We start from the raw sequence: 103,170 nt of genomic DNA on the forward strand, positions 1-103,170 counted from the left end.
AATTTTGATCATTTACCACTGGACATAAGATTTTCATCTCTAAAAGTGTACTTTGTCCAGTCTGTCCCAAACTTCACGTTTGATGACAGTCTGGCGACGACTACATGCCAATATCTGGTCACACATGGCGCCACAGTTCTCATATAACATTTTAATCAAGACTACCCCACTGTGATCGAAGTATTTCTTGCAAAACAATCATAACCAAACAAAACCTTTCCTGTACTGTAAATGAACAGTAGGACAAAAAGACTACTAGTCATTGTAGAAAGCACAGTGAATGTTTTTGTTTACATCGTTGGAACGAGGAAAAATTCCACCACCACAAAAACAGAAATACTCATGAAAGCAACCTATAGTGCAAACACGAGGGCTGAATTTATTACTTCCTGCACTAGAAAACTGCCGATGTTACTGATATGGATAGATCACCAGTCTTCCTGGTCTTCCTGCTGCAACATCTCAACCCTCCTGTTGAGATGTTGCAGCAGAAAATACAGCCTGCCCTGTTGAAACATTGTTTTTTTCAGTGTTTCAACATTGTTCAATGGAACGGCTTTTTCCACGACGGAGAGCGGGTTTGCCTGAAGTTCGAACTCCTAGATCAATGCCTGTGGGACTACATACGGGACCGGAAAAACCAGGGTCTCCCCATAAGTGAAGTCAGGCCAATTTTAGGTCAACTAACAAATGCTCTGTCCCACCTGGGTTCTGTGGGAATAGTGCACGCTGACCTCAAACCTGGAAACATCATGGTTGTGAACCGCCATGAGTCTCCCATCAAAGTCAAACTTATAGACTTTGGCCTCGCATGTCCTGCGTCTGCAGTGATGCCTGGTGACCGTGTGGGGATGGTTGGTTATAGTGCACCTGAGGTTATGCTTGGCCTTCCTTATAACTAAGCAATTGACATGTGGTCTCTGGGGCTGGTGGCTGTTGAGCTTGTTACAGGGGTGCCACTCTACCCTGGAAATGAAGACTATGATGTTTTAAAATTCATCATAGAGACTCAGGGTCAGCCACCAAATCATGTTCTAGACTCTGGCGTGTACACTGAAGAATATTTCATTGAAGACAACGACAACCAACAGCGCTGGACATTTAAGACTGACCAACAATTTCAGTGTGAGACAGGGTATAAGTCCCTGGAGACAAGATACGTAAAACTGACGCGTCTGGATGACCTCGAACAACTAATGATCTTTAGACGAGGACCTGAAAATGGTCAACGTTTGTTTGTCAGCTTAATTAAACAAATGTTGGCCAAGGATGGACAAAAGCGCATAACACCCTCTGAGGTTCTCCGGCATCCCTTTTTCAACCCCAAGAGTTCCCCTTGCATTGACATGAGTGCTGAAAGATCACAAATCCCGGTGGTCTTTCAGCACCCTTCAAACTTGAAATGCAAGACATCAGAGAAAATCAACTGCAGTTTCCAAAACTTGGTTGAATTGTCTCAGCAAGTATTCAGCCACACGTCAGCCAGCCCATCCTTCAGCTCAGATGAGCTTGAAATAGTTGAAGGGAGCATTTTGGGAAACCACTACAAGGTAGAGGCTTTCCTCCGAGAAGGGGGCTTTGGTATTGTAGCCAAATGCCGTGATACCGAGACCAACCGAGCTGTGGCTAATAAAGTAAACAAGAACCGCTCTGATATTCTGCAACAGGCAAAAAAGGAAATTTTCATCCTGGAGCAGCTGCGAAGGTTGGATCCAGATGCCACCAACATTGTTCAATGGAACAGCTTTTTCCTTGACAGAGAGCGGGTTTGCCTTAACTTAACAAACTTGAAGGAATTGATTTAAACCAAGATGTTATATTATATAATCTGTAAAAGTGCAAAACCTAAACAAACCCAGGATAGTAGATGTTTGCCTATTGCAGACTATATATGAAATATGGTTAAATAAAACAAGAATGTTAACTTTTTTTTTTTTTTGCCTGTCCCGTTTGGCTCTTTTGCCATCAGAATTATTGTCTAAAGGCAAAGAAAGATGCCCAACGGATTTACTTTACCAAATTGACCATCCCAGCCTTGCCATAATGGTCCATTTGATTCACCTTTCATTGTTTATTTTATTTTCACTTGCTGAATACGGGACAGACTTGACTGGAGGAAAGAAGGGGAGAAAGAAAGAGGGAAAGAGAAACAGCTGAGAAGAGGGACGGGGGAGAAGGGCAAAAGACAAAAACCAACAGAACGGGCAGAGAAAAAAAAATGCATATATCAATCACCTGGATCACCTGCTGAGAAAGAAAAAAGAAAGCAAGCAGAAGAGAACAAGAGTAATAGAATAAACAACATCACAATGATATATGGGAATATGACAGTAAATACTAAATATTAAACATTATTGTGCAGCACATAAGATCAACAGAACACAGTGTGCTTTGCGGTAGGAGCCAAAAGGGGTGTAGTTTGTGGGTGTGAGCACCCGTGTGTACACCTGTGAGCATGGACGCGCTTGTTTTTTTTGTTTTTTTTTTAAAGGTTCCTTCATGTAATGATCTGCTAGAGGGTGTGTGTGTGTGTGGGGGGGGGGGGGGGGGGGGGGTCACAGCCCCGTCCTCCAGGGCCTGAAGCAGGTGTGGAGGAGATCAAAACTCCAGACATCCAGAGGCCCCCAGAACACAAGAGACCAAGGAAGACCAACAGAGGGGCAGCCGCGCCACTGTCCCAGAAAGAGCTGAATGTTAACTAAGAACATAGACAAATGGTCTTCTCACCCACACCCCAGCTGTATTTCCCTCCTGTTTCCCATTCCTTGATTGCTCCCCTGTGTATTTAAGCCCTGTGTTTCTGTGTCTGTGTCGTGATCTCAAATCAAATCACTTCACTTCACTTATATTGTCACATCACATGCGCAGGTACACTGGTACATGTGAGGGAAATTCTTGTGTGCGAGCTTCACAAGCAACAGAGGTGTGCAAAAATACAACAGCATAAAACAAGCAAAATATAAGAATGGCTAAATCTGAGAGTAATAAATATATGTACAATATAAGAGTGTATGCATTACTGGATGTATATACTAAATATGTTTTTCTACGTGTGTGTGTGTGTGTGTGTGTGTGTGTGTGTGTGTGTGTGTGTGTGTGTACACATATTTTACAAATTAAATAGAGTAAACAATAAAATAAAATATATGAAATTTACAGACGTTGGTAGTTGGACATGTGCAAAACAAGTGGCATTTATATACAGTGTGGAGTGCATGTGTTGAAGTTCCAGTAGTGAAGCTGAGGTGTCTATGAGGTGTTCAGCAGTCTGATGGCCTGGTGGAAGAAGCTGTCTCTCAGTCTGCTGGTACGGGACCGGATGCTGCAGAACCTCCTTCCTGATGGAAGCAGTCTGAACAGTTTATGGCTGGGGTGACTGGAGTCCTTGATGATCCTCCCCGCTTTCCTCAGGCACCGCTTCCTGTAGATGTCTTGGAGGGAGGGAAGCTCACCTCCAATTATCCGTTCAGAGCACCGCACTACTCTCTGGAGAGCTTTGCGGTTGTAAGCGGTGCTGTTGCCATACCAGGTGGTGATGCATCCAGTGAGGATGCTCTCAATGGCACAGCGATAGCAGGTCCTGAGCTCATGCCAAATCTTTTCAGTCTCCTGAGAAAGAAGAGGCGCTGCTGCGCCTTCTTCACTGTATTGTTTATGTGTCCTGACCACGTAAGATCCTCAGCCAGATATGCACCAAGGAACCGGAAGCTGCTCACTCTCTCCACAGCAGCGCCGTTGATGGTGATGGGGGTGTGTACTTCTCTGCACCGCCGGAAGTCCACTATCAACTCCTTTGTCTTTGCGACGTTGAGGGTGAGATGGTTGTCTTGACACCAGTGGGTCAGGGCGCTGACCTCCTCCCTGTAAGCTGTCTCATCACCGTTGGTGCGCTCTGTTTAGACCCAGACCAAACAGTGTTGTTTGACTGATGGCCTTAATATAAAGACTTTTGGACTTTACGTTTCCCAATTTTGCTTTAAATTATAAAGTTATTGTGTTATTTATATATGGCCTAATAAATATCCTTATTGCTGTTTTAGAGAGGATCGGTGCTTCAAAGGATAGTTGCAGATTTCTGACAGAATCTGCAGATTATGAAGTACAAATAAAATGTTTATGTTTCAACATTGTCTTCCCAACAGTTTCACTAACATCTACACTGGGTGCCCAGGAAGCGTTCGTGATGTCTTCTCGGGCGCTGATAATTGGCGTCTGTCTTGTGTCAGTGATGTAAAAGACAGCTTTAATGCGACATGACCATTCAAACAATAGATGTGTATCAGATTCAGTACCACATACGAAAGTGACCCAGGTCGGATTTGAAAATATCGGATTTGTGCTGTTCACACTGTCATACCATGATTGGGTATGGGTTGCACAGGGTCAAAAATGTCAGATTTGATGCGCTTTCGCCTGCAGTGTGAACGTAGTCTTAGTTTTGTTCTGTTTGAGTTCAGCATTAAAGCTGTTTGAGTTCACGTTTGTCTCTGGAGCACTTTGGGTCCTCCATTTCACCACTCCTACCTGCACACTAGTGATGGTGAGATGAAGCCTTGTGATGAACTGTAGCTTTCCATTGTCCCGATTCGTGATTGAGGTGTGAGACAAACGACCACTGGTCCAAGTGCTTCAAAACAATGATTTTATTAAACACATGTGTGGGAAGATACACAGCTCTATATCGTCAACACAGATCTCCGTCACAGCATAAATTCAAAATGGTTTTATTATGTCAGGGTTCACGCCCCTTCTCGCGTCGGAAAGAATATCACATGCACAGGTTTTAATTAATGACAGTTAAACAAGTTTCCATGTTCAACAACATTCTGCCCTATATGGTTGTCTGACTTCACCAGATGTTTCCTCCACTTTGGATGGAGCAGCTCTCAGGGAGGCCGCCCTTCCCTGAGCCTGGTTCTGCCGGAGGTTTCTTCCTGTTAGAAGGGAGTTTTTCCTTCCAACTGTCGCCAAAGTGCTTGCTCATAGGGGGTCATATGATTGTTGGGTTTTTCTCTGTATCTATTGTTATAGGATATACTGTACAATATAAAGCGCCTTGAGGCGACTTTTGTTGTGATTTGGCGCTGTATAAATAAAATTGAATTGAATTGAATTCAGAAGTTTGCAGACGACACGGTCATTATGGGGTGTATCTTGGATGATCAGGAAGAGGGATACAGGAGTCTGGTGATGAACTTTGTCACATGGAGTCACACAAACCACCTGGAACTGGTTGTGGACTTCGGGATGTCCAGAGCAGGTATACTGCCAATTCAGATAGAGGAGAGGAGCCGGAGATGGTCAACACATACAAGTACCTTGGGCTGTGGGTGGACAACAAACTGGACTGGTAATGCAACACTCAGCACCTGTATAAAAAAGGCCAAAGCAGACTGTACTTCCTCAGGAGGCTGAGGTCTTTTAACATCTGCAGGAAGCTCCTGAGGATGTTTTACCAGTCGGTGGTTGCTGGAGTACTGTTCTATGCTGTGGTGTGCTGGGGGAGCAGCACAGCAAAGAAGGACTCATCCAGGCTGGAAAAACTGATCAGGAGGGCTAGCTCTGTGGTCGGCATGAAGCTGGACACTCTGGTGACAGTGGCAGAGAAAAGGACATTAAAGAAAATGCTGGACATTATGAACAATGCTGGGCATCTTCTGCACACGGCCATAAACAACCAGAGGAGTCTGTTCAGTGACAGGTTGCTTCTCCCAAAGTCAAGAACCAACAGACTTAAAAACGCCTTTGTCCCACATGCCATCAAACTGTTTAACTCCCCTCTGGAGGGGAGAGGGAGGAGAGACAGGAGGACAAAGGAGTGGGGAACAACTAAGCTGTAGTGCCTCTTCACTGTGCAATACTTTTTGTTAATATCCAACGGTGCAATAGACTCACATACTTGAAATGTGCAATTCCCTTGTATTCCTATTTATTCTATTTATCCCTTTTGTATACTCTGTATTTATATATGTGTATATATGGTATATTTCTGCTCACATTCTGTAACTTCTGTCCGTGCTGTGAAAACCGAATTTCCTGGAGGAACCCACCCGAGGGATTAATAAAGTTTCAACTAATCTAATCTAATCTAATCTAATCTAATCTAATCTAATCTAATCTAATCTAATCTAATCCCTATTATACATTTTTGATCTACACACGTGTTGCTGCCACAGACATCGCATGCTCGTATTTCATTGTCATGAGACAAAAATCACGGTTTAGTAACTCAGTAAAGCAGCGATCTCACGAGAAAGTAATAGTAATCTAATTACTTTTTTGCAATAGTAATCCCTTACTTTACTCGTTACTTGAAAAAAGCAATTAGTAATTAAAGAGTATTACTGCTCATCTCTGGATAGTACCTGGTACCACCTATTTTTTTAGCACCTACTTCAGTGAACTGAGTTGGTTGTAATGGATCAATTGTAATGGAAAACAACTGAAACTGACTAGAGTAGAGTTGTCTTGAATTGAGCCAACCCAAGTAGGTAATGTGGAAAAGAGGCTATAGATGCCATTTATGTGCAAAGGGAACAACCGTTTTGGAACCAAGAATCTGGCCTAAGAGTCCATCTTTCACAAGCTTACAATACTTTGATTGCATCTATTCCCCAACTCTCTGAACTGTAATCATGGCCTTTAATCAATGGTCAAGACAGTTTACATATTAATGATCATGAAGCTGAGTTTATGGCTCATTGTTAGGAAATTATGCTAGTTTTTGTTTCAGCTGTCCGAAGAAGTCACTTTGATTGGTGATGAAATGTTTCTCTCACACCTCTGGAAGCGCTGCTTCCAGATGAACAGCATTAACTTTCTGTGATGACCTCTTGGCCTATTTGAGTAAATGGAACAAGTCAAAATGCAAACAAGTTGTTAGATTAATCAGCTGAACTAAATATATTGGATATCTGTGAAGAGTCCATATGTGAGGTTTAACTGTAGCTCCTGTTGTAATCGTGGGAAAATCAGCATATGAACAGATAGCACTGTGCTGCCCAACCAAGAACTGATTGTTGGAGAGTGTAAGTAAATCTGTCAAAACCGCATGCTAGTAATATTCCAGGAGGTGATCTGGAGTGCAAATAACTGCATTGGAAGTAAGAGTGTTTTATGTTGTATGAGCCTATTAGTAGGGAAACAGTATCTCGCCTACCAATCATTAAAAACATGCAACTTTCTGAATGACATGCAGTGAAATGTTCTTGTTTCCAAGGAATCAGACAGTAGCTAAAATATTTACTGGATGTGATTCTTGATTTCATAGAGTATTAGGCAAGAAATCAAATGCACAGCAGGGTTTAAAACCAGAAACAGTAAGTGTTTGTTTTGAATACTTTGAGGTAAAAGTTTTCTAATCAAAATGTCATTTTGTCAGAATATATTTAGAGCATAAAACATATTTTGGAATACTATATTACTGCTGATATATTCTTTCTTTCTTTCTTTCTTTCTTTCTTTCTTTCTTTCTTTCTTTCTTTCTTTCTTTCTTTCTTTCTTTCTTTCTTTCTTTCTTTCTTTCTTTCTTTTGTGGAGAAGGGAAATTATTTTACTGCTATTGTTAAATAATTGTCATCAGTACCATTGCATTAATAATATAATCTGGAGTTTATATTGCATTCAGATGTTTAAACAGTGTGTGTCTTTCAGAGAGACTAAGTTGCAGGCTGACAGGAAGTTGCAGGTTTGCAGAGTGTGCCTTTTGCAGAACTGAAACCGAAAGCAGAGTCTAAGTGTAGGTTATTTTGAGGAGCATTTGAGGACGAGACACAGACAGTTAAGAGGTGACACAAAGAGCATGTGAGGTCAACACATACACACATATTAGTTAGACTTATTTAGAGGAGAGATCAGTTATGTCTAGACAAGAAAGAGGAACAATTCACTTTGAGACAAGAACGGAAAGTACCAAGCCATGAAAATAGAAGATGATTTTCTGGGTGAAAAGTCATGATGATGTTGATCTGATCTATGTATAAAATGTACCGGTGACGCATGAAGGGGCGTCAGTAAACAAACCCTGATGCTATAAAATATCTGTTCATGCTTTGATTAAGTCGAGGACTACTGGCTGTCTGCGTACAGAGTGTCTTCCCACGCGTGTATTCATTAAAATCATTGTTTGACCAAAGACCTTCTGGACCAAGGCTGGTTTGTACTCTCCTTCCTCAATTTTGAACCTTAACACTTTCTTTCTTTCTTTTGTTTTTAAACAGAACGCTGTACTCATTTGTACTCAAGCAAGTGACTAAGATTTACTCACACTCTCACTATCATAGTGCTAATTTTACCATTTTCTACATCATCTAGTCAGCCGCACCCGCTCTTTGGTAAGCAGATTCTGGTTCATTCCACACAAATATCATGTGCTCAGATAAAACTGGACAAACAGAGTGAAAGGGAGTGGTGAGAAGTCACATATAAAAGCCAGTTTCTTCAGGGTGAACTGTGGCAGCAGACAGGTGCACCAGCAGGTGAGTGGAAACACACAAATATCAACACAGATGGTCCAAAGCAGCAATTAGCTTATTAGTACGTGATGGCCTGAGCTATACATACACGGCAGCATATACTTTGTAACGTAGCGCCTTGTTAACAAAAGTGTTATTGCTTTGTGTTTTATTCAGGTCAATAATCTCAGACACCACACTTCTGATCCAGAATGCAAACATTCATAACGTTGTGTGCTCTTCTCCCGCTCCTCTGTTTTGTCCACGCAGATGTTGTGGAACGTTTTGAGGTTTGTTGGTTTCTTATTCCAGATTATCAGAATAATTAAATATGTGTCTTATCAAATAGCTTCACTTCTGTTACTATTAATTATTATGTATTTTATCATTTTGCCCGAGGATGCACCAGAATGCATGAAGTACTTTTACAAAGAAAAGGTGCCTGAGTTGGGAGCATCCACACCTGGTGCTGCCCGCCTCTGTCAGCGCTTTGTCAACAGGTAGTAAACCGGCAGAAAGAATACTTTAAAACTGAATCAGCATACACAGCATTGTAATGTGTACTCAGAATACTGTTTTTCTATGGTATCTTTGAAAATCCAACTGCTGCTTATCACTTTTAGAACGAAAACTTTCTTTGTTCTTTATTTATCATAGTAGCACTTCTGATCTATTGCTAATATTTGCACCATCAGGTATCACTTTGCCACACTGTATGACACCATCCATCGCATTGCTGTCTACTCTGCCTATCAATTCCAGCCCAGTAATGGAGGTGGCAGGGAGAACAGGTGGTTTGTAGAGCCACAGGTTTGTTCCACACAAGCTTATTTTGCATATATATTTATGTCAGAGAGAAAGTATGAAGAATATAGAGTCATAAAATTTACATTTTCTGTTCTTTTAGACATTTTTAGATCGTAAGGAATTAATTATTTGCTATCTTGTTTCCATGCATCTTAGCTGGTAGATCGGTCTTGGCAGGGAGAGATGAAAGATGGATACTGGCTGGGGCAGGATCACCCTGGTGTCTACCTTGGTGAGAGACAAGCTCTGAATGAGGACTACACAAATTCAGGCTTTGACCGTGGTCACCTCAACCCCAATGGACACCATCCAGGTTGTATGTTTTTCAGGAGGGTAGACAGTAGATGGCAGTACAGGACTGGGGAATTGTTTTTGACTGCAGCAGCTGAGGATAGATAGACTTAACTAACGAGCAGCATCTCCAGCCTTATGTTTCAATGTTTTCTGCTAAACATGCTTGAAATTTATAATTTTCTAGAATATTTTAATTGCTGAATGAAAATGACTAACCCACTTCTTGACTCATCGTGGCTCTAACCTTTTCTTTGGACAGAGAGACTTTAAGCTTGTCCTTCTTCTCCTTCTCTCCTGCAGTCCCTAGTTGCAACGCCACTTTTACCCTGACTAATGTGGTTCCTCAGAACCCCAAGCTGAACCAGAATGCCTGGAGGATCCACGAGTCCCAGCTTACTGAGCTTTTTCTGGAGAAGTGCCCTAAGGCGTACGTGCTGGTCGGTGCCATTCCTTCTGCAGACAGCTGGATTGTTAAAAACAATGTTAAGCGTGTCAACATCCCAGACTACCTGTGGAATGCCTACTGCTGTGTGGACAACAACGACAGACCCATTCAGAGCGGCGCTGCCAGAGCAAGAAACACAGAGGACAACTTGGTGGAGCAGCTCTCTCTGGATAAACTGGAAACATTCTTGCAGCAGTTCACGGCACAGCCAGTGGGAGAGTTGTTTTACAACAATTGCAGAGCATAAAAGCAATGATGGCAGTAAATTTAAGGATCTTTTAATTGTACATTGTTGTTTTACAGCTTTTAAACCAATGAATCCTTACTATTAAATATTAAATAAATGAATAAAAATGAGAAGCACAAGGATAATGTGGTTATTTATTAGTAACTGTGTCGCAAAGGAAGGAGAGAAGGTTGTGCAGTCTACAGTACTGTATTCAATGTACACACTCGACTTAATCGAGGGCCTGTGATAAAGACAGAGCAACAACAGGAGTCTTAAACCTGTAATTAAACTGTAAATGCTGTCATACAGTGAATAAGCTGGAAATTGGTGATTAAACTGACTCTCAGGAGGTGTTATATTAGCTACACTTTAAGCTGACATAATAAAATGTTACATATAAACCTACAGCTTAGACTTGGAAAGTAAAGTTTAGATTGACTACCATTATGAGAAAGGCCAGGCAAAGCTTAACATTTTTTATTTAAAGACATTTAAAATGCTTCTTCAGCTTTACCATACGTAAATACAGCTCTCGGAACTACAGCATTATGTTTCAACGTTTTTTTCTAGACATGCTTGTATTTAATAATTTTCTACAATATTTGAAGACTCTCACCTTTTATTTGGACTGAGAAACTGTAATCTTGTCCCTCTTTTACTTCTTACCTGCAGTCCCTAGCCTCAATGCCACCCAGACGAATGTGGTTCCTCAGAATCCCAAGCTGAACCAGAATGCCTGGAGGATCCACGAGTCCCAGCTCACTGGGCTTCATGTGTCTTTGGGGCCACCCACATGTTCCAATACTGAGTTTCTTGCACAGCTGAAATACTTCAGGTCAGGTCAGGGATGACCCTCTGTTTGGGAGACTGTACTCATTTAAAAAAAAGAAAAAACTATGACAAAAAAGAAGAGGAAATAATGATACAATCACAGACTTATGAATGATTCAAACTGCCTGAGCCCAGCTGAGGGTCTTCATATACATACTGTTAGGTACATATATTTTTCGACACTGACACAAGTTTTTTTTATTACCTGTTCACTGCAACATATGCCAATTATAGTTATATAATGGACATAATATACAGACTCTCAGCGTCCACATTCAGATTGGATGAAGGGTTTAAGAGTTTTAGCTCCTTAACATGTGCCGCCCTATTTTTGAAGGGAACAGTAGTAGTTGAACAATTGACTCAAATGCAGGTGTGGGCAGTTCCTTCATTATGTCATTATCAGTTAAGCAGACAAAAGTCCTGTAGCTGATTTGAGATGTGGTGCTTGCATTTGGAAGAGTTCACTGTGACCAGAGAAAATGCAATCCAAAGAGCTCTCCATGCAGAAAAACAAGCCATCCTTAAGTTGCCAAGAAAAGCCAGCACAGTTTAGGAAAAAAGTCAAATTGATTGGGTGTTGTTTTACTATATAGATGGACAATGACAAAAACATGCAGTCAAAGGAAGTCAGGAGTTTAATAAATCAAGGCCACTGCATAAAGGCCTTACAGAGCATTAAAAAGGAGGAAACCCAGCATCTGGTGATGTCCATGAGCTCAAGACTTCGGGCTGTTATTACCAGCAAAGCATTTTCAACCAAGTATTAGAAATGAACATTTTATTTTCAGTTCTTTAATTTGTCCAATTACTTTTCACCCCATGAAATGAAAGGATTGTGTTTGTTATGCAACATTTTTGTTCAACCGTAATTAACATACTGAAAATCTGAACTGCAGTTGTTTCATTTGAGGTTGAGCATCGGGCACCAGTGAGTAGTTTTGCAAAGAAATTGATCCTGCTAAGACAAGAATGTGGCAATTTAGATAGTTGATTAATGAGCATATGTTGCGACTCTATCATATCCACAACCTAGCAATGTCGAAGGAAGGCAAGAGTACGTTGACGTGGGCGTGAGAGGAAATAAATGCAAAGTAGTAAGTACTGGGAGCAAGGCTGTGAATGATGGCTTCTTCATCATAATTATGTCTGAAAAGTAAAAACAAACAGCCTGTGTTGCAGGAAGGTGTATATAGTAAAAAAAAAAAACAAACAAAAAAAAAACGACAGACTTAATTATACAACTATTGTTTATTGTGTGCATCAGTTCTCAATTTAGAGGCAAAAAAAAATGAGTCCAGGTTGTCCCATAGCGATTGACAAGTTCAAAGTTCAGTGAAAGCATTACATGGTTATTACAGAGTGATAATTATGGGTTACAGAATTTTACAGACTTACTGAAATGCTACTTGCTGCATTAAAAACATGATTACTGATTAAACCAAAAAGCAACAGCATAACCACAGCTCACAATCCAGCTGCAATCTGTGTGTATGCTAAATAATTACCTTTTTATAATTCACAGAGCTAAGCCGTTTTGACATTATGGCAACAGATCTTCACTTTGAGGAACAGCAATAATAATATTTAGCTCCTCTACACTGCAACCCAACTTACAGTTCTTCCCCTCCTCTCTTACAATCCCAGATATAAAAATAAGCACAGAGGACATGTTAATGTCCAAGTTTACTCAAAGAAATCTAGTTAAATTGGAGGGGTACTAATTTGGAGCAAATGATCAGTGCAAATACTGTGAAAAAAGCTACAACGTTCCTCTGCATGCAATAAATGTTATAAAAAGATTAATATAAAGCGTTTAATGAACTAAAGTTTCACTCGTTACATTTCTTTATTCCGCAGTCGTGTTTAGTTCATCTGTACTGGGTCATGGGGTGATCATTCCAATAAGGCAGCTGGGACAGTTTCCTCTCAGTGGCTGTTTTGATGGGCCAGCCCCAGGCCTTGAAGAAGCCGGTCAGGTTCATCCCCACAGTCTGCGAGAAAGTCTCAGCATACAGGTTCATCTTTGTGTCATTGTCATCAGGAAAGTCTCTCATGTGGTGGTACGCAGCAAAAACCTTCTTAAAGGCATCCCAGCCAAACTTTTCCTGGAGCTACAGAGAAGGTAATTATAACAACAAGCCAAACTATTAGCTGTCTTTTATGTTAGGAGCAATAATCTCTTGACCAAAGCATCAGAACCTGTTACCATTTAATGTTAGCTTCACTATAAGTCTGCAAGTCTATATGGACTTTCAGTCTTATTCATACAGAGGTGGGTCGAGTATACTTTAAAAGCAAAGTTTTTTCAAAAACTTGCTCAAGTAAATGTAACTAGTTACTACCCACCTCTGTATTCATATCAAGTGTTTTCTTTACTATGGATCAAGCAAAATTTCTCTATAATTTCTCACCTGCAGATATGTTTCCAGGGCAACCCACACACTCCAGTCACTGAGTTTCCTTCCTCCCTTGATGTACTCCTCTACTCGACTCTTTCGTTTAGCTAAAGTCAAATCACCATGAGCCTGCACGAAAGAACATGGAATGAGATAGTTGCTAAATCATGTGATCACAGCAAACTCAGTCATGAGTTTTCTGATGATGATTGATGTAAAACAAAGAAGAGTTTTAAATCTATTTATGTTATGTAGTTATGAAATCATGTGATCACAGCGAAAAAGGTATGTGATGTGCTGTGATAGGATACAAAAAGAGTTTTCTTGATGTTGACTAATATAAAACAAATGAGACTGTCAAAAACACTTGATTTGCTCTACCTGTGCTCTGTTGATGCCCAGCACCTCTTCATTCACATACACTGACCACAGGTTGCATGTACACTCTGTGGTGTGTGGTCGGAACTCCCAGCAGCTTCTCTGTTGGTTGTGTCCAAGTTCATGGATGGGGCCCCACAGTTGTTTACCTTTTTTAACATCAACTACTTCAGCAGCTGAGGCATGGTGTGCCATGATGGGATAACCTGAATGCATCCAGCCTTAACAGAAGAAAAATACATGACATTTTGTTTTCCTGCCTCTTTCACCTACCAGAATTGACACATGTCAGTTCCCAAATCCCACCCTTTGCCAGATCATCTTGATCTTGTTGTATGTGAGTAATCCAGTAGTCTCTACTTTAGTTGATATTCCTCATCCTTTCTTTGTATATATATTTTGTTTTCTAGAAATCTTTGCATCCTCTCATCAACAGAGTCAAAAACAAATATAAAAATGTATCACACTGAGCATGAACATGATGTTTTAGTTAAATTGTTTGTCATCCACAGTGAGTTGGGACTAGTTTCATGTCCTTGGGAGTCAAAGTGCACTTACCAGCAGAAATCTGCACATCTGTCACAAAGCGCTCCTTGTGGGGAAATTTGTGTGATTTGGCAGCCAGATCCGCAATGGCCCTCATGATTTCATCCCAGAGTGCAGCCACCTCCTCGGGGTGCTCCAGACCCCGAACAACATGTGATGGTACGGTGAGGACGATGTTTTCAAACTCCAACTCTGTCCAGGGCCCAGGAGCCGTGCGCAGCTTTAACCATTCAGCTGCAGTTGTTGCACCTGAAAAGAACAAAGAGAGGAGCAGATCTATTAAAATGCTTTGAATTACTGCATTTTAAAAAATATAAACATTTTCTATAGTATCTGTATTTTGTATTTCTGTAATTTTTCAGCGTCACATATGCATTTGATTACACCCTTCAAACAGCCTTTAAAGTTTTAAAACAGGCTTTTGTGTAAAGCTGAAGGCTTTGAATAATAAGAATTAAGCAAACCTTGTACACTGTTTTAGACGAGAGGGTTAAGCTGTTAACTAGATTTTTGTTTACTTTTCTTTACTTAACTTTCAACATGTTGAACTGAAATTGTTTCACCTGCATCGTCCATTGAAAACACTTGGGATCAGAATGAAGGTGATCCAAGTGAATAAGATTAAGACTTATCAGATATCTTCCATTAACTCCATGGACATAAAGTACACAGCACTGTTATAAACCACAGACTTACCAGACTTGTAATATGGAACAGTTACAGCTTTCTGCACTATGATCTCCAACCCCTTCACTTGTGTGTTGGGTGGGGCCACCAGGTAGATGAGCCCCCCCCCACAGGTTGGACACATGCATCATCTCTGATGTAACAGGAAATCGCTCATGAACACGTGGTGGTCTCTTCAGCTCATCCTTGTCATGTAGGTCATCAGTTTGACAGCCTATCTGAATCTGTAGATAAAATGGAAAATCTATTGGATTTAGCGTCAAATTACAACACCCGTCGCCTTTGCAAACAGCCCCATTCCTGAATACAGAGTGCATTCAGGAATGATTTACAAAGCAGTTGTCATGATTACATTTTCTTTCTTGTGGTGTGCTATTAGTTTCCTGTGTCAATATCGTCCAATCAAGTAAGAGATTTCAGGGATGGTTTGAGCTGTTAAATGACAGAAAAAAATCAAGTGGGGCTGGTCCTTTAGATTGAATGAACCTTTGCTGCAAACAGGCAGAACCTAAGGGGCTGTTGCGGCACGCCACGCAGCACAACACAGCATAACTCAACACTCCCAAAAGCTTCAAAACAGAGCTTCACCTGTGGGTGATGTCATGGTCGTTACATCAATCTTTGAAATGGCTGCAACTACAAATGGACCTTGTTACAGTTACAAAGGGTAAAAAGGAGTCATGCAAACCTCACTTGAGGTTTTCATGAACATGTAGTGTCATCAGAAGGAGAAAGACCTTTAAATTATACAATTTTGTAGGTTTCACCTTCCACTCCTTGTTGATAATCTCAGTTGGCATCACCATGTAGGTACTCATACAAGGAGAGAGGTAGAGACCAGTGCTGATCCATTCTTCCCCATCTAACACACACACACACACACACACACACAAACACAAATTTGAAAAAAAAAAGTGTCACTGGGCGTCTATCTCTGAGAGAGAGAAATTTGTGGGGGAGAATCCGTTTCTGTGTCATGTGGGATCGGAAGTTAGGGATTTGACTAGTGAACACTACGAGTTCCTACAGACTTAGTAGATAGAAACTGTGGATTTTCTCTTGCTTGAAGATTTTGTAAGCAGTTATCAAATCACTTGGACTGTAAATAAACTCACTGAATCTGACCCACTAAGTTTTGTGTTTAAGTGTGGCTTGCACACTGGTTGTGACATATTCACAGTTGACACATTTGTCCACAAACATGAAATCTGACCTGCTGTGGTAACATCGATCTTGAGCCTGTGGTTATAGACGTCTGGCATCAGTGGCCTATCCTTGATGAGGTAGGGCAGGAGGGCCTCAGGATTTAGGCAAAACTCATATACAGGTGATCCCAAACTGAGGAGTAGATGGTCTTTTGGCGTCTTTGCAGGGCAGCTGTCACTCACCTTGAAAGAAGAACATATTAGTGTAACATCTTAGTGGTTAACAGCTGCCATATAATCATCAGTGCACTAGTCTGTGCTGTTCAAATGTTTTTTCTCTACTCACCTGTGACAGGCCTGACCTCTTTAACATATCAGTGAGTGCAGCCAACACTTGAGTGTAATAGAAGCAGCCACGTGCCTTTGTGCGCAAATAAGCATCACAGTCATTGCCCAGCTTTTTAAGACATCCCTCCTCATGCTTGCTAAGTTCTACACCTGTAGTCACATGGGCAGCAAAGCGGTGTAGAAGGTGGCGGAAGTGGTAAGTATCTTTAATCGGCCAGCTGGGTACAAAGGCTTTGTATGTTCCTGCACGGATTTTTGCTCCCAAAAGGCTCAATCCCATTTGGTTCAGGATCTTGTTCCCTGAAAAAAAGTAAAGCCAGTTTGACTTTGAGTCATGTGGTTGGAAATGTCTTGACTTTGTTTTTGACCACTAATGAGAAGACTCCTTTTTGATCCTTGACTTATCACAACATATCACACCTTATAATGTATGAGTCTGTTACAGCACTGCATGTATACAACACATTTTACACATGGACAATTAGGTGGAAAATAAGAACACTACCGGTATTTCTACTCTGTATATTTTGAAACCCTTGTGGTGCATTTTCATACCTGAGAAATCTGTAAGTGGATTTTGCCCAGCATGTGTCTGCGCCCAGTACCAGGCATGTCCTCCAATCAGCAGGCCTCCTCCCTCTGCCACAAAGTTTTGAATTTCCTCCAAATGCTCAGTGATATACGCTGTACACACAAACACGCTGAGGTCTTTCCTGAAGTTTGTCTTCTCGCACTTCAGCCCAGACTCACTCAGAACTTTGAGTGCAGGATCCACCATGACACCAACAACCCCTCTGCGCCCTTCATCCAACCAGTGAATGGTGTTTCTCCAAAATGGAGCCATACTCTAAAATCAAAGGAAAGCAGCAGCAAAGGAAGTCATGGATTTGGTGATATATTAAAGACAAGTCCAATCAGCACACATTTCACTTCAATCATCCTGAGGTCTAATACCTAACCCTCTAAAGATTTTGACTTTGAAATTTTATGACTAACATTTAATGTTGACTCTACCTCAACTTCAAGACATCTTTCATGTGTAACCACAAGGACTCGTCCTCGCCCATAGTAGGCTCCTGCCAGGAATGGTCGTCCATCTTCTGTAGTCCCGATGGGAAAGGCTAGTGGGCTGTGGACTAGAACCTCAGAACACAGATACTCAGAGGGGAGGTTGAATTCTGAAACCCCCTGGAGTAAGAACCCCAAGTCATCCTTGAAATCCCTGCCTGTCCTGTATTTGAAAAGTGGAATAGAAAAGTGACATGTGCAGAATTAAAGTGATTTAAGAATAATTGTACACATTTCTTCATATAAAAAAAAATCAGTGGTTTGTAAATTAACCTATTTGTGAAAACTATATAAACTCTGTAAAAATAAACTGTCACGATCTGAGGGGACAGACCATGCGGGGGTGTGTGTGGTGGACCCAGGTGCGAACACAAGAGAGTAGACCGAAGTAAACTTAAACTGAAAGCGAGCCTTTATTGTGGCTGATGACAGGTCTCAACACAAAGCAGAAACACCGTGACTAAACTGAACCTAAACTAAACTGGGAAACAGATACTGATAAACTAAGGAGACTCAGAAAACCATGACGATGATCAAAGGAGCTTGCAAAGAAAAGCGTCTGGACTTCTTTAAGTTACTTGAAGACGTTTCACCTCTCATCCGAGAAGCTTCTTCAGTTCTAAGGTCAAATGACGATGATGTACAGACTGGCCGGGAGGACATGGAGGGTGGGAACACAGACGACGTGACACAGACTGTATGAAACACAGAGGCTGTGTCCCAATTCAGGGTCTGCACGCTTGAAGTACGCGCACTACGCGTACTACGTACGGTGCGTACTATAAGTACGAGAAGTGCGGAAGTGAGAGGCTTGTGAAATGGGACGGTATACGCTTCGTCGCGCTGTTCAGGTTGCCTAGCAACCATGTTACTAACCGCGAGACACGTGACATACAGCATTGTTTGACAGAAATGAAGGAGAAAAATGTTTTGTTGGTCATTCATTTTTGTCATGACATCACTTTGATTAGTTGAGTATCTGAGGCTGAGACCACGGGACTGTAAAACATGATTGTTGGGCTTCACTTCTGTGCTGAACAGTCATTTAAGATTAGTTAGTAAATAACAAGTTAATGTTGTTCATGAGACTAAAGTCATCTCACTGTGATAATGTAAATATAATATGGCCAATATTATAGTATTGTCAGATTATTATGATATATCTATCTACATCTATCTATCTATCCATCCATCCATATATATATATATATATATATATATATATATATATATATATATATATATATATATATATATATATATATATATATATATATATATATATATATCTCCATATATCTATATATATATATATATCCATATATCTATATATATGGCATATGGCAAGCAAAGACTCACAGCCTTGGCCAGCCGCTTGAGGAGGTACACCAGAGAGATAGAAGGCAGGAGAATAAACCAGCTGTTCTCCACAGAACCAGCAAAGGTGTACTCTCAGTGGCAAGGGAACAATAATAATAAGAGAACAGCACCACCAAGGCTGGAGACGGAGCAATACTGGAAGAGCATATGGGAGAAGGACGCAACCCATAACGGCAATGCTCAGTGGCTAGTGGATCTGAGGGCAGACCACAGTGACCTCCCTGAACAGGGTCCAGTAACCATCACAATGGCAGATATCCAAGAAAGGGTCTCCAGTATGAAGAGTTGGACAGCACCAGGGCCCGACATGGTTCACGCCTACTGGCTAAAGAAGCTGACTGCACTCCACGAGCGTCTGGCAGCACAAATGAACCAGCTGCTAGTTAACGAGAGACACCCGGAATGGCTAACCGAAGGTCGGACGGTCCTGATCCCCAAGGACCCCAAGAAGGGACCGGTCCCCTCCAACTACCGACCAATAACCTGCCTCAGTACTACATGGAAGCTCCTGTCAGGCATCATATCGGCTAAGATGAACAGGTACATGGGTCAATACATGAGCGGGACACAGAAAGGAATTGGCAAGAATACCACCAGCTACTGGTAGACAGAACAGTCAGCCGAGACTGCAAGACCAACCTGTGCACTGCCTGGATTGATTACAAGAAGGCCTATGACTCAATGCCCCACAGCTGGATACTGGAATGCCTAGAATTGTACAAGATCAATGGGACCCTAAGAGCCTTCATCAGGAACTCAATGGGGATGTGGCGTACAACACTAGAGGCCAACTCCAAGCCCATATCACAAGTCACCATCAAGTGCGGGATCTACCAAGGAGATGCTCTGTCCCCACTGCTGTTCTGCATAGGCCTGAACCCCCTCAGTGAGATCATTAACAAGACTGGCTACGGATACCGACTACGGAACGGAGCAGTTGTCAGCCACCTCCTGTACATGGATGACATCAAGCTGTATGCCAAGAGTGAACGAGACATCGATTCACTGATCCACACTACCAGGCTATACAGCAATGACATTGGAATGTCGTTTGGACTGGAGAAGTGTAGTCGGATGGTAACAAAGAGAGGGAAGGTAGTCAGAACTGAGGGGATCAAACTACCAGAAGGCAACATTGCAGACATAGAGGACAGTTACAAGTACCTGGGGATCCCGCAGGCGAATGGGAACCATGAAGAGGCCGCTAGAAAAGCTGCAACCACCAAGTACCTGCAGAGGGTCAGGCAAGTCCTGAGGAGTCAGCTGAATGGTAAGAACAAGATCCGGGCCATCAACACGTACGCCCTGCCCGTGATCAGGTACCCTGCTGGGGTAATAGGCTGGCCAAAGGAGGAGATAGAAGCCACTGACATAAAGACAAGAAAGCTCCTTACCATGCATGGAGGGTTTCACCCCAAGTCCAGCACCCTGAGGCTGTACGCTAAGCGGAAGGAAGGGGGCCGGGGACTGGTGAGTGTCAGCACCACAGTCCAGGATGAGACAACGAACATCCAAGAATACATTGGGAAGATGGCCCCAACTGACCGAGTGCTCAGTGAATACCTCAGGCAGCAGAAACCCAAGAAAGAGGAGGGAGACAAGGAACCATCATGGAAGGACAGACCCCTGCATGGTATGTACCACCGGCAGATAGAGGAGGTGGCTGATATCCAGAAATCCTACCAGTGGCTGGACAAAGCTGGACTGAAAGACAGCACAGAGGCACTAATCATGGCAGCACAAGAACAAGCTCTGAGCACAAGATCCATAGAGGCTGGGGTCTATCACACCAGGCAAGACCCCAGGTGCAGGCTGTGTAAAGATGCCCCAGAGACAATCCAGCACATAACAGCAGGGTGTAAGATGCTAGCAGGCAAGGCATACATGGAACGCCATAACCAAGTGGCCGGCATAGTGTACAGGAACATCTGTGCCGAGTATAACCTGGAAGTCCCGAGGTCAAAATGGGAGATGCCCCCAAGGGTGGTGGAGAATGACCGAGCTAAGATCCTGTGGGACTTCCAGATACAGACGGACAAAATGGTGGTGGCTAACCAACCGGACATAGTGGTGGTAGACAAACAGAAGAAGACGGCCGTAGCAATCGATGTAGCGGTTCCGAATGACAGCAATATCAGGAAGAAGGAACACGAGAAGCTGGAGAAATACCAAGGGCTCAGAGAAGAGCTCGAGAGGATGTGGAGGGTGAAGGTAACGGTGGTCCCCGTGGTAATCGGAGCACTAGGTGCGGTGACTCCCAAGCTAGGCAAGTGGCTCCAGCAGATCCCGGGAACAACATCGGAGATCTCTGTCTAGAAGAGCGCAGTCCTGGGAACAGCTAAGATACTGCGCAGGACCCTCAAGCTCCCAGGCTTCTGGTAGAGGACCCGAGCTTGAAGGATAAACCGCCCGCAGGGGCGTGCTGGGTGTTTTTATATATATATCTATATATACACTCAACAAAAATATAAACGCAACACCTTTGTTACTGCTCCCATTCCCCATGGGATGGACGTAGAGACCTAAAATTCATTCCAGATACACAATATAACCATCCCTCCCAAACAGTGGTCACAAATCAGTCCAAATGTGTGGTAGTGGGCACATCTGCTATATTGAGATAATCCATCCCACCTCACAGGTGTGCCACATCAGGATGCTGATCTGACATCATGAGTAGTGCACAGGTGTACCTCAGACTGCCCACAACAAAAGGCCACCCTGGAATGTGCAGTTTTTTGCACTATTGGGGGTCTGGGGACCCAGAACCGGTCAGTATCTGGTGTGACCACCATTTGCCTCATGCAGTGCAACACATCGTCGCATGGAGTCTATCAGATTGTCAATTGTGGCCTGTGGAATGTTGGTCCACTCCACTTCAATGGCTGTGCGAGGTTGTTGGATATTCGTGGGAACTGGTACACGCTGTCGTATACGCCGGTCAAGCACATCCCGAACATGCTCAATGGGTGACATGTCCGGTGAGTATGCTGGCCATGCAAGAACTGGGACATTCTCAGCTGCCATCTGCCCTGAACAATGTGAACCATGATTCATCCGTGAAGCGCACACCTCTCCAACGTGCCAGACGCCATCGAATGTGAGCATTTGCCCACACAAGTCTGTTACGGCGACGAGCTGGAGTCAGGTCAAGACCCCGATGAGGACGACGGGCATGCAGTTGAGCGTCCCTGAGACGGTTTCTGACAGTTTGTGCAGAAATTGTTTGGTTGTGCAAACCAATTGTTCCAGCAGCTGTCTGGGTGGCTGGTCTCAGACGATCTTGGAGGTGAACCTGCTGGATGTGGAAGTCCTGGGCTGGTGTGGTTACACGAGGTCTGCGGTTGTGAGGCTGGTTGGATGTGCTGCCATATTCTCTGAAACGCCTGTGGAGACGGCTTATGGTTGAGAAATGAACATTCAATGCACGGGCGACAGATCTGGTTGACATTCCTGCTGTCAGCATGCCAATTGCACGCTCCCTTATTGCTTGTGGCATCTGTGGCATTTTGCTGTGAGACAAAACTGCACATTCCAGGGTGGCCTTTTGTTGTGGGCAGTCTGAGGTACACCTGTGCACTACTCATGATGTCAGATCAGCATCCTGATGTGGCACACCTGTGAGGTGGGATGGATTATCTCAATATAGCAGATGTGCCCACTACCACACATTTGGACTGATTTGTGACCACTGTTTGGGAGGGATGGTTATATTGTGTATCTGGAATGAATTTTAGGTCTCTACGTCCATCCCATGGGGAATGGGAGCAGTAACAAAGGTGTTGCGTTTATATTTTTGTTGAGTGTATCTATATATAGATATATATAGATATATATATATAGATATATATAGATATATATATAGATATACACACACACACACACACACACATATATATATATATATACACACATATACATATATCACTGACTTTCAGCTTGTTGTGTTTGTGGATATATGACTGACTTTAATTATTAAACATTCGCACATAAATAAGTGATGTCATATTCAGTACTTTTGACAGTTCACTCTTCGGCCGCTCCATCTTATTAGGGAAATTCCATATACATAAATGTAAATTTCAAAACCCCATCATTTAATTTGTTTTTGATTGAAATTGAATATTACTTAAACTCTCTTACTCTAACTTCCAATAAAAAAGGTTTATTATTGATTGAAATTAATTCAGAAATGTTTAACGAATGAGCTGTCACAACTTTCAAGTACAAAGTTGTTATGAAGTCTGTCACATTCCCCCCCTTTTTGTCTTTTTTCTTTTTTTCCCCTTTATTTATTTATCCTTCTTATTTCATTGTACTGTATATTGTTACTCTTATTTGCCTTGTATGTCTACTGTACAAACTGAACTGGAATGACTGACTGTTCGCTTTATAATTTCAATGAAGTTTGGAAAAAAAAAAAAAAACCTGTCCGACCGCTCCATTCTGCCGTATTTTGCGGCAAAATTCTCCACACCCACCGCCGCGCTATGAATTGTGGGATATATGGGACCACGAAGCGTGCACCGGACCATGCTTGATATTTGGGGAAATCGACGGAGCATTTGGAGTATGCATTTGAAGTACACTTGGGTTGGGACAGCCGTCGTTGCGTGGCGGTGACTTAACTGCATTTAAAATGCGTACTTCAAGCGTACAGACCCTGAATTGGGACACAGCCAGAGACTAAATACACATGAGGGATGATCAGGGGAAGTGGCCACACATGGGAGCACAGCATGACACACATGAACCAAACGACAGGACAGGAGAAGTGAAACTGAATACACTGACATTGAATACAGACTTTCAAAGGAAAAAACAGGAAACATGGAGATTAGACATGACATGAAGTAAACATAACCACGCAGACATGACGCATGAACCAGGGAGACTTAGTACAGGGGGAGATGACATAAACAACTAAGGAACAAAGGACTAAACAGCAATCTCAAAATAAACTGGATGAGCTAAACTAGGGCACAAATGAATACAAAAGATACATAAAACTCAAACACTGGGTCGCTCGACCCAGGAACATGACATAAACTGACTTTTCTGAAAAGATAGAGTCACACACACACACACACACACACACACACACACACACACACACACACACACACACACACACACACACACACACAAACTAAGTCCTTTGATGGACTTTTGTGGATGATCCTCCCCTCATCCAAGATCCAGGAATGCTGGGAGGGGAAGATCCCAATATGAATTAAATTAGCTAATAAAGAAATGGTATCAGTCCCAAATTTAACCTTAGGAAGACTCTTTCAATGTGAGAAAAACTGTTTTCAAAAGCTCAAAAGGTCACACAAAATTTAAAGTTATTATATGGAAAGTGGAACTTTTGTAAACGTGCAGTAAAACAGAGCTATATAGAATACTCACGCTAATGACTTCCAGGAGGACGGGATCTGAGGGTAGACGGGCAGGTTCTCCGCCTCACCATAACGCTCAGTGAAGTAGATTCCTGCCACTCCTGCCACTTTATTCCCATCAAACTGATGCAGTGTGTTCTCTTTGGGGTGAGTTGCAGCCCAATGCCACGCCTGCCCAGCTATCAGCACCCCTCCTCCAGCTTTCAGAAACGCCACCAGCTCTGTTGGGTCTGAGCCCACACTGTAGGCATCGGTCACATAAACACCAACTCCCAGTCTGTCACTGAAAGCTCCCACAACTTCTACTTGGAAGCTGGGTTTTTGGAGGTTATCAGCAACTGCACTGACTTTTCTGTGCACCCTTACAGAGAGGTTATCAGATCCATCACCTCTCAGCCAGGTCACAGCATTTTCTACCAGAGCAGGAAAGGTTGTCAAGTAGCCCTCATGACCCAGGACCACAATCCTTCCACTGCCGTACAGAGAGGCAGCCATCAGCACCTGACCTCGACTGTTCATTGCTACAGGAAAGGCATGGTCTCCGATCAGGACCAGGTCACTGGGAACATAGGGTCCCTGTAGGTCCAGCTCCTTCAGGCCTTTCATCAGGGAGGCGTAGGCCTCTTCATGTTGGTTTTTGAATGATTGGTTAGATGACATAGTGTAGAGGATTTACACTCTGTAGACTGATGAATAAGGTTAGGATGCAGAAAGAGGAAGTTGTTAACACATCAGGTTTAATCTCATTACAGCCAAATAGCTGAAAGTTTCCTTCTGTGGTATTACGCTGTGGCCCAACAGTTTAAGAGAAACACACTCTACGTGACAGGACAGGAGAAAGAATAAAAATGAAAGCAGAGAATGGAGCTGGTTATACAAGGTTATGTGCTAAGGAGGAAAAAGCAAGGGGAAGGACCACTGATAAGACACAGCTCCTTTTATCACCACTGGTGCAAAAAGTGACCATAAATGAATGTTTAATCAGAATATGACGTGTTCTCTGCAAATTGGCAAAGATCATTGTTTTAAAATGTATTTCCACTGAAAAAATGAAGAAAGGAAGTGTGTCACAGCTACTTTGGGGTTAGCAGGGAAGGAAAGAAAATCTTCCAAGAAGCAGGTGAATTTGGCAGTATGGTCCTAGTAACTGACCAGGAGTTCAGTTTCTGGACCAAGCTGCAAATGTGCAATGAAAACAGTAAAAGTACCTCATTTTGCATACCCAAATACATTAGATGTCTAAATGTCCTTAATTATATTCCAACTTGTGTCTGCCTTCTTTCTGTAAGGCCAGCATCCAGTTTTAGATGAGGGAGTAAAGAGTGTGGCCAGAAACTTTATTACACTCATCCACCAAAATCTTGATAAAGGCAGTGAGACAGACAGTATGGTTGGCCGATATGTAAATGTTTTCAACCGACATGCGTCATTCCAATAAATGAGGCGATATCGCGCAGTCGACTTTTTGATGGGCGGAGCAATGTAATCATGCATGGACTGATTTGCGCATTTAAAATTTAGAAGCTTTGTTTGGAGGAAATATTTTTCTTTCTTTTCTTGTTTTTTTTTTTTTAGCATTAATATCGCTACTTTTTGGATTATTCATTAATTAATTTGAGAAGCACCAAATCACACAAAAGACTTAACATTACATCGAAGATTTTTTTTTAATGTTCGCTGGAAGAGACATTTTGGTTTTTAACTTACTTTTTGTTTAATTTTGTATTTGGTTACAGTGGCAATTGTGAATATAACACACAATGAAAAGTTGAGACAGGGTCCTACTGGTTTGGACCATTTTCACAGAAACAAGTACCCCTTCAGACTCAGGTGATTGTCACTGCTGCCTCACTGTTATTTACCTCACTATTGTTATTTACACAAGATTTATGAATAGCCTTGAAAATGCCTCTCTTTGGAAATAAAATACTTCCCAAACTATTTCCACAGTTACAAAATTAAGAACAGAGTTGTGTGTATTGTTGTGTGTGAGTCTGTGTTAATGTAATAAACATGTTTCTTCCTCCATATTCTGAGGTGCATTCTCCTGAAGGAGTACATAGGTCAACCTTAACACATAAGAGATGTCTGTCTACTCAGTAAGGCAAAAGGAACCTGATTAAGTTTTATAACACTGGAGTCAACGTTTATACAAAAGCAAGTCGTTGACTACTTGAAAATCAAAAGCTAAGATGTATTCTGCAAAAATAAAAAGCTGTTCTTCACTGATCTCATTACAACCAAACACAACTTAAAAACACAACACTTTAGGGTTTTTTTGTTACCTGAAAGATGCCTTTCTGTTGTATTAGGCTGTAGAGATGAAAGACCAGGAGCTCTACGTGACTGGACAGGAGAAAGAATGCAATTCAGAGCAGGGAAAGGTGCTGCTTATATCAGGAGATACGCGAAGAAGTGGACAAACATACAAGGGGAGTGACCACTGAAAGGAGGCCACAGAGTCAAATGTTTATAAAGATTATAAATGTTATGTAAATATGAGAATGGGAATGAGAACTTTGATGTGTTATATCCTCCTGAGAACCAACCTATCCATTTATGTCCTCTGTAATGGACATTTGTTTTTGGTCTATATCTTTTGTCTTATTTAAACTATCCTGCTAAGTCCCGATATACTAAGTCCAGGACATCCTGGGCTTTCCATTTCCATTGATATCTCATGTGTTTAGGTGACCTCTTTTATATTACATCATTAATTACAATCCATCACAGACCGATGTGTTATTTTTCTTTGCTATTTGAGTTTAAACTTCTTTCTGTTAGGCTCATCCACCAAAATCCTGATGGAGGCAGTGAGACACCCAGTGAGGTTGGCCGATGTGTAAATTCTTTAAAAACCGACATTCGTCAGTCAGTTCAGCTTTCCATGGAAGACTGTACTTTATGCCGTTTAAAACCCACATGCCTCCAGAATGAAACATAAAACCAAAGCAGGTTAAGACAGAGTCCTACTGGCTTGGAGCTATTTCACAGAAACAAAAAGTACTTCCTTTTTACGCTCAGGTGTTCTCATTGTTCTCACTGCTACCTCACAGCACAGCCTGGTGGGTTGTTATTGACTGAAGATTTATGACTAGCCTTGAAAATGCCCCTTTAAACTAGTTCCCTGTAAGCATCATAGTTACAACAGCAACATCAGACTCACACACAGCAGTTCTTGTCTGTGTGTGTGTCTGTGTATAAAATGTAAATCTGCTTGGTCCAGCAACTAAAGGTCAAATCTTTCTGTGCAAAATAAAAGTGAATACATGAAAATCATCATTTTAGTCAATTCTGATCAGGTCAAGAGGTCACACGAAAGTGGTTATCAGGTTTTTAAGGCAACTCAGGGTTTCCAAATCTACCTATGATGTAGTTAGAACAGGTGTTGGTGTTGCTTCATATGACAAAACAATGAAATACTGTGTGACTGTGTGATCGAGAGACCTTTGACCTTATCCTGCCAATACTCCTTGTAGCTGAGGATACTCCTTATTCTTTATCAGTAAACAAACAAAAAAAGGATGTTTGTCTTTTCATTAGATCAGACACAACCTGCTTAAGTCTAATTAGACTCACGTCAAAGTTAATACAAAAGCAATTCTTTGACGTATTAAAAGTCTAAAGCTTACATGTATCAAGTTTAGAGTCTTTAGAAAAAATGACCTGTGAACAGCCAAGAGACACCAAACAAATGAGATCCAGTGTTAGTCTGTTTTACACTACACATCATCCCTGTGTTGCGTGACATTAGTGCATGTAGCAAAAGCTTAATGGGCATTTTTCCTCTTGTCTCCAACATAAATGGAATAGACACGAAAGAACATTCACAGAAGGACAGAAACACAGAACTACAGTTATTTGGTCAAACTACTTTTTCAGCAAACACACCTAAAGATGCACAGACACTTTACACTCTGCTGTGTATGTGTGTATGTGCTCAGTCCAATGTTTAACAACTAAAGGTCAAATCTTTCTGTGCAAAACAAAAAGAAGTATAAGTAAAGGCAATTGTGCAAAACCTGACATGGAAATCATCAATTCAGCAAATATTTGTCAGGTTAAGAGGTCAAACGAAGGCGGTTATCAGGCCAATGACTCAACCAACGGTTTCCAGTTGTAGCTATGAGTGTTCACATGGGCGTTGGTGTTGATGGATGTGTTTGATGAATCATTAACATCAATGGGTCAGCTCAGAGTATAGTGACATATCTTGAGAAGACAGTCAAACTATGACATCTTGTGTTACTTCATCGTATGGTGATATCTTCATCTTAAGAATGGACAGGTGTCCATTTGTCTGTCTGCAGAAAGAAGCTGAGAAAACCTGGGAAGAAACAAGATTTTGAAAACACTGGAATGATCTTTAAAATGCTGTGACTGGCATTCAAAATATCTTTATTTTTCCTCTAACTTCTTCTTTATTTTTTGCATCACTTTCAACTTTTCAACAGAAAATGCCTGCTGACCTCTCAGCTTTCCCAGCTTAAGTCATTGTTAAGGGTAGAGGGACACACCTGTATATGAACACAACTACAGTTTTTTATGAGATTGACCATAAGCACAGTTTTCATTTGTCTGTGATAGCCAACTGTGGCAACATTTTGGGAGTAATGTAAAGGCTGGATGCACAGATGAATTGAAAGGTGAGAAGCTTTACGACAGCTCTTTCTGAGATAAGAAGAGAGAGAGATTGCTTTACTCTGGTTACATTTAGTTTTTTTTAGTTTTTTGCAAGAACTTCTAGAAGAGGATGGAGGCTGTAGGAGCAAGAGGCTTTTATCCGAGTGGGCAGACAGTATTACGGTGAATGCAAAGTGTGAAGGTGGAGCTGAGGGGTGGTGCCTCAGCAATTTGAGTCCTGCAGATGATTTTGTCACTAATGAATTTATTTAAAAGTTTTATTTACAGATTATTTAAAGCTTATTTACACAGACTCAGTAACTGTTCTCATTTCTTTCACTGTTTCTCTGAGCTGTTCAGCTCAGCACTCGGGTTCTTTTGTAGTATCCACATTAAATTCAGGAGGACACTCTTCAACTCCGTAAGTCACGTCCACGTGAAGGCGGCCGTCTTCATCAGTAGACATAATCATGGTGGGACGGTTCAGTCTCTCCCATAGCTTCTTCTTTATGAGGCGTCCCAGCTCCAAACTGTATGGATGGAGCTGTCCGTTCTCGTCTCTGTGAGGAACAGAAGAAATAGAAAGTTTTAAGCCATTTTTTTTGTCGGGCGGGGGACAAAAGGGGTTTGATCCACACTGACCTCAGCATATCATCAACCACTTCATGGTACACCTGCTGATACTCTTCTACTGAGCGGTTGTGGATCTTTAGAGGGCTGTCTGGCCGAGGTGCAACAGTAGAGGGTCGAAGATTGTGGGCTGTATTTGAGACCGGAGGCAGCTCAGAATCAGGGATGGTGGCTGATGGTCTTGTGAACGTGTCGTCTGCATCTGAGGTAGAGGCCTGAGGGGTGGAAGACATATAGCTATCATTTATTTGTTATCAATTTAGCACCACTGCAGAAAGTCTAGGACAGACAGACAACCTTGGTTTTCCTCCTTTTCTGGGGAAGGATGACTGCATTTGGAGAGCGCTGGCGTTTCACTTGAGTGTGCTGTAAGTGGAAACAGGCAGTAAGACACAAGAACATCCTTAAGAACATCCTTTAACAATCCTGCAGAGACAAATCTCCATCAGATACATTGACCACTCTCACAGGAGATCACCCTCAAAAATTTGCCAGATCTTAAGATGTAAGAAGAGATTTAAAACATGAGCTGTGCTATGTTGCTACTCATGATTTGATGGAAAGTAAACAAGTGTTGTAAATGAATCAAACAAGCAGAGTAGCATCGTTTCTAATATATTCACGTATTTTATCATTTAACATATGAGAATCAGATGTGTAACCTGCTCATCCTTGAAACACTGACACGGTCTACAGGCTCCAGGCTTTCTCCTCCTCTCTGATAGCCGTGCAGAGACTCTCTTTGCTGTGAGGCTGTCTTGGACTTCAGCAGCACACTGCAAAGTTTCATACACATCGGAAAAAAGCCTTTCTAACACAGCATATGTAATAATGTCAGTTTTAACATATTTCTTGCAACTAAATTGGATTTTCTGGAAGACTGAACACCACAGTGTTCTCCTGCCACCTAAAATTTACATGCAAACAGCAGTTAAGTAAAACTAGCTAAATACAAAATATCAGGTTATAGTATTTCAGATTCACAGGTTGACTTGTTTAAAACAATAAGATCCACCTGATTGGAAAGGTTTAATTACAACAGATGCAGAAAAACATTTATGCATGCATTTGCATTTGTTTTGAATTAGACTAAGTTTAGGCAACTTTGAGTGCTACCGATTGTTCTACCGAATGCACGTCGATTCACACTCTCAGGTAAATTGTAAATAAAGTAAATTGAGTAAATTGACCTTGAAAATACTTCATTGGTTATATATTTACAATAAATACTGTTTTGTTTTTTAAGATATCAGAAAATCTTAAATCTAAACTTTCAGACCTACAAAAATCTCAGAGGTGAAACACACTGAAAACAAATCAAATCTCACATTTTCCTTTCTTTCTTTCTTTCTTTCTTTCTTTCTTTCTTTCTTTCTTTCTTTCTTTCTTTCTTTCTTTCTTTCCACATCTTTCTGAATTTCCTCTGTTTGACCAGGTCTTTTAGGATGGCCTTTCCATGAGCTCTGCAGAGAGAAGCATTTTTAATCAGCACTTTAGTTTCTAAGTAAATGCAGAGAATTTATCAAAAGAAAGTCAAAATAGAAATATCAGCCTATAATTGTTAAAAGTTCACACTGACCTGACTTCAGAGGAAGCATCCTGACACAGTTCACTGACAGCCAACAGGAAGCATTTGGTGAAAATCCGTCTTGCAGACAGGACTTTCTCCGCTTCCATGAATTTATTGATTATAAGGAGCCCCAGTGCGGCACCAGCTCTCACGAGAACGCTCTTATGTCTGAGGAAGGAAACACAGACAAATCCACTCAGTGTGTTTGATTTTCACCTGATCTGATTGTGATGCTGGGGTCACAGATACTCTTCACAGGTGTGAACTTACTTCAAACCCATAGTCACCAGGCTGTTTAGAAAGCAACTCGGGCTGCAACCGTGAACCAGAGCGGTCAGAGCTTCCTTGGCATGCTGCTGAATGAGCATATTGGCATTTGCCCTTACAAACACCTGGAGTAAACTCTCACAGGTCCATTCAGCTTCTTTGTCCATCCTCTCTCTGAGGTGTACACACAAATATATTACAGTGTCCAGTGCCGCACAGGACACACAAGAGGGATTGTTTTTAATCTAAAGAATCAGAGGAAATTTCAGCAGTTTGAAATCAAACCTGTTACAAAACTGCATGAGACAGGGCACGCTTGCAAACATGGACAGAAGAGGGTGGCAAAAACACAGATGTAGAGAGAAAAACAGCTGGTATACCTCTTGTGTCACCCCCAAGCAAACCTTTAAAAGTTTTAAATGATGAGTAACACTGAAGAATTATATAAATACAAGTCAACAAGTAAAGAACATAATTAGGATCATGCTCTTGATTAAAGAGTCCCAAACATGATAAGATAGGGAGGCGCAGGAAAAGGTGTTTTGTTTCCTTTGCAGAAGATCTCGGCGACCACAGGGGGGTGAGGATCCTGGAGGCCCGAGGCCTGATGGACCACAAGAGAGGGACGCAGAAAAAACCTAATCTTACGCATGGAGTGTTCTCGAGGGGGAGCTGGTGTTTATTACTGGACCAGTTAGATGACATGAGGTGGTTGTCTGATTTGCTGAGCCAAAAGGACAGCTAGAGATTGTCAGAGCGAGGACACAATGTATTGCGGCCTCTGGTGTTCCAGAGGTCGAGAGAGGGAGTGTTGAGATTGGAGAGATATTTTGCTGCTATTGTTAATAATCATCATCATTACCATTGCATTAATAATATAATCTACAGCATTGATAGTGCATTCAGATGTTTAAACATCTTGGTACCCAATTGGCCTTTGTTATAGGTGCAGTTATAACCACTTTAAACTGTTGAGTTGAATCTATAATCTTAAATGCTTTTGAATGCTTGTTATAATCTTAAGTGTGTATGTGATGATTATGTTGATTCTGAGTACACTCTGTCCAAAGTCAGAGTGACAGGAAACTGCAGGGTTGCAGAGCGTCTGTTATACTTTTATATTCTTTTATTAAGCTTTTAGTAGAGGTTCTTGATTATAACATTTATTCAACATAGTAAAATAGTTTCAGTTAGGTTGTTACACATAAGGATGAGCCTCTGTTCTGGTAAAAGGTCAGAAGTGCAACGGGTGAATTGAGAGAGCATGTAAGGTCGACACACACACACACACACACACACACACACACACACACATTAGTTAGACTCATTTATAGGTGAGAGGTTAGTCATGTTTGTCTCTGCAAGAAAGAGGAACAGTGTCTTGCAGGATGTGGGGCTCGTGTTCCAGATGAGACAGAGATAATGTTCTTTTAAACTGTGTTAAAAGTCATTGTGGTTTTGATGTGACCTATGTATGAAATGGATCTGTGACGTATGAAGGGGTGTCATTAATTCAAACCCTGATGGTATAAATATCTGCTTATGCTTTGATTAAGTCGAAGATCAATTCCTGTCTGCATACAGAGTGGTCTTCCCATGCGTGTATTCATTAAAATCAATTGTTTGACCAAGCTCTTCTGGACCAATGGTTGTTTGTACTCTCCTCCTCAATATTTGAACCTTAACAAAACTCTACGGAGGTTTAACTTCAACTCCTCTTGGTGATGCCGCGCCAGGGTGCGGATGTATCGCAGCCCCTCTATCTTTTTCTGCCTGTAGGAAGATCAAATAGTTTTAAAACTCATATCCTCACATTAAATTGAAAATAATTAATGATAACAGTAGAAAATCATTTTACCAGTCGTCCTGACTCAGCAGGCTGAGGCTCAGCCGGAGAGTCTCTGAAGGATTCGAGACTGACTGAAGCTCCTCCCCTAACTTTTTGTCAATTGACAGGAGGTACCCCACGATAAGCCCTTTAAAGTCCACCTCTGGAGGGTGTCTAACAACCCTTCGAGGTTTCCTTTGTTCTGGAGCTGGAGTTTGAGGAGGAGCTGGAGCTACAGCCCCTGCTCGAACTCCAGCTCCTCCTCCAGTTTGAGGCGCTGGAACAATAGTTTTGGGCAGAGAGGCATCCACACAATTTTTTTTAATTGTTTGCTCCAATGCCTCAAACATATGTTGGGCTGTCACCAGCCTGACACCACTGGCGACTTCTTTGTCTGCACAGATTAGATCATGAAATATTTATTACTCACATTTCAGTTTGTTTGCAGCTGAAAATGAACAAGACAAAAGTGCACTTTAAAGGGGAGAGCAAACCATGTATGTCTATAAGTGTGTTTATTAAATTAAAGTACAAGTTTTCAGTTCAACATAATCAATCTTAATTAACCATTTACCAAAATTTGTATTCAAATAAAACCAAATCACAGGCTGGATAAAAAGTGAAGCTGAAATGTCAAACTTTTGACCTCTATAGATATTTTACCATGGCAACACCTTAACATTCAATGTGTTTTAGCAATGTGTAAACTCTGGTTGGAGGGTTTATCTCTCACACAACAGCTGATTAAAAGTCTGAAGGGTTTAAATGTCTGATATTCTGACTCTTTACTGCGTCGATATAAGAACTGACCTCTTTCTCTGTAGTTTTTTGACCTCACTGGAATCTGACTTCTGTGAGGTCGAGAGGATGATGGAGGACACGGAGCAAATGAAGATGCCAAGCTCAATTCCCGCTGGGGCTGCACCTTCCCAAAAATTTCACCAAGTGGATGCAGGCTGTCCCTGAGTGTTTCTCTAAAGGTTGTCACGTTTCCAACAGCCACCCTGGATTCCAAGTGACGATTGAAAATCCGGTCACGGATCCGATTTTCTAAGTCCTCTACAGGTCGAAGAATCTCATCAATTCGGGAAAGAGTGTCTGTCCTTCTCTCCATGTTTTCTATATCCTCTGTATATCTCTAGACAATCAGATTAAAGGGAAAAAAGCTGAGTTGACTTGAAATGTTTAAAAATTATTTTACAAAAATAGATTCACAATTTTACTGTAATAAACTAAATGACATTACACCATCACACATCTAATCCTAGAAGGTTTGTTTTTTAATGACCAAAGTATTTTAACTTTATGCCATAACAACAGAAAGCATGAAAACAGAAAAAGTGATGAGCTGTCTTCATATCTCAGTTATTGTTACAACAGTCTTTATCTGTTTTTACTTCTTAGCATCTACATTTTCTCTTCAGGATTTTGAGATGAATATATATAAAATTATGATAATTCACCTTGTATATGTACTGTCAAAAGAACCCTCTAAGCCTTGTGAATGAATTATATAAATTTCAAAATTAAGAACAGATACTAAAGCAGTTACAATAATGTAATTTTTAATTAAAATTAGTATATATTTATTTTCATACATACATTTCAAGTGGATCAGGGATCCAGTGCAAATAGAACATATCTTTTGTAAACATCAGTAAAACCTCAGAGAAATAGTTTTGCTGTTAGTGTCTCACACAGCTTTTCTGAAATCCACTATTGTGTTTTGGGGACACACAGGATAACACAGCGTGTACAAGTGAACTGACAGAAACTGAACGATCAGAAAATGAAAAACTGCCTTTTAAAATACTTCAAAAAATGAAAACATACTGAACAGTATTGTAAAACCTCTGTGAAACTCATGCAATTTAGCCTTATTTATAACTACCCTCTCACTTCTTTGAGACTGTAAGGTTTTTCTGCAAAAAGAGAAGCTGGTCTACATGTTGTGGAGTCAGGTAGCTCCTTTGTGCGGTAACAGTGTCACCAGCAGTTGAAAACACTCGTTCAGAAGGAACACTGGTCCCAGGTATGGAAAGATACTGCTTTGCTTGTAGAGCCAAAAGAGGATACTCCCTTTCACGGTCCCTCCACCAGATCAAAGGATCCTCAGAAAGTGCAACAGGCTCAACGTCCCTGTATCGATTCACTTCTTCCTTTGCCTTCTGAGTTGGTGTTTTCTGTGGTGCTGATGTTTTTGTTGAGTAGGCTGGCCCAAGGAGAAAAATTAATGCAGAGTCCTTTGACCTCTTAATTGGAGGGGCATAATCCACTTCATCAACACCACCAAGAGAGATGTCAGGGACAGTTTCCTCAGATGTGTCACCATCAGACTGTCGCTGTAGAAAAATGAAAACTTAATTACTAAAGAAATTACTATTTATATTCTAACTCGAGTAGTGCAAAAAAACCAATCATTTTTAGCTGTGTCCACGTTCTCCAAACCTGCTGCTTCCAACACCAACTGAGAGAATGTGTTGTTACAGGTCTCTTTGGACAAGAATGGCAGGGCCTTAAAGCGAGGATCTAATGCTGATGCAATGTACAGCTTGTCCTTTAGGGCCACATATCTTGAAAAGAGATTTTGCACATTTAACTCAGTTTATTATGTTGGATATACATGTGCATGGTTACATACACTCATGCAAGATCAGAAACATTAATATACGACTTTGTTTCCATATTTTATATATAAACATCTATAGATAGATAGATATAAAATCAAAAGGCCTATTACTAGACAAGAGGGCTTAACTAACATTTTTATAATATATATATTTTTTCATTATAGTAAGAATTTTCATGTAATACATGCATCCATACAGTTACACTCATTCATGGCATATACACACAATTCATAAACATACTTTGACTTCAAGTTGTCGTATACAGCAGTCTTGAGGTCTTTAATCAGTGAGGAGTCGTGAGAGACACTGATCATCTTCTCCAGCAGCTGTGCATGCAGAGGTGCAATGATGGAAAGGGTCGGGGACTTTTCTTCACACATAACCAGTGTGGCTGCTTTCAGCGGCTTCAAAGCTTTCACTATATCTTCTCCATCAGTTACTGTATGTCAGCCTCTGTAAGACTACAGAGATTACTGTCACTTCTCCTCACTTCAGGTGAGAGTAGAGCTGCAGAGATTGCTGGTTGTTGCTCTAGGAAGTGTTCCAGCATGTCCAACGTGCTGTTCCATCTGGTCACCCTATCAGTCACCAGCTTATGGGCAGGTAGATTCAGTATCTTTTGCTTCTCTTTAAGCTTGCGACTTGCAACAGTGCTGCGATGAAAAAAGGATGCTATGCGTCTCACTCGGCCAAGCAGCTGAGCAACAGCTGGAACTTTCAGTCCTGCTTGTGAAGCTAAATTGAGTGTGTGGGCAAAACAACCAATGTGCAACCAGCCCGTTATTTCCACAGCTCGCACCATATTTGCAGCATTGTCAGTTACAATGCCTGGATTTTTGTTTGTAAGCTCCCATTCTTCGATTGCTTTGAACATAATTTCAGATAAATTAACTGCTGTGTGGCTTGCTTCAGTGGTTCTTGTCTGTAAGACATGAACCACTGAAAAAGTGAAACACTAACATCGTGTTTCACTTTTTCATACATGTTTGGGATTACCACTTCACTCAAATGTTTGCGTGTTGGTAAAACATAGCATGGTTCTAGCGTATTAATGAGGTTTTGGAAGCCATCATTTTCAACAACGCTGTACGGACGTATATCTTTACATATGAGAGTTGCGACAGACTGTGTTATTTTTTGGGCACATTGGAGAAGTGGATGCCAACTTCACTGCAAATGCCTTTTCGAGTGAGCGTTGCTTGGTGTCGGCCGTTTTTGCTAGCGGGATATCTGGATGATGCCTCGTTAAATGATTTCTGAGATTTGTGGTATTTCCACAGTGCTTTACCTCCATTTTGCACATCTTACATATGGCTTTGCTTTTGTCCGGCTCTTCACTGTCTTCACAGTTCTTAAATCCAAAGTGTTGCCAGACATCTGCCTTTAGGCTTGGTGGCACATTCCCGGGAGTAGCCATGATGGTTCATGCGTCCAGGTCACTTAACTCTGGCGTGACTTCCTCATGTTAACCGCTTGCAAGTTTCATACGCGGCAAACCACATATGTATATAAAAAAAATCGATTTCAGGATTTAATGAATTGATATCGTTTTATTCCAGTTAGAATCTATTTTAATCGATGAATCGATTTTTTAAACCCACCCCTAACTGCGTGCTTTATATCTTGTTGAGAGCGCACAGAGTGATCTCACAGTGACTGCATACTTTGCAGGGCCCCGACCGATGTATGTAAAGGCCACAGGCAGTGTGGGCTGTGAACGCTGAACAAATAGTATGGCATCAAAAGAGGCAGGGCAGCAGGCACTTTACATCTTCATGTTTCCCTCTCACCACATATCCAAACCAATATCATGACCAGCAGTTTTACGGCTGTGGCTCCAGCAAACGTCAGCTGATACTAGAAAGTAATGTTAAATTATTCTAACAACAGCTTATCAAGCTTAAATGTGCTGCTGTTGTTTATCCGCTGGTCTCCTCTTTCTGGTGCAAAGTGGGCAATGAACAAACAACGGCGACGGACTTGCGACAGAAAAGCCGATCAGCTGATCATGATTGAAGTAGCAAGAGGAGAGAGATGGGGAGAGAATGATAGAAGAAGAGGCAGCTGTGCAGCATAAAGACACAGCATAACTCCAGCTTTGTGTCGTTTTTCATTCAACTTGAAGTATGGGACAAATCGTGTTCCTTTTCACCTCAATATGGAACTTTAAAGTTTGACCTCCTCGGCTGTAATTGGCCAGCACAGAGTCGATCATGACCAACTGGCCAATCCACTACCTTTCATTGTTTATACGGTTACAATAATAATAATAATAATATAAGCATCTGCCCAAATGAAAAATCACCATCAGTAGCCGATGGCCAGTCCAGCTGTGGCTCCAGGAGAGAATGTTTCAGGCTCTCTGAAACACATGAAATGGCTTCATGTGGAGAGTTGGTGTTCTTAGTGAATCGATCTGAAAATATGAGTAATACTCACATCAGCAGTGCCAGGGTATTCATAAAGTGGTGTTAGAGTTACAAAATATTTCCTCAAAACTTTTGTAAAATTGTTGCTCTCACACAGAGGCCTCACCATCTTTTCTCTCTTCCCTTCAGGACTCTCCTCTGCTCCTGTTGAAGAGCTTACCAATGGGCTGCTATTCCAACATTTAGTTTTGGGTCTAGTTATGAACACATCTTCCCATCAGTTGTATTCATATGATCTCCGTTATATCAGTTTTCTGTCACTTTTTTCTGTAAATGTGTGATAAGATATCTTCCCTGCTGTTAGACAACATGTTATGTTTGATCTCACTTGTGTGTTTGTCATGGCAGTAAGAGTGTAGAGTATAGTGAGAAGACCATGGAGGCTCTGAAGGCTGATCTTGGAGGAACAGAGATCCTTAGCCCCTCAAAAATACTTACGGTCAGCCCTGCATTCCCACTCAGCCTAAACAGGTAACTCAGACACACACACACACTTTAATGATGCCATTCTTTATTATATCTTTTTAATCATTCATTATTCCAACATGTAAGTTAACTATGAACCAAGCCCCGTATCACTCGTAACATATCTTATATAATCTGTTAATTATATACAAGTTGATCTGTTGAGTGGCTCCTACTGTTCCTCTCAGTCTTACTTCTCTTATGTTGTTTTACTAAAACAGTTTACTGACAGCATACTTGTATACCTGTCAGAGAGTTGTGTTTCAGCTTGTGTAGATGTGTGTCAACTCTCCTCTCTGGCTGTTTGTCTTTACTGATGAAGAGGTGGGGAACACCAAAGAAGTGATCGATCTGGTGAAGAAGATCTCTCACATGAAAAACAAGAAAAATATGATGACATGTGCTGCGTACCAAACCTGTGTGTTTTAAAAACAGCTGTTGTATTCTCACAAACCAGAAAAACACAACTATATCTACACAGTTTCCAGAATGTCCAACATGTCCTCTGTGAAAACTGTTGTATTGCAGGTGTTTCTCTTTTGGGATTGGGGAAGGGGCCAGCTCTGCTCTCGTCAATGGGATGGCCAAGGAAGGAGGAGGTCACGCTCAGTTCATCACAGGGACTGACAGGAACCAAAAGTAAGACAATGACTCATAACAATTACAGTAATGTTTGTTTTATTATTTATTTTCCATTGAAGAGATTAAATTGGTTTAACACTGTAATTCTGTGTCAGAGCTCAGAGGCAGCAGAGGGCTGTGTGACGCTGAAGTACAGCCTGGCAGGTCATCCCTCTGAGAACCAGCCGCACTTCAGTCTCAGACCTGCAGAGAACTCTGGGTAAATGAGCGGTTTATCCACTGGAACAATTAGATATTACCTCGTGTTGCTTGTATGTATGATCTAAAACATTGTCATTGTGACCATATCACCATACTGATATCTGCACTGAGCTCATAGCATCACACTCCTTAAGTATTTGATGTCTTTTTGAAAGATGATGGTGTTTATGTCTGATTTCCATCCTATGAAAGAATTGTTATTATCTCCTTTAGACCTTTTTGAAAATATGAAATGTAGAATGAGCTCCACCTGTGCTTCTTTCTTTCTCTTGTCTGTAGATTAACAGTTCACAGGCTGGGTGCTCGGACTCTTATTTGCTCACTAGAGAACGGAGAGGAAGACGATGAGGTAGAAGAAGATGGAGGTGTGAAGGAGAAGGTGGTGGAGTTGAGTGTGCAATCAGGAGAGAGCAGTTCTTTCACTGCCTTCATTGCTGTCAGTAAAGACAATGGCGAGAGGATTCAAGGCTCTTCTCCACCGAGATATTCCAGCACCCAGTGAGGTTTTTTTTTCCCAAGTGTCAAGCAACAAGAACAACTTGAATCCTGTGGACTCCAACGATATTGTTCTTGTTTCATTCTTATCTTATCAGTGGATCTAATGGGATGCTGCCCTACTCAGTAACAGTATACACACAGCCATATGTATATGTATCTCTGGTAGTTAGAATTGGGGTTGCTGCAAGTAAATTCAGTTGGATTTCTGATTATGGACACAGACAGAGTTAGTCTGGGTGATATAACGTCAGATGATTTGCTCATGTTGACAAATTCCAGTCAGACAAGTAAAATGAGATCCCACGTCAGTAAAGCTTCTACTAAATTTTGTGTGCAATGAAAGAAAAAATGTTTAATTGTGTTAAACATGCAGTTACAGAGGTATCTGTTTTGACTTCTTTGCTTCAGATAGACACGTTTAACTTTAGTTGGACATTAAAAGTCATCTAGACCTTAATATCTTTAAGACATTCCTGTAGTTTAATTAGTTTTCTGTCATCTGGTTTCATGGGTATATAAAGTTGAGAGTCATCTGCAAAGCAATGCAAATGTATGAAGTGTTTTCTAATAATACTGCCTAAACAGGTGTAACATAAGAAGTATTGGTCCTAGTACAGAACCTGGTGAAATTCATAAAATACCTTTTGTATACAGTAATACAAAAAAGAGAGAAATCCAACAATCATATGACCCCCTATGAGCAAGCCCTTTGGTGACTGTGGGAAGGAAAAACTCCCTCCTGGCTGCGACAGGTTGGGATGAGGGTAGGAAGACAGGACAAAGACACACTGTGGAAGAGAGCCAGAGAGGAAGAATAATTCAATGCAGAGAGGTGTATAAACACATAGGGAGTGAAGAAGAAATACTCAATGCATAATGGGAATCTCCCGGCAGTCTAGACATATTGCAGCATAACTAAGGAACTAAGGACCAGAGATTATTGCTTTTGTATTCTAACTTTAATGTTGCTGTGTTTTGTTAATGTATTATTTATAGTAAATAAATCAAAGCACAGGTGAGTATTTTTCCCTTCATTTCTTTTCATGAGTCATAATAAAACACATTTTTTAAAAAGACTAACATACTTACTGTGCGATATGACAAAAATCTCATATCCCGATATAAGACATTTATCATCCTAACCACGATATAAATCACAAAAATGTAATATTTTCTGTAAATTCTGTAAATCTCGGGCAATTCGACTTGCGTGAACTTTTTCCAGCTTGGCGTCCTTTACCTGGATTTGAGTGTTTTAACCAATGCATGAAACTATACATTTTTAGACATAAGTTGTAACGGCCACCATTTTCTTTCAAAGTTTGAGTCTAAAATTTATTTTTTAGCACTTGACGGCTCTTTTTTTCTTCTCATCCGTAAACTCTCTGCATACTCTTTCACGTGATTCAGTTTATTTTGAAAAGTCTCAACAGGATCTTGAGCTTTATTGTGAAAGGTTTATGTAGAAAACAAATAAGTGGACAGCGGAGCCACGCGATGGTTTTACCGTCGTTGTTGCTAACGACAACACGTAAAAACAGGTGCTTGAACATCAGTAGTGTGGTTATATTAAATATAGGAGAAAGAGAGAACTTATAGAAACTAATATAGCCACTACAGTGACCATCAAAACAATGAAAAAATATTGCTGTAAACAGTTTATTCTACGACACCGCGAAACAAACGATAGATGTTTTTATATCGTCATCCGATATATATCGTTATATCGAACAGCCCTAAACATACTTGTCCAAAATTCTTCCTTATTCCAATGCATATCTTTCATTTTTTCAATTTATGTCATGTAAGTAAACAGCTGGGCATAATTTCCACTAACCAAAGGGACATCGTGGTCAGCCATCTCTCTCTCAGAGTGAGTGAAATCAAGGCCAGCAGATGAAATGCAAAAGGCAGAGCATGCAGCCATTCGTGAGCTAATGGGCCCACCACTAGTAGAGCTTCCTTGTCCATCAGGGAGAAATACAGTGGACACTGCACTTTCTACCTAGAGGCAAACATGTTGACCTGTGGCTGGTCAAATCCTGCCCAGATTAGGGTCACCAGCTGTGGGTGCTGGGTGCCAGTGGACAGTAGTTCTCAGAATGTGAGTAGCTCTCAGTGACAACAGATGAATGCTGCTCCAAATGGTCAGTTTAAAAGGCAACATGTGCAGGGCAGCATGTGACAATTAAAAGCTACATTAGCTATTAGCAGTGCCTCATGATTAAAGTAGCCATTCATTTTCCTTGAAGCTCTCCCTTCCCAATTCTGTCCATCTATGTTCTTACCATGCTGATTACACCTCCCTCTGTCTTTTCCTCACTTTCTTGTTGGGACTGCTGTAGCCTCCTCCTGCACTTCTTCCTGGCTAGTGCTAGCAGCAGTGCAGCAGTCTCTTGTGACTGTGAGGGTTTTATATTAGTTGTTTCTGGGACTACTATTGACAGTGGAGCTGCTAACACGTCTGCACTTAGTGTGTGTAGGTCTGATGTGCAGCAACCATTCAAGGAACCCCTATGGTTACATCAACAAAGTAAAAAGAATTGACTCATCGGTCCTCAGTGTTATACCCCCAGTAGTAAAGATTATCACTTCAACTCTGAAGGGAGGAAATTATTCAGTGTGAAAAATGCTGCTTGTAATTTTAGCCAGGTGATGTGAGCACCCCTTTGAGGTGAGTCCCAGTAGTTCCACCCACTACTATGCTGCTGTGAGTGGCACCCCAGCCCATGAGACTTGCATCCGTGGTATCACCTTCCTCTTTGTGACAGCTTCTAGTGAAGCATCTGCAGCCATTGTCTGAATGAGAGATGTCGTCCCACCTGAAACATGCCTGCATGTGACAGCATTTTTCCCTCTGTGCCTACAGAGACACGCTATGTATGAGGTGAAATTTAGAGATATTCCTATGAAAGATAAGGGCTGAGTTGGCTGCAGGACACTCTTCGTAGTTTATGGTGAAACCCAGAGTCATCAGTGGATCCACTTTAACCTGCTCTTTTCTCAACATTTCTCACTCTGATAACAACAGCCATTCATCTATGTACGCTGCTATGCCGTTACCCCGCCTCTTTAGCAGGCCTATTAATGCCTCTATGCATTTCAAACATCCCTTTGGGCTGTGTGAGGGACCAAATGCCAGGACTAGTTACATGCACATTCTGCCCTGAAACACAAATCACAGGAATTTCCTGTGAGGCAGGTAAATGCAGATCTGAAAATATGCTTTCTTCAGGTCTACTTATATAAAAGAATTGCCTGGGCACACTACAGGCAGCAGAATGGCATTTGTCTGCATATTATGCTATGAAAAGTCTCCATTCTTCAGCTGCACGGGGAACTTCCAAATAAGTCATGAGAACATTGAAGATGTCACTGGATCTACCTGAGACAGCTGGAGTCCTGGTCATGTCACACATGTCACTGCTACACTGACACTGTACCCCTACTCACCTTCACGCTGTTGGATTGGCTACATTAATTTAGGACCCATGGCAAACATTACCTGAGTCAATAGCTCTTTACATTAAACATGCAGCCTTCACATTCATAAAGTTTTCTCCTTTTTCTTTATATTCACGTTTTATGTAAATAAAACCACAACACAGAGTACTAACCACTGTGCAGTCACTGTTCATAAAATAGGAGCGCAGCTAAATTGACCTCAGTGTTTGATTGTGTAGGTCTGTAAGCACAGTTTTCTGCAGGTTTGGTGTCAGTTTGAACTATTACATCATCTGTATGAAAAGTAGTGATGTCTCCTGTGTGTCGAAGCTTTGAAGCGTGTGTCGGTAATCTCAGGGTAGTTTTGTGAAGCGCGCGTCTTGCTTTGATTGCGTATGCAGTGACGTTCGAGGCCTCGCGGGCAGTCCGTACCACGTGACTGATTCAGGAACTGGCTCGCCGTTTTGCGCCAGATTCTAAATAAATTGGGCAGCAAAACACAGCTGATTCCCCATCACATTGTGTTGTGGAATTGGATTATGTCCCAGTTACATACTTGAGCATTTCCCCTTCGATGGAACCAGCAAGGAAGAGAAGATTTTCCCCTGTCTGGCAACATTTAGATCTCATCTCTCCTAATAAAGTATGCACACAGTAATAAATATCACAAATGATAAGTACCATAATATAAATCAACAACACCACAGATCTTATAATCTCATTTCTGTCTTTTAGTTTATTAAAAAAGTGAAGCACCACACACTAGTTTGTGTCATTGTCCAGATGTACATAAGCATGATTACACAGTTACACAATCATATCAAAACTCTGTCCTGATAGTTTCCACTTTCTCTTTTGTATCAGACATACTGAGACAATATTTGGGATAAATAACCATGAAAACAATTTATTTATTAAGTTTACACATCACATCATTATAATCATTGAGCCTATTTAACTTTAATCATCCACTTGATGGCGCAGTAGAGCCAATGAATCGTCACAATGCTTCGAACCATGAGTCGACCAGTTAGCTGGAAAGCTTCAGTTCATCACAAGGTTTCATCTCACCATCACTAATGAAAGCTCTTATAATTTGGCTGCTATTAGAGACCATCGATTTAGGCTCTCTTTGGTTACTACGTGGATCTTTTTTCAGACTAATTAATGAAAAAAAATATAATAAATGGAAAAACAGAGTACAAATGTGGACAGTTAACTGGATATTACAGCGCAATTTCAGTGCATATATACATAAATACAGGTCTGAGACGTAAGTCGTGCAATATTGATAGAGCTCACATGACTCCCTCCTCTTCATATCCCAGAAATAAACCAGGATTTTAGTGCCTCATATACTGCACAGGTCATCGGCACACCTGTGAGATTCAGGACGACATGCTAAGAATCAGAATCAGAATACTTTATTGATCCCTGGGGGAAATTATTTTTCTAAGCAGTGCTGTGTCACCGTTAATAATACACCATATTAATGCAAGGTACAATTACAGCTGGGCTCCGCCATGTTTTAAAATATGCAGAGCAAGCTGAGTTGGTTGAAATTCAGTTGTTACTTCAAGGGAATTTCATACAAGAATAATTGAAGATGAAATATGTCAATGGAAAATTGTACTTAGTAGTCAGTATAATCTTTTAATAATATAAGTTTGCATATGGTAGTGATAGGATGTGCGATCCTTAATAGTCTGCAAAGGCTTTGTGTGCATTCCAGAGTGCTCTGGCATTCACACCCACACTCTGGGAGTATGGGAGAGGTCGTACCTTGTCTTATTATTTTATGGTAGGATAAACGTAGCTATGTCAAGTTTTAGTCTAAGTGCTTAGATGAACTGTTGGACTTCCAACCAGCAGATTTAGGGAAGTCGGTTATGGGGTCACACTCTAACTCCACACCTACACCCACACACACACACATATAAACATCCACATTCCAATGTAAGGAACAAACATCCACTGATGTATAAAATAAAGACCAGGGCAGTCTCAGAGCTGCGAGTCCCTGAGCCATCACTCTCGTGCGAGCGTTCTTTGGCTGCTCTTGCTAGCAACAAGTAAAACTGTGTGTTTTTCCTCTCTGTTTCTCAGCTGAAGAAGTGTTTTAGAATACATCTCTTGACAGTTTGTCACCCTGAGAACACAAGCTCCAAAAATCTTTCCCCGGAGACAAGAAATGCAGTTCCAGAACAACGAGATGGATATCAAGAGCTCACAGCAGGTCAAGAGCTCACAGCAGGTCAAGAGCTCACAGCAGTATCCTGAGCCGTGAAGAAAAGGTCCAGCAGCAGCAGCTGTGCAAGACAGCGACAGCAAGGAGAAAAATGGCATCATCATGACTGGATGGATGGATGTGCATTTCCAACGAGCTGCAACTTCACTGTGTGTGAATGGACTTTTGAAAAGACTGCCTGAGTTGGACATTTGCCACTTTTGGAGCAAAATGGCAAGATGAGACAGTGGAAAAGACAGGACAAAGCTGAAAGACAACTGATTCTCACTGGACTGCTGCAAGGGGGGGGAGATGGGATGAGACCACAGTGGAAGGAGCAGGGGAGGACACTAAAACAGCTGGCTGTTTTAGTGTGGGAATGAAATTTGGGAAGAAAAAACGACTGCCTTGCGTGGTGAATTGTAAAGTGTCTGGAGCACCGCAAAGAGGAGAGGTACACAAAAATTACACAAACAGAAAAATGCATTAATCCTACTAACACATACACACATGCCATGAAGCTCATGAAGATCAAATAGTATTTTTAAGCATGCATTTCTGTTACCATCATCTTGTCCGGTTCACTTAGTAGGTTAACAAGTGATACATAGACTAGTGAACTAGTATTATTTTGGGCAAAAATGATTGAATCATAGCAGGGGTGAACAGAATGCTGCAGGAGGGTCAGATGAGTGGAGACTAATAGATTATTGAGTTTCTTGTTTCTGATGTGTGGGGGAGGTCTTATCATGACACACATCTGGGTACATAGGGGGGAAAAAACTCATTATCTGATAGAATATTGCTGTTGTGTGAGGTGTGTGACTCGTGGATGAATGTTTTGGGGATTTACTTGACTGATGCATTTTCTTTTGGTACCACTTTGAACCTGCCAATTAGTTTTGTTTTTTCATCATTCTAAGAGAGTATGCTCAGACAAGTCCTAAAACTAGGCCTTCATATTTTTCGATTTTTAACAGTGCACTGAGATTTTTTGTTTGGCAATTTTCTCTTTTTCCAGGAGGCCTGCAACATCGGAATCGAAAGCGCTACACAACATGTTGAACAATCGCAAGTGAGCTTTTCCAAAATTAAAATGGGCTCAGGAGAAAGCCACTTATTTGGGACAATCAGAAAACAAGTCCCTGTCAAAAAGGATTCAGCGAGGTAATCCAGTCTAAATTTTCTTTTCTCTTTTTTTGAAATGGCGTCATTGCTGGCAGTAGAAACTTATTGCGTCACGAGAGGTTCTACTGTCAGCAAATAAAAAATGGGGACTGACTGGACTGACAAAAGCTTAACTTACTTGACACCAGTATGCAAGAATGCACCTCCACCTACACAGTGACAAAAGGGTGGATGTATGTATGTTTCTTTTTACAGGAGCAGAAAGGTCACAGCAACAGGTTGCATGGGCTTTTGGGCCGTGCTGACTTAACCTTTTAATTGCCACTTTCCGTGTCTTTGTGAATTTACCAGCAGTGTGTTATTCATGACCTTGTATTGTTTACAGTGCAGAGGTCACTGTGAGAAAGTGTGCATACAGATGCGCTGCACTAACATCTACATCACTTTTTCCACAGCAGCGGGTTAATCGTGGGTTTTTCAAGAAAGTAAGTCTTCATCACTGGCTGGTAGTAACAATTAGTTAGCTCCAGCTAACAGCAGAGTCCCATGTAAATAATGAACCAGGTGCTCCCCATTTTGATAAATAAAAACCAAAATTTATCTCTGCCCTGCCCGTCGGCCTATCGTAGGAAGGAAAAATATATGTCAATGCTTTTGCATTCTTTCAGAAATGTAGCTGGGTAATTATGTCATTGGCATCGGTGAGCCACTGTCAATATGTGACATATTGAAATCGCATTTGAATTTGCGCTTGTTTTTTTGCTTTCACTTTGCAATCGAGCGAACTGTGTATAGAGAGCGACAGCACTGATCTGTGAGTGATGATAATTTGTGCACCAATTCCTCTGACATCGTCTTATTAATTGTTAGCTTACTATGCAAACATGACAAGTGAAATCTCCCGCAGCAAGCTTAAACATGTGAGAGGTTGATCGCGCAGAGAATCGCTGAGCTTATGTGAGTGCCTCTGTAAAAGCAGCAGGACATATATTTTAGTTCTGCTGAGCCAAATAAGACAGGTCAGGGTGAAGAAGTGACAGCCAAAGAAAAGCTTACCACAAAACGGAAAAGTTATGACAAATGAGACTATAAGGCAAAAAGAAAGTGCAGCTTTATGGTTTCATGGACAAAAGAATTTCTGTGGCTGCAATATGACGAGCTATATAACCAGGGCTGCACATAAGTGGTCCACAGGTGCGCATTCGCTATCAAAATAAATAAAAAAACGCGCACAAGATATGAAGTTGCAATGCGTGTTTGCGTACATAAGATTTTCAGGAGGAGGACAGACATTTGTTTAGAACTCTTAAAGATGTCGAAGAAGCTCCTTTAAGCAATTACTTTGGTGTTCCTCCACCTCCAAAGAAATGTCAGAAGGAGTCCGAACCACAAAAGAAGCGCATATTCTCGGAAAAGTGGTTGCAGGAAGTGAGCTGGCTTCAAACAAATGATGAACGCACAGAGATGTGGTGCAGAATGTGCCGTGAAAATCACACTCTAGCGGACAAAAACAGTGGCATATGGAGGCAAACGCGCGTTGCAACTTCTTATCTGGTGCGCGTCTTTTATTTTGACAGCTAATGCGGACCACTTATGTGCACCCGTGTAAATAACATAATGTTCTGCCGGGTGTGTTGTTGGTTTTCCCTCGAGTCGACAAGCGCCTTTGTTACTGGGACCAGTCATTTTAAGAAAGGCTCCCATTAGAACCCATGAGCATAGCTGGACATAGCATTTGCCTGGTGGGCCGCTGGCGATTTTTTGTTTTTATGGGCCGATGGATTTTTTTTTTTTTTTTTTTTTTAGGGAGGGTATATGTAATGAAAGGTGTTGGATTGGCCAATTGGTCATGATCGACTCTGGGCTAGACCGAGGAGGCCGGATGCACCCTCCCCCTTGTTTAGCAATCACGTGATTTTCGCGCATTGCATGCCGGGAACTAGTGGCAAAACAATCAAGTACCGCGTCAAATGCAAGTATTTGCAGCACCGCAAAACATTCATTCTCCGGTTCCAATGCCTTCTTGTTTTTTCTTTGCCGCACAAAAAAGGAATGTACAAAACAAAAGGAGAACAATGCCGGTCCATACAAAGACAGACTCGATGAAAAGACAAAGAAAAGATATGAGGAAAAATCAAAGGAGTGAAAGGGTCAGACCCTTACGAGCACACAGAGTGGACAAAAGACGTTAGCGTGCTGCCCAACTTTCACCACGCTCAGATTTATAATTATACGCTTCTTGGAGTGAGTGCATACACTCATGAAGTTTAGTAACTTCAGGTCACTGCAACAAGCCCAGGTACAGTTTACCGACGGATGGGTACAGGACCTTGAAATGCACCGTGTAGAACGAAAGACCATCGTACGAACAAAGGTAAGTTTACCAGTTTCACAAATCGTCGTCATAAATACACATTCGTTAACCGTTTATTAATATAACCTTTGAGCTCAACGGTAACTAATTAGTAGTGGAAATAATTTCTGGTAGCATTACAGAAATGTAGCAGTGACAATAATATTGTATGCTGTAATCGCACTGGACAATTAGTGACACAAAACAACTGTTTTATCCTGTGAATAAAAGTATATGTTTTTGTCAATGTACCATGGTAATAACAGAAGCGAAATGCAATATTGTGTCAGGACAATTCACTATTTATGCACAATAAATAAAGGAGCATAGCGCGACAATTTCTGTTCAGCGCCAGACTTGCTTGTAACCTATATCACCAATTATGTTAAGAAAAATGACGTATTAACTACAACAGCAGACTGACCTTTGTGGGAATGCTTGGAGCAGACTAACCTGTGAGCTGGAGTGTTCTGGGACGTTATATTTGGTCTTTGAATGGCTGCAATCCAGGCCATCCGTCGCCTGTTTGTCACTTCGGAAACATGGCTCGAACAATTTCTCTTCAACGACGTAATCCTATAACAACCGATCTCTTTACCCGTCGGCTTCCCGTGGCTGTCATGCGACCGGCTATTGCAGTTAATAATACAACAGCTTATTGCCATTTTTTGGGTTTCTTTTTATCGCTGTGTAACTGAGTTCAATTGAAAGCCTGCATGCGCTAGTACCTCTTGCCGCAAGTTCCCAGAATCCTTTGCGGTTTTACCCCTGAATGACGTTACATTTTCAATCTTTATCCTGGTGGGCCGGTCTCTAGTCAAAATGCCCAGGCCGATTTTTTGTCCCAGTCCAGCCTTGCCCATGAGAAATGCAAGAAATGCATTATTGCTCAGTCTGCAATATCTTTCCCAGAACAAACACCAATTGCAAATAACATACTAAAAATAAACCTGAAAATCAGTTTAAAACAGCGTACTATGTTGCAAAGAGTGAACTACCACTGGCAAAATTTAGCAGTCTTTGCAAACTTCAAAAAGCAAATGGCCTAGATCTTGGTTCCACTTGCCTCTTACCCGTGACTTCAGTGGAAATTTCAAATTCAGGATCTGACACAGACTGATTCATGTCCTACACAGTTCTTACAAGTTCATAGAAATTTCTGTTCAATTAGAACCAAGTATTTGAGTTGATGATTGTAATTTTTATACAATGTTGTAATTTGTTTTTCAACAATTTTTTGATTAATGTTTTGTTTCCTTTACAATATTATACTTTAATGAATAATATTGTAAAGGAAACAAAACAGGAAACAAAACATCAATCAAAAAAAATTGCTCTCTTTTTTATTTGGGCTACTTAAATTTATTTTGGGCTACCAAAAACTGAAGAGTCCCTGCCCGAAGGGCTACCAGGGATTTAGAAATTTCGCGAGCCCTGCAGATATATATTTTTTATTTTATTACTTTGTTGTTTCAGCAACATTAAATTTAAAAACTGTACTTTTGAGTTAAAATATATATTTATAATTTTAATAAATGACAAATTAAAAAGGCATGAACATTTTTTTTGTATCGAAAAAATATCGAACCGTGACACCAAAGTATCGAACCGAACCGTGAATTTTGTGTATCGTTGCACCCCTAACAAATAGGTATGCCAATAGTAGTGTGTTAAAACAGTCTCACAAACTCTGACTAACAGAATTTGGTGACTTTGGTGAACCCTCTAGAAAATGTAACAGTCAACATTTCCCAACTAACATGATCACATTCTTTTGTTTATAAAAGAAGTTATCGGATTTAACAGCTGAATGGTTTCATTCCAATATTACAATGCATTTTATATAAAGAACAATATTGATTAACTACACAACAAAAAAATCACTTAAACTTATAATCTTTGTTTTTCAGTCTGTAGTGTTCTAAGCTTCAGTCATACTGAGCCAGAGAGGGGTGATCAGTCCAGGAAGGAGAGCTATAGTAGCCGTTTTTTATGGCCCAGCCAGAAAGTCTCAGCAAACAGGTTCATCTTTCCTGTGTTGTCACGGGGAAGTTGTTTATGTGGTGGCAAGCAGTGAACGCTTTTTTTTCAGCATCCCAGCCAAAGGAGCTACAGAAGAGAAAACAGATGTAGGGATATCTGCGAGTGAGAATATCAATCCCATTTAAACAAGGATTATACATGTGTGTGTATCCTTCATGGGGAAACAAGGACAACATATGTGATGTCATGGTTGCCATGGCATGTTTTCTCAAGGCTACACTACTACCCCAACTCTCTGCCATTTTTCAATTGACTCACAGTAACACACCATCCATATGTCTCTTGTCACCTGACACACCTGACTCCCAGTTATATTGTGTTTACTCTATCCATTCTTTCTATTGGTCGCTTCCTTTTGCCACATTCAGTTTCCCCTTCATGCAGCTCTCCATATCACCTGTAGATGTCCTCAGCCTTTCTTTCTTGACCTGTCACCCGACTCTCACATGCATCTGTTCTACTGATCTTCCCACCCACTCACACACACCTATTGATACCTGCATTTGTCTTCAACAGATAATCTTCTACAGCACAGAAAAAAACGTGAGCTCTAAAGTTTCTTTTCAGAGCTGAATGAAAAAGGAAGTGTCTGAGAGGTATAATTCACGTTTATTGGTGTTTCAGTTGTGAGCAAACAAATATCAGTGTGAAAGTAAAGACAAAGGTTTGCTTAAATAAAGTCTGACCTCTGTATTATGAACCAGCATAATTCAAATGTGCAACAGCAGATCAAATGAAAGATGCAGTTTACTTACTCACACAAAGAAAATACACATCTTCCACATCCACACTCTTACAGTATAAACCTGTAGAAAATCCCTTGTATTCTTTTGAATATTAATTTCTTTATAAAAATTCATTTTACATAAGGAAAGGGTTGCAGTGCAAGTAAAAGAAACCGAAACAGGTTGGCAAACAGAAACCAAGAGCAAAACAGAAACATAATGCATAATGCATTGTATTTCTTTATAGAGAACAAATGATTGAAATGTATGCTATAGTAGTGCAATGCCTTGGTATGATTTCAGCCCAGAACATGTATAACAAGTCATATTTCCTGCTTGTATCTTCACATCAACTATGAAATAAAAGCAAAGATGCCACTCCTTATACCATCAAAAGTCTAGTCTACCTGGCAGTAAGTGGAAGCCTAATGTACTTCCCCTCGGGAACATGAGAATCACAAACCAGTTGCAATACTGAATTCAAACCCTGCAACCTCAGTACATCATTTCTTTTTTTCTATTCAGATACTCTAAATGTTGTTAAAACAAAACACCCGACACCAAATCAATTCACTGTGTTGCCCATCATTCACTTCAAGCTAAGATATTGGTTAAAACCACCCTTCAGTGGTCTGAGGTTTATTGATACTGGGTCATGGGGTGATTGTTCCAGGGAGGCAGCTGGGACAGCTTCTCCTCAGTGGCTGTTTCTATTGGCCAGCCCCAGGCCTTAAAGAAGCCAGTCAGGTCCATCCCCACAGTCTGGGAGAAAGTCTCAGCATACAGGTTCATCTTTCCTTTGTTGTCCTTGGGGAAGTCCTTTATGTGGTGATACGCAGCAAACACCTTCTTAAAGGCATCCCAGCCAAACCTTTCCTGGAGCTGCAGATGAGGAGACAAAAATCATAATGCTGGTAATCGTGTTACAGTGGGGCAAAAAAGTATTTAGTCAGCCACCGATTGTGCAAGTTCCCCCACTTAAAATGATGACAGAGGTCAGTAATTTGCACCAGAGGTACACTTCAACTGTGAGAGACAGAATGTGAAAAAAAAATCCATGAATTCACATGGTAGGATTTGTAAAGAATTTATTCGTAAATCAGGGTGGAAAATAAGTATTTGGTCACCTCAAACAAGGAAAATCTCTGGCTCTCACAGACCTGTAACATCTTCTGTAAGAAGCTTTTCTGTCCCCCACTCGTTACCTGTATGAATGGCACCTGTTTGAACTCATCATCTGTATAAAAGACACCTGTCCACAGCCTCAAACAGTCAGACTCCAAACTCCGCCATGGCCAAGACCAAAGAGCTTTCGAAGGACACCAGGAAAAGTATTGTAGACCTGCACCAGACTGGGAAGAGTGAATCTACAATAGGCAAGCAGCTTGGTGTGAACAAATCAACTGTGGGAGCAATCATCAGAAAATGGAAGACATACAAGACCACTGATAATCTCCCTCGATCTGGGGCTCCACGCAAGATCTCATCCCGTGGGGTCAAAATGATCATGAGAACAGTGAGCAAAGATCCCAGAACCACACGGGGGGACCTGGTGAATGACCTGCAGAGAGCTGGGACCAAAGTAACAAAGGTCACCATCAGTAACACACTACAACAGCAGGGAATCAAATCCCGCAGTGCCAGACGTGTTCCGCTGCTGAAGCCAGTGCATGTCCAGGCCCGTCTGAAGTTTGCCAGAGAGCACATGGATGATACAGCAGAGGATTGGGAGAATGTCATGTGGTCAGATGAAACCAAAGTAGAACTTTTTGGTATAAACTCAACTCGTCGTGTTTGGAGGAAGAAGAATACTGAGTTGCATCCCAAGAACACCATACCTACTGTGAAGCATGGGGGTGGAAACATCATGCTATGGGGCTGTTTTTCTGCCAAGGGGACAGGACGACTGATCCGTGTTAAGGACAGAATGAATGGGGCCATGTATCGTGAGATTTTGAGCCAAAACCTCCCATCAGTGAGAACTTTGAAGATGAAACGAGGCTGGGTCTTCCAACATGACAATGATCCAAAACACACCGCCCGGGCAACAAAGGAGTGGCTCCATAAGAAGCATTTGAAAGTCCTGGAGTGGCCTAGCCAGTCTCCAGACCTCGACCCCATAGAAAATCTGTGGCGGGAGTTGAAAGTCCGTGTTGCTCGGCAGCAGCCCCAAAACATCACTGCTCTCGAGAAGATCTGCATGGAGGAATGGGCCAAAATACCAGCTACTGTGTGTGCAAACCTGGTAAAGACCTATAGTAAACGTTTGACCTCTGTTATTGCCAACAAAGGTTATGTTACAAAGTATTGAGTTGTATTTTTGTTATTGACCAAATACTTATTTTCCACCCTGATTTACGAATAAATTCTTTACAAATCCTACCATGTGGATTCATGGATTTTTTTTTCACATTCTGTCTCTCACAGTTGAAGTGTACCTCTGGTGCAAATTACTGACCTCTGTCATCATTTTAAGTGGGGGAACTTGCACAATCGGTGGCTGACTAAATACTTTTTTGCCCCACTGTATGTGCACTCCAGTGTGGACAAAGGACTGACTGTTAAGATACTGTTTATAATTATGTCTCCACACTTTCTTAAAAGTGACTTAATGGAAAACATTTCTTGAACTCTCCTTGTTTCACACTCTGCTTTCAGTTTTATATGCAATCATTTTTTTTCCTATGGAAGCAGGTCACTCCAGTGTGGACAAAGGACAGTTTCTCTACAGAGCAGAATTCTCTCACCTGCATATATGTTTCCAGAGCCACCCACATGCTCCAGCTCTCAGGTGTCCTGTCTCCCGCGACATAGTCATTTATTCGACTTTGTCGGTTTGCTGAAGTCATGGCTCCTTCAGTCTGCATTAAACAACATGGGATGAGATGATTGTAAAATATTGTACTCTAAAACATAGTTAAGTGGTTTGTCATCATATAACATCAAAGAAGTTATCATAAAAAGCGTAACAATATAAGATGTTTCTGGCCATTTGTCTTTGTCATTTACTCCACCTTCTCCCTGTCGACGCCCAGCACCTCTTCATTCACATACACTGACCACAGGTTGCATGTACACTCTGTGGTGTTTGGTGGGAACTCCCAGCAAGCTCTCTGTTGATTGTGTCCCAGTTCATGGATGGGGCCCCACATTGGATTACCTTTTTTGACGCCGACCAGTTCATGAGCTGTCATTTTGTGTGCCATGACTGGATAACCTGCATGCATCCAGCCTGAACAGAAAAAGAGCAATAAACAGTGGTATAGTGATAATTCTTTCAGATTTTACAGCATTGATAGACAAAAAAAAAAAAAAAAAAAAAAAGAGAGAGAGAGAATGCCATTGTATCTATCTGAGCAAAGAACCAAACAAAATCATCATTACTCTATAGTTGATCACTGAAAGGGTGACTGTAGCTCAGGTGGCAGAGCAGGTCAGCTACTAACCAGAAGGTTGGTGGTTTGATCCCAGGCTGCTCCTGTCTGCATGCCAAATATCCTTGGGCGAGATACTAACCCCATGTTGCTCTCCGATGCATTCATCAGAGTGTGAATGGTAGCTACTTAGCACTTAAGAGTTCAGAAAAAAGTGCTTGTGTGAATGGGTGTGATTGGGTGAATGAATTAGTTGTATAAAGCGCTTTGAGTGGTCAGAAAGAGTAGAAAAGCGCTATATAAGAACCAGTCCATTTACCAAGTGTGAATAGTGGCAGAATGCCCGAACTCCCCAGCAACCTTCACCACAGCTCATCTGAGCTTTCAAGTGGGTTGTTGGAGCAGAGCATCTACAGGCTGGACAGCAGCTGCCTCCTATTCACACCTACATGGGTGACATGAAATTGAAGCCCAGCAAATCTTGGAGCTTATCTTTTGCAGGCTATCCATGTAATATCCACTCCAGTGCTGGCAGAGCAATCAGTCAAACATTCAGGGCAGTGATAGAATGGGAGGTTTAAAGACTCAGACCATATTGACTAACTGAGGAAGAAACGCCTTGTTGTCATAGATAGAACCTGCTACTCTCGCAAATTCAAAAAATACGGTGTTGGCAGTTCGTATTACTCTCCCATTTGTTGTGGCTTTCAACACTCTGTGAGGTTCCGATCACAAACATATAGACATAGCAGCCGATGCAGAACAAGGTGTACCTAGGTATTTCATGTAGAGGTGGGTTGCAGAGGACAACAATCGGGTCCCCGAGAAGAAAATGTGGATTCAAGCCATCACTATCAGAAGCTGATGAGTGAAGCAGTAATTGGCTTTGGAAGGAAAGGAAGTACACCAAATGGGCTGCAAGATGTCTGACATGAGGGGTTGAAGCAGAGGGAGCAGACTTGGGATGGCAGGTATTCAACTTGAGCTTTCAGGAGAGTCCACACTGATTTCTTGGTTGGTTACTGTTTTCTTCTTCTGAGTCTGGCTTCCTGTTCCCAGTGACTCCATCCCAAGCAAATAAGAATGAATTACTCAATTAAAACAATTAATTCCTTCAAAGGAGTGTTAGCTGTGTTAGGAGCTAACACTCCTGAGTGTTAGGAGTGCCAGCTGGTCCAAAGACTGGTCTACATGTAACCAGTCAGTCACGCAGCGTTTTTTTGGTCAGGCCTTATGTTCTTGGGAGTCTCTAAGAACAAGCAAATAAGTGCAATGTGTGTACTGTACAACATGAGGCACAATGCACTTACCGTGAGAAATCTGCACATCTGCCACAAAGCGCTCCTTGCGGGGAAATTTGTGTGGTTTGGCAGCCAGATCTGCAATGGCCCTCATCATTTCATCCCACAGAGCAGCCAGCTCATCTGGGCGCTCCAGATCCCGAACAACATCTGCTGGTATGGTGAGAATAATGTTTTCAAACTCCAACTCTGCCCAGGGTGAAGGAGCCGTGCGCAGCATTAACCACTGAGCTGCAGTTGTCACACCTGAAAAGAGCAAAGAGAGGAGTGGATCTACTAAAATGCTTCAGGCTATAACATATACAGGGAGTGCAGAATTATTAGGCAAATGAGTATTTTGTCCACATCATCCTCTTCATGCATGTTGTCTTACTCCAAGCTGTATAGGCTCGAAAGCCTACTACCAATTAAGCATATTAGGTGATGTGCATCTCTGTAATGAGAAGGGGTGTGGTCTAATGACATCAACACCCTATATCAGGTGTGCATAATTATTAGGCAACGTCCTTTCCTTTGGCAAAATGGGTCAAAAGAAGGACTTGACGGGCTCAGAAAAGTCAAAAACAGTGAGATATCTTGCAGAGGGATGCAGCAGTCTCAAAATTGCAAAGCTTCTGAAGCGTGATCATCGAACAATCAAGCGTTTCATTCAAAATAGTCAACAGGGTCGCAAGAAGCGTGTGGAAAAACCAAGGCGCAAAATAACTGCCCATGAACTGAGAAAAGTCAAGCGTGCAGCTGCCAAGATGCCACTTGCCACCAGTTTGGCCATATTTCAGAGCTGCAACATCACTGGAGTGCCCAAAAGCACAAGGTGTGCAATACTCAGAGACATGGCCAAGGTAAGAAAGGCTGAAAGACGACCACCACTGAACAAGACACACAAGCTGAAACGTCAAGACTGGGCCAAGAAATATCTCAAGACTGGTTTTTCTAAGGTTTTATGGACTGATGAAATGAGAGTGAGTCTTGATGGGCCAGATGGATGGGCCCGTGGCTGGATTGGTAAAGGGCAGAGAGCTCCAGTCCGACTCAGACGCCAGCAAGGTGGAGGTGGAGTACTGGTTTGGGCTGGTATCATCAAAGATGAGCTTGTGGGGCCTTTTCGGGTTGAGGATGGAGTCAAGCTCAACTCCCAGTCCTACTGCCAGTTTCTGGAAGACACCTTCTTCAAGCAGTGGTACAGGAAGAAGTCTGCATCCTTCAAGAAAAACATGATTTTCATGCAGGACAATGCTCCATCACACGCGTCCAAGTACTCCACAGCGTGGCTGGCAAGAAAGGGTATAAAAGAAGAAAAACTAATGACATGGCCACCTTGTTCACCTGATCTGAACCCCATTGAGAACCTGTGGTCCATCATCAAATGTGAGATTTACAAGGAGGGAAAACAGTACACCTCTCTGAACAGTGTCTGGGAGGCTGTGGTTGCTGCTGCACGCAATGTTGATGGTGAACAGATCAAAACACTGACAGAATCCATGGATGGCAGGCTTTTGAGTGTCCTTGCAAAGAAAGGTGGCTATATTGGTCGCTGATTTGTTTCTGTTTTGTTTTTGAATGTCAGAAATGTATATTTGTGAATGTGGAGATGTTATATTGGTTTCACTGGTAAAAATAAATAATTGAAATGGGTATATATTTGTTTTTTGTTAATTGCCTAATAATTGTGCACAGTAATAGTCACCTGCACACACAGATATCCCCCTAAAATAGCTAAAATTAAAAACAAACTAAAAACTACTTCCAAAAACATTCAGCTTTGATATTAATGAGTTTTTTGGGTTCATTGAGAACATGGTTGTTGTTCAATAATAAAATTATTCCTCAAAAATACAACTTGCCTAATAATTCTGCACTCCCTGTATAAAAAAGGACTAGGGGTTAGCTAGCTTTAACTTAAAGTTAGCTAATGTCCCATACTAGATAAATTACAAACTTGTGTCACATCAAGATCTACAGAGACAAATAACGACTTTATAATGATGAGGTTTCATAGATAACAATGGTCCACAGGAAATTAATGCTCATGATATAAATCACAGTCTTTTCATTTTATACAGTACATTATACATTATGACGTACACAATTATTGTTCAGTTAGTAGCTTTGATTAACAGTTAAGAAACCCTGTTTCACTGTTACTTGGAGACACACTTGGATAAACACATATTACAGTTCTATCCACCACAGACTCACCAGACTTGTAATATGGAGCAGGTACAGCCATCTGCACTATGACCTCCAACCCCTTCACTTGTGTTTTGGGTGGGGCCACCAGGTAAATGAGTCCTCCCCACAGGTTCCAAACCTGTATCATCTGTGCAGTGACAGGAAATTGCTCATGGACAGATGGTGGTCTCTTCAGCTCGTCATTATGATGCAGTGAGTCAGTTTGACATCCTATCTGAATCTGCAGAAGAAAAGGAAAATGCATTATTAGCATGTGTCAGTTAACTGAATAGGTGCCAGAAACTGCAGTCTCTCTCTTTTTTAAGCCTTAGATTTTGGACCATTGCCGCATTGCCTGATAGGAATCTCCCTGCCAAATCTGATCTTTCTACCAAATTTTTTTTTACATTTTTAAAGTAATTATAACTGCAGTTATGTTTTTGTATCTGCGTGACCTTGTTAAATTGGGTAACTTGACTCTGTCTCATCCCAATATGGTCATTTGCAATTAAAAAAAAAAAACCCAACATGATTATAGCCAGAGTACTGAAGTTGAGGCTTTAAGCTTTAAAACCAGTGGGTGATGTCACCCACCCATTAGATATAGGTGGATTGATATTGAAGGCTGAGGCATGCCATATCATTATACTGCTGGGGGCAGTCTAGTGGGCTTGACTGGAATCTCAGCTTATACTTATGATGGTCTATAATCTTCAAAGTATCACATCAGGCTAGAAAATGCATATTTAAAATAAATAATGAGAATAAAATATTGTGGACCCCAACCTTTAGGAGGCATCCCGATTAGATGCCTCCTGAGGACAGAGACTTACATGGGGTCAGCATTATCACTGAAATTAAAATCAATTGACTTCATATGCTGTACCTTCCAATCCTTGTTGACGATCTGAGGTGGTATAGCGATGTAGGTCTTCATACCAGGAGAGAGGTAGAGACCTGTGCTGATCCACTCTTCCCCATCTGAAACAATTATGTTTAAAAAATAAAACAACACAGTCAGGGACATTTGCAGGTATAAAATCAGTATTTTAAAAACTGTATTTCACAGTTTTCAGTGTCTACAGTGAGGTTCACAGATTAAAACTGTGTAACATTAAGTAACAAACATTGCTGCATCATGGTTAACATTGCTATGTGATTCAAATGTGTTAGCAAAACAATAACCACTGTACACATATTGTAAATTGTAAACTTATAACCAGTTCACATAACACAGCGGAGAGATCTGACCTGCTGTATTGACATCAACCTTGATCTGGTGGTTATAGACAACAGGCATCATTGGGTTGTCCTTGATGAGGTAGGGCAGGAGGGCATCGGGATCTGGGCAAACCTTATATACCTGGGTACCCACAGCGAGGAGGAGGTGGTCTTTGGGACTCTTTACAGGGCAGCTGTCACTCACCTTGAAAATGAATAGTGAATGTTATAAAAATTATCTTTCGCACATTATCACAGCATCTGCAGCCAAAAAAAAAAAAACTACCAAAACCAAACATTCATAGATTGGGCAGCTGTCAGTCATTGATCACTTATAGCTGTGAGAAGTCAACAGCACTGTTTCATTCTTTTGGAATTTTTTTTTAAGATGATCATATTATGTTGTCTACTCACTTCTGGCAGGCCTGATGTTATTAATATATCCGTGAGTGTGGCCAAAACTTGTCTGTAGTGGGAGGAGTCATGGGCTTTCATCTGCAAGTAGACGTTGCAGTCGTTGCCCAGCTTTTTCAGATATCTCTCCTCATGCTGGCTAAGTTCTTCACCTGTAGTCACATGGGCAGCGAAGCGGTTTAGAAGGTGGCGGAAGTGGTAGCTGTCTTTAATAGCCTGGCTGGGTACAGGGGCTTTGTATGATCCTCCTCCGATTGTTGCTCCCAACAGGCTCAATCCCATTTGGTTCAGGATCTTGTTCCCTGGAAGATATTAAAGCAAATCTGACTTAAAATACTCTCGTTTACTGTTGGAAGTGTAATGACTTTGGTTTTTTCATTAAACTGCAGAAGGTTGGTTTTTTTTTGCCCAAGATGTGCCACCTTATCATCACTGTAGGCTATTAGAGCTCTGTATGTATATAATAAAAGAGCTTTGTGATGTTTTTATGAGCAATCATGGCTTGTAGTGTAAAATGATTTAAATGATACAGGCAAACTATAAAAACACTACCAGAAATTTTGAGTTTGAAAACAAGCCCAAAAATATTTTTTCACATTTAGTGACTCATGTATACCACATACAGTTAGGTCCATAATTTGTTGGACAAGAGAAGACTCCAACTGTCAGTTTCAAGAGGAAAAATGCATGGTCCATTCTGGCCGTGAATAAGCTTTTTAGCCTTGCAGGACTTCTGGAAACAATGCTGGGTCAATAATAATAATAATTAGTAGTAGTAGTAGTATCAGTAGTAGTAGTAGTAGTAGTATCATTTCCTCAGGGCAGTCACCCGTAAACTGTGCGAGTGACTCCAGCAGATTCCAAGACCAACATCCGAGATCTCTATCAAGAAGTGTACGGTCCAGGAAGCACCAAAGATACTGTGCAGAATACTTAATCTCTTAGTAGAGAGATTAGAGGAACCGAGCTTGAAAGATAAAGTATGTCAGCAGAGTGAGTGGTATTTTGAACTGACACCACTGTAATGTTACTTTGGTGACTTATTGGCCCACATACACCTACATGATTACCAGCCAGCAATAAATGTCCTAAAAGGAAGGAAATCTCAGTCTTGTATCCTGACCAGCACTCAGGGGTAAGTATTGACAACCCTCGAGTGCAAAACAGAGCTCTTATTCCTCAATTCCTCATTTTCATGTCTGATTTCCTGGGAAACAGCACAGCGATATGTGTGTGTAGCTTTCTATCATCCAGAGCTTTAAAAAAATAAAGGCAACTGGATTTTATTTAAGTTTGTGGAGATGTTTTAGCTCTTATCATGATGCATTTTCAGTTCTAAAAACTACAGTTGGAGAGTCCCAGGTACTTAACCTCTAGTGGGGGTTTTCTGCTTTGGAGGTGGAAGTAAAGGTTGCTGACCCACTGTTGATTATGTGAGTCATTAAATGAGCCAAGGTGTGAAAAAAGGCATGGGTCCTTACCATCACTAGTCGTTAAGGGTGAAACCACTGTAAAGCCTTGCCTAACTACATCATGTAACCATTTTAGGTCAGATAGGACAAGATGTGAGTAGTGTGAGTTCACTTGGTACATAGGTTGGTCTATGTAAGGGATTTGGGGAAACTAGGGGACTATAGGAACGACCTCCACTTTAACCTGAGACGCAGACAGACTGAATCTCACACTGGTTCCCAGGAGTTTGTGCCTTCGTTCTACACTCAAGGACATGGACCTGAAAAGATCTTATGGGAAGCACAGAAACAGCTCCTGAGTAAAAGGATAGGATGGGTCCATTTCACCATAGATGCACTCCGAAACAAGATCAGCCAGACCCTGAAGGAATTTAGAACATTCTTACCATCCTCCATTGTAGAAGAAGTTTCAAAGTTGATGGACAAAGGTCAGTTGGTACAACACATCAAAGGCCAAAGACAAATCAGGATTAAGCTTTCAGCAACCTTCTCTAGTGCAGGAAAACTCACCACCAGGTGGTGATCAGTTGACAGCTCGACTCCTCTTTTCACCCGAGTGTCCAGAACATATGGCCACAGGTCTGGTGATATAATTATAAAATCGATCATTGACATTCCCCGACCCAAAAGCACAGGGAACAAACCTTCTTTTCCACCAGGAGAAACACCAACGTACAGGCAGCAAGCCAAGGGGATACAGATACCCACCCCAGCCCACTGCGTCTCACCAAGGGCAACTCCAGACTGAGACAGAGTCCAGCCCTTCTCCAGGGGTCTGCTTCCAGAGCCCAAGCCATGCTTTGAGGTGAGCCCGACTATATCTAGCCAGTACATCTCAACCTCACGCACTAACTCAGGCTCCTTCCCCACCAGAGAGGTGACATTCCATGCCCCAATCACTAGTTTAGGTAGTGGGGGATCAGTCCACCAGGGCATCCACTCCTGGCCACTGCCCAACACACATTGCACCCGACCCCTACAGCATCTCCTGCTGGTTGTGAGTCTACAGGACAATGGGCCGATGTCCCTTTTCTGGGCTCTGTCTGGCAAGGCTACATGGACTAAGGCCTAGCTGCCAGATGCTTGCCTTCAGGCACCCTTCCCGGGCCTTGCTCCAGGACGGGGCTCTGGAATTCTCTGCACTGGAAGCTGGGAAGTCATTGCTGAGGAGATCACATTTATTGGAACTGCTTTGGACTGCATTATTTTACACTGTAACCAAATTCCCTGTCTGCGAGTCCTGCGTTAGGTCCTGCTTTTCTGACATACTTGGCAGACTCAGCCTAGAGGCAATACACTCTCCAAGAAGTTATAAGTCATATTATCTGGGCCAGGAGCAACCAGATCCTTAACTTTATATATCTTTATAACTTTATATATCACTCTTGTCGTGCATTTTCATACCTGAGAATTCCGTTAGCACATTTTTCCCAGCATTTGAATGAGCCCACCACCAGGCATGTCCTCCAATCAGCAGGCCTCCTCCCTCTGCCACAAAGTTTTGGATTTCCTCCAAATGCTCAGTGATATATGCTGTACACACAAACACACTGAGGTCTTTCCTGAAGTTTGTCTTCTCACACTTCAGCCCTGAATCACTGAGAACTTTGAGTGCAGGATCCATCATTACACCAACAACCCCTCTGTGGCCTTCATCCAACCAGTGAATGGCATTTTTCCAAATTGGAGCCATGCTCTAAAACAAAGGAAGAAAAGCAGCAACAATACAGTCATGTGTTTATTAATAATAATCTTTGCAAGTTTACAATTCCACTATTCATTTACTCTCACACTGGTGGAGGCAAGCTACAGTTGTAGCAGACAGAAGCGAGGCTGCCATATCGCACCATCGGCCCCTCTGGCCATCACCAGTAGGCAGTAGGTGAAGTGTCTTGCCCAAGGACACAACGACCGAGACTGTCCGAGCCGGGGCTCGAACCGGCAGCCTTCCGGTTACAAGACAGACTGCCAACTCTTTGAGCCACGATCGCTCCAGATTATCTGATATATAAAAGGTTTGGGAGATTAGCAGAAATATTTAACTCTTTGAGAACTACTTCCTGTTAACTCCTAACCCTATCAGGATATGTGAATTTTAGGGCATTTGAAATGTTTTACTTAAAGGCAACTATATTTACATTTTTTAAATGTAAATTTATTTTTTACTTCCAAACACTAGGGTAATCCGTAGGGAACTGCTAATGTAGACAAATGTAATGTACACCAAAATAAATGTTGAAAGGAAGCATATTTACTGTCTAAGCTGAAACATGCTATCTATAAAATAGTGCATTCGTGTACAATAGGAGCAAATTCCTGTTATATGTTCATGAAAAAAGCTTTAATTTAAATTCTAGTTCAAGGTGTCAACTTTACCTCAAGTCCCAGAAATCCTTCATGTGAAATCAAAATGACTCGTCCCTGTCCATAATAGGCTCCTGCGAGGAATGCCCGTCCATCATGTGTAGTACCGATGGGAAAAGCTAGCGGTCCATGGACTAGAACCTCAGAAGCAGTTGACCCCTGCGGGAGCTCGAACTCTGAAATTCCCTGGAGTAAGAACTCTAAGTCATCCTCAAAATCCTTACCTATGCTGCATTTGAAAGAGGGAAGAATAAAAGGGGAAAGACATTTTAAGAAGGAAAGACAGTCTATGGAATGTATTTTGTTTGCATTTTAATTTTTTACACTCTAGAAATGGGTAAATGGATATAGAATAAAATATATTTAACAACTAACAGAAAAAAAAATCTGTTTGCTTCAGTGACAGATAAGCTGTTTACTTTTGATAAAATTGTAATCTTTGTTTATGTGCAGTAAAGCAGAACCAATAGAATCACTCACACCACAGACATCCAGGAGGACGGGATCTGAGGGTAGACAGGCAAGTTCTCCGCCTCACCACAGTTCTTAGAAAAGTAGATTCCTGCCACTCCCGACACTTTATTCCCATCAAACTGATGCAGTGCGTTCTCTTTGGGGTGATCTGCAGCCCAACTCCACGCTTGTCCAGCTATCAGCACCCCTCCTCCAGCTTTCAGAAACGTCACCAGCTCCATTGAGTCTGAGCCCACACTGTAGGCATCGGTCACATAAACACCAACTCCCAGGTTGTCACTGAAAGCTCCCACAACTTCTACTTGGAAGCTGGATTTTTGAAGGTTATTAGCAACTGCACTGACATTTCTGTGCACCCTTACAGAGAGGTTATCAGATCCATCACCTCTCAGCCAGGTCAGAGCATTTTCTACCAGAGCAGGAAAGGCTGTCAAGTAGCCCTCATGACCCAGGACCACAATCCTTCCACTGCCGTACAGAGAGGCAGCCATCAGCACCTGACCTCGGCTGTTCATTGCTAAAGGAAAAGCATGGTCTCCGATCAGCAACAGGTCAGTGGGAACATAGGATCCCTGTAGGTCCAGCTCCTTCAGGCCTCTCATCAGGGAGGCGTAGGCCTCTTCATGTTGGTTTTGGAAGGACTGGTTGGACATGGCCTGTAGGATTTGTAATTTGAAGACAAAGAAGAAGGTGCCGAAGAAGGCAGAGAGCAAGATATCAGGAGAAGTTATCTTAGCCCCTGAGGTTCAACTCTTCTTATGTAGAAGTTGTCCTGTAGTTGTCCTTGTTCTGTCAAATGAGAGCAGGAATAGGAGGAGTGCCTACTTCAGGTGCCCTAATAATAAGGGGAGGGTTTACTGTGATGACAAACCCATGGACAAACAAATGGCCAGAGCTAAATTAAACATCAGATTCATAGAAAAATATCAGCAGTGGATAAGCTTTCTCAGAATAGGAATGATGTTTCACTGTGGCTGAATACACACCCTAAAAGAGGATTAAGCAAAACCTGCTCATCATGTCGCTTGAAGTTAACTAGTGTGAATGATACGAACACAACAGAAAAAACTCACACAATACACTCACCATGTTGCAATTCTGACCACAAACATGCGTGTTTGTGACACCATGTATATCCTGGTGTCACTGAGGAAGGTGTCACATGGTGTCACAAACATGCGTGTTTGTGACACCATGTATATCCTGGTGTCACTGAGGAAGCCCTCACTTCCTCAGTGAGGGCTTGCTCCAGCTGGGAGAATTGACATGATGTTTTCAAATGCCAACGCTGAAGGCAGTGCAGCAACCACCACATTTCAGAAATGAAAGCTGCATTTGTGTATTGTAAACTGAGTCTAAGTCTGATACTAAGGTAACTTTTTGAATCTTAAATTGTACATATTTAAGATTCAGTTTGTGTCAAACTGCAACAAACACTCCACACTCTGACTGGCACAGTCGAAGTAAGAAACTATATATTCTACTATTCAACCACTAAGATTTCCTGACTCGGAGCAACATGTAAATCTAAGCATGAGGCAGATCTACTGTACACAGGTAAATTCTGTTTGCCAGGACAAAAAATAACCTGCACTGAGAAGTGAATGGTCCTAAATGTTCCATCACGCTGGACAAACAAGCCAAATTCCCTCCATCTCTTTAAGAAGGCAACACAGAAACATGCATAGATGATGTCATGGTTGTCATGGATTTGTCCCTTTCAAGGTTACTCCCTTCCACCACACCCTGTCCTTCCTTCCCTGCCTCACAGTAACCTAACACCTTAGGGAAATGAGGATCAGGGTAAGCTTGTCTGCAGTCTGAGCTGACTGTGAAGAGCTTTTTAACCTCTTAAAACAGTGTGGGGCATTTTAGCAGGCTCCTCAGCCTCAACACCTGGCTTCAGAATAAACATAGGTTTTATTGGCAATTTTAATCTGTTGTTCCCTTTTTAGGACAGATGAAAACCAGCCCAACTGGTTAGTTGGCTCATTTCTAGCAGTTGACATGCTGTATATTGTCCATTTTGCTACACGTGACTGCCTCTGGAGCCTTCTTCCCCTTCTCAGCCATGAGTAGTTCTGTTTTATCTGCCAGCTTTGTTAGGATGCCTGGGTCGTTGACCCAGGATTTTTGAGTTTATTATATTATTTATCTTTTCTAGTCTTTGGTTTCTTTGTTAGAGTTCTTTCTTATGGTTTAGGTCTCTGTGTAATCCTTAGTTGCTGTCTCCCCTGTCTGCTGTATCCCCGTGTCCAGTCAGTGTCTGTCCTGGTCCCACGTCTCTGTTCTCTCTGTTGTAGTGCCTGCCTGTGAGTCTGTGTCTGTATGTTCAGTCTGTGTTATGTTTCCTGTTTTGAAGGTCCTTGTCTTATGTTAATGTGTCTGGTTTTGCTTCTCCTGTTTCGTTAGGCCTGATTTGCCCCAGCGGTGTTTCCCTCCTGTTACCCATTCCCTGATTGCTTCCTCTGTGTATTTAAGTATTGTGTATTCTCAGTTTTGTTACCCTTTTGAGTTCAGCATTAAAACTGTTTTGAGTTTACATTGTGTCTCCGAGCAGCTGCACTTTGGGTCCTTTCCCTGCCTGCACACAGCCGTTCCATAACAAGCTTTCTCTGCAGGCCTCACAAACTAAGTCCACTGTGTTGCTATCCTATGTCCACAACACTATCACCCCCCTGTAACCTATCTTATGCTACGTTGTACTTATTATCCAAATTACTTAGTGATCACAATTTAAGAGAAAATGATAAGTCACTGACCTCAAAATCTGATCAGGTTAACCAAACTCTGTAATTATAACACACAGAAGGAGACTGTAACATTTTCATCAAATTTCTACTCCCTTCTTAATTTTTTCATTCAACAGAAGGGTTTACAGGAACAACTTAAATTGTGTTCCATTTACTTCTCGCTTCTTCTTTTTTCAATTCATTCAAAATACTTTGTGTAAGAATCCAGTCTCCTTGTTTTCTATCATCCTCCTAAATTTCCTTCTGAATTCCTAAATAAACTCTCAAATGTGTTTTCATCTGTTGTTCTTTAATTTGAGCAGTTCATTATGGTTGGTGACTTTAACTTTCACATCTTCTTTCTTAGATCTTTCCTCTGGTTGTAATATTCTTAATAGTCCCGTTCTTATTGGTGAGCACACCCTGGAGTATGTTTCTACTTGTGGCCTGTCCTTAAACAACCTTTGTACGTCTGATTTACTGTCAAAATATAACTTCACTAATTTTGTGTTCCCATAGCAGACTTAGTCTGGCATTGTTAATGACAATTCAGCAGCTCTGTTCTCCTATTTTTACATTTGAACACCTGGGTTTTCAGTGATTTACATGAATGATTTAATGATCTGTGTTGATCATTTCTTGATAGTGTAGCCCCTTTAAAATCTGGATTACCTTGAGCCATCAATGTTTTCCCTTGGATCAATGATTATATGTCACCATAGAAAGAAGTGCATAAAGGCTGAATGCACGCAGTAAAATACAAATTACACGGCAAAGACACAACCAGGGTGTCACCTTTGTCCTGTCTCCATCCCTTCCATTTGAGAGAAAGCTGTGGCCCGTCAGTTACTTGGACTGATCGAGGGTCTTAATAATCTTAATAACAAAGTCCTACATGGCCAGGGTCCCGGGTATATAGCAGAGATTCCCAGACATTATACTGCTACTGCTGTTGGCTCTTCAAGCCTTATTTTCAAGCTCTTATGTTATAATCAGAGGCCATCAAATTTTGATGTTGTAGCTGAAACAGCCTTCCTCAGCCTATAGGGTTGGCTGAATCTGTGGTTTGTTTAGAACGACTGGTGAAAACTTTGCAACAACAGCAAGTGAGTGTATACAAATAAGAACAGGAGGGGCTACTTGAGTGAAAAAGACAAAGACAATTAGAGGAGTGACTTTAGTCAGGGCAACCGACTGACTCAGGCTGATGGAATTAAGTGAAAGACGAGGTGTCAGTGAACAGAGAAGGCTTCAAAACCTGTTAGTCAACATTCTGCATCTGTTTTTAAAACTCAGACAAGCGACACACCCAGGCTTTATTACGCACTCATTCATCTAGTTTTAAGGGCTGGCTCTGCAATAGCATCCTATATGTCACTGTGTGTGTTTATGTGTGGAAGAAAACCATGGCAGTTTTGGATGCAAGTAAAGAAATGCAAGTAAGTAATAAATATGCAAACATGCAAGAACATTTTCATCTTCAGAAACAATCTCTGTTTAGTAATGTAATGTCTTCCAGTTTTCACAAGTCACAAACATCAAGTTGCATTTTCTGCAGGGAACAAAATTATTTGGCTTTGTACAAAATAAAGGGAAAGATTCGATACCTACAACCTCAGTCCACCATTTCTGTTTCTCTATTCAGATACTCTAATAAATGTTGTTAAAACAGAACACCAGACACCAAATCAGTTCACCGTGTTGCTCATCATTCACTTCAAATTAAGATATTGGTTGAAACCATTTCTCTGCACACTGCAGTGGTTTGAGGTTTAGTCATACTGGGTCATGGGGTGATCGTTCCAGGAAGGCAGCTGGGAGAGCTTCCCTTCAGTGGCTGTTTCTATTGGCCAGCCCCAGGCCTTAAAGAAGCCAGTCAGGTCCATCCCCACAGTCTGGGAGAAAGTCTCAGCATACAGGTTCATCTTTCCTTTGTTGTCCTTGGGGATGTCTTTCATGTGATGATACGCAGTAAACACCTTCTTAAAGGCATCCCAGCCAAACCTTTCCTGGAGCTGCAGATGAGGAGACAAAAATCATAATGCTGATAATCATGTTATGTCTAATAAAGTGTTTGTGTCAGGCTTATTTCTGTTTGTTAAGATACTGTTTTAATTCTGTCTCCACACTTTCTTGATAGTGACTTGATTTAAAAGGTATCATCTTACAGTTTCTGGAACGTGCCTTGTTTCACACTCTGCTTTCAGTTTTACATGCAATCATTTTTTTCCAGTGAAAGCAGGTGTGTGGACAAAGGACAGTTTCTCTACAGAGTAGAATTCTCTCACCTGCATATATGTTTCCAGAGCCACCCACATGCTCCAGCTCTCTGGTTTCCTGCCTCCTGCGACGTAATCCTTGGCTCGACTTTGTCGATTTTCTGCAGTCATAGCTCCATGAGCCTGCATTAAAAACATGGAATGAGATGATTGTAAAATATTTTACTTTTAGTAAAAACTGAGTTCAATCATCAGTTATCATGGGATATCAAAATAGACACATGTGATTTACTCTACCTGTCCTCTGTGGAGACCCAGCACCTCTTCATGCACATACACTGACCACAGGTTGCATGTACACTCTGTGGTGTTTGGTGGGAACTCCCAGCAGCCTCTCTGTTGGTTGTGTCCCAGCTCGTGGATGGGGCCCCACATTTCTTTACCTTTTTTAACACCGACCAGCTCAGCAGCTGAGACTTTGTGTGCCATGATAGGATAACCTGCATGCATCCAGCCTGAACAGAAAAAGAGAAATGAACAGTGGTATAGTGATGATTCTTTATTTTTTATAGATTTTAGATTTTATAGATTTGATAGCTTTTATTTAAAAAAAATAAACAATTAACAAACAAACAACCAAAAGCATGATATGATTATGGTTCTTCGGTAAAAGTTAGTCATGTTAAGTGTAAATATTCATCTGTCTCTGTGGTAACCCTGCAGTGGTCTTGCGACCTGTCCAAGGTCTGCTCAACCTTTTGCCCTGTCACAGCTGAGATAGACGCCAGTGGATGGATAGACGTTTAAACAAGTTTCTCTGATTGGCAGTTCTTTATAAACACAAGACTTCAATAACAAATGGGTAGAGCTTCTGCACTCAGAAGCTAAGCTGGGGATACACACCCTCAGGGATTTCAAACAGAGCCAAAAGTAGAAGGAAAAACTGTCTGATGAATAAGCATTTAGAGCTCTAAAGCCTGAGCTTTCAGCTTATAGGGATTAAGTGTGCACACACCTCATTTTCTGAAACTTGTTAGACAGCTGAAGCCAGCATTGTTACTGTATATATGCACTATTTTGCCAAAAGTATTTGTTCGTCCACTTTCACACCCACACAAATTTGGGAGACATCCCATTCTGAATCCATAGGGTTTAATATGATGTCAGCCCACCATGTGCAGATATAACAGCTTCAGCTCTTCTGGGAAGGTTTTCCACAACATTTAGGAGTGTGTTTATGGGAATTTTTGACCATCCAGAAGCACATTTGTGTGGTCAGATACAAAGAGTCCAGTAGCAGCATTCTGTACATCACCAAAGCACAATGCTTTGCACTAGTTCAAAGCATTAAATGCAAAGGTTTATATGCTTTGCACTGTCCCTCGTGGTGTAAAGTTTGGAATCAGGTGCTCAGGCATGGAAACCTTTTCCATGAAGCTCTCTGTGCACTGTTCTTGAGCTAATCTGAAGGCCAAATGAAGTTTGCAGGTCTGCAGAAAGTTGGCAACCTCTGCACGCTATATACTTCCCAATCCGATGACCCTGCTTTGTGATTTTACTTAGCCTGCCTCCTTGTGGCTGAGTTGCTGTTGTTCCCAGTCCCTTCCACTACTCACTATGTTTAGTAGCAAGGAAATATCATGACTGGACTTCATGCTGAGGTGGTATCCTATCACATTACCACACTGGAATTCCCTGAGCTCCTGAGAGCGACCAATTCTTTTACAAATGTTCATAGAAGCAGTCTGCATGCTTTGGTGCTTGATTTTATACACCTGTGTCATGGAAGTGATTGGAACACCTTACCCCAATGATTTGTATTGGTGACTAAATACTTTCTGTTTGCTAGTTCAGAGAACTGGACCATGCATACCCTGCCTGTCACCCAGCATTACTTGAGACTCTATATATGACAAGCCAGTTAAAGGCAGGTGTATATACAACATGAGGCAAAATGCACTTACCAGCAGAAATCTGCACATCTGTCACAAAGCGCTCCTTGCGGGGAAATTTGTGTGGTTTGGCAGCCAGATCTGCAATGGCCCTCATGATTTCATCCCACAGAGCGGCTAGCTCGTCAGGGCGCTCCAGACCCCGAACAGCATCTGACGGTACGGTGAGAATGATGTTTTCAAACTCCAACTCTGCCCAGGGTGAAGGAGCTGTGCGCAGCAACGACCACTGAGCTGCAGTTGTTACACCTGAAAAGAACAAAGAGAGGAGTGAATTTATTAAAATGCTTCAGGCTCCAACACATAAAAACAGAATCAAGGGCTAGCTAACACCAACTTGAAATATTAACAGTTAGGGAAGCCTAATTCATTGTATCAGACGTTAAACTGTTGGATATTTACTTTACTTTACTGAACATTTCTAACACTCCTAACACTTCATATTTGATTAGAACCAGGGAGATGCTGCCCTCAGCCCCTTAAATCGCCTTATAAACTGTTTGAGAATAGTCTATTAGACCAGTACAAAAAAAGTTAACAAAGTCAAATCCACCACAGACTCACCAGACTTATAGTATGGAGCAGGTACAGCCATCTGCACTATGACTTCCAACACCTTCACTTGTGTTTTGGGTGGGGCCACAAGGAAGATGAGCCCTCCCCAAAGGTTCCAAACCTGTATCATCTCCGATGTGACAGGAAATCGCTCATGGACAGACGGTGGTCTCTTCAGCTCCTCATGATGGTGCAGTGAATCAGTTTGACATCCTATCTGAATCTGCAGAAGAAAGAAAAATGCACTGTAAGCAATCTCTATATGCTAAAGTATTGAACACTGTAAAAAGGAATGTCTAAAAATTGCAAGGACTCCTCTGTGTTTAGACACCTAAATGACCTGAAACAACTTACAGTATCTATTCACCGCAAAAAAAAATTCAGGTTCTGGCACCTTGCCATGTGGACATGAGCTGTACTTGTGGTGAGTCTCTGTCACTACTGGAGACAGACTTATATGGGGTTGAACTCAAAATCAATTGACTTCATATGCTGTACCTTCCAATCCTTGTTGACAATCTGAGGTGGTATAGCGATGTAGGTCTTCATACCAGGAGAGAGGTAGAGACCTGTACTGATCCACTCTTCCCTATCTGAAACACACAATTATAAAAGATCACAACCAGGGACGTTTACAGGTATAAAATATGCATTTTAAAAACTGTATTTCACAGTTTCCAGTGTTTGCAATGAGCTGCATATATTAACACATTTTTAGCAGTGAGATCTGACCTGCTGTATCAACATCAACCTTGATCCGGTGGTTATAGACAACAGGCATCATTGGGTTGTCCTTGATGAGGTAGGGCAGGAGGGCATCGGGATCTGGGCAAACCTTATATACCTGGGTACCCACAGCGAGGAGGAGGTGGTCTTTGGGACTCTTTACAGGGCAGCTGTCACTCACCTTGAAAGTGAATAGTCAATCTCATTATATATGTCCCCATATTATGACACTATCTGCAGAAACAAAGGCAACTAGTCTCCACCTCCACCACACCCCATCCATAAAAAGCAGTGGTCAATCATATTTAAAACACATTGGTGTTGTTTCTTTTTTAAAACACATTTTTGAGACACATATTACTTGTTGATAACTGTAATATACCAACTAATAGCTGTGACATGCACTGTAATGTTTTGGCACACATAATGGTCACAAACCACATCAGCTAGCATAGCTTTGTTTAATTTTGTTATTTTAAAAGGTGTTCATATTATTTTTGTCTACTCACCTGTGGCAGGCCTGACCTCTTTAATAAGTCAGTGAGTGTGGCCAACACTTGTCGGTAGTGGGAGGAGTCATGGGCTTTCATCTGCAAGTAGGCATTGCAGTCGTTGCCCAGCCTTTTCAGATATCTCTCCTCATGCTGGCTAAGGTTTTCACCTGCAGTCACATGGGCAGCAAAGCGGTATAGAAGGTGGCGGAAGTGGTAGCTGTCATTAATAGCCTGGCTGGGTACGAGAGATTTGTATGTTCCTCCTCCGATTGTTGCGCCCAACAGGCTCAATCCCATTTGATTTAAGATCTTGTTTCCTGAAAGACATTAAAACAAATCTGACTTAAAATACTCTGGTGTATTGTTGGAGATGTCACACTAATCAGATGCATTGGTCGTGCACTTTCATACCTGAGAATTCTGTAAGTGGATTTTGCCCACTATGTGTCTGTGCCCAGTACCAGGCATGTCCTCCAATCAGCAGGCCTCCTCCCTCTGCCACAAAGTTTTTGATTTCCTCCAAATGCTCAGTGATATACGCTGTACACACAAACACGCTGAGGTCTTTCCTGAATTTTGTCTTCTCACACTTCAGCCCTGACTTGCTGAGAATATTGATTGCAGCATCTATATTCATGACACCAACAACCCCTCTGCGGCCTTCATCCAACCAGTGAATGGCATTTTGCCAAAATGGAGCCATACTCTAAAAGAATAGAAGGAAATCAGGAACAGATGCAGTCATGTGTACATAAGATGTATAAAAATTGCATCAAAACAGCAGAAACATCTCCTTTTTAACCATTATAGGTCTGCTTACCACTGACTCCTAACTCTAACCCTATCACAATACACAATTTATGTTATCTGCAATGTTTGCTCAAAGTCAGGGAGAAACACAATAAAAACAGTCATACATCCATTCCGAGTTGCACAAACTACTACTACTCACATTTTTAACCCTCTGAGGCCTGAGTCATCATCAGTGGAGAACCCAACCCTAACCTAAACTTTAACCTCCATCCCTCTATCCATCCTAGGCAATAAGAATAGCTTTGTTTTAAATTAAATTATTCACCCAAGTCTTGGCAATCAGTTAACAAAGAAACTATTCATTACAGTGACACACATAAAAACCTTCTGATGCAAATCAAACTTGTAAAATCAAAGGAAACCTGTTCATTCATAGGTCCGAATCACGTGCTGATTCTGACCTATGAGTGCTTGGAAAGGAAGACCAACTCTCACATTTACCTCAAGTCCCAGAAATCCTTCATGTGTAGCCACAATCACTCGTCCCTGTCCATAGTAGCCTCCTGCCAGGAACGCCCGTCCATCATCTGTGGTCGCGATGGGAAATGCTAGCGGTCCATGGACTAAAACCTCCGAAGCAGTTAAATTAGACGGGAGCTGGAACTCTGAAACCCCCTGGAGTAAGAACTGCAAGTCGTCTTCAAAATCCTTACCCAAGCTGAAAGGTGGAAGAGTCATGATAGGAATGAGAGACACTATTAAGAATAATTGTGTAAATTGCATTTTTTTTTATCTGTTTTTGCATGTTAAGAAAACAATTAACCAACATACAAGCAAGTTTAATTTTTACATTTTCAGAATGTAAAAAAGCACCACTGAACAACACAGGAATACATTCCTGCCTGTTGCCATCTCCCTGTACAACTCATCCACTTAACACACTGTATACTGCAGTAGCTACACCCTTTTTGCACATGCTCTTCTTTCTTATTCAGATATTTATCAATATATCTATATATATATATATATATATGTGTATGTATGTATATTTTGTATATATTGTGCTATTTTCTTACTGTAGTGTATTGTCTGTCTTTGTTACTGTTTGTACCAGAGCACTGTAACCAAAATAATTTCCCCTAGGGATCAATAAAGTATTCTGATATTAAATTAATAAATATGAAACATAAAATAGATTTTCCTACTGTTATTATAAACACAGTCCTGTAAAAATACAGTCCTTTTGTAAATTCACAGGTGCTGAGTTTGACATCAATAGATACTTTGTTTTATTGCTTAGGCAGAAAATGTCAAAACTGATAAATCCATGTAAAATTATGTAAAAGTTTACATTAAATATAATAATAATATTTTTTTAAAACTCTATATGCAATCTATAGTAGTTTGCAATTTATTTCATGTTATAGTTAACTTGTGGGTTTAAACTAACAGTAACAATAACAACAAAACAGAACTACATTAAACACTCACACCACAGACATCCAGGAGGACGGGATCTGAGGGTAGACAGGCAGGTTCTCCGCCTCACCATAACGCTCAGTGAAGTAGATTCCTGCCACTCCCGACACTTTATTCCCATCAAACTGATGCAGTGCGTTCTCTTTGGGGTGATCTGCAGCCCAGCCCCACGCCTGCCCAGCTATCAGCACCCCTCCTCCAGCTTTCAGAAACGCCACCAGCTCCACTGAGTCTGAGCCCACGCTGTAGGCATCGGTCACATAAACACCAACTCCCTGTTTGTCACTGAAAGCTCCCACAACTTCTACTTGGAAGCTGGATTTTTGGAGGTTATTAGCAACTGCACTGACATTTCTGTGCACCCCTACAGAGAGGTTATCAGAGCCATCACCTCTCAGCCAGGTTAGAGCATTTTCTACCAGAGCAGGAAAGGCTGTCAAGTAGCCCTCATGACCCAGGACCACAATCCTTCCACTGCCGTACAGAGAGGCAGCCATCAGCACCTGACCTTGACTGTTCATTGCTAAAGGAAAGGCATGGTCTCCGATCAGGACCAGGTCACTGGGAACACAGGGTCCCTGTAGGTCCAGCTCCTTCATGCCTCTCATCAGGGACATGTAGGCTTCTTCATGTTGGCTTTTGAACAACTGGTTAGATGACATAGTGTAGAGGATTTTTACTCTGAAGACTGAATGTCGAGGGCAAGTTGTCTTAACAGATTTGATTTCACAGTATTTCCTGCATCAATGTATGCCAAGGTGACCTGTGGAAATAGGGCAGAAAAAAATTCATTGTTTTTTATTATTATTCCAGCACACGTATTCACTTGAGGTGAAACAAAAAATTTGCACTCACACAGCAGTTAAAGTAGGTAATATATGCAAAAACAAGAATCATATCCACGGTGTAGTGTGAATAAGATAACAAAAATAAATAAATAAATAAAATGAAAGTATGACTGCTGACTAATGCCTCATAAGTCATGACAAAACATTACACTAAATAAAGCTGATTCAGAGATAAAAAGTTAAATAGCTGCTTTCCACTTGGTACAACCAAGACCCAGATTTTACATATCTCGTTACTACTAAACAACTTAAAAAAAATAAATGCATTCTTTTATTTAATAATATTTTTACCTGCAAGATGACTTTCCGGTGCAGTTCAAGAGTTTTTCAAAGCAGGTGACACAAAGAGCTCTACCTGACAGAATAAAGAATGTGAAAGTGAGTGCCTATTTGAGGAGTTGAGGAGATCATGAGTGGTAGGTTACGATGAGGACAGCCCACAGACGGGCTACTGAGCACAGCAAAAAAATAAACAGAAGCATGGAAAATGACAGCAGTATGTCAACATTCCCATTGTGTGAATGTTGTAATTACTGATACACCCTAAACGAGTATGAAGCCCACAGAGAAACCTGCTCATCCTGCCATCTTTAGTAACTAGTTGTGAACGCTAAAGGGCACAGCGCAGAACTTTCTGCAGGTAAAATAAACAGAAGAATGTGGTGTTTTTAATTCAGTGTGTTTTGCACCATATCAAATTATTGCATCTTTCAGCATTACCATAGCGGGATAGCATAGCGTGATTACTCTTTATCCGTTCATCGTTAGGCTTTAGACTAAATGTTTGGATAATAAATAGTGCTCACTATTTTGCCACACTGAATTAGTCTTCAGATGAGCTTTTAGCTCAAAATGTAACCAGGACAATGTGTTACTTTGTCTTCTTTCCGTATCAACTTTTTCTCCCTGCCTCGCCCATTACAGGACCTGAAAACCAAAATAGTGACTCACCAATGCGGATGTGTTAAATATTTAACTCCTTCGGTGAGTAGCAAATAACGACGTCTTATTACATCCAGTGAGAGTATTATAAATACACATTGTTGTTATATTACACGTGTCAACAAAGACAGAGTCCAAAAATGAGATGGAAATGTGGTCCAGTCAGCAGAAGTTTAGAATGTTGTTGCGCTTTTCTTTCAGATAACACGGTACGGGTGCCGAGTGACTCAGAAAGCCAACGGGATAAAGTTTTCTTTATCCTGCAGTTTTTCACCATCTGACTGCGCAGCCCAGCACAAGTTTTGCTATATTAACAAACTATCGCACATCGCACATCAAGTGATTTCAATGCTGACTCCCAACTCTGCACGTGATTAATGCTGGATAATATTGCTGAATATTTTAGAAAAAAAATAAACCTAGACTGTAAATACATAATCATAATCTGGCCTCACACAGGTCCCAAGAGGGTATGCTTATGGGGGGTCCTCAAAATATTTGTAAGGACAAACAGCAGACCATGTTGAGATATGCAGTATTCAGCTAATGGCTGTTTGGGAATCACCATATTGATGCAGCTACAATATAACAGTATTTCAGAATGAAATGAAGTCTTTCACTTTTTTTCTCTCTCTTAATGGAAAAAGATAAAGTGGATTATTATTGAAGCTGTTTCAGATATCAGTGTAGTGAAACTAAAGACTAAAGTTCTTTTATTATAAAGTCTGACCTCTTTATTGCAACCCAACATAATGCAAACATGAAAATACAGCAGCAGAGCAAATGAGAGTTTCAATATTATGCTTATTCACATAAAGAAAATCCACATTTCTAATAATATAAGTGTCCTTATAAAAATCCTGTGTCCTCATAAAAGACTACTATTTTTTAAGGAAAGGGTTGCAGTGAACGTATTCAGTAGAGCACAGTGTAAGGAAAGTGTATTGCGTTGTATGTTATAGTAGTGCAATGTCTTGCTATGATTTCAGCCCTGTACAAAACAAAGGCAAAGATCCACTCTTGTTATCATCGAATGTCTAGTCTACCTGGCAGTAAGTGAAAGCCTACTGTACCTACCCCGTACAGGTACATAAGGGAAAAAAAAATTCAAACTGAATTCAATAACTACAACCTCACCACATCATTTAGAATAGAATAGAATTAGAATAGAATTCAACTTTATTGTCATTGCACATGCACAGGTACAGGGCAACGAAGTGCAGTTTGCATCCATCCAGAAGTGCTTTAGTGATATAGATATATTACAATATATATTAGCAATAATATAGATATGTAAGTATATTACAGAAATGGGTCTATTATGGTGTGTTATAATGTACACGGTATGAAGTATGTTGTGAATATTCTATAACTATAAGTATGTACAGGCTGTAGTGAGTACAAGCTATGTACAGGATTTGTTTCTCTATTCAGATACTCTAATAAATGTTGTTGAAACAGAACACCAGACACCAAATCAGTTCACCGTGTTGTTCATCATTCACTTCAAATTAAGATATTGGTTGAAGACATTTCTCTGCACACTGCAGTGGTTTGAGGTTTAGTCATACTGGGTCATGGGGTGATCGTTCCAGGAAGGCAGCTGGGAGAGCTTCCCTTCAGTGGCTGTTTCTATTGGCCAGCCCCAGGCCTTAAAGAAGCCAGTCAGGTCCATCCCCACAGTCTGGGAGAAAGTCTCAGCATACAGATTCATTTTTCTTTTCTTGTCCTTGGGGATGTCTTTCATGTGATGATACGCAGTAAACACCTTCTTAAAGGCATCCCAGCCAAACCTTTCCTGGAGCTGCAGATGAGGAGACAAAAATCATAATGCTGATAATCATGTTATGTCTAATAAAGTGTTTGTGTCAGGCTTATTTCTGTTTGTTAAGATACTGTTTTAATTCTGTCTCCACACTTTCTTGATAGTGACTTGATTTAAAAGGTATCATCTTACAGTTTCTGGAACGTGCCTTGTTTCACACTCTGCTTTCAGTTTTACATGCAATCATTTTTTTCCAGTGAAAGCAGGTGTGTGGACAAAGGACAGTTTCTCTACAGAGTAGAATTCTCTCACCTGCATATATGTTTCCAGAGCCACCCACATGCTCCAGCTCTCAAGTTTCCTGCCTCCTGCGACGTAATCCTTGGCTCGACTTTGTCGTTTTGCTGCAGTCATAGCTCCATGAGCCTGCATTGAATAGTATGTAATGAGGTGACTGTTAAGCATTTTACTCTAAGGAAAACAGTGTTAAGTCTTCTGTCCTCATAGGATATCAAAAAAAGAGTTATGCTTTCTAAAACTGATTGATATGAAAAGCATCACAATTCAACAAAAGCTTTTCTGGCCATTGGTCTGAAAGATGCATGTGATTTACTCCACCTTCTCCCTCTTGATGCCCAGCACCTCTTCATGCACATACACTGACCACAGGTTGCATGTACACTCTGTGGTGTGTGGTGGGAACTCCCAGCAGCCTCTCTGTTGGTTGTGTCCCATCTCGTGGATGGGGCCCCACATGCCTTTACCTTTTTTAACGTCAACCAGGTTAGCAGCTGAGTTTTTTTGTACCATGATAGGATAACCTGCATGCATAAAACCTGAACAGAAAAAGGAGAAATGAACAGTAGTACAGTGATGATTCTTATGTAAAAACAAACAAACAAGCAAACAAACAAGCAAAAGTATGACATGATTATGGTTTTTCAATGCAACAGTCCAGGGTCTACTCAGCCTTTTGCCGTGTGACAGCTGGGATAGACTCCAGTGGATGGCCTCAGGGATTTCAACCAGAACCAAAAGTAGAAGGAAAAAATGAGCATTTAGAGCTCTAAAGCCTGAGCTTTCAGCTTACAGGGATTAAGCGTACACACGCTTACTTCATTTTCTCAAACTTGATAGACAGGTAAAGCCAGCATTGTAATTGTATATATGCACTATTTTGCCAAAAGTATTTGCACGTCTGCCTTCACACCCATATGAACTTGAGTGACATGCCATTCTGAATGAGTGCTTTGCATTGTGCTTGGTGATGAAAAAAGCATATACTTAGGGCTGGATCAGGTGACCCTGAATCCTCCCTTAGTTATGCTGCAATAGTTTTAGGGTGCTGGGAGATTCCCATGATGCCTTAAATATTTCTCCTCCACTCACTCTTTTCACTCACTATATGTTAACAGACCTCTCTACATTGAATCCTACTTGTTATCAGTCGCTGGCTCTCTTTCACAGCATGTTTTCTTATCCTGTTTTTTTTTTTTTTATCACAACAACTGGTCACAACCAATGTGCTTGTTTATGGGGGGGTCATATGATTGTTGGGTTTTTCTCTGTATGTATTATTGTAGGGTCTAGCTTACAATATAAAGCGCCTTGAGGCGACTGTTGTTGTGATTTGGCGCTGCATAAATAAGATTGAATTGAATTGAAAAATTGAATTTGGATTGGTGACTGAATACTTTCTGTTTGCTAGTTCTATTCCAGAGAACTGGTTCATGCATACCCTGCCTGTCACCCAGCATTACTTGAGACTCTATATATGATAAGAAAATAATAGGCAGGTGTGTACTGTACAACATGAGGCAAAATGCACTTACCGTGAGAAATCTGCACATCTGCCACAAAGCGCTCCTTGCGGGGAAATTTGTGTGGTTTGGCAGCCAGATCTGCAATGGCCCTCATGATTTCATCCCACAGAGCAGCCACCTTGTCAGGGCGCTCCAGACCCCGAACAGCATCTGATGGTACGGTGAGGATGATGTTTTCAAACTCCAACTCTGCCCAGGGTGAAGGAGCTGTGCGCAGCGACGACCACTCAGCTGCAGTTGTTACACCTGAAAAGAACAGAGAGGAGTGGATCTATTAAATTGCTTTGCATTATTACCTGGGAGATGCTGCCCTCAGCCCTTCAAATTATAGACTGTTTAAAAAATAGTCTATTAGACCAGTACAAACAAAGGTACACACTAGTGCAAACACATATTAAAGTTCAATCTACCGCAGACTCACCAGTCTTATAATATGGAGCAGGTACAGCCATCTGTGCTGTGACCTCCAACCCCTTCACTTGTGTTTTGGGTGGGGCCACCAGGTAGATGAGTCCTCCCCAAAGGTTCCAAACTTGTATCATCTCTGAGGTGACAGGAAATCGCTCATGGACAGACGGTGGTCTCTTCAGGACATCGTTCTTGTGCAGAGAATCAGTTTGACATCCTATCTGAATCTGCAGAAGAAAAGGAAAATGCATTATAAGCAATAATACAAGCAAAAATACAATAATATAAGCAATACCACAAAGTGTGCAACACTGTAAAAAGGAATAACTAAAAATTGCAATGACTGCTCTGTGTTTAAACAACTAAATGGCCTGAAACAGCTTACAGTATCTATTCACCAGAGACAAGTTTTGTGTCTGGAATTTTTCAGTTTCTGGCACCTCACTATCTTTAGGTAACAAAGTTGCAACATTCTGAGTGAACTCAAAATCAATTGATTTCATATGCTCTACCTTCCAATTCTTTTTGACAATCTGAGGTGGTATAGCGATGTAGGTCTTCATACCAGGAGAGAGGTAGAGACCTGTACTGATCCACTCTTCCTTATCTGAAACACACAATTATAAAAGATGACAGTCAGGGACGTTTACATGTATAAAATATGCATTTAAAAAATGTATTTCACAGTTTTCAGTGTCTACAAAGAGGTGCATGTATTAATACTGTGTGACACTGAACAACAGGCATTGCTGCATCATGCTGAACGATGCTGCACAATTTAAATTTGTACCTAAATTCAAATAACCACATTCACATTTTTGAACACAGCAGTGAGATCTGACCTGCTGTATCAACATCAACCTTGATCCGGTGGTTATAGACAACAGGCATCATTGGGTTGTCCTTGATAAGATAGGGCAGGAGGGCATCGGGATCTGGGCAAACCTTATATACCTGGGTACCCACAGCGAGGAGGAGGTGGTCTTTGGGACTCTTTACAGGGCAGCTGTCACTCACCTTGAAAGTGAATGGTGAATGTTATTAGATATGTCCCCACATTATGACACTATCTGCAAAAAAAAGGGCAGACGAGCGACCCCTCAACAAACCCCATCCATAAAGGGCAGCTACTCACCTGTGGCAGGCCTGACCTCTTTAATAAGTCAGTGAGTGTGGCCAACACTTGCCGGTAGTGGGAGGAGTCATGGGCTTTCATCTGCAAGTAGGCATTGCAGTCGTTGCCCAGCTTTTTCAGACATCCCTCCTCATGTTTGCTAAGTTTTTCACCTGCAGTCACATGGGCAGCAAAGCGGTATAGAAGGTGGCGGAAGTGGTAGCTGTCTTTAATAGCCTGGGTGGGTACGAGAGCTTTGTATGTTCCTCCTTTGATTGTTGCGCCCAACAGGCTCAATCCCATTTGATTTAAGATCTTGTTTCCTGAAAGACATTAAAACAAATCTGACTTAAAATACTCTGGTGTATTGTTGGAGATGTCACACTAATCAGATGCATTGGTCGTGCACTTTCATACCTGAGAATTCTGTAAGTGGATTTTGCCCACTATGTGTCTGTGCCCAGTACCAGGCATGTCCTCCAATCAGCAGGCCTCCTCCCTCTGCCACAAAGTTTTTGATTTCCTCCAAATGCTCAGTGATATACGCTTTACACACAAACACGCTGAGGTCTTTCCTGAATTTTGTCTTCTCACACTTCAGCCCTGACTTGCTGAGAATTTTGATTGCAGCATCTATATTCATGACACCAACAACCCCTCTGCGGCCTTCATCCAACCAGTGAATGGCATTTTGCCAAAATGGAGCCATACTCTAAAAAATGGAAGGAAAGCAGGAACAAAGGCAGTTACGTGTACATGTGATGTATAAAAGATTTCTCGGAACAGCAGAAGCATTTCTTTTTTAACCATTGATGGTTTAACCAACATTCACCATGCTCAGACTCGGGTACTCACACTATAGACATCAAAAGAAACTTAGGGTTCAGCGTATTTGCCGAGTATACTTCAACATCCAAACTGAAGAAGCATGGGATCAACAGACAAGCCTTTAGATTAGTAGACAACGATATCTAACCCCTGCGTCGTGCCTCATACAGAGTTAGGGTTATCACCAATGATGGCTCAGACATCAAACAGTTAGAATGTTCTTTTATATTCTCTCATCACAGATGGTCTAAATCTACAGTAAGCATCAAAGTGCTGACAGAAATATACAATACTAAAAAATATATATAGTGAAAATAACAAATGCCTAATTTACCTCAAGTCCCAGAAATCCTTCATGTGTAGCCACAATCACTCGTCCCTGTCCATAGTAGCCTCCTGCCAGGAATGCCCGTCCATCACCTGTGGTCGCGATGGGAAATGCTAGCGGTCCATGGACTAAAACCTCCGAAGCAGTTAAATTAGACGGGAGCTGGAACTCTGAAACCCCCTGGAGTAAGAACTGCAAGTCGTCTTCAAAATCCTTACCCAAGCTGAAAGGTGGAAGAGTCATGGCAGGAATGAGAGACACTATTAAGAATAATTGTGCAAATTGCGTTTTCAAATGAGTCTTTGCATGTTAACAAAACAATTAACCAACATACAAGTAATTGTATTTTTTACATTTTTGGAAGATTATCACCATGAAAATTTGAATTGCATTCATGTTGTATAATTATTACCAGTGACTATGTATAAAAACAATAAATATGAAACTTCAACATAAAATTGATTTTCTTAATGTTATTATCAACAAGTTCCTGTAAAAATACTGTACATATAGTCTATAGTAGATTGCAATTTATTTCATGTTATAGTTAACTTGTGGGTTTAAAAAAAACTAACATGGAATCTATAATAGTTATAGCATGTACTCACACCACAGACATCCAGGAGGACGGGATCTGAGGGTAGACAGGCAGGTTCTCCGCCTCACCACAACGCTTAGTGAAGTAGATTCCTGCCACTCCTGCCACTTTATTCCCATCAAACTGATGCAGTGCGTTCTCTTTGGGGTGATCTGCAGCCCAGCCCCACGCCTGCCCAGCTATCAGCACCCCTCCTCCAGCTTTCAGAAATGCTACAAGCTCCACTGGGTCTGAGCCCACACTGTAGGCATCGGTCACATAAACACCAACTCCCAGTTTGTCACTGAAAGCTCCCACAACTTCTACTTGGAAGCTGGATTTTTGGAGGTTATCAGCAACTGCACTGACATTTCTGTGCACCCCTACAGAGAGGTTATCAGATCCATCACCTCTCAGCCAGGTCAGAGCATTTTCTACCAGAGCAGGAAAGGCTGTCAAGTAGCCCTCATGACCCAGGACCACAATCCTTCCACTGCCGTACAGAGAGGCAGCCATCAGCACCTGACCTCGGCTGTTCATTGCTAAAGGAAAGGCATGGTCTCCGATCAGCAACAGGTCACTGGGAACACAGGGTCCCTGTAGGTCCAGCTCCTTCAGGCCTCTCATCAGAGACATGTAGGCTTCTTCATGTTGGCTTTTGAATGATTGGTTGGACGACATAGTGTAGAGGATTTATACTCTGAAGAATGATGAAGATCGAGGGCAAGTTGTGCCAGCAGATTCGACTTCACAGTATTTCTTGCATCAATTAGAGATAGAGGGAAAAAAAGAATTACGTAGTTTTATTATCATTTGAGCACATGTATTCACTTGAGGTGAAACAAACTTTTGCACTTAGACAGCAGTTAAAGTAGGTAATATATGCAAAAACAAGAAATGTATTCACAGAATAACAAGAAGCACATTCACAGTGTACTGTGAATAACAAAAACAAATAAAGTGAAAGTATGACTGGTGACTAATGCCTCATACACCATGACAAGACATTACAGCAAATTCTGAAAATAAAGCAGGTTCAGAGATGAAAAGTTAAATACACATGATAGCACCAAGACTCAGAGTTTACATATCTGGTTACTACTAAACACCTTTAAAAAGGACATTCTTTTATTTATTTATACATATATTTTACCTGCAAGATGACTTTCCGGTGCAGCTCAATAGTTTTTGAAGGCGGGTGACACACAAGGAGCTCCACCTGACAGAATAAAGAATGTGGAAGTGAGTGCCTATTTGAGGAGTTGAGGAGATAAGATCATGAGTAGGTTTACGATGAGGACGGGCTACTGAGCACAACAAAAAATAAACAGAAGCAGGGAAAATGACAGCAGTATCAACATTATCAATGTGTCAATGGTATAATCACTGATACACAGTAGCAGTTTTTGATACGGGCGGTTGTTTATTGTCATCTCTGCTACACACAGTCCAGTATATAGAGAGACAAGAGACGAGGCTCCAGTTACAGCAGAGCAAGTAAACAAACAATATATATAAGAAGAGTAAGAAAATAAATATACACTTCAGGACTTGGGGTAAAGGGATCAATAACAATTGAAAATTTATAATTTACAGTTTGATGATTTAAAGTCTCACACACAACCCGTCGAAAGGGGAGGGGGGCGGCTGCTTCCAAACAGAGCGCATTTCATTCATAATGTTGTAAATCCAAGCCCATTATGTATTCCTGATTTGAATCCTGGGTTGTGTGAAATCCCAGAAATAAACCCTAGACAAAGTGAATCTGTGAACTAAGGTGTAGGTCTATTAGGTTATGTTGTGGCGATCCTCGAGTTGGGGCATTTGTGTTCATACTGGAGTGCAAAATTAAAACCAATGGAAGATGGACAAGAAAAGTTCAAAGCCACCAGGTGCTCAGTTTAGAAAAAATAGAAAAGAAGAGGAAGAGAAATGAGCAAAGGATACAGGTAAGCAGATGTGTCATTGGATAATGGCAGGTCATCCTGAAACAATCAGAGTCAAAATCAGAATACTGAGGGAGTGTTCGCCCGGGGGCGCCAAACAGGCTAGGACCGCCACTGCTGATACACCCTAAACGAGTATGTAGAGAAACCTGCTCCTCCTGTCATCTTTAGTAAATAGTTGTGAATGATGAAAAGCACAACACAGAACTTTCTGGAGGTAAAATAAACAGCAGAATATGGTGTTTTTTTATTCTCTGGGTTTTGCATTATATCGAAGTATTACATCTTTCAGCTTGACCATAGCGTGATTACACTTTATTCGTTCGTCGTTCCGCTTTAGACTTAAAGTTTGCATAATAAATAGTGATCACTTGTCCGTCACACTAAATTAGTCTTTAGATGAGCTTTTAGCTGAAAGTGTAACCAGAACAATGTGTTACTTTGTCTTATTTCCGTATTATCTTTTTCTCCCGTCTCGCCCATTAAAGGACCTGAAAAGGAAAATAGTGACTCACCAATACTGATGTGTTAAATATTTAACTCCTCCAATGGACAACAAATGACAACGTCTTATTCCATCTAGGGAGAGTAATATGAATATGCATTGTTGTTATATTACACGTGTCAACAACGAGAGAGTGGAAACATTATGTTGTGGTTCAGTCAGCGGCACCTAGAATGTTGTTGCGCTTTTCTTTCTGATAACACGGTACCAGTGCCGAATGACTCAGAAACCCAACAGAATAGTTTTCTTTATCCTGTAGGGTTTGTTTTGTTTTTTTACCATGTGATTGCGCAGTCCACAATGATTGTACATTATCATTATTACATTACGCATTATATGTATATATGTATATATATATATATATTTTTTAAAAACTTTAAAAGTTATTTCAACGCTGACTTTCCCCTCCAAAAAAGAAAAGAAACCAAATAATTTCAGCTCCTGCTAGCTTGACCGCGACTTTGCTCATGTAACCTACACTTTGAGCGGAACCTCACGCGGGGACGACGTTGCTAAACGTAATTATTTTTGCGTCGGACCGCGGGGACAACGCTGCAAAATCAGACCCGTGTAGTTTGTAGTTCACACATTCTTCAAGTTTTTCTTTAGAAGACGAAAAGAAATTGAGGTAGTTGAAGTTGTAATGATGCTAAACACTACTGCGTGAGGCCGTTTAATGTCCTGTACTTTGGCTTGACTTAAAAAAAGACTCTTAAACACAACATATTAAGGGGCAAACAGCCTCTCTGTGGCCGCTTGTTCGAATGTCCTGCACGCTGGTTGGCGCCTCTGGAGCTCGGATCTCCCTGGAAGATGGACGGGCTGTGATTCTGGGCCGGGATCCGGACACTGGTGTCACAGATAAGAAGTGCTCCAGACATCAGGGTGAGGCGTCCCGCTTATGTGTCACGTTTATCGCGAGACTCTAGATTTAAATCTGCGAAGCTGTTAGTGCTCGTGCTCTGCTGAAGCTTAACTTTATAACAAACCACCCTAAAGCTGTAAATTACTTTACAGTGTACAACGCAAGAAAATACTGCTAATGTGGCTGTAAGCTTTAATTCATTCATGTATTTATGTGAGAAAGTAAATCAGTGGGGCTGACTGAGTTTTGTGTTTTGAGTGTCTTGCATTCACTCTACAAGTCACTAACAGGGATTTAAACTCATGATGACTGAACTTTGGTTACAGTTTTACATACATACATATGTACTTAATAAGTGAGGAGCTTAAAATTGCATCCATGGGGAGTCAAATAGAGCAAGAAAAAGAACCAGGCTGGTACTTTTTTTCTCTTTGAAAATCAGTAGGTATGTATATAAATGTTTTAGTGGGGCCAGATGTGCCCTACAATAGTTTTTTGGGAATCACCATATTGGTGCATACATACAGTTTTTTGCCTGGTAGACTGAGTTATCTTTGATATTTCTCATAGGTTCAATTAAAGAAATGGCAACAAATGACTGTGTTCTTGCAACACAGTTTGGAATTGGTTCTTTAGCTTTTATTTAAAGACACAACACTACTTCCTTCCTTGACTAGTTCAGTGTTAAGTGGCCTAAAAAAATAAATAAATAAAACAAAACAAAATTTAAAAAAACATCTCTCTGAAAACGGTCAGGTACAAGGAGTGGGTTGAAAATGAGTGAAAAAGCAGCTAATGTCCAAAGAAAACTTTGAAGACCTTGAGAAATCCAGGAGGACTATTACTCAAGACTTATTTAAAAAAAAAAACAAGTCTGTTAAAGTATAAAGACAACATGGGTGGCTCAAGACCTTTTTTGCACAGTACTGTATGTAATGGCACATGGTAATTTTCAAAATTAGCCGAGGCATTTTTTTTATGCATTTAGTTTTCATATTGCAAAATAAAAACTGCATTTAAATGGAAAATCTGCATTAAAATGAGTTAGAAAGTTGTTGTTTTGTCTTCTTTTAGTTTTTTTGGTCCCAGCTCTAGATGTGTATACATACGAAATGTGTGTGTGTCTTTTTATTTATTACAGTGAAGGTGGTGGCTTGCTTTGCAGACCAGGATGTTGTTGTTACACAGGTATGAAGAACAAACACTGGGTGCCTCCACAGTAGAATAATGACCCTGCCTATTAAACTAGAGCACACTCCCTTCAACATCACCGCGAATTAATATTTAACCCCAAGCAATTACACCTGATCCACAGCAACCGGCGTGTCATTATGTTCAAAGCTGATGTCAGCACATTGTCCTCTTTGTCCACTCTTGTTACCTCACAGCTCATGTGCTAACTGTAACTGCTACAGTCCAATGTCCATTTCTCCACAGCTGGGTCCCAACCCCAGTTCTCTGGATGGTGAGAAGCTGGGCCGGGGTCAGTCTGGTAAACTCAGCCATGGAGGTACTCTCTACCTAGTTAACCAGAGCCACCCATTCACACTGAACTACTCTCTGAGCTCCAATGGAATCACCTCCAGCACAGCACAGAGAGGGCTGAAAGCAGCAGATAAGACAAAAGGAGGGACGAGTTCAAAAGAAAAAGAGGCACAGTCCAGTCCCACACCCAAACGCAACATAAAGGATTTCTTCCCCAGCTCTCCCATGAAGGTAAACCTCTGTGATGTATTGATTCATGGATCTAGCTGTCTACAAGCATATGTATAAAGAGAAGCCAGAATGAGAGAAATTGCTGTTTTGTTCCTTGTTATTTAGTCATCTAAAAGGCAACTGAGCCCAAAGAAAGAGCAACCTGAGGTGAAGCGCCAAAGAATAGAGGAGGAAGCTTCTGATTGGCAGATGAAAGAGGAGGAGGATGAGGAGGAGAGACTGGCTGGCGAACGGCTCAAGTACCTTCAGGAATTTGCCAAAAAGTCCCTGACAGAGGAGAGCAGCAGCAATCAGCCGTCATCGTCTTCAAAACCAAGTCTAAAGAGCAGCTGGCAGCAGTTTGGCAGCTTAATGGTTTACACAGCCGCTGGTGTCAAAGGGAGTGACAAGGTGGGGAGTGATTCATTCAGATGATCAGCAGATATGGAGTCTTTATCTACAGCAGGCAGTGTTTTATATAACGTTCAAATGAGCGAAAGACCTAAAAAACTCTGCAGCATATCATGTTCAGCTCTTCTCAGAAAATTAATCAGCAACTCTTTTTGTTATTGTGTGAACTGGGATCCAAAAGGTCAAAAAATGCACCCATCAAAATAAAAAAGCCTTACCTGATTAAAATCACGACCGTTTACCCCTTCAAGATCATCTTCTCAGGCTCCTCTGGAGGTCTTCCATCACAGCTGCTTCTTTTTTTTACATTTCTCAGTGGAATTCCCATCCTGTCCCCTTTGATTTGTGTCTGTCCAGTGACTGCTGGATCACCTCCAGTGTGTCACATGGATTCAAATATGCTGTGTGGGGTGAGCAGTGGGCAGAGATTTTGGTATTGAGGTCTGGGTGCAGGGAGGAGGGGAACGGGGCACTGAGCATGCTCCTGGTCTCGCTGTGTGAAAGGCCCGGCTGCCATCACCAGCGATGATCCTTCATGTGAAATTTGGGTCAGTTTGTCAGAGGAGTCGGTGCTTGCTGCCTGAACGAGTTTAAGGTTTGTTTGAACTGCAGAGCTCATGATGCGTGCAGTCGTGGGCTTACACACCAGAGTTGCATGAGCAGATGAGCTTGACTCGGAGATGAAAAAGATGTTAAAATTCAGGTTTATGTGTTATGCACAAGGTTTTGTGAAAGATATGGCTAATTTGCCTCTTCTAACTCCAGATCGCTGGGTTTGACATTGATGGCTGCATCATCACCACCAAGTCTGGCAAAGTCTTTCCCACAGCACCAGACGACTGGAAGTACGTCTGCACTCCTCAGCTTTTCCTGTTCATCTTTCTCATTCCATTTTATTTGATTTTATTAAGAGTTACAAATAAGTGTCTGTGTTTTCTTTTTTTTTCGTAGTTTCATTTCCAGATTGTTTGTCAGACTTTCACGGTTTGTTTGTGTTCAATTACCAGAATTTTGTACCCAGAGATTCAGCCCAAGCTAGCCAGCCTGCTCAAGAAAGGTTACAAGGTGAGGAGAAGCTAATGTGATGCTAATGCTAAAGTGTACTTTTGCAAGGTTAAATTTGATTTGCTCTGGCAGCATTTGTCACTGGGTTTGTCTCTTGTCCTGCAGGTGGTCTTCTTCACCAACCAGTTGGGGATTGCTAAAGGCAAACTGAGACCAGAAGTGTTCAAGTCCAAAGTGGAGGACATCCTTGCCACTCTGAAGCTGCCTGTGCAGGTTGGTCACGTTGCATGAGCTGGTTCCCATTGTTTATAGTACTATTTATAGGTGATCTCACTGTCTGTGTTTCAGGTGTTTGTAGCAACAGGTCCTGGTATTTACAGGAAACCAGTCATGGGAATGTGGAATCACCTATGTGAGAAGGTAAATGCCAGGTAACATCCATGAAAAAGGCGCACACGCCCACTTAAGAGCCACACCTCATCTGTTATTTACACAGACACAGCCTGCACAAAGAAGCAGTTAACAGATGTGATGAGTCATAGAAGCCGCACTCATCTTTTCTCATTTCAAACAAAGAAGAGTAAGACAACAAAAAGTAAATGAAAAATCCTTTGATTTGATTATGAAATCATTTTAAAAAGTCATGTGATCCACAAACACAGTTTTAATGAACAGGACCATTAAAAACGATCCAATGGTGTAATGAGTGTATGTATTTTAATGTGTTTATGTGAGTGTAACATATACTTGTGTTTCAGCAAGTCCTTATTAAAAAATATATTATTATTTAGTTTGAATATTTTTGCATGTATGTTTCCCGCTCAGGCCAATGATGACGTGACTGTTGACATGACGCAGAGTTTTTATGTTGGAGGTGAGTGATCCCAGCTTCTTTTCACAGTGAGCTGCCCATACGTAATGCAGGACTGGCTGTTATCTAGAGCCCAGCAGTGAAGAGTATAAATGCTGAAATCTGAAATAACACTGAGTAACAAGTAGGAGTGTGTGTGTGAGAGAGAGAGAGGCTTGAAATGCATAGAATTAAGTGCTAAACAAATCTAAAGTGGGACTTGTATGGCACATTTAGTGTCAGGAAGACTAGAACAGTGTTATATAAGTGCGAGTACATTTAATGTTTTATTTTTTTCTCCTGTTTGCTTATTTTCTTGTCCATTTATTCCAGCTGTTGTCACAGAGCACAAACTTGTTTTCATCATAAACAGAAGAAAATGTCGGGCTATTTTTGAACATTTAACCATTGTTAAATTGCGCGTTACCTACTAAGTTCTGCAGTTTGGAGACTAAACTAACTTCAGTCCCTCCCCCGTCTCCTTCCTAAATTAACCTACGCATTAACTCAATCACATGCAAGCTGCACAAACATGCACACACAGCGTGTGACTTACATCTGTGCTCAGATGCCGCAGGAAGACCAGAAAACTGGGCTCCAGGGAAGAAGAAAAAGGACTTCTCCTGCAGTGATCGCTTGGTAAGAGCTATGTTAGCAGCTTAGAGGAAACCCTATTTACACTCTTGATCTTTTGTGGCATGTCAAGTATTACCTGTTGTCTCTTTATGTTAACGGAGGATGTATATTTCTTATGTCATAGTTTGCTCTGAACATCGGATTGCAGTTCTACACCCCAGAGGAGTACTTTTTGGGTTGGAAGCGCGCCCCCTACAACCTGCCTGAACTTAACCCTGTGGGTACAATATAGACTGTACATATTACACTATATATGTCTTCTGCTTCAGTGTTTCGTTGACGCTTGTCTTTATTTAAATCGCTAGACTAAGCTCGACTCTGCTGCCAGGCTGTACGACCCACCGTCTGCCTCCCTCACCTCCGGTGACACCGAAGTCATTGTTGCCGTGGGATTCCCAGCATGTAAGAAAACCACAGAGTCATCGTTCTGTTCTCACCTTTGACAAACACCCTTCTGATCTCATTCTGTCTTCCTTTGATCTGCAGCGGGTAAATCCACCTTCTTCCACACCCACGTTATTCCAAAGGGCTACGTTTATGTCAACAGGGTGAGTGGCGCTTGCGGCAATATGTGCTTATCCACTTTAATTTTGTCTTTGCACCGAACTATTTTAACTATAGTGAAAATTATCTATATGGCATATATGGACTGGTTCTTATCTGGTGCTTTTTTTACTCTCCCTGAGCACTCAAAGCATTTATTCACACACATTGACACCTCTCCATTTGTTTCCGGGTCAGGACACACTCGGTTCGTGGCAAAACTGCGTGTCGGCATGTGAGCGTGCTCTGAAGGAGGGCCGCAGCGTCACCGTAGACAACACAAATCCAGACCCAGAGTCTCGCAAACGGTAAAGCACCTCAGTCTGAGTGCATGTGTGGGTGTGTGTCCTGACTTGTCATAGTACCCCCATATCTTCAAACCCACCTGACCTGAACACTCACTGGGCTGGGGAGTCATTCAAAGATGAACACGTATCCAGTATCTACCATCACATTCAAAGTATATATCAGATATTTGCAATCAGGGTGGAGATATTCACCCTGTTTACACTGAAGTCTAATAGAGTCACTTATCTGCTTGGTGTTTCTGGAATCAGCTCACCAAAGTCTGTCACATTGAATTATGTGACAGACTGTTTGACTCTGGTGCTGTATTTCAAGTTTGATAAGTAAAGAGAGAGAAGAGCCATGACAAGCACTAATTTTACCCTTACAGAAAAATGCTCTCAAAGTGATTGTTATTGTTGTGTTTCATCATTTTATTTTTGTTCCTTTGTGTGTATTTGTGTGTATTTTGTAGCTATGTGGATGTGGCCAAAGCAGCAGGTGTTCCTTGTCGCTGCTTTCACTTCTCTGCCACTCTGGAGCAGGCCAAACACAACAACAGGGTATGACTCACTCGTCCACACTGCCCCATTATACACTCGTGGGTTTTTGTGTTGTGTTTTTTTAAAAAGCATCATTATTGTCGGCAGTTCCGTGAGATGGCTCCGTCAGACAGCAAACACGCCAAGGTCAATGACATGGTTTTCCACAGCTATAAGTAAGTAACACTGGTCAGGAAGGACAGCCCTCCCTCCCTCATTCTTTAAGTTTAAGACATATTTGTTTGTTGTAGCAAAAGGCCCATGTCTACCATTTTCAGTACCGGGTTAATTCTTTATTCTAAAAGATTCTCCGTCTCTCCCTGAACAGGAAACATTTCCAGGCTCCTGCTCTCTCCGAGGGATTCTCCGAGATCCTCCAAATCCATTTTGTTCCAAGCTTCAAAGACAAGCAATCAGAAACTCTGTTCAGACAGTTTTCTGAGGGCTGACTGGACACCTTTTACTTTACTGACAAAGAAAAAACACAAATGGTACCCAGTAACATCAGCAGACGTCCACATTTATTTCAGCCCAGTGTTTTCAAGCTGCATTCAGTAAGATCTCTAGCCACAAAGTCCAACTCCAAAGTCAGAGACGTTATTAAAATGGTGTTTTAACAAAGGCCAGTTGAACATCTATATGAATAAACATAACAGTAGTTTGATGCGTCACGTAGTATGTACGTTGTGTAATTTTACTGCACAGCTTGAATATGTCAATAAAGCTTTAGAAAATCTATTTGATTGGTTGTAAGTATTTAAGTTTGGAGAGAGTTCACCTCCTCTGTGTTTGCTCTGTTGAAATCTGCAGTCTAATCCTGGACCCGCTCAGTTTATCTCAGGCAGGAACTGGATCTCCTTCCCCAGATGCTGCTTCAACCACGGCATTATCTTGAAGAGGTCAATGTGAAAGTCTCGAGCATCTGGAGGAGGCCTCCTCGTGTATCCTATTATTTTACACACATCTACGATGCCCCAAGACACCACACCTACCTGGTGATTAGAGAAGGAAACTGTCGCTTTGATCCTGATTCCCCAGCAAAGTTAGGCTCTTATAAATATCGGCAAACTGACCTGAAAGTAGCGCTTCTTTTTCTGCAGAAACAGGGACCCACCAGAATCGCCTAGAAAGAAACGCATTGAGCTGTTAGGTGATTCCGATGTTGGTCAAACTGTTAGGATTACTATGCAGAAGAGACCAGACCTTGGCAGGTGATAGCATCCTGATATCCTGCAGTTCCCCCAGAGCAGAGGAATCTGTCAGGTACAAACTCATCCAAAGTCACATCCGTGTGCTCCACAAGCTTCCTTGCCTTCTCCACACAGCCAAGCCTCTGCAGACAAATGATGCACTGTAACAAATCCCTGTTAACACAGTACTGATGATAAGATGAAAGCAGCACTCACCTGACGCCCTGTATGAATATGTGTTTCTTTGCGTTCGTTGCTTCCTGAGATCTTATGATTGAAAAAAGCAGGAGTCTGCTCGAGCGTTAGTAACTCCACTCCTGGAACATTAATTTTATTCAGAATAAATTATCATTTATTCAACGATTTATCCTCAGTTTTGTGTCACACTATAACAGACTCATCACAAATCACGTTGTGGAGAAGGTAAAGGTCACGTACTGTGGTCTGCACAGGTAGAGTTGACTTTCTTCATGGCTCGGGAGCCTGGTACGGTGCATGGCAGGCAGATGGGTCTGTTGTACGGCACACAGACAATAAGCATGACAAGAGGATTAGAAACGCACACAATGTATAACTCGTCTTACCTGGCCATCCATGACAGTGGGATGCTCCTGTTTGTCTCCACCAGAGCTACATCATAGTCATAAAACTCTGAGACGTTTCTGTGTTTGAGTGCGCTGGTGCTGTAGCTGGGGTGCATGATCACTCTCTTAAATTTGACATTTGACTGGGAGGGTGGGAGACCTGAGGACAAACAACCACAGCCTATAACACAGTGATTAGCACCTGCAGTTTATTCATTAAAAGCTAAACTAGGATTAAATACTCCTGTTGTGTTCGGGGCAAATCTGACTGATTTACAAATTAAAAAACTCAAAAATATTGTGTTTTACATCTGATTGCTTCAAGGCCTTATGACATCCTCCACACTATGCACTTGAACATATAAAAGTGATGAGCACCTCTTTCGTTCAATTTTGACTGTTTTTATCAATTTTGTTGCATCTGTGGTGCTCCCGGTCGAAAGGAAATGAATGGGAATCCACCCCCATACCCCCCCAGAACCCCCCCAGAACAATAAAGTAAGGGGTTGCACACAACTGGAGGGTTTTAATCAGGATTAAAAGATGACATTTTTATGTCATTTTTTTAGGATTTAGAAGCAAATTACAAAATTAACTGGGATTTCTTTTTAATTGATCGTGAATATTGAAACTAAATTATAATTTAAAAGAACGTATTAAAATTAAAACTTTATCAGCAATTAAAATGAAAAAGGATTATAAAGAATATTAGAATTAAAAAGTAAATTCGATTAAATTAGATTATAATTTGTCACCCAGCTTTAAACTTGAGTAAGATAAAAAGGTAAATTAGAACTAAATTAGATAGAAATATGATCAAATAGAAAATAGGATAAAACACTATATTACTGATTAAGACTTTTTTTTAGGGTTAAAAACCACCTGATTAGGATTTAAATTAAATTAGAATGAAAAAGTAAACAGAATTCATATTTAATGAGAATCTTAAGATTAAGATTAAACACTAAATAAGGTTTATAAAATGGGATTATACCAAAGTAATTCACTAACAGTTTTTTTTATTTTTATTATTGAGTCCATAGTAACATATTTATATTTTATAATTTCAGGATAGTCTGTGCAACGAACTATCCTGACTTTTTATGTAATTTCACACATTTATTATGTAGTTTCACTGGTCTGGCCACCTTATGATCTAAATGGGCTGTATGTAGCCCACAGTGTAAAATGATATTGACGTCCTGATCTACACATTTAAGAATTTTCCACAATAACCACTGACCATATTCTATGTCCAGCTGCCGTGGGACACTGCCCGTGCTTTCTCTGGCAAAGCAATGAGCAGCCGTCAGCACCCAGTTCTGGCTTACAATGGATCCAAAGCAGGACTTGTCCTTTCCCCATTCAGGCTACAGGGAAGGAAAATGTCAGTATGTAAAAATCCACTCCATAATATTGAACACAAAGAATTCCTTATTGAAATAAAGTTCTTACTGATTTCAGAGTCACGTGCCAGGGGGTGGTGTAAGCTCTCTTCCCGCCGTCCTGCTCATCCTTGGAGATGTCTTCCTGAGCCACCCCACACATGGTCACACTCTCGTCACCTGATTTATAGATTAAACAAATGAATGTTTCCACTTCAGTTTTTCACTTTTGTTTTTTTCAACAAACATGAAATGTGAAAGATAAATCACTAATGTTGTTTCATTTGGCTGTTTTGTGTTAGAGTGGAGGGTTGACTTCCACTTACTAATGATGCTGTTGAACACTTCTCCCAGTTTGTCATAATCTTTGAGGATGAACACGTGAGTCTCACCACGTTTTTTTGAGGCCAAAGAATTCAACTCCTCTTTATTCACCTTCTCCTTGACGCCAAACACATAGACGTCTGAAAGTGCACATGGAAGCATAAATGCAGATAAGTGCGCCAACTCCAGCTCAGCCTTTTTAATATGTTATTTCCATCACAATACCTAGCATTTTCTCATTTGTATGGTCTGGGTCTGGGTTACTATAACCCAGCAAATGCCGGATCTTTGTGAGGACAATCTTAGCCGATTTCCCTGTGTTGGAGTAACCTGTGGGTAGATAAACATTAAGACAGAATAAATGTTGACTTTTATTTTCTGATGATATTTTTACAGCACTTTTAAAACCAGCATTACAAAGTGCTTTTCCAGAAACACTTTGTGTTACAATGTGATATATATAGTTCGCCTTGTAATCGGAAGATTGCCGGTTCGAGCCCCGGCTTGGACAGTCTCAGTCGTTGTGTCCTTGGGCAAGACACTTCACCCGTTGCCTACTGGTGGTGGTGGTCAGAGGGCCTGGTGGCGCCAGTGTCCGGCAGCCTCGCCTCTGTCAGTGAGCCCCAGGGTGGCTGTGGCTACAATGTAGCTTGCCATCACCTGTGTGTGAATGGGTGGATGACTGGATGTGTAAAGCGCTTTGGGGTCCTTAGGGACTAGTAAAGCGCTATATAAATATAGGCCATTTACCATTTATATATATATATATATATATAAAGATGGTCCCAAATCCTTTGTAACGTCACTCAATGTATTCAGACTTTCATTCTATTCAGACTATATCATCTTACATATTCAGACTTAGTGTAATATATACAGCATTAAAACAGTGTCTCCGAGTGTTGTCACCATCTGTTGCTATGATGATGATGTTCTGGGTCTCATTAAATTGATTGTTGTTGCGCTTAAAGATGCTCATCCTCTCTTCGACGCGCTTTAGAGCACCGTGGATGTTGGTGCCTGTCTTGCGCCCGTGGCCTGTAAGTGAACAAACAAAGAGGAATAAATCACTATGGAAATAAATGCATCACAGTTGTGATGCTATGCAGACTGACTCAGATCAAAAGACGTGGTTTTCCAATAAAGGCAGAACAAGCAGAGTCATACTCGTGTAGTTAAAATCCATGATGCTCCAGATGACGTCGTCAATGTTACCACTTTCTTCGTCTATGATGTCGACGATGTCTTTGGCCTCGGTGGCAAAAGACAACACGTGGAAATTCAACTTTACATCGTAACTGTCCAGCTGGAGAAAAAATGAAGAACATGAGTGGGTTTCTTACTCGCTGAAAGAGGAAGACACATAAACTAGGATCATAAGTGCATCAAGGATTTCACTGTTGGGTCTCAGGTCGTCACGCTGAGCTGTTTCAATGCTGACCTTTCTGATCAGAGCAATGGTGGCATCCCTGGATTTCTCAAACTCCTCCCTTTCGATGCTTCCTGATGTGTCCAGTAAGATGTAGATGTGCATACGGCTGACTTCAGCCACGCGGAAGGTTCGGCCAAAGGAAATGCTTTCCTCTTAAACACACAAAGTGGATTTTTCTTTTTTTTTGGCTTTTTGTTACTGATTATGTGTATTCCAATTATATCAACATGTGCTTAACATTTCATGGTAACCACCTTTCTTTTTGTCGTCAGGTGACAGTACATCCATTAGTCCTGCAAGTGATCCCGTCATGGCTGCAGCCACAGCACTGGGGGAGTCAAAGGTATTTGGACCTGTGACAAAGCAACACATTGTTAATTTGCTGTCATGATGCTCAATTTTCTTTTCTTTTTTTGTTATTAAAGAATTAATGTCCTGTGAAATTATAGACAGAAAACTAAATTTTAAGCACCATGGCAACGTGGTTTTGATCCGCTCCATTCCCGGTGCTCCAGACAGAACCTTTCAGCCGACCCGAGCAGATCCAGACCGGTCTGACACCGGTAAGTCAACTTTTCACCCCTGAAGAACCGGCCTCCTGACCTCAGGGCACCGGGTGGGATCCCCGGGTCGTCACAGTCATCAGCTGAATTTGCAAACAGATGCAAAAAATATAAAATAGTGATTTCTGGGAATTTCAGCATCTTTGAAAAGGCTTTTCATGTTTTCACTATTACAGTGACTAAAGAATTAGGTTTTATTATAAAAAAAAGCAACTATGTAGCATGTTGAAATTATGCAAATGGTCTTTTTGAGACATCAGAATATTTGCACGTCACAATGAAATAATATTATCATTGCAGTGTAAACTGCAGCATAAGCAAGTGTGATAAACTGGAAGAAGACCCGTGCAAACGTAAGTGGAGTTCCTTAAAATTATATGATTCATACAGAAAGATTTGCTTTTTAATTTCTTCTTTTCTCACCATGGTTGTTACAGATGGGAGTTTCTCCCGTCCACTCCCCAGAGAGAGTGCAGTTTCTCTCAGCTGAGCCATACAGGGTGAAGCCTTCCTGGCAGGAGAAGCTCTGTGTCGCCCCAACAGCAAACCACTGGTCCCTGGGCCAGAAGTCACCATGATCCAGCTGCAGCTGAGCCGGACACAGCACGTCTGGGTGAGAGGAAGATGTATGTGCACACCAGAATGGGACCGCTTTCATGTGTGTATGATACCGAAGGCATCATCATCATCAACATTACCTTTGCATGTGGCCCTAGATGCAAGCCTCCCACTGGCTAGTCTCATGGGCGACCACTCCCCATGTTCTTCACATGTCCTGTAGCTAACTGGGGACGGGTATTTCTCTGGACCGCAGTGATAGGTCAGCACGCTGCCCACCAGCCCTCCCTGGTGAGGAAACAAACAGTTGTTTAAATAAATAGATTAGGTAACATGAGGTTTTCCAGTAAAGCCATGTCCCTGTTGCATCACTTGGATTTTATTTTCTTTTTTTGTTTTTTTATCATAACCAGAAAATTCTAATTCTTCTGTTGTCAGCAACGTTAAAACTGCACTAAAACTATGAGAACTAAAACTGAATATTTACACTATTTAAAATGCTGTACATTTGCATTTTACTTAAACCTCTCCCCCAGGTGCACATATTACTTTTGTTACCTTGGAGTAGGTGACATGTCCACCTTTGATGCTCTCTGTGACCGAGCAGTTCACGGGCTCTTCATCATCGTACGTTTCATATACATAGTCGTAGTCGGTCTTTTGCAGGGACCCTAGAGCGCACGCAGTAAAACTGTGGGTAACAAACATGCAGCTCTGCACGCACACATGTGGCACCAGTCCACACACATCTGACACAATCAAATGCACTTAAAAGTGAAATGCTCACCTCTATGGACCAACACGAGGAGGAGGATCCATAGTATAGACCTGGGGTGCATGGCTGGTCTCTGTAGCAACTTCTTTTTTACCTTTAAGTAACAGAAGCCGCAACAAGAGTGTTTCTATTGACATGCAGTCAGTTCCTTTATTTGATGACTGATTACCCATTAACACAGAGGACCTAACGGGAAGAGGAGGCATTGAGCAATTTAGGACAGAGGACAAATAAAGTCACTCACTTTTAGTTTTGATCTCTTTCTCTTTCTTCAGGATTATCTGAGGTCTTGTTCTATTCAGTGACACATTTGAAATACTTAGTGAACACAAACCAGACACCAAACTGGTCACTGTGTCAGAGAATTTAAACTGTTAAAAAAATAAATGACTTGTTGGCTTATAATCTGTCAAACAAATATGTCAAACATGTCTCTCATGAATGATATTGAGTCATTTTGACCAGAAAGAGCATTCCTATCACAAGATAGAAGCTGCAATCAGCTTTTTGGAAAAAAATATTTTCAAAACAGATCTGACCAAGAGGGCAGAAGGGATTAGAACAAATGTAACATAACAATTCTATAAACACACTTTAAGGGACCAAAAAGGACTGGATTCATTATAATGTATGTAAAACAATGCAGAGTCATAAAGATACTTTCAAAACAGGTCATTTTATATACAGTATAAGATGCAAATATGAAACCAAAAAATCACCTGAATAAATGTCCTACTTTGAGTTTGTCTCCACCTGCTGGGCGGTGGCGTGTTTAGGGTGGAGGATGTAGTTGCAGCTGTCCTGCAGGTGGAGGTGGTGCAGGACAAGCAGAGCAGCAGATTTGTGAGTGTTTTGGACTTGAATTAAAAAGACTGATGAGGCTGCTGTGTGATCTAGAGACAAGTATAAGGATGTGTATGAAGATTGGGTCTAGCTGTATTGCTCAGGCTGCGCTACAGCATCTATTCACAGGTGCGATCCCACTACTGAGCGACACGGGGGCTTTGACCTGCTCCGTCTCCGACCTGGGCCGGTGCACCTCTCCTTAGGTGACCTGGTGGTCTCAGGCTCCCCCAGGATCACCATATCAATGCCGAACGTAATGCGGACACCCGATCGACATAGCCTGCTGCAGCTCAGAGCTCCTGAGCTCAAACGATCCTCAAACCTCAGCCTCCCGGTAGCTTGGATTACAGGCACGCGCCAACGCACCCGGCGTGAAGCACTTACGTTAACAGGGCTTTTAACCATGTCTGAGGTAACATCATGACACTAACCTGCTGCCCATCATTAGCAAAGTTGTAATGATGGGCAGCAAAGATGAGGAATGAATGGTGCACAATTGTTATATGCAAGTTTTTAGAAAGCTCGTGGTTAACCCAAGAGTATTTTGTCACAATATCAAGAAAAGTAAAGCTTCAATGTCAGAAGTGGGATTCAAAGCCACACCTCCAGGGGAGACTGCAACCTGAACGCAGCGCCTTAGACCGCTCAGCCATTCTGACATTGCAGTGCCAGTTTGGTGGAGGTTACCACTGTTAGATACTTTGGGAGATACACACATTATCCTTCTCATAACACATATAGCAGCTGTTCAGCCATGGAAACGTAGTGCGAATAATCTACAATGTCATCCATACTGATCATTTGGCTGAATACTTTTAGGCAGGTTGCCATGACATGACAGTTCACACAGTTTCACATCGGTTCCATGGTGTAATGGTTAGCACTCTGGACTTTGAATCCAGCGATCCGCGTTCAAATCTCGGTGGGACCTGCTTATTGGGAGGTGAAACCATACTGCATGTCACATAGTGATAACTTGTTTTTGGTCGCCAAGCGGGCGAAGGCACTGCGTTCAGGTCGCAGTCTCCTCTGAAGGCGTTTGTTCGAATATAGCAGCTGTTCAGCCATGTAAACACATACTACGAAGCTCGTGGCGCCCACTTTCTGTGCTGACTTTGAGGTCGGAAGAGGTTTGGAGCTGTACAGTTAGTGAGTCAGCAGAGTGTTTGTGACTTTTGCGCACAAGCGCACCTCAGCACTCGGATACTCCAATCTGTAACTTTGTGTGGGCTGTAACTGAATTTCAGACAGCTCTTTAGTACCACATAGTGACTGACAAGTGAAGGATAACTTTAGTGATTGACAAGTGTTTTGTAAAGGCAGACGTCATGGTTAGCTGCTTGATTTTATAAAGCTCTCACAGAAAACACAAGTCATACAGAAATTCAATGTGCCAGAGAAGACATGCAGTATGGTTTCACCCCCCAAAAATCAGGTCCCACCGATTTCACCAGATTTCACTCCATAAGAGTTTCCTCTTTTCAAAACTCTCCCAATTCATCCAGTGACCCTGCTTGGCCAGCGCTATGGCTCTGGCGTGTCTTACTGTTTCCTCCTTTCGACACACCTCCTCCACCACCATTTTTTGACGTTCGGTTACAGATGCCTGTTGCCACCGAGGTTGCCAAGACCAAATCCTTCTCTGCCCTGTTGGACGCGACCCACCATGTCATTATGGCTCAGAGCCGATTTGGCCTGTAGCACAGACGTGGCTGTGGTCCACTTCCTCCCTGTTGCTAGGGTGGGAGCAGCGCCCCTCACTATGGGGTCCCGGGAGTCCTTG

General features: G+C 41.5%; 8 protein-coding genes, 2 non-coding genes and 1 pseudogene across 15 annotated transcripts; 4 read left to right on the forward strand and 7 right to left on the reverse strand.

The window, feature by feature from the left end:
• Positions 1–7,574: 7,574 nt before the first annotated feature.
• On the forward strand, positions 7,575–10,319 carry LOC147314069 (endonuclease domain-containing 1 protein). Of its 3 annotated transcripts, XM_086262763.1 has the most exons (7): positions 7,575–8,154; positions 8,314–8,477; positions 8,631–8,743; positions 8,853–8,953; positions 9,149–9,263; positions 9,417–9,573; positions 9,855–10,319. In XM_086262763.1, the coding sequence occupies exons 3-7, from the start codon at positions 8,666–8,668 to the stop codon at positions 10,244–10,246; spliced, it is 843 nt and encodes a 280-aa protein (XP_086118889.1). In that variant the 5' UTR covers positions 7,575–8,154; positions 8,314–8,477; positions 8,631–8,665; the 3' UTR covers positions 10,247–10,319. The 3 variants fall into 3 exon arrangements, with proteins under 3 accessions (XP_086118889.1, XP_086118888.1, XP_086118890.1); XM_086262762.1 differs by having other exon boundaries at positions 7,578–8,154; positions 8,631–8,953; XM_086262764.1 differs by lacking the exons at positions 7,575–8,154; positions 8,314–8,477 and having other exon boundaries at positions 8,689–8,743; positions 8,863–8,953.
• A 1,874-nt stretch (positions 10,320–12,193) lies between these two features.
• Positions 12,194–26,688, reverse strand: LOC147314070 (TRPM8 channel-associated factor homolog). Its single transcript, XM_086260858.1, is given in 12 exon segments — positions 12,194–13,173; positions 13,474–13,587; positions 13,840–14,057; positions 14,395–14,631; positions 15,079–15,175; positions 15,177–15,293; positions 15,837–15,931; positions 16,283–16,457; positions 16,561–16,862; positions 17,118–17,409; positions 17,577–17,793; positions 24,420–26,688. Coding segments are annotated over 12 exon segments (2,757 nt in total). The 5' UTR covers positions 25,070–26,688; the 3' UTR covers positions 12,194–12,930.
• A 2,705-nt stretch (positions 26,689–29,393) lies between these two features.
• LOC147314071 (uncharacterized) lies at positions 29,394–34,441 on the reverse strand. The gene is made up of 12 exons (XM_086262720.1): positions 34,138–34,441; positions 33,358–33,721; positions 33,191–33,272; positions 31,880–31,903; positions 31,503–31,744; positions 31,242–31,400; positions 30,991–31,125; positions 30,551–30,569; positions 30,325–30,438; positions 29,960–30,028; positions 29,675–29,877; positions 29,394–29,592 (listed from the first exon to the last, which is right to left on the reverse strand). Exons 1-12 carry the CDS (start codon positions 34,439–34,441, stop codon positions 29,394–29,396), a joined length of 1,914 nt encoding a protein of 637 aa, XP_086118846.1.
• A 3,940-nt stretch (positions 34,442–38,381) lies between these two features.
• Positions 38,382–40,196, forward strand: LOC147314072 (von Willebrand factor A domain-containing protein 5A-like; annotated as a pseudogene).
• An 11,781-nt stretch (positions 40,197–51,977) lies between these two features.
• LOC147314073 (TRPM8 channel-associated factor homolog) lies at positions 51,978–65,995 on the reverse strand. The gene is made up of 11 exons (XM_086260860.1): positions 64,911–65,995; positions 64,443–64,659; positions 63,471–63,762; positions 60,595–60,896; positions 60,211–60,385; positions 59,846–59,940; positions 58,987–59,200; positions 56,797–57,033; positions 55,127–55,344; positions 54,860–54,973; positions 51,978–52,994 (listed from the first exon to the last, which is right to left on the reverse strand). The coding sequence occupies exons 1-11, from the start codon at positions 65,555–65,557 to the stop codon at positions 52,752–52,754; spliced, it is 2,754 nt and encodes a 917-aa protein (XP_086116986.1). The 5' UTR covers positions 65,558–65,995; the 3' UTR covers positions 51,978–52,751.
• Positions 65,996–69,107: 3,112 nt separating this feature from the next.
• LOC147314074 (TRPM8 channel-associated factor homolog) lies at positions 69,108–77,816 on the reverse strand. Of its 2 annotated transcripts, none has more exons than XM_086260854.1 (13): positions 77,614–77,816; positions 76,954–77,013; positions 75,827–76,577; positions 74,837–75,053; positions 73,994–74,288; positions 73,598–73,899; positions 73,095–73,269; positions 72,861–72,955; positions 72,372–72,585; positions 71,820–72,056; positions 70,153–70,370; positions 69,925–70,038; positions 69,108–69,651 (listed from the first exon to the last, which is right to left on the reverse strand). In XM_086260854.1, exons 3-13 carry the CDS (start codon positions 76,474–76,476, stop codon positions 69,409–69,411), a joined length of 2,760 nt encoding a protein of 919 aa, XP_086116980.1. In that variant the 5' UTR covers positions 76,477–76,577; positions 76,954–77,013; positions 77,614–77,816; the 3' UTR covers positions 69,108–69,408. The 2 variants fall into 2 exon arrangements, with proteins under 2 accessions (XP_086116980.1, XP_086116979.1); XM_086260853.1 differs by having other exon boundaries at positions 76,954–77,017.
• A 521-nt stretch (positions 77,817–78,337) lies between these two features.
• On the reverse strand, positions 78,338–87,791 carry LOC147314075 (TRPM8 channel-associated factor homolog). Of its 3 annotated transcripts, none has more exons than XM_086260856.1 (13): positions 86,909–87,791; positions 85,601–85,666; positions 84,479–85,206; positions 83,877–84,093; positions 83,132–83,426; positions 82,736–83,037; positions 82,443–82,617; positions 82,113–82,207; positions 81,614–81,827; positions 81,202–81,438; positions 79,988–80,205; positions 79,682–79,795; positions 78,338–79,408 (listed from the first exon to the last, which is right to left on the reverse strand). In XM_086260856.1, exons 3-13 carry the CDS (start codon positions 85,126–85,128, stop codon positions 79,166–79,168), a joined length of 2,760 nt encoding a protein of 919 aa, XP_086116982.1. In that variant the 5' UTR covers positions 85,129–85,206; positions 85,601–85,666; positions 86,909–87,791; the 3' UTR covers positions 78,338–79,165. The 3 variants fall into 3 exon arrangements, with proteins under 3 accessions (XP_086116982.1, XP_086116983.1, XP_086116981.1); XM_086260857.1 differs by having other exon boundaries at positions 85,601–86,432; XM_086260855.1 differs by having other exon boundaries at positions 85,601–87,791.
• On the forward strand, positions 86,963–94,713 carry pnkp (polynucleotide kinase 3'-phosphatase). The gene is made up of 17 exons (XM_086260862.1): positions 86,963–87,783; positions 88,905–88,951; positions 89,201–89,479; positions 89,585–89,869; positions 90,635–90,714; positions 90,877–90,934; positions 91,040–91,147; positions 91,223–91,294; positions 91,700–91,748; positions 92,293–92,363; positions 92,485–92,577; positions 92,666–92,762; positions 92,847–92,908; positions 93,102–93,211; positions 93,664–93,751; positions 93,839–93,906; positions 94,059–94,713. Exons 1-17 carry the CDS (start codon positions 87,663–87,665, stop codon positions 94,177–94,179), a joined length of 1,809 nt encoding a protein of 602 aa, XP_086116988.1. The 5' UTR covers positions 86,963–87,662; the 3' UTR covers positions 94,180–94,713.
• On the reverse strand, positions 94,230–100,714 carry LOC147314077 (complement C2). The gene is made up of 19 exons (XM_086260861.1): positions 100,554–100,714; positions 100,325–100,437; positions 99,907–100,054; positions 99,632–99,817; positions 99,118–99,291; positions 98,900–98,998; positions 98,655–98,797; positions 98,381–98,519; positions 98,123–98,251; positions 97,439–97,543; positions 97,216–97,353; positions 96,960–97,069; positions 96,748–96,874; positions 95,505–95,664; positions 95,359–95,432; positions 95,137–95,237; positions 94,934–95,063; positions 94,804–94,853; positions 94,230–94,722 (listed from the first exon to the last, which is right to left on the reverse strand). The coding sequence occupies exons 1-19, from the start codon at positions 100,603–100,605 to the stop codon at positions 94,558–94,560; spliced, it is 2,343 nt and encodes a 780-aa protein (XP_086116987.1). The 5' UTR covers positions 100,606–100,714; the 3' UTR covers positions 94,230–94,557.
• A 745-nt stretch (positions 100,715–101,459) lies between these two features.
• On the reverse strand, positions 101,460–101,758 carry LOC147314078 (signal recognition particle RNA). Its single transcript, XR_015124921.1, has one exon.
• Positions 101,759–102,246: 488 nt separating this feature from the next.
• On the forward strand, positions 102,247–102,318 carry trnaq-uug (transfer RNA glutamine (anticodon UUG)). The gene has a single exon. It is a non-coding gene; the product is annotated as a tRNA-Gln (tRNA).
• The last annotated feature ends 852 nt before the right edge of the window (positions 102,319–103,170 follow it).

Source organism: Aulonocara sp. 'chitande type north' Nkhata Bay, linkage group LG14 (genome assembly GCF_057382095.1).
Source record: "Aulonocara sp. 'chitande type north' Nkhata Bay isolate Kocher_YH1m ecotype deep benthic linkage group LG14, A_spYH_male_GT1.1, whole genome shotgun sequence".
Lineage (NCBI taxonomy): Eukaryota > Metazoa > Chordata > Actinopteri > Cichliformes > Cichlidae > Aulonocara > Aulonocara sp. 'chitande type north' Nkhata Bay.

Excerpts from the sequence above, each read along its gene's own strand:
- LOC147314071 (XM_086262720.1), bottom strand. The coding sequence starts at position 34,441 with ATGGAGAGAAGGACAGACACTCTTTCCCGAATTGATGAGATTCTTCGA. Across the intron at positions 31,904-33,190 it reads TGAAGTTAAACCTCCGTAGA|GTTTGCTTGGGGGTGACACA; the intron begins GTTTTGTTAAGG and ends AAACTTTTAAAG. Across the intron at positions 29,593-29,674 it reads GTGGTTGATGATATGCTGAG|AGACGAGAACGGACAGCTCC; the intron begins GTCAGTGTGGAT and ends TGTTCCTCACAG.
- LOC147314074 (XM_086260854.1), bottom strand. The coding sequence starts at position 76,476 with ATGTCATCTAACCAGTTGTTCAAAAGCCAACATGAAGAAGCCTACATG. Across the intron at positions 72,057-72,371 it reads TGCTCCATACTATAAGTCTG|GTGTAACAACTGCAGCTCAG; the intron begins GTGAGTCTGTGG and ends TGTTCTTTTCAG. Across the intron at positions 70,039-70,152 it reads TGGGTCTCCACAGAGGACAG|GCTCATGGAGCTATGACTGC; the intron begins GTAGAGTAAATC and ends TTTTTAATGCAG.
- LOC147314073 (XM_086260860.1), bottom strand. The coding sequence starts at position 65,557 with ATGTCCAACCAGTCCTTCCAAAACCAACATGAAGAGGCCTACGCCTCC. Across the intron at positions 60,897-63,470 it reads TGTGCTAACGGAATTCTCAG|GGAACAAGATCCTGAACCAA; the intron begins GTATGAAAATGC and ends AATATCTTCCAG. Across the intron at positions 55,345-56,796 it reads AGATGTGCAGATTTCTCACG|GCTGGATGCATGCAGGTTAT; the intron begins GTAAGTGCATTG and ends TTTTCTGTTCAG.
- LOC147314069 (XM_086262762.1), top strand. The coding sequence starts at position 8,724 with ATGTTGTGGAACGTTTTGAGGTTTGTTGGTTTCTTATTCCAGATTATC. Across the intron at positions 9,264-9,416 it reads GGTGGTTTGTAGAGCCACAG|CTGGTAGATCGGTCTTGGCA; the intron begins GTTTGTTCCACA and ends CATGCATCTTAG. Across the intron at positions 9,574-9,854 it reads CCCCAATGGACACCATCCAG|TCCCTAGTTGCAACGCCACT; the intron begins GTTGTATGTTTT and ends TCTCTCCTGCAG.
- LOC147314075 (XM_086260856.1), bottom strand. The coding sequence starts at position 85,128 with ATGTCGTCCAACCAATCATTCAAAAGCCAACATGAAGAAGCCTACATG. Across the intron at positions 83,427-83,876 it reads AAGGATTTCTGGGACTTGAG|AGTATGGCTCCATTTTGGCA; the intron begins GTAAATTAGGCA and ends TCCATTTTTTAG. Across the intron at positions 80,206-81,201 it reads AGATGTGCAGATTTCTCACG|GTTTTATGCATGCAGGTTAT; the intron begins GTAAGTGCATTT and ends TTTTCTGTTCAG.
- pnkp (XM_086260862.1), top strand. The coding sequence starts at position 87,663 with ATGTCCTGCACGCTGGTTGGCGCCTCTGGAGCTCGGATCTCCCTGGAA. Across the intron at positions 90,715-90,876 it reads ACAGCACCAGACGACTGGAA|AATTTTGTACCCAGAGATTC; the intron begins GTACGTCTGCAC and ends TTCAATTACCAG. Across the intron at positions 92,909-93,101 it reads GCTACGTTTATGTCAACAGG|GACACACTCGGTTCGTGGCA; the intron begins GTGAGTGGCGCT and ends TTTCCGGGTCAG.
- LOC147314077 (XM_086260861.1), bottom strand. The coding sequence starts at position 100,605 with ATGCACCCCAGGTCTATACTATGGATCCTCCTCCTCGTGTTGGTCCAT. Across the intron at positions 100,438-100,553 it reads CCTCGTGTTGGTCCATAGAG|GGTCCCTGCAAAAGACCGAC; the intron begins GTGAGCATTTCA and ends CGTGCGCTCTAG. Across the intron at positions 95,238-95,358 it reads CTCTACCTGTGCAGACCACA|GAGTGGAGTTACTAACGCTC; the intron begins GTACGTGACCTT and ends TTAATGTTCCAG.